This window comes from Rhea pennata, chromosome 1, assembly GCF_028389875.1.
Source record: "Rhea pennata isolate bPtePen1 chromosome 1, bPtePen1.pri, whole genome shotgun sequence".
Lineage (NCBI taxonomy): Eukaryota > Metazoa > Chordata > Aves > Rheiformes > Rheidae > Rhea > Rhea pennata.
Genome location: NC_084663.1, coordinates 1268018 through 1389913, shown reverse-complemented (window position 1 = coordinate 1389913; position 121896 = coordinate 1268018). Strand labels below are relative to the sequence as shown.

The 121896-nt window shown below is 64.9% G+C and overlaps 6 protein-coding genes and 2 non-coding genes across 17 annotated transcripts; 5 read left to right on the top strand and 3 right to left on the bottom strand.

Moving 5' to 3' along the window:
• Nucleotides 1–512: 512 nt before the first annotated feature.
• On the top strand, nucleotides 513–24629 carry CALU (calumenin). 2 transcript variants are annotated; one of them, XM_062579725.1, is made up of 7 exons: nucleotides 513–581; nucleotides 8442–8678; nucleotides 16492–16685; nucleotides 20415–20581; nucleotides 21083–21143; nucleotides 21968–22167; nucleotides 22668–24629. In XM_062579725.1, the coding sequence occupies exons 2-7, from the start codon at nucleotides 8458–8460 to the stop codon at nucleotides 22770–22772; spliced, it is 948 nt and encodes a 315-aa protein (XP_062435709.1). In that variant the 5' UTR covers nucleotides 513–581; nucleotides 8442–8457; the 3' UTR covers nucleotides 22773–24629. The 2 variants fall into 2 exon arrangements, with proteins under 2 accessions (XP_062435709.1, XP_062435702.1); XM_062579718.1 differs by lacking the exon at nucleotides 16492–16685 and adding an exon at nucleotides 16229–16422.
• A 1779-nt stretch (nucleotides 24630–26408) lies between these two features.
• OPN1SW (opsin 1, short wave sensitive) lies at nucleotides 26409–28986 on the bottom strand. Its single transcript, XM_062579706.1, has 5 exons — nucleotides 28641–28986; nucleotides 28392–28560; nucleotides 27639–27804; nucleotides 27276–27515; nucleotides 26409–26531 (listed from the first exon to the last, which is right to left on the bottom strand). Exons 1-5 carry the CDS (start codon nucleotides 28984–28986, stop codon nucleotides 26409–26411), a joined length of 1044 nt encoding a protein of 347 aa, XP_062435690.1.
• A 991-nt stretch (nucleotides 28987–29977) lies between these two features.
• Nucleotides 29978–30049, bottom strand: TRNAP-AGG (transfer RNA proline (anticodon AGG)). The gene has a single exon. It is a non-coding gene; the product is annotated as a tRNA-Pro (tRNA).
• Nucleotides 30050–31311: 1262 nt separating this feature from the next.
• TRNAP-AGG (transfer RNA proline (anticodon AGG)) lies at nucleotides 31312–31383 on the top strand. Its single transcript has one exon. It is a non-coding gene; the product is annotated as a tRNA-Pro (tRNA).
• A 1040-nt stretch (nucleotides 31384–32423) lies between these two features.
• On the top strand, nucleotides 32424–39399 carry CCDC136 (coiled-coil domain containing 136). Its single transcript, XM_062578978.1, has 8 exons — nucleotides 32424–32460; nucleotides 33480–33632; nucleotides 33740–33814; nucleotides 35190–35507; nucleotides 36567–36684; nucleotides 37424–37661; nucleotides 39090–39233; nucleotides 39313–39399. The coding sequence occupies exons 1-8, from the start codon at nucleotides 32424–32426 to the stop codon at nucleotides 39397–39399; spliced, it is 1170 nt and encodes a 389-aa protein (XP_062434962.1).
• Nucleotides 39400–41349: 1950 nt separating this feature from the next.
• On the top strand, nucleotides 41350–78424 carry FLNC (filamin C). 4 transcript variants are annotated; one of them, XM_062579513.1, is made up of 47 exons: nucleotides 41351–42597; nucleotides 44525–44773; nucleotides 45723–45820; nucleotides 46424–46574; nucleotides 47782–47900; nucleotides 48069–48146; nucleotides 48715–48877; nucleotides 49397–49597; nucleotides 49985–50122; nucleotides 50382–50508; nucleotides 51252–51388; nucleotides 52090–52283; nucleotides 53228–53341; nucleotides 53423–53566; nucleotides 54026–54149; nucleotides 54233–54393; nucleotides 55034–55124; nucleotides 55200–55369; nucleotides 57443–57560; nucleotides 58103–58365; nucleotides 58759–59356; nucleotides 59992–60165; nucleotides 60612–60774; nucleotides 61631–61791; nucleotides 62338–62505; nucleotides 62824–62947; nucleotides 63038–63194; nucleotides 64550–64739; nucleotides 66266–66289; nucleotides 66364–66611; nucleotides 67358–67445; nucleotides 67714–67854; nucleotides 68024–68152; nucleotides 68262–68435; nucleotides 68914–69075; nucleotides 69473–69676; nucleotides 70180–70332; nucleotides 70436–70558; nucleotides 71313–71555; nucleotides 73030–73299; nucleotides 74314–74451; nucleotides 74809–74924; nucleotides 75272–75404; nucleotides 76060–76236; nucleotides 76751–76969; nucleotides 77771–77980; nucleotides 78065–78424. In XM_062579513.1, the coding sequence occupies exons 1-47, from the start codon at nucleotides 42252–42254 to the stop codon at nucleotides 78250–78252; spliced, it is 8061 nt and encodes a 2686-aa protein (XP_062435497.1). In that variant the 5' UTR covers nucleotides 41351–42251; the 3' UTR covers nucleotides 78253–78424. The 4 variants fall into 4 exon arrangements, with proteins under 4 accessions (XP_062435512.1, XP_062435521.1, XP_062435497.1 ...); XM_062579528.1 differs by lacking the exon at nucleotides 71313–71555 and having other exon boundaries at nucleotides 41350–42597; XM_062579519.1 differs by lacking the exon at nucleotides 66266–66289.
• Nucleotides 78425–78883: 459 nt separating this feature from the next.
• On the top strand, nucleotides 78884–80325 carry ATP6V1F (ATPase H+ transporting V1 subunit F). The gene is made up of 2 exons (XM_062579760.1): nucleotides 78884–79089; nucleotides 80080–80325. Exons 1-2 carry the CDS (start codon nucleotides 78932–78934, stop codon nucleotides 80279–80281), a joined length of 360 nt encoding a protein of 119 aa, XP_062435744.1. The 5' UTR covers nucleotides 78884–78931; the 3' UTR covers nucleotides 80282–80325.
• A 25148-nt stretch (nucleotides 80326–105473) lies between these two features.
• On the bottom strand, nucleotides 105474–112182 carry LOC134142516 (Golgi-associated RAB2 interactor protein 1B-like). 6 transcript variants are annotated; one of them, XM_062579661.1, is made up of 7 exons: nucleotides 112140–112182; nucleotides 111058–111782; nucleotides 110801–110955; nucleotides 110479–110698; nucleotides 110332–110402; nucleotides 109877–109956; nucleotides 105474–106329 (listed from the first exon to the last, which is right to left on the bottom strand). In XM_062579661.1, exons 2-7 carry the CDS (start codon nucleotides 111214–111216, stop codon nucleotides 105911–105913), a joined length of 1104 nt encoding a protein of 367 aa, XP_062435645.1. In that variant the 5' UTR covers nucleotides 111217–111782; nucleotides 112140–112182; the 3' UTR covers nucleotides 105474–105910. The 6 variants fall into 6 exon arrangements, with proteins under 6 accessions (XP_062435645.1, XP_062435655.1, XP_062435638.1 ...); XM_062579671.1 differs by having other exon boundaries at nucleotides 110332–110399; XM_062579654.1 differs by lacking the exon at nucleotides 110332–110402 and having other exon boundaries at nucleotides 109877–110090.
• Nucleotides 112183–121896: the final 9714 nt, after the last annotated feature.

The following is a 121896-nucleotide window of genomic DNA, read 5'->3' as shown; positions in this document are numbered from 1 at the left end:
TCGCCCAACCGCCGCCGCCCCCCTTTTCCCGCCCTTTCCAACCGCCGCGCGCACGTGACCGCGTCTCCCCTCCCCCCACCCCGGAGACCCTCGTTGATCTACTGCGCCTGCGCAATAAGGGTTTTTTTTTGGGGGGGGGGGCGGGGGGCGGCCCGGCCGAGGAGCCGGAGCGCCGCGCGGCGCCGCGCGAGCTCACGTGGGCGGGGCCGCCGGCCGGCGCGCGCGTGAGGACGTGGCGCTTTCCAGCCAATCAGCGCCCGCCTCCCTAGCGGGAGGAGAGGGAGGGGCGGTGGGAGAGGGAGGGGGGAGGCGGGTCTCCGGCGGGGAGGCGGGGGGCGGGGGCGGGGGCGGGGCGGGCGGAGGGAAGCGGGGGGTGTGGGCGGGCGGCGACCGGACGGGCGGCGGCGGCGACCAATCAGAGCGCCGAGCGTGGCGGCGGGGGAGGCGGTGCCGCTCCCCGATTGGCCGGCGGAGGGAGGCGAGCGCGAGGCGGGGGGGGCCGTGCAGCGTGGCGCGGCGCCTACTTCCGGTCGGCGGAGAGGCTGAGGGCGGGCAGGCGGCGGCAGCGGCGGCGGCTCCAGGTAAGGGTGAGGAAGGGCCCCGGGGCGGGGGGCGGTGATGGGGGGAGGGGGGCACTAGGCCGTCCGGCGGGCGCCCCTCCTGGGGGATGTGTGTGCGGCCGGCTGACGGGAGGGGAGCGAGCCCCGGCCTGCTCTGCCGCGGCGGGCCGTTATGGGGGGGGGGCCGGTAACGTGGCACCGGCCGGGCGACCCCGGTGTGGCGGCGGGGGGGGCCAGGCCGGCGTCGCCATCCCCTCCCCCCCCGTCGCTATGGAGACGGGCCGCGGGTTGGGGGGTGCCGGGGCCTTCGGGCGGGCGGGCGGGAGGGAGGCGAGCGGCGGTCGCATCCCGCCCGGCAGCGGCCCCGCGCCGGCCCCCGGCTCTGCCCCGGCTTCCTGCGTGCTGCAGCCGCCGAGGCGGCCCGGCCGCCGCATCTGGAATAGCGTTTGGCTCCCTGCAAGGTCATCCGCGCTGACCTGTGAGGAAACCTCCGCGGCGAGCGCGACTGCAGGAAGCGTACTCTGCCTTTGCTTTTTTCTATATTAAGCAGCTTTTTTTTTCTTAGCCAAACGTTAGCAAAAAAAACCCCTCAGGTCCTTCTTACACCAGCTGTGCTTGTAGCTTTTGTGCATAAGTTGCTTTTTTTTCTTGCCAGTAACTTGTAATAGCTTCTGATAAAATAACGCGTGCCTTAGGTACCAAAGTGATAAGTTCTATGTTAGTGCCATTAATTACGTGGCAGGGCAAATATGCAGGATGTGTTATCATAAATGTCACGTTAACTGTACAAGCTAATCCTGACACTTTAAATAATGCATTAATACCTGTGCGTTTGCATCTGTCTGCCTTTTCACATCATGCAACGTGGCATTTTGTTGACTGTCACTATTTGTCCTGTATGTCACCATGACCTCTGTTGTAACCTAGCTTTTGAAATTCAGATCATCAAAGCTGATAAATATTTCCCTGTAATTGACTACCAAAGTCATCTGCATAGTGTCAAGCGCTGGTTGTCTCTTGTGGTCAGCTGAGTTTGTGCTGCTCTCCCAGACATTTCAGACTGCATCGTGGCTATGGACCAGGTTTGTCTGTGTAAGCTGAGGACCTCTGTGGCTCCAGAATGGACTTTACCTTTTAAAAAGGAGGGAGAAAAAAAAAAAAAGCTTGGAGAGTAATTCCAAAATCAGGGATTTGGCTTGTTCATAGCTTTTTCTCTGTTATAGAAGACAGGCCACCTAGACTCCCAGGTATGAACTATACTTTTAGGGCTTCCAGAGAGGTTTTCAATTATTGATTTGTCATGAATATCACTGCAAAAAAAGCACAGTGCAAATGGAGTCCAGAACTGTTAAATAACTTGGGGTTCCCATGAGACCCTGTTGCAGGGGAACACTTCTCAACTCTGTACCACTAACTGATGCTTCTGACCTTCCTGTGGTTCACCACCAAGAACCTTTTATGTACGTGATTTAATAGAACAAGCTTCTATTGATAATATAGTTTCCATGAGTGGTTTGTGGTTTGCTTAACTAAGTGAGGAGGGGCAGAGAAGAGGGGTACACATCGCTGAGTTTGATGCCTTACCTTTCCCTTAACATTGAAGTCCAAAGGCTCCAGGAAGAGTTGTTGAGTCTTATTGGAAGAGCAGCTGATAGCCAGCAGAAGCTTTTATTTTATTTTTATATATATATATATATATATGAACAAACTTCCCCCCCTTATAATGTATTAAAACAATATCTTTAATAGTAGAAGCAACACTAATGGCTACTGTGGTACCAAATGTGATGCCAGTATGTTAACTTGTTTGAGGTCAGGTTGTCCGTAATGTAACTTATAATTGCCTCTAAACTTCTAATAGCTGCTTTGTGTGAGCCTTGATTGTGGATCAAATTGTGATGTTTAAACTGATTATAAGAAAACTAGCGTTTTAGCCTGACCTGCTCTTAGAACGGCTGTGAGGTTGACGTGTCTCTTCCCTTGGCCTCCTCTGTGCTGAATCCATTAGCTATCTCTGGTTTGGCAGGTCTTCATCGCTTCTAGTTGTCTGTATTGGGTTATACAGGAGTGCAGTTGCTCACTTCAAGTATCTTGTGTGTGTATATGGAAAAAAAATATATATATAAAAAAAATGTGTGTGTGTATATAAATATATATGTTCAGAGTTCCTAAGTAATGTCTCAAATGCCTTGTTTTTCCCCCTTCCCACCACCACCAGCCTCCCCTTCTGAAAAAGTTGATGTGTTTAAGTTGCATCAGAGGAGGTAACTGTATGTATGTGTGGGTGGGTTTTTTTTTTTTTTTTTTTTTTTCCCTCCTCCTCCTTTGGATGAGATGGAATCACAAGAAGGAGTTGTTTCCATTGAAATGCTCTTGTACAAGTGTGTTCCAAAGTAGAGCTGCAGGACTGAGGTTTGATAATAAGATTGCTTTTCTTTTTTTCTTTTTTTTTGATCATCCTGTTTCCAAAATGATGTGACCTTTTCCCCCCAAGACTGATCTTGACTGTAAGCTCTTTGCCCATAAGCCTTTATGTGAACAAGAATTGAATCACCCTAGTCTACCCTTGAAAGACTAGACACAAAGCAACAGCATAGGGAATTAAGTAACCTAGCATAGGGAAAAACCATCTGGGGGATCTCGGGTATTGTTGCTTGCATTATAAAATCACAAGGGTGTATTAGTAATATTAATAAGTGAAAATGTTATGAGAGGACATAATATGCAGAGAACAGTTATAGGAAGGAAACCCATCTCTATGTTGCAAGTTAGTTACGTGCGAACTGTCTACAACAAGTGAAACTCTTCTCCTAACAAGGTTAGTCTGTAAATGTCTGTTAGCAGTTGCACCTTTCTCTGAAGCGTCTGCTGCAGTGATCTCCGAGTGCTATGCAGAGCGTTCGATGAGTGTTCGAGCCAGGTGTTCTGGTAATTATGAAAGCGATTGCTGGCATGGTGGTACCAGCACTCGCTTCATTGTGGGTGGCTTGTACTGTCTGTCTCAAAGTTCTCACCCTTTTTCATTTGTCTTGGCCTGTCTTTTGGCTTGGTTAAACTTTCTGCACAAGTGGTATGAGAACTTGTGCTTGCAAAGCATGCCGTCAGTTCTCTGCAGGCAAGGTAGGATATGTTACTTGCAGTGACGTTTAATTTTCTCATATAACTCTGATATTTTGATTGCAACATTATCTTAATTCAAATGAAGTTAGACAAGATGCGACAAGTCAGATTTGCAGGGTCTTGCCTTTCTAGAATGTTTCTTTTACAGATCAAAAAAACCCAGGTCCTTTGAATATCTTAGTATAAACTAGTACTACTCAGTTATATAATGGATAATTCTTGCTGCACAAGCTATGAGTTGAGAACAGCTGCTATTTTTGCAGATTTTTCTGTATTATGTTAATCTCCTTTTCAGATGTGTATTTTTTTCAGCTAAACTACACTTTAAATCTTTCCTTTTAGACAGACTTATGAGTGGTCAAGAGTCTGTGATTTCGTTACATGTTTTCCCAAGGAGGCCCCTTCATGACTTACTATGTGCTCTGTGGCATTGCCCTTGTAATATTTCCACAAGAAAGTAAGCTGTAGGAAAAACTGGAGATAATTGTCTTGTCTTTCATCTTTTAGCTTGCTTAGCTTAAGAGAAAGTGACTCCTAACAGTTGATTGTAGAAGGGCACATTTAAAGGCCTCTTTCTGAACTTTGTCAGTTGTGGCAAGTAACTCAGTCTGCTACAAGAGAAGTGGAATTCACAGCTGTGATGCTGGAACTGCAAATAAATGTATGGGCAGAATTGGGCATCCCTGCTAACTGCCTGAGCTGGCTAATAAATAAAGCAGTGTGAGGAGGGGTATCTGATGTGCTGCTCTCCTCAGGAGCCTGGACTGAGCTTAGTGCACGTGTAAGAACTCACAGCCTGGATCTCTGAGAATGGAGGTACTGTGCAGTCCCCTCTTAGCACAGATCATGTGCTCTTCCTTTAAAATATGCCTGTTAGTGGATGTGGTCGTGACATTTTCACTTTTTTTTTTTTTTTTTTTTTTTTTTTTTTTTTTTTTTTCCTGAATACCGCTGTGGTTTCTAGCTTCTTCAATAGCCAAGCCTCCCTCCAGGAAAAATTGGCAATGCTCTGGGCTCTTCTGAGTTTGGCTTCTCTACTTGCCTTGCTGCTGCTTCCTTGCCCTGTCTCCTGTCCTGAGCCTCCCAGCCAAGAGGCTGCTGGGGCCTATTCCCTACCCTTCTTGAAGTTAAGTTAGTGAGGCTGGCTGACTTGGACCTGTCTGCTTTATGCTCTTGGTTCTTGCACAGCTTATTTGTTTGGGCTCAGTGGCTTGCTTGTAGTGTGTTTATGCCTCCCCATGGTGATCCGTGTTATCGTTTGCACGTTGCTGGCTTGGAGGTCAGCATCCTGTTGGAAATAGAAGACCAGGTTCAGCGTCTTCCCCTGTATAGGGAATCCAGCGCCTCTCTTGAGAGCATACCTTAATTGCAGTGCTAGAAGGCAGGCTTCACCCCTTCTCTGAAGCCAAAGCAGTATATAGAGAAGAGCAAATCATGATTTCTAGAGCAGAGCGGGGATGCTTGCCTTCTGGATTCTGGCTGCTCACTAATGAGAGATGCTTGACAACTTCGTGCTGCAAAGGCAGGAGCTGTTAGAGATGCATGGAGCAGGCTTAGATACGTGCTTAGCAATACCTGAGAACTTGAGTCCCTCAGCTTCTCTTACAGAACCTCTGTCTAACTGCTAGCAATTGTGTGCCTGCATCTGAGAGAGGTGCAAACTGCTGCGTGAGTGCCAAGCTCGCTGTGGGCTTGGATCTTGGTGTTTGACTCAACTCCGTACCTCAGGCCTTTAATCCCATTGAGCGGCTTAGGCTGCTTACTCTCACTACCCACAGATAGCTGCTTGTGAATTCTTGATTGCTGGACTGGGGTTTATCTGCTGGGAAGGCGTTTTGAACAGTAATTATGCCCCTTGTGGGGATGGAACCTATTGCAGCTTTCTGATTTTGTGTCTGAACATGTGTTGTGGCATCAGATGGTGCATTTTCAGCCTGATTATTGCGATACAGCTTATGACGCAGCAGGTAGCATAACAACCTTTCAGACAAAGTTGTCTGCATCATTAGTACCCAACTGGTAATCTGATTAATGTATTTTTTTTACTTACTGTGACTTCCTTTGATGTATTTTTAATTTCACCAAGCTTTTCTGCTAGTAAAATATGCCCATCTGCTAGCAAAGCATACTCTCCTGCAGTCACTGTCTTTCTATCCCTTAGTTTCTAGCTTTGAGCTATTAATCTTTGTTGGTTCCTTCTTCCTTCTTGCGGGTTTCTTACAGAAATAATATTCTTTACAGAATGTAAACTCTTACTGGTGTTTTCTGGTGGTGGCAGGTGGGAGTGCTGTAAACAAAGGTCAAACCAGAGAACAGTCATGGATAGTGTTTTTCAACCTCTTAATTGCAGAAAGAAAAACATTATTTATATAAAAATAATCTGATTTCCCATAAAGGTGGGGACAGTGTGTAGAGTATGACAAACTTACTTTATTAAAAAAAAAAAGAAAGAAAACTCTGTACCTGTGAATACAAGTTGGCAGTTGCATGTCAAAGGGTGTCTTTATTCTTCAAGTTGTTTAGCAGGCTGATCTAACTGTTTCAATGCTAAAAGATTTAAAGGTAAAACAAATTTACTTGAAAGGTGTTTTTTATTTTTTTTTTTTTTTTTAGGGCTTAGTCATTCATCTCGATCTATTTTATTCTCTTAGGTAGCCCAGCACCTTGCCAGAATGTATCATCTATTCTTTCCTTGCTAAGTGTAGTGTTTCTGTAAGTTGTACTATGCTCATACTTGCAAATTTATTTTGACAGTTTCAAGGATAGTTTGACAATAGACTTCATTTATATTATCTATGGGATCTGTTTTCATCTCACTTCATGTCCTCTGGGTGTGAATATCACTTAAAGACAGCACAGCTATGATAACATAAGAGATCAAACAAATATAACCTTTAATCCATCTGAGAATGCCGCTTTTGTGGCGAGCGTGGCACTGATACTTACTCCGATAACTGCAGATATGAATATGACAAAATGACTACACAAATCCACTGGGTATTATATGGGGTTTTTATGTATTCCTTTCACTGCTGCCTACATCATCTTAAGCAAATATTAATGAAGTGGTTGACTCTTCAAATAATAATAATAAAAAAAAATTTAATCCCTTGACCTTACAAGCTTTTAGATAACTGGGTAGTTAACTTGCTTTACTGTGTTAGAATCTCTCCTCCCCCTCCTTTTTTTTTTCCGCTAACTTCAGAAATAATTTTAACTGCACTGACCTTCTACTTCTGGTTTCTACATAATAGGACTTAGTTTTATGAAATTTTTCAGGCAGGACTGTACCAGTGGGAGTCAGTTTGCATAGTGTAGGGCAATTTGAGAATGAGTGTGATAACTTAAATGAAGATGGTAAAAGAGAATACTTCTGAGAGACTTTAAGTGCTGCGCTCTCTCTCTCTCTCTCTCTCTCTCTCTCTCTCTCTCTCTCTCTCTCTCTCTCTCTCTCTCTCTCTCTCTCTCTCTCTCTCTCTCTCTCTCGGGGGAAGGGAATGTGAAGACAGCTGACATAAGTCCTCATTTTATATTAAAAAAGAGGCTGAGCCTTGATCTCCTAAAATATCAGTTTAAAATAAATAAGCTGGAGCTGCTGTTATTTTCATCTTCAAAATGCATTTCAGCTGAACCTGCTCATCAAATGGCTATTGTCTGGATGTAATCAAACTTGATTAGTACAACTGTGCTGACTTAAATAGCTGTAAATGTACACCTGAGCAGCCTAGAAGCCCTTCATCTTTTCAAATGAGTCTCTGCTTGTGATCTTTTTCTTACTGTAGTACCTAGTAACAGTGTCTGCTTCTGATTTGACTGCTGTATTACTCCTAGAAATTGCATGTATCCTAAGTAGGATATGGTTTCCGCATTTTTATCCAGAGCTTTCTGTGCAGATTTGTGCTGTGGTTGCATGTAGCCAGCACATCCCTGACGCATCAGAATTATTGTGCAAGTGTTGAACAGATAATCTGTGCAGTAGACTGCTTTACCCTGAGAGTATCTGTCAGTGTATGTTTGTCACTGACCCAGTATCTATGATTATTTCCCAGAAAAGTGTCCTAAGTATACTGTGTCCTGAACTAATTTTTGTGGGTTTTTTTCCTTCTTTGTAGGTGAAATATATGTAGGTGAGATTTCCATGTAGCTCTGACCAAGGATGTCAGAAGTTCTAGATGAGTATCTGAAATAATCTGGCTTCCTGTGGATGAGATACTTGGGTAGAAAAGAGGGAATTTCTTGGGAAATCTAGCCATATGGTAGCATGAGGGTCAGTAAAATGGGTTCAGGGTCCGTGTGGGGAGGGAAGCACGTGGGCAGGAGAATGTGAAAGTGGAGTGCAGCCAACATGGGATGGTAACCAGCTTAGCTATGCCTGTGTAATAGACAATCTGTTGTGCATGTTTGACATGCATCTTTCAAATTCCTAACTAAACACATTCTCATTATATCAAATACAGTTGTTGCTTTCTGTAGTATGGAGGGACTTGTTTGGAGCTCATATGACAGATTTAGGGAGTGTCTTGCTAAAGGAAGCCACTTGGAATGTCCGTTAATAAAGGTCTCTACAAGTGCTACAGTAATTCAAAGATTGCTTAGCCCAGGTTATTTTGTATTGATTCTTTCTTTTTTCTCTTATAATAGTGAATACAGGATGGAGAAGTTCTGGCTTGTGACCCTGGAACCTTCTGCCAGCTTCATATTCCTTTGATGTACCTATCTATTGCAAGCAAGCTCTTAAATATCTCTTTTGTTATCCCATAGGTTTATCTGAATCACCATGACTATTCATCAGCTTCTCTTGTGCCTGTCTCTCTCAATGGTTTGTATCTCGAGCAAACCCACCGAGAAAAAGGACAGGGTTCACCATGACCCGCAGCTCAGTGACAAGGTCCACGATGATGCACAGAACTTTGACTATGACCACGATGCTTTCCTTGGTGCAGATGAGGCCAAAACCTTTGATCAGCTGACACCGGAGGAGAGCAAGGAGAGGCTTGGGTAAGGAAAAGACTTGAAACAGAAATCTAGTTACGGATTTAATTCAGTATAGAATTAATTCACTGTTGACTTTAGGGCCTTTTGCAAAGCATTTAAAAGAATTAACTGTCATTCTGGCATTCACCTTTGTTCTTTTGCATTGCAGGTGGCTCTTTTACAGAAATATTCTAAACTCTCAAGTCTTTTAAACTTTGTTTGTAAGACATCAGTAGTTGAAATTTAGTGACCTATGCAAAGGATGGTTATGAAATTATGTAGCATATTTACATCTCTGTCTTCATCAGAAGCAATTGATCTCAGCATGCGAGGTCATCCTGAGTCACTTCAAACTGAGGCACTGCATGCTGAGCATTACTTCTAAGCATCTAATGAGCTCCCCAAAAGTACAAGGTATAAATCAAAATAAGTGTCTTTTGCTTTGCCATACTTAAACTGTGCTAAATGTAGCTTGATGATCTCTAGTTACCATTTGCTGAATACAATCTGACTCTTGCTTCAGGCAAGATGAAAGCCCTGGGACTGCTCGAGTCTTCCTGTTATGTTACTTGTCCTAATTCAGAAGTAGCTGGTTGCTGTGCAGAGCATGTGCAGGGGTCACAAGTTAGAATAGAGTATCTCTTTAAAGTTATCTTTTGTTTCATTACTTTTCCTCCTGTTGCCTCCTTCAGCATCAGAATAGGGTGTTTATAGAATATAGTAAGTATTGGACTTAACAATTTCTGCTTTACAGCACTACAGGGTGTGTCGTTTGTACGTATGGCAGCAGCTGTGATCACAGTTGTTCACATTTGGCTTAGAAAGGCTTAAACCTTATGAGGTCTAGACTGAAAATTTTCTTATCAAAAGAGACTCCTGTGAGGGCCACACTCCCACCCTCCTCCTCAAAGTGCCAGTGTGCCTCCCTGATGAGCTAGCTCCTTAAAGTTAGAATACTCTTATCAATCTATCAGAAGAAATGTATGGAGTACCTAAAATAGCAACGCTGATGTTGGTCCAAATTATCATAGAATCAGTAAGGTTGGAAGGGACCTCGGGAGATCATCTAGTCCAACCTCCCTGCTCAGCAAGGTCACCTACAGCATGTTAGACAGGGTTGCATCCAGGCAGGCCTTGAAGATCTCCAGAGAAGGAGACTCCACAACCTCTCTGGACAGCCTGTTCCAGTGCTCCATCACTCTCACAGGGAAGAAATTCCCCCTCACCTTCAGGCGGAACTTTCTGTGCTTCAGTTCCTGCCCGTTGCCTCTTGTCCCGTCACATGGGACAACTGGAAAGAGTTTGTCCCCATCCCCTTGACACCCTCCCTTCAGGTACTTGTACACATTGATCAGATCCCCCCTCAGTCTTCTCTTCCCCAGGCTGAAGAGTCCCAGCTCTTACAGCTGTTCCTCACAGGGCAGGTGCTCCAACCCTTGGATCATCTTTGTAGCCCTGTGCTGGACTCCCTCCGGTAGCTCCATGTCTCTCTTGGACTGGGGAGCCCAGAACTGGACACAGTACTTGAGATGAGGCCTCCCCAGGGCTGAGGAGAGGGGCAGGATCACCTCCCTCGACCTGCTGGCAACACTCTTCCCAATGCACCCCAGGAGACCATTGGCCTTCTTGGCCACAAGGGCACATTGCTGGCTCATGGTCAACTTGTCATCCACCAGCACTGCCAGGTCTTTCTCTGCAGAGCTGCTCTCCTGCAGGTCAGCCCCCAGCACAAGCTGGTGCCTAAGGTTATTTTTCCCTAGGCGTAGGACTCTGCCCTTGCCCTTGTTGAACCTCAGCAGGTTCCTCTCTGCCCAGCTCTCCAGCCTGTCCAGGTCTCTCTGAATGGCAGCACAGCCCTCAGATGTCTCAGCCACTCCTCCCAGCTTGGGATCATTGGCAAACTTGCTGAGGAGGCACTCCGTCCCCTCGTCCAGGTTTTTGATGAAGAAGTTGAACAGGATGGGACCCAGTACTGAGCCCTGGGGGATGCCACTAGCCACAGGCCTCCAACTAGACTCAGGGCCACTGATGACGACCCTCTGAGCTCTGCCTTTCAGCCAGTTCTCAATCCACCTCACTGTCCATTCATCCAGCTCACCCATGCTGAGCTTCTCTAGGAGGATGTCATGGGAGACAATGCCAAAAGCCTTGCCGAAGTCAAGAAACACAACGTCTACTGCTCTCCCCTCGTCTACCCAGCCAGTCATCAGAGAAAGCTATCAGATTGGTTAAGCAGGATTTCCCCTTGGTGAATGCATGCTGGCTACTCCTGATCTTCTTTTCCTCCATATGTCTGGAGATGACATCCAGAATGAGCTGTTCCATCACCTTTCCAGGGATGGAGGTGAGGCTGACTGGCGTGTAGTTGCCTGGATCCTCCTCCTTGCCTTTCTTGAAGACTGGAGTGACACTGGCTTTCTTCCAGTCCTCAGGCACTGCTCCAGTTCTCCAGGACCTCTCAAAGATGATGAAGAGCAGCCTGGCAACAACATCCACCAGCTTCCTCAGTTCCCATGGGTGCCTCTCTAATCCTATCCTCCTCAACCAAAGGAAAGTCTTCCCTTCTCCAGACTTTCTCCCTCACGTCCAGGCTCTGGGATTACTGAGGGCTGCCTTTAGCAGTGAACACTGAAGAAAAGAAGGCATTCAGTAATTCTGCCTTCTCTGTATCCCTCGTCACCAGGGCCCCCTCCTTTTAGGCCTTGCATGTTTTTCTATTTTTCCAGACACTAGACCAGTTGCATTAACTTCTGAACTCTCACACATGCTTTCTGCATCCTGCCTGTAGAGTAGCATTCTGATGCATGGAAGGGTTGCCGCTCCAGAGCGGTAAGGATAGACTTCATATATCAGCTAAGTCTTCTATATGTGAATTGAACATCTAGACTTCATATTTTAGCCAGTGGAGTGATGTTTGTATTGGCAGTGGAGTTTATGTAGTGCATTGACTATTTTGGGTTGTGACACACTGATTTATTCAAATGTAGGTGCTTTGACAGATCCCACAGAGTGGTGTAAACCAAATAGCAGAAGGCTTTGCAAAGTGGGGTGGTGTGAGGCTCAGCTGTGTGCTTTTGCACTGAGCAGACCATTCACACTACCAGCACTGGGTAAGAGAGAGCCTTTCGACTGCCACTGTATTATTTAAGGTAAAGGCTCTGCAAAGACAATATGTCTTTCTGTTCCTTATGTCTGCTGTAATTAAGTTTACAGGCCCTAAAGTATACTTTTTCCACGGAGGAAAGTTTTTTCCTGGGAACTTCATAAGCTGGGAAGACTATTTCTGGATCTGTTAGAGCACCGGATCCAGTGGAGTCTCGTACCAGGGCTGATAGGAGATCTTGAGAGAGGTCTGGTGGAGAAGAGACAGTTACATGACAATTTCAGAGAGGAAGTTTTTGTTCTCCCAAATAGCTGTTTATGTCTCATTTGAATATTGCTCTCAGGCTGGAAGGGGATGGGGAAGCCAACTGCAAGAGTCAGCAGGATTCAAGTGGGCAGGAGGGCGTGCTTGCCTTGTGCTTGGAGGGAGCACTGGGCCGCAGAGGGGCAGCATCGTTGAGGGAGTGAAGTCTGCCACCTGGTTAACTCCCTTGAAGAGCCGTGCTGCTTGGATGTTAAGACAGTAGTTTCTAGGGTCTGCTTGAAATGCTTTTAGAAGAGTTTTACTGTCCTGTGAATGGGAAATTGAGGCAAATTTGCTTGTTGCTCTTGTGAGGGAGATGGTCTAGAGTACAGTCTCTTGGTTGGTTCCCCCTGAAGCATGAGTGTGAGCAAGAGAGTTGGCAACTCAAAACTGGCTACTTATGTACAGAAACATGCAAGAGATCCTTCCCTCGGCATTGTTTTTCTAACCTCTAGGCTTTGTCATGGCTTTACGCTTTAATTTCATTGTTCTGCTAAGTTATCTACTGGAAAAAGCTGGCTGTGGAAGTTAGGCTAGAGTAAGAGTTTCCACTTGGATGTTTCAATGAGACTGTTCCAAACTGCTCTCTGCCTTGACATAAAATGTTGTTTTTTTTTTTTTTTTTTTTTTTTGGCAGAGACAATTACATCACACTTTCCTGAGTCTGAACGGTTTTGATAACTTTGTTATGAATGCATAATTATGTAAATTATTTTTTGAAAGCTGTGTTTTTCTGTGCTGTTGAAAGAACAAGGTTTTCTATGTGAGACAGGATTTACTCCAAAGCATTCAGTGATCCAGGACTCAGTTTTTGTGAATCTTCTCACTTTGCTGTGTGAGGGTATTCACTGCAGAAAAAAGCTCACATGATGTTAAAGACCTTTCTTACAGTTCCCAGGGCTCTTCTGAATAGCTTGTTGCTCTGTGTATGTTGTTTTTCTTTAAAGGTTGCTGAATTTGGGGAATACTCTGCAAGCTTCCTGACAGTAGTGCTGAGCAAACGGAATCTTGTTGCTTCCTTAGAATGACATGAGTCAAAGCATTAAAGAGTGGGAAACAAAAGCAGTGTGTCAACTACAGCTGCAAACAATCACAAAACATCTGGAGCGTGGTGCCCCCTGCCATCACCCTGCCAACACGCATGCACGCTCGCTAACGCTATTGTGGTACATTACACTGTGCATCGTATGTGACAAAGCTGCATTTTTTTTTTTTTTTATAGCTGTTATGGGTTTCAGGGCTTATGGTCTGGGAAGTCTGCCTGCAGTCATCTGGTTACAGCAGTAAGTTGTTGAACTAGTTGAATGAGAAGGCTGTGCTGCCTGGTTCTGTTCTGCAAGGGCACCTTGCAGCAGGAGTTCCCACAGCAGTGCTGCAGCTTGTGCTAGGCTCCAGGTGGGGATAGTGTTTAACTTTCAGTTAATACTATTAAACAGTGAAGCTATTCTCTAATCAAATATCTGAACTTATTCCCCAAGTACTGCCCTGTGTAGAAACTTGTCCTGGGAAAATCACCCAGGCTTTACCAAAATCACCCTCTTTTACCGGTACAAATTCCAGTACTTTGTTCCAGTGTTATACCAACATGTCTTCATGATAACTGCTAATGCAACATGGTGATGCACGGATGATACAGAGCCCCGAGGAGCAGTTCGTTTATAGCTGCTTCCTACTCAGCTGAGAACTAATTTCTCACATCTTTTGGCTGGAGAGTTGAAAGTGGTTTTTGGGTGGGATCTGCCACTACCCAAACCGTGTCACGTGGCTGCTCTGTTCTGCTGCATCCTTATTTTGCCAATGCTGCAGGTTGTTTGCTGTCTTCCTTTATGTAATTTTTAGGATTGGCAACAATTCATTTTATAATGACTTAAGCATCTGAAAAAAAAAAAAAAAAAGCTTGGAGGCCCCTTTATGATGAAGATTGTGGAGGGTGAATGCTCACCTCTCGTGGAAAGCACAATGAATGAAAAGCCATGTTCTTCAGAGGCAAAACTGTAGTTTAAACCAGGCACGTTTTTACTGATTTCCTGGTGCTAAGCCCTTAACGTTGAGGCTAGCCTGCTGTTTCACAGTTCTTTGCAAACGCTGCGGTAGCCCTCAGCCTGTACTATGGCTTGCAGCAGCGTGCTGCTTTTGGCTGCAAGAAGTTAAAACGGAGACTGCCCGGGAGTGACGAGCCAGATGAGGCAGCTGAGTGCTGCTGCCTGTGGTGGCAGTGGTTGGGCCGTGGGCCACTGTCCCCACGGGCTCTCCTCCTCAGAGGTGCGTAGCTGGATAGATACGAGTGCCACGAAGAACAGCTGCTGCTTCAGATGAATGCAGAGGTTCAGTCTCTTTGTGTCACTCGCAGAAGTGTCAGTACTGAATATGAAGTGTTTGAGACGACTTGTTACATTTTCAGATAGCAGTGCTAATATGGTGTTAGGAGACACCACAAATGAGACTGTTGTCCCACAGGTTTGAAAGAAGAGAAAGAGCGCAATGGATTTTGCTTGTCAGATGTGACAAATGTTGCATGCTCTTATGTGTAGTGTTACTGTCATACTCTCGAATGGAAATGCAATATGTAAAAGATGAATTGCTTCTCTGAAACAGCTAGTATTAAAATGCAACTGTAAAATGAGTTGGGCCTTTGAAATGCCTTACATAGTGTGGAGACTGCCATCTGCCACAGGTAAAGTAAGATGTCAAGCTACAGGACTCTTCTACAAGTAAAGAAAATGCGTATACCAGTCTTATCCCAGCTATCTTTTTTTCCTTTCTCGTGAGCATCCTTGGCACGCTTTTTGAAAGCAAATCAATTCTGAAACAACAAAAACGGGAAACTAAATGCAGGGTGATTACAGTGTCTGGACTATTTAATTTTGACTAGGCTTTGATTTGGTGTTTTGCTTTGCATTGGTGTTCTGTTTCAATCTGGGAATAATAGTCCCATGGTTCTCTTAAAAAGTGTCTTGAGAGGAAAGTTCTTCAAATGACTGGATTTGAATTTAGAATTGCTGAATATAATAGAACCAGTTTTGGACTAAACGTTTCTACTAAAAGAAGAAGAAAACTGGTTGACAAGACAAAATTCTTTGGAAGCACAACAAACTGTCATCCCTGCTTTTAATTACCTGGTGTTGTTGGGAGAATACCTGGTGGAGAATGGAAGTTTATAGCATTGAACTCAAAATGCTCTTTTGGTGCATAAACTGCATTTTACAAACAGACTCTGAGTGCTACTGGAATTAAGATGCTAGGAAAATTTACAGATTATTTTGGGAATGGTCAGGAGAGTTTTGAGACTGTCAGACCATTCTAGCTTAACTTGCCATAACTGAGCACCTAATGCAAAGACTTATGAATGGCAAGCACTTGCATAGCACACTCTCACTTTAATGCAGTGCGCAGCACTAATCTACAAATTGCATACAGGAGACTTGCTTACATCTGCGAACATATCTCTGCATTCCTTCAAGTGGCTTTTCTTCACAGCTGCTGCTAAAAATAAAGAAGGCATGCAGCCTCGCATCATGCTTTATAAACCATGCATCTCTAATTTCTTGCTTTGTAAATTGATGGGCATCGTGCTTGGGTGTTTTGATCTGACATCAATGTGGGGTAGCTTTTCATCATTCTGTGCTAGTAGGTTCCTCGCTGCATTGCTTAGGCATGTAAGCAAGCTACAGCTGTATATCTTGGTCTTTGTATTTCTTCATCGGGGCAGTCTTTCTGTTTTTACTGTAAGTACGTTTGTGTTTCACTCCCTTCGTGCTGTTGTGGTGGGAAGACATGCAACTGCATATTTTTCTAGAGCTAACAACAGCAACGAGATGCTTTATCATAAGACATGCTTCCTGAAGAATACAAAACCTGAAAGGCCTAAGAGCGAGCAAGTCGGTGTTTCGGCAGCTTCTGACTCAACTATACGTTGCTTTTGAACTGCTTTGCAGAAAAGAAACATTGGTCACTGTGTCCAAAACAGTGACCAATAGGCACACAGACTGTCGAGTTGAAAGTAGCTTGCTGAATGTGATACAGTAGTGCCAGAACCTGATAATAAGCAAGCTGATTCTTCCACTCTTGCATAAAGAGTATGCCACCAGTTCAAATGCTCTGCTTTGCTGAGTAGAAATAGAGCCTTATTTCCCTTAACCTTTGCTGGATTTTTCTGCATTTTCTACAGAAAGATTGTAAGTAAAATAGATGAAGACAAAGACGGGTTTGTAACTGTGGAAGAGCTCAAAGACTGGATTAAATTTGCACAAAAGCGCTGGATATACGAGGATGTAGAGCGCCAGTGGAAAGGGCACGACCTCAATGAGGACGGCCTCATTTCCTGGGAAGAGTATAAAAATGCCACCTACGGCTACATTTTAGGTAGGTCTCTACTCTTGGGATAAAAGCTTTGCAGAGCTGGCACTTGAAACTTGCTGTTTTGTTTTGTAGAATGATTGTAGATAAGATAGACACGGATAAGGATGGGTTTGTGACGGAGGGGGAGCTGAAAGCCTGGATTAAGAAGGCCCAGAAGAAGTACGTGTATGACAGTGTTGAACGCCAGTGGCAGGAGTTTGACATGAATCAAGATGGATTTATCTCCTGGGATGAGTACAGAAACGTGACATATGGCACTTACCTCGGTAAGGGGCAAGTTGTCAAATCTGGTGGTGGGCTTTAATCAATAAAGCAGAAGTGTGAGTAAGAGCTCTCAACTTGTCCCGAAAGTCTTAGCCTGAAAAATCTGCTCCAATCGCCTTCTTTTTGGTACGTTAGCTTGGTTTTGGTGCCTAGTACACTCTGCACCTCCATTGACTTCTCTCCTCCTCCTCTTCCCCAACTATATGCTCCTCTGCTACACAAGTGGAATTTAACTTTTGTTGGCATTAATGAAGGACAATCTAAAGAAAAAAATAACGTAACCATGTAGAAAAACTAAAGGTGAAGTTTGTGATGAACACACCATTTTGTAACTCTGCTTTATTGATGCATTTAATTGTGAAATTCAGCTCAAAATTCAATCCAAGCACTAATTTATTGGTTTAATTAAAATCATATGGGGTAACTTTTTTTTTGTCTTCTAGCTTTTGAATCTCAAGCTATGGGTGGCATTTAGTATCTGCAAAAACACACACACCAACCCATGGCTATAGAAACCAGTTGTTTCTGGGTATCTGCAGTCTTCCTGCATCTGCAAAGATTCCTAGCAAAGAGAATCTTTCCTTAATCATTTTCTGAAACTCTGCCTGAGTGAGCATGTGTACGCCTCCGTTTCTCCACTTGTCCTGCCTCTGGCTTTAGACCACAGAGCTTATATGTTTTGGCAAAGAGACAAAAGCCTGAAGCCCTGGAGAGAGGGGTGCTGGTAGGACCTGCCGGTTACCACCGCTCTTCTGGAGCCTCTGAGAACTTAAACACCATGAGGAGTTAGGTAGGAAGAAGCTCTTCTGGGGTTAAGATATTGGAAAATACCAGTTCCTCTGCCAGTTGTTCCTGTGTCCTGGAATGCATACATATATGGTATGATGAGCTACATCTTGAAAGCATGAAATAAAGTTTAATTTACCAAATACTTCCAAAGATAGTAAAATGCTCTGCAGAATGTATGGAGCATGTTGCCTCTATTTTCTGGCTAATCCATCTTCCCTCAGGCTATTTCTACAGCTTCTTTTGAAACAGTTAAAGCTCCAAAGTTTGCTGTACTGGTGGCAGGATAAAGCTAGCCACCTTGTGACTTTATTACAGCTAGAAACAAGTCTTATACTATGTAAGTGAAAAATGGAAAGCTAATATTTATTGAGAGCCAAAGAACTATCCTTGGAAAAATCTGATATCTGTATTTTAAAATTCAGGATTAAAGAGGGGAGAAGAGGTCATGCTAAAGGCTTTTATGACAGTTTTTGAAGTCTGTGCATCTAGATTTATGACCTGCAGGTGTAGGACATTAAAAAAAAATAAGAAGAAGATGAGAAAAGTGTAACACACAAAACATTTCTAAAGCCTAATTTGTAACAGACTAGAGTGCCTGGACCCTGTGACGGATGACATGCTGTAAAGATCTCATCGACATGAGCTTGGGACTGGCGCTTGACTCAGTGTGCTCTTGGCAGATACTGATAAAACCTATTACAGTGCAGTGCACTGCTGTATGTTACTTCTATGTAGTTTTGTTCTTACTAAATACTTAAAGTATCACGTTTACCCTGGTCTTCCTCGCAGCTATCCTGCTGGACTCTACCTGGCAGAGCCATATATGTGTAATGACTTGGCTTCCTACTTGTGTTTAAACAGGAATTACTTTTCCACAGTACGTTTCTGCTGAAATATTCTTGTCTCTTACAAGAGACTCTTGCCTCCCCTCCCTTCTCTCTTCTCCCCTCTTCCTGGCACAAACAACACTGGAAATGCTCCTCAAGAGTTTGATGCGCAGCCAAGAAACATGCAGATCCCTTAATCTAGTTAAGAACATCCATCTTTTGTAGTGTGGGAGCAGAGAGACCGTGCTCTCTAGCTGTGGCTCTCTGGTTTATTGGCTGGCTTCATTATTTAGTATTTAAAAAATGCTTGCCTTTTGTCATCAAAAAGAAATGCTGTTTTTAAACTCCAGCCCTGTATTAGTACTCAACTGTACCGAGTGCTGTCACACAGTGCTTCGTATTTCAGTGTGCATGGGCTCAGCGCTGTTGCTAAAGCCTGTTTCTGTGGATCACAACTCCACAGAGCACGGTGCACTGTATTAAGTGATAGATATCTAGGGCTTATTCTGGAAGTAAGTCTCTTTAAAATCTTCTTAAAATAAGAATATAATACTATAGTTTGGTTCTTCTGTACCATCAGATTCACTTCTCACTGATTTGCCCTCAAACCAGAACCCCAAAATCACGCTGTTTATATCTTCATCAGGAGACAGGAATATTAAATTGTCAAGGCTTACGGCTTTGCTTTCTCATGTCTGCCCTTTCCTTTATCCATGTGGATTGCTGAATTATTTCACTGAATAAAACTTATCAAAGATGTCTTTTGTGTAAGCAAGGCCAGTGACCATAAAAATGCAAATACTTTAGAGTCTATAATCAAAAACCTTTTGGGGGAAGAGGAGCAAACCTTTCTCATGCAGCCCAGCAGTGAATGTTTTGCCAACGTACAGATTGGCTTGTTAAAACTCTTGCATCCTCCCTGTTAAATAATAGTTAACTTGTTTAACTATAGTAACAGTTAAATTAAAAAACATAATGAATAGTTAAGTATAGTTAATTGCTTAAAAATTCTCTGCTATTTGCCACCTTTTTACTTTCATTAAACTGAATAAAGCTATTTAGCTTTATGTGTAACAGCCAACTTGAAGCTGTATTAAAAGGACCTGCTTTTAATTTGTGTGATGTACTACTTTACCTGTGGTTCATACCCCAACATCACCTTTATTTTGTAATACAGCCTAATTTGAAAGGGACTTCTATCCACTGCTGTGGACAGTGGACTTAGGGGATACTTGGCTTTTCAAGGTAAAAGTTCAGTAATAACATAGGAAATTATAGGATTAATTTTGCCTTAGAAGTGCATTAAAATCTTTTTACTGTCTTGTATTTGACAGTTGGCCAGCATCATGGCTTGTGTATAGCTGCTTAATCCTGTGCCTTTTGTCCTGAGCGTAAACAGAGACGGGAGAGAGCCTTTATTTAGACAGGGCTGACAATTACAGGCTGAAATTAAGTAATAATTTGGATGCATTGTCCTTTATCAGTGTTTTTGCTTAAAGTGTAGGATGACAAACAAAGCAAACTTTAGTATACTAAAGTTTATCTATAATTATTGGTGTAGTTAAATCTAGTTGCCACATGCTCTCAGTTACTCTAGCTATGGAGGCACAGCAGTGTCTAGGCACTCGGCGATGTTTCACTTGCTTTGAAAATGCCCCTTTGGTGGAGGAGCAATATCCTGTTACACATTCTCATCCAGAAATAGCCTGGACCTAGCCCTTTGCCTCTCCTGTCTCTAGCGCAGAGGAGGTAGAGCCACCAAAGCCACGCCAGGCCAAAAAAACAATGTTCCATTTCGCGCAGAGGAATCTGCCCAGTGAGGCTGGGAATGCTTCGTGCCCGTGCTAATCTCTTAAAGCTCTGAAGCCAGTTGCAGCTCCTCCTCCTCGCAGGGTAGATGCAGCCTTTAGATTCCTAGTGAGAAATTGCAGGCCGTGGCTATCTAAAGCTGGCGTTGTCTTGACAAAGCGTTGTGAATTTTGATTACTTAGGGGTTTTTTTGGTTTTGGTTTGTTTTGGTTTTTTTGGGTCGGCTGTGAGCAAAAGGACGGTGAGCGGAGGGTGGCTGTCCCTGAATGAGCTGACCAGAACGGCTGTCTTGTCTGTTATGCCCAGATGACCCAGACCCCGATGATGGGTTTAACTATAAACAGATGATGGTGCGGGATGAGCGGCGCTTCAAAATGGCTGACAAGGATGGAGACCTGACTGCTACCAAGGAGGAGTTCACTGCCTTCCTGCACCCAGAAGAGTATGATTACATGAAAGATATAGTAGTACAGGTGGGTGAGTTGCACTTGGGAAGCTGTGAAAGAAAAGTGCCCCCACATAAGCTAATCCTTCTTGCAAATAGAATTTCAACAGAATAGATGGGTGGACAGGACCGAAAGTTGGGGGCTTGTGTCTCCTTGGTCTCCCTGAAGGTTCCCCTAAGGCTGCCTCCGGTGCTTTGCTGTCAGCACCTTTGGAATAGGTGATGCAGAGAGACTGTGATTCCTCCGTTGCAGGAGGCCTCAGGCAGACCAGACAGATAACAGCAACCAGTGTGGGTGGAGGTGATCTGCCATGGAACTGGGGGGCTGGACAAGATGGCTCCCTCTGACCGTGGCCTTTTTTTTAAAAAAAAAAAAATAAAAACCTTCCTCCTGAGGCTGATGCAGTGCTGTATCTGTTCTGCCAGCCGGTAAACTGGCAGCAAGGGCTGGTGCAGAGGGGCTCTCCATGCTCTCTGGGGATGGAGTACCTTGCTCTGAGCCCGACTAACTGAGACCTTGTTGTTAAAGGAAACCATGGAGGACATTGACAAGAACGGGGACGGCTTCATTGATCTGGAGGAATACATAGGTGAGTGACTCGTCCCTTGGCTTTGATGCTCTCCGTTTCGCTTTCTCCCCTTTTTCTGTACGCTAACACGAAGCAGTCTCCCGTTGTGCACGGCTGTGCTGCATAGGAGCCGTAGGCATGTTTGCTTTCCTGCCCTCCCCCTCCTGGAATTTCATTATCTCTCTTTACTTCCTAACTTTAGACCCGCACTGCTCCTCAGTCCTTGCTGCTGACTTCGGAGTTAAATCCATAAGCAGTGACAGACACTGTTTGTTCAGGATGACTGGTCAGAATACCAGTGTGGTTCCAGACCCCTAGACAGAAGGGAACATCTGTTCTAAATCTACGGTGTCTGCTCTTTAACGTGATGGGGTCTGCCAATTGTGGAATATCCCTGCCTCTTCTCTTGGCAGCAGCGGGACATAGAACAGCTGCCCTTTTAACACTCATTATCTGAAATGGAAAGCTTTGGCGTTGGATAAGGATGGTGATAACTGTATCTGACTCCAAAATATGTTGATACAAACCCTGCATGTTTCTCTAAACTTATTTGAAGGAATGCTTAAGATTTTGGGGACAAACATGCTGAAGTAAAGAGAGTCATTTGATCCTTAAATCTGAGATGGAAGGGTACAGCCTCTGCTGCCTTGGCTGTTTTTGTTGTTGCACCCTTTAAAGCGACAGCCTGTGCTCTGATCTCAGGGCTTAACCAGTGATACCTCTGAGATCTGCCCTCCTGCCAGCTTGTGCACTCATCTCCCTGGTCCAAGCTGTCTTGCTTCCCTTTTGCTGTACTCGTGTGAGACTGTGCTGGTGTTGAGATCTGCACACTGTGTGTCTCCCAGGTGACATGTACAGCCACGATGGAGACACCGATGAGCCCGAGTGGGTGAAGACGGAGAGGGAGCAGTTTGTGGAGTTCCGAGATAAGAACCGCGATGGCAAAATGGACAAAGAGGAGACAAAAGATTGGATCCTCCCCTCAGACTACGATCATGCTGAGGCTGAAGCACGGCACCTTGTCTACGAGTCGGATCAGAACAAGGTGGGATGGCACCTCCTCCTCTCTGGGCTTCTGCGCTTAGGTGCTAAATGTCTTCCAAGAGTCTCTCGGACCGTAATAATCTGAGTAACTCTTCCAAGAGTCTCTTGGATCTGCTGCTGCAGTTCTCTGATCTGTCTGTGAGAGCTGGGCCTGTGTCTCTAAACTTCACAGCTCTGAAGCCTTCCTTTCCCAAAGATAAGGTTAATACCCTTTGAAAAGACTTGGCAAACACTGTCACTCGGTTATCCAATTAGAGTTCCCTCGCCGCTCCCCCCCACCGGCCTGGGAGCGCGCTGGCCGTGCCACTGGCCGGGTGCTTCAGTGCTGGGTATCTGAGGAGTGTTTGGGGGTCCCGGGCAGCTTTCTCCTCCTCCTCCTCCGAGCGCTTGGGGTGAAGAAGCAGCTGTTCCCATCGCTGCTGCTCTGGAGCCGTCGGGTGGGTTTCCTTGGGCAGGGTCGGAGCTGCGTGAGGCTGAGCTTGTGCATCTGCTCTGTTCTAGGACGGCAAGCTCACCAAAGAGGAGATCGTGGACAAGTACGACTTATTTGTGGGGAGTCAGGCCACAGACTTCGGGGAGGCCTTGGTGCGACATGATGAATTTTAAGACCTGTACAGAGAAACCTGTTTCTTAAATAATTTATTTTTTACAGTTTCTGGATTATCATGAGAAACATTTTCGCTACTGAGACTGTTATTTCAGGCTATGAGGTGAAAAAAAATCTATCCCGTCCTTTTTTCCTTTTTCCCAAAGGGATGGGGACTCGGTGTTCTGAAAACCAACTCTCATTATGACACTTTGTGGTTTTTAGATTTACACTTTGTTTTATGGTCTAACAAGTTCTGTTTATTTTTGTATTTGTTTTGGTTCCATGTGAAGTGAAGTATTCTGAAAAATTAGCGGTAGAGCAACCTAACCCTTGCCCTACCTCCCTCTCTCCCCTTTATTTTTTTCATGTACTTAGCTACACAGTCTTTTAAAAAAAAAAGCAGAAAAAGAAATGAGAAAAGATGAAAAAAAAAAAAAAAAAGCCAGAGAACAATAAGGCCAATGAAAACAAAGACAAGTAACACTTGTTTTAGACTGGGATATGCAAATCCAATCGAGCAGGGCTGTAGCGCCAGCTTGCAGGAAGACGGTCCATCTGTCTTGCACAGATGCATGCTTTGCCTCTCGCCTTCTGCTGCCAAGAGAAGGGCAGGTTGGGATCGATTCTCTCTGGGCCGTAGGGAGGAATTTGGGGGTAGCCCCCGGCTGTAAGCGGTCGATTTGCTGGCCCTGTTCTGGCACCTCCGGAAAGAACGGGATTTGCAAACCCGATCTGAAGCTACCGCGGTGGCGTGGCAGCGGCGAGGCAAAGCGGTGCTGCTCTTCTCCCTGGCATTCCTTCAGGGGCCTCCGCGGCCGTAGCTGAAACGGCTTCAGCTCCTAGTAAGGCAAGTGTGACCAGGCAGTTTTTAACTAGAAATCCTTGCGGGGGGAGGAAGGGGGAAGATGTTTCACACACGCTGCTATAATGCCCCAATCTGGAATGCTTTGTTTAGTCCCTGGCTCTGTGCAAAGGCAAATAGATTTGTAAGAGTGTAATGCAAAATTAATTTGTTAATCAAACCCACGCAGCTGTAGTAAACTGACGTGATGTCACCCCGTGCGTTATACATGGAAATCCCCCAGGACAAGGGAGTGATTTTAACTTCGTCCCTTGCCTCGAATGACGATGTAGATCCTGCGGATGCCTGCAGCTCGCCCTGCTCCGTGGGATTAGGGGGGAGCGGTGGGATGGGCTCCCTTTCCTGGTTAAATGACATAGACGTCTGCAAATTAGGCGTCATTTGAAGTGCCTTTGCCCACCAGAAACAGCGCTAAGCAGGAATCTGAAACGTAAGGGAAGCCGACTAGGAAGCGAGGCTCTGCAGAACGGGGGGAAACGCTCCCCGACCCGGGAGTTTAGCTGTGGGCACCTCTGCCCCTGTGCAGGGGCTGAGCAGGGCTTGTTTAACACGTGGCATTAAGCAGCGTTCTGATCTTCACGGGGATGGTTTTCTTTTTTCCTTTTTCCTTTTTTTTTTTTTTTTTGCGGGGGGGGGGAGTTTAGCCAACTGTTCCCCGCTTCTGCCGGGGCCCTTTTCCTTTTTTAACCTCCGAGGGCAGAGCGCTTGCTCGGCTGCCGTACCCCGAGGTTTGCTGCGCTGCCGCTGTTCGCCGGGAGAGCGGCGCCGGGGGCGAGGTGACTCGGGTCCCGCCTGCCGCGCTGCGCCCGCCGCGCTGCGCCCCGCGAGGGCGGGAGGCTGCTGGCTGATCCAAAGCAATTGCTGTTTTGTGAACGTGGATCTCTCTTCTCTGCAATGTCCTGTAAACACTAACGTCGGCCTTCTCTGGCCCCTTCCCTGGAATAAACGTGGACTCTCTGTTTTAAATTGGTCTGTTTCAAGGATTAAAAGCTTGAACTATTAAGTATATATACTCCTATTATTTCATGTAACTTTCTTAAAGTAACACTTTTGATATAACTTGAGACAACGAATCAAATAATCATAAGCATTGTATGTGAGATTTGTACGGTATACGTGCCTTTAGTGTTCACCCCTGAGAAGTGGATGTTTTATCACTCTTGGATGTGCTTTGTGGTTTTAATATAAAGCCAGGAAGAATCATGCTCTAATAAACGAGACTTGCACATAGCAAAGGCATCCGGAGGGCCCGGAGCCAGGCGCTGCCGGAGGGCTCGGGGGCTTCGAGCCTCCCGGTGGAAACTAGATCCGTTTCTTCCTGGTCTCTGCCTGTCCCGTCGCAAAACCCCCCGCGTGTCCTGACCTGGGCGACTTTCTCTGCTTAAAAGGCTTTAAGACTCTCGAAACGGCGAGTGCCGCGTTCTCCGCGGAGAAAGCACGCGCGGCTCGGCGGCTTTACGGACCGTTCAGGCGCTAAACCTGTTTTACCGGTGAGCTAGCCGGTACCGCGCGGTGGCCCGAGGGGTTTGTCCGCGCGCGGCAGCGCGCGGCCGTGTGTTTCCACTTGTACTGTACCCTGTTGAGGCGAATGCGAAGCTGGGGAAAAGCAGATTGCACAGCCCGAGGTGTTTATTCCTTGAATACTAGGCCTGTAGGGATTTTTTTTTTTTTTTTTTTTTTTTTGGTAGAGTGTAAACAGAGTTTTATAACCATGTAAGACATGCAGGTTTAAAAAAAAAAATCCGTCTTTCAATAAAACTGTTTACATCCACTCTGGCGTGAAGCGTGTGGTGTTACCGCTCGGCGGTTCGCGAGCGGTGTCGGGCCGGGGGCAGCTCTGCCTCCGCCGGTGCCTTTCCAGGCGGGAGCAGCGCCCCGCGGCTCCCCGTGCCGCCGGCTCTGCCCCGTCGCCCGCTCGCCCCTCGGCCCCGGGTGCTTGTTTTAGCTCCCGAGCGAAGTGCTGAGACCCCGGGCCCCCGGCCGCCCCCGAGCGCGCACCCGCTCCGCGCAGGAGTATCTTAATTTGGAAGCGTTTGGAAATCCTCGGGTTGCGCGGCGTGGCGCGGTGCGGCACCGCGGACACCGGGGCCCCTGCCTGGGCCCTGCACCATCCCCGTCCCGTGCATGGGGCTCAGCACTGCACCAGCTCCCTCACTGGGGGCTCAGCGCCACCCCAGCCCCATGGATGGGGGCTCGGCACTGCCCCAGCCCCATGGATGGGGGCTCAGCGCCACCCCAGCCCCATGGATGGGGGCTTAGCACTACAGCAGCCTCATAGATAGAGGCTCAGCACCACTCCAACCCCATGGATGGGGACTCAGCACCACCCCATCCCCCATGACTGGTGGCCCAGCACCACCCCAGCCCCATGAATGGGGACTCAGCACCACTCCAACCCCATGGATGGGGACTCAGCACCATCCCATCCCCAACGGCTGGTGACCCAGCACCACCCCAGCCCGAGGGATGGGGGCTCAGCAACCCCCAGCCCCATGGATAGCAGCTACTACCACCATCCCAGCCCCATGGATGGGGGCTCAGCACCACCCCAGCCCCGTGGACAGGGCTCAGCACTGCCCCAACCCCATCGATGGGGCTCAGCACCACCCCAGCCCCGTGGACGGGACTCAGCACCCCCCAGCACGGCCCCAGCCTCGGCGCTCAGGGCAGCGATGCCGACACGGGCTCTGCGTTGACACCGCGGCGGTGGTTTATTGCCTCCCCGCGCCTACATCCTAGGCTGCCCTACGGCCCCGCGGGGGCCCCGGCGTCCTGGCGGCGGCCCCGGCCCTCAGCTGGGGCTCACCTGGCTGGAGGACACGGACGACACCTCGGTTTTCTGGGCCGAGCTGGAGATGTCCGACTCATCCGTCATGGGCTTCCCGCACACCGTCTCCAGGATGCAGGCGCGGAACTGCGGGGCCGCGGCGCCCGGCTCAGCCCGGCCCCCGGCCCCGGGCGTCCCCGAGCACCCCTGGGCCCCCTGGGCATCCCCTGGTGTCCCTGGGTGTCCTCAGCGTCCCCGGCATCCTCAGGCATCCTGGTCCCCGTGTGTCCCCAGACCCAGGGTGTCTCTGGGTGTTCCTGGTCCTCAGTGCCCATGTGTCCCTGGGCCCCAGTTCTTGTGTGACCCCGGATGTCCCCGTCCCTCAGTGCCTGCAGGTCCCCAGATGTCCACGGGCCCCTTCCCTGGGTGTCCCTGGGTGTCCCTGTCCCTCAGTGCCTGCAGGTCCCCAGATGTCCACGGGCCCCTTCCCTGGGTGTCCCTGGATGTCCCCGTCCCTCAGTGCCTGCAGGTCCCCAGATGTCCACGGGCCCCTTCCCTGGGTGTCCCTGGGTGTCCCTGTCCCTCAGTGCCTGCACATCTCCAGACGTCCATGGGTCCCTTCCCTGGGTGTCCCCGGTGTCCCCATCCCTCAGTCCCTGCATGTCCCCAGATGTCCACTGGCCCCTTCCCTGGGTGTCCCGGGGTGTCCCTGGGTGTCCCTGGTGTCCCTGTCCCTCAGTCCCTGCATGTCCCCAGATGTCCCTGGGTCCCTTCCCTGGGTGTCCCTGGTGTCCCCGCTCCCCGGTCCTCGGGTCTCCCTGGGTTTCTGGGCTCTCCAGCTGCCAGGGCCCCCGGCCCAGTGCCCGGGTGGCCGCGGCGGCGCGGTCCCACCTGCTTGTTCATGAAGCAGTAGATGATGGGGTTGTAGACGCAGGCGCTCTTGGAGAAGAAGGCAGGGATGGTGACCAGGCGGAGGTCGAGGCCGTGGTCCCGGTTGTTCACCATGTACATGGCGAGGGCCGCGTAGGGCACGTAGCAGACGCAGAAGGAGCCCACCATGACCACCACCATGCGGGACACCTCGCGCTCCGCCTTCTGCGTCGTGGCCGACTCCTGCTGCTGCGCGGCCACCTGCGCCGGCGGGCGGGCGTCAGGGCCGCGGTGCCCCCCGGCTCCACGGGCGCCCCCCGCGTGTGCCCGCCGCCCCCCGGCGCGCACACGCAGCCCCCCGCCTGCAAGCCCTCCGGTACTCACGGCCCGCAGGGCGCTCAGCAGCTGCGAGTAGGAGAAGATGATGAGGGAGAGGGGCACGATGAAGCAGAAGATGAAGAGGAACCAGGTGTAGTACTCGCTCTTGTACTTGGTGCCCACCGTGTACCAGTCGGGGCCGCATGAGCACTGCAGGCCCTCGGGGATGTACCTGGACGGGGCAGGCAGGGCATTGCCAGGGCTGCACGGCACCCTGCATTGCACCCTGCGTTGCACCTTGCATTGCACCCTGCACGGCATTGCTGGTGCTGCATGGCACCCTGCGTTGCACCTTGCGTTGAACCCTCCATTGCACCCCGCGTTGCACCCTCCGTTGCACCCCGCATGCATTGCCGGGGCTGCCTGGCACCCTGCGTTGCACCCTGCATTGCACCTTGCATTGCACCCTGCGTTGCACCCTGCGTTGCACCCTGCATGGCATTGCCGGGGCTGCACGGCACCCTGCATTGCACCTTGCATTGCACCCTCCGTTGCACCCTGCACGGCATTGCTGGTGCTGCATGGCACCCTGCGTTGCACCTTGCATTGCACCCTCCGTTGCACCCCGCATGCATTGCCGGGGCTGCACGGCACCCTGCATTGCACCTTGCATTGCACCTTGCGTTGCACCCTGCGTTGCACCCTGCGTTGCACCTTGCACAGCGCTGTGCACGGTGCTGTGCACAGCACCCGGCTCAGCACCCACCCCAGCCCAGCACCCCTGACCACTCCCCGTCTCCCCGAAGCGCCGCTGCCGACCTGCTCCAGCCGAAGAAGGGGGGGATGGAGACGCCGATGCCGATGACCCAGGTGGCCGCCACCACCACCAGCGCGTGCTTGGAGCTGAAGCGGAAGTTGCCGAAGGGCTTGCAGATGACGATGTAGCGCTCGAAGGCCAGGAAGGCCAGCGACCAGCCCGTCACCAGCCCTGCGGGGACGGCGCGGCGGCGGCTGAGGCGGCGCGGCCCCGGCGCCCGGCGCCCGCCGCGCCGCCCCGCTCGGCCCTACCTGCCGTGGAGCCCGTGAAGCCCTCCAGCGCGCACATGTGCCGCCCGAAGATGAAGTAGCCCTGCGAGCTGGAGATGAAGACCATGAAGACACAGAAGAAGCAGAAGATGAAGCCGCCCAGGGAGATGTTGACCAGGATGTAGTTGAGCGGCTGCCGCAGCTTCTTATACTTGACGGTGACGATGAGGACGATGGCGTTGAGCGGGGTGCCCGCGAAGAAGACGATGCCCATGAAGGCCGTCTGCAGGTAGAAGGCCCATGGCGGGGCGATGTGGTACTGCGGCCCGTCCCAGGGGCCCACCGAGGACACGTTGGCGAAGAGGTAGAAGTCCTCGTCGCCGGACATGGTGGCGGGGGCGCCCGGCCCGCGTCCCCCCCCTTGATATACCGGCCCGGCCCCAAGCCGCTTAGCGGCTCCCGCCGGCCCTCATCCGCCGGCCCCCGGGGCAGCGGCGGGGATTAGGGGCGCTAAGCCCCTTCCTCCTGCCCCTAAGCCCCGCGCGGAGCTAATCGCTGCCCTAAGCCGCCCCGAGCCGATTGCGCCGGCTCCGGGGATCCGGGGGCCAGAGGGCACCTGGGCCGGGGGGGGGACCGGCCCCCCGAGAGGGGCTTGTCCCGCCCAGGGTCCCCCCCAGCTGTCCATGGCTGGCCTTGGGGACAGCCCTGTGGCCCCATGCCCTGGTGGCCCCATGCCCCATCCTTGTGCCCCCTGGGGTGCCCAAGTCTGGCCTTGGGGATGCCTTGATGGACCCATGTCCTGCTGGCCTCATGCCCCATCCCTGTGCCCCTCCCCCCCCCAGGTGCTCATCTCCAGCCTTGGGGCAGCCTGGTGGCTGCACGCCCTGGTGGCCCCATGCCCCATCCTTGTGCCTCCTGGGGTGCCCAAGTCTGGTCTTAGGGCACTCCGGTGGTCCCATGCCCCGTCCCATGGCCCTTGGGATGCCCAGGTCCAGCCATGAGGATGGCTTGATGGCCCCATGTCCTGGCGTGTCCCTGTGCCGCCCAGGTGCCCAGGTCCAGCCTTGATGGCCCCATGTCCCTGTGCCCCCCAGGTGCCCAAGTCCAGCACTGGGGACGACTCGGTGCCTCCGTGCACTGGTGGCCCCATGCCCCATCCCTGTGCCCCCCGGGATGCCCATGCCCAGCCTTGGGGCAGCCCAGTGGCCCCATGCCCTGCCCCTGCGCTCCCTGGGGTGCCCAGATCTGGCCTTGGGGATGGCTTGGTGGCCCCATGCCCTGGCAGCCCCATGCCCCACCCCTGTGCCCCCCTGGTGGCTGCGTGCCCTGGTGGCCCCATGCCCCGTCCCTGCTCCCCCCAGGGGGGCCAGGGCACAAAAGGGCTCGTCCGGGATTTGAACCCGGGACCTCTCGCACCCTAAGCGAGAATCATACCCCTAGACCAACGAGCCACCATGGGGGGGGCCCCACCCCGGCCCCAGCAGACATGGTCACGCCCGACACCCCCGGCTGAGCCCGGGATGGCTGCTATGTGGGGCACAGCCAGGACCCCCGGCTTGGCCCCCCGTGACCCACGCTGGGGCACTGCGCTGGCTGGGGCACCCAGCAGTGGGTCCCCCCCAAAGCTTGGGGACCCGGGTACTCCCTGACCCCCGTGTCGGTGCCAGCGGCCCCAGGTCCATTCACCCCCCCGGCTCTGCCCACAGCATGGGGGGCAGCGGGGTCCAGGGGTCCAGGGGCTGGGGCAAAGCGGGTGCCTGGTGCACCCCGGCCGGGGGTGCTCCGTGGTGCGGGCAGCTACGTGTGCAGCCCAGCCAGGCTGGGGGGGGGAACGCTTGGGTGGGGGGCACATGTTGCCGAAGGGAGCATTGTGGTGGGGTGCATTGGCGGGGGGGTGACTGCAGAGGGGGGCACTGCCAGGGTGCATTGCTGGGGGCTGCCTTGCTGGATGCATTGCTGGGAAGGGGGCATTGCTGGGGGGGGCACTGTCAGATACATTGCGGGGGGGGATTGCAGGATGTGCAATGCTGGATGTATTGCTGGGGGGGCTGCAGGGTGTGCAACGCTGGATGTGTTCCTTGGGGGGGGGCAATCGCAGGGAGGAGCGTTGCCAGGTGCGTTGCTGGGGGGTACAGTGCTGAGCTGCATTGCTGGGGGGCCTGACTGCATAGAAGTGCAATGCTGGATGCTGGGGGTGCATTTCTGGGTGCATTATTGGGGGGTAACGCTGAGGGGTGTATTATTGGGGGGCAACACTGGGGGTGCATTTCTAGGTGCCTTGCGAGGTGCATTGGCGGGGACTGCATTGCTGGGGGGGGCTGCTTGCAGAGGGCTGCATTGCTGGGGGGGGGGATGCCTTGTGGGCTGCATTCCTAGCGGGGGGATAACTGCAGAAGAGGGTTTTGCGGGACGCATTGCCGTGCGCGTTGCAGAGTGGGTGCATTACCGGGGTGACTTTGGGGGGGCGGGGGGCACCGCTGCTGGCACTGCTGCGGTGCGGTGCGGGGGGGGGGGGGGCGCAGCACCCCCCACCCTACCCCGGGAAGGAGCAGGCAGCGGCTGCCCAGGCCGTGCACGCGTGGAGGGGGGTCCCGAGGGAGCATGCAGCGGGGGCCGCAGTGCCGGAGCGGGTGCCCGGCTGGGGTGGGGGCACCCGTGCTGCGGCCCCCTCGGAGCCTGCTGGAGACGCGGCACCGGAGCATCGCTCCCGCCCGGCTCGTTGGTCTAGGGGTATGATTCTCGCTTAGGGTGCGAGAGGTCCCGGGTTCAAATCCCGGACGAGCCCTTCTTTTCCTTTTTTCTTGCCCCCCCCCCCCCCCCCTTGGTTTCCGTGCCCGCTTTCGCCCCGGGGCAGCAGGCCCCCGGGTGCCAGGGAGGCCCCGGGGCGCAGCGCTGCCTGCCCGCGCAGGAAGGATGAGCAGCGCAAGCGGCTTAGGGCCGGCCGCCCCGGCGCGGGGGGGATTAAGGGCGGCCGCCGCTGAGCCGCTTTAGCCCCCTCGGGGCTGCGGGGGCCCTATAAATCCCGCCGCGGGCTCCCCACCGCCGGCGGGCTCCGGCAGCGCAGCCGGGGCCTCCGCCGCCCCGTGGGCAGAGTTAAGGGGACCGGGGGAGGCCTGGGCCTGGGGGGCACCCGGTGAGTGGCAGGGTGCTGGGGACAGGCCCTCAGGCCACCCTGGATGCTGTGGGGCAGGGCTGCCCCGCTTCCCCCCCCCCCCCCCGCAGCGTCCTCCAGCACCCATCCCGGCGCTGCCGCTGCAGCGTGCCCGTGGGCAGCATGTGTGCAAGCAGGCGTGCATGTGTGTGCGCATTGCTAGGGCGTCCCAGCGTGAGCATGTGTGTCTTGGGGGGGGCCGTGCGCATGTGAGCGTGCCTGCCCACCTGCGTGCACACGCGTGCGAGCGTGCCTGCCTCTCTGTGTGCTTGTGTGCATGCGCTTGTGTATGTTCATGAGTGTGTGCACACCCGTGTGCCCGCTTGTCTGTGTGTGCGGGCACATCTGCACACATACGTGTGCGTGCAGGAACATGTGAGCGTGCGTGAACGTACGTGCATGTGTGTGTATCTGTCCACGCGTGCGTGCACAGGTGTGCAAGCATGGCTGGGTGTGCGTGTGTGTGCGGGCACGCAAGTGGGTGTCAGCGTGTCAGCACGGGGCAAGGAGGGGGCGTGTCAGGGGGCGTGTCCGGGGGCGTGTCCGGGGCTCCCGGCTCCTCCCCCGCCGGGCGGCGCGGGGCTGCGCCGGGCCGGGGCTCGGCTCGGCTCGGCTCGGTTCGGCTCGGTTCGGCTCGGTTCGGCCCCGCTCGCCCCGCTCGGCTCGGCCCCGCCATGGACCGCGCCGTCCGGCTCCGTGACGAGCGAGCAGGTGAGTGGGGGCACGGGGCGGGGATCTCGGCGTGACGTCACCGCATCACTCGTGAGGTCATCGCGCCCCCCCCCCGGTGCAGCAACCCCTCCTCCAGCCCCCCCGGGGCACAGACTGCCCCAGCCAGTGCAGGGCCTCACTGTGCTGGGTGCTGGGCGCAGGGTGCTGGGCGCAGGGTGCTGGGTGCTGGGTGTCGTTGCAGTGGGTGTTGGCTGTGGGGTGCTGAGCGCTGGGCGCAGGGTGTTGGGTGCTGGGTGTCATTGCACTGAGTGTTGGCTGTGGGGTGCTGGGTGTTGGGTGCAGGGTGTTAGGTGCTGGGTGTCGTTGCACTGGGTATTGGCTGTGGGGTGCTGGGTGCAGGGTGTTGGGTGCAGGGTGTTGGGTGCTGGGTGTCTTTGCACTGGTGTTGGCTGTGGGGTGCTGGATGTTGGGTGCAGGGTGTTGGGTGCTGGGTGTCTTTGCACTGGTGTTGGCTGCTGGGTGCTGAGTGCTGGGTGCAGGGTGCTGGGTGCAGGGTGTTGAGTGCTGGGTGTCTTTGCATTGGTTTTGGCTGTGGGGTGCAGGGTGCTGGGTGCAGGGTGTTGAGTGCTGGGTGTCTTTGCACTGGTTTTGGCTGTGGGGTGCTGAGCGCTGGGTGCAGGGTGTTGGGTACTGGGTGTCATTGCACTGGGTGTTGGCTGTGGGGTGCTGGGTGCAGAGTGTTGGGTGCTGGGTGTCTTTGCACTGGTGTTGGCTGCTGGGTGCTGAGCATTGGGTGCTGGTGTTGGTGCCCCGAGTGCTGGGCAGTGGGTGCTGGGCAGCAGGCACTCAGCACCGAGTACTGCTTACTGGGTACCGGGAGCAGGATACGGGGTGCCGGGTGTCAGGTGCGGGGGGCTCCGGGCTGCGAGTGCCGCGACCCGGCTGCCGCGCATGGCTGCGGGGTGCTGGTGCTGGCCGCGGGTGCTGGGTCCCGGTGTGGGGTGCGGGGCAGAGCACCCAGGCATCCGGGCCGGTAACCTGCAGGAACCCCTCCGCAGGCCCTGTAGCCATGGGTGCCCTGGAGGAGGAGGAGGAGGAGGAGGAGGAAGAGCTGGGGGATCTGCGGGCGCAGGTGCTGCGGCTGCTGGAGGAGCTGGAGGAGACGCGGGAGGTGGCGGGGAGGCACCAGGACGACTCGCTGGAGCTGCAGGGTGAGGATGGGACCCGGGCCCCCCCGGGCCCCCCAACTCCCCCCGGGCCCCCCCGGCCCCCATGGCCCCCCGGGCGCGGAGCCGGTGCCCACGCTGCCCCCGCGCAGGGCTGCTGGAGGACGAGCGCCTGGCGAGCGCCCGGCAGGCCGAGCTCTTCACCCGGCACGTCCAGCAGCTCCAGGGTAAGCGGGTGCACGGGGTGGGGTGGGGTGGGGGGGGCAGCCGGGACCCCCCTCCCACGGGCGCCTGCCCCACGGCACCCCGCTGCCCTCACGGCCCCCCTCCCCCCGGCTCTCCGGCGGGAGCCTCCTCGCCGCAGCGGGGTGCGGGACCTGGGGGACGAGGATGGGGGTGCGGGGGCCGGCGGGACCCCCGGCGTCGCCCCATGGGCCGGAGGGTGCCGGCATGGCTGGGAGCCAGCGTGGCGGGGTGGGGGGTGCTGGCCTCAGCCCCCCCACCCCCCGTATGGCTGGGGCACCCCATATCAGCCGGGGTGCCCCATATGTGCTGGGCACCCAGGGGTGGCCCCACGGCTGAAGGGTCCCCGGCGTCCGGGCGGGCTGGTCCCCCCCCCTGGAAGGGAGGAGGCGGCTGCCAGGGCAACGCCAGCCTCCCCGGCCCGTGGTCACCCCGGTGACGGCGCTGGGGCCCACGGAGCCCCACGGGGCCCCCAGCGGCACCGCACCGGCGCCGCCATGGACCTCACCGCCTCCCCCTCCGTGGGCAGTGAGTGTGGGGCACCCGTGGGCCCCCGGCACCACAGCGACCGGCGCCCTGGGCTGGGCACCCTATGGGGCTGGGCACCCCATAGGGATGGGCACCCTGGGGCTGGGCACCCTGTGCGACTGGACACCACATAGGAATGGGCACCGTGGAGCTGGGGACTCCATGGGGCTGGGCACCCCATAGGAATGGGCACCGTGGGGCTGGCACTCTATGGGGCTAGGCACCCCATAGGGATGGGCACCAGGGGGCTGGGCATCCTGTCAGGCTGGACATCCCATAGGGCTAGGGACCCCATGGGGCTGGGCATCCCATAGGGATGGGCACCCTATGGGACTGGACATCCTGTAGGGCTGGGCACCCCATAGGGAGTGGCATCATGAAGCTCAGCACCCCATGGAGCTGGGCACCCCATAGGGATGGGCACCGTGGAGCTGGGGACCCCATGAGGCTGGGCACCCTGTAGGGACTGACACCCTGGAGCTGAGGACCCCATGGGGCTGGACACCCCATAGGGATGGGCACCATGAAGCTGGGCATCCCATGCGACTGGGCACCTCATAAGGATGGGCACCCTGAAGCTGGGCCCCCTGTGGGGCTGAGCACCCCATAGGGACTGGCACCCTGAAGCTGGGCACCCTGTGGGGCTGGGCACCCCACATGGATTGACACCTGCATTTGGGCACCCGTTGGGGCTGGGCGCCCTGGGTTGGGTGCATCAGGACCTACCTCTACCCTGGAGCTGGGTGGACCTGGCTGCCACCCCCTTTCTGGGCACGCGTGGGGCTGGCCTGCCCCCCGAGTTGGGTGCGCCCAGCTGCCCTCCGCCCCCAGCCCAGATGCTGACGCTGCAGGACGAGTTCAGCTGCCTGCAGGAGAGCAAGGCGGCGGAGCTGGCGCGGGTGGAGCGGGCGCTGGCGGGGGCCCAGGCGGAGCTGGCGGCGCGGCGGCGCGAGGCCGAGGAGGCGGCGGCGCTGCACGCCGCCGAGGTGGCCACGCTGCAGGAGCAGCTGGGGCAGCTGCGGGCCGAGCTGCGGCGCGGGCAGGAGATGCGCGCCGAGTACGAGCTGGAGGCCACCACCTTGCGCGCCGAGATCCGCATGAAGGCCGAGCGGCAGCAGGGTGCCGCCAGCGAGGTGGCCGAGCTCCAAGGTACCGGGGTGCCGTGGGGTGACGGGGCCCCTGGGGAGATGGGAGACGTGTGGAGCCACGCTGCAGCCACGCTCCATGCCCCTGGGTGGTGGCTGTGGCACGGTGGGGTGATACATGGCAGGTGGTTTCCGTGGCATGGTGGAAGATGCTGTGGCATGGTGGCTGGTGGCTGTGGCATAGCGGGTGGTGGCCATGGCACGGCAGATGGTGGCCATAACATGCTGGGTGATCCTATGGCATGGTGGGTAGTGCTCATGGCATGGTGGGTGGTGGCCATGGTATGGTGAGTGATGTTATAGCATGGTGAGTGGTGGCCATGGTGTGGTGGGTGACGCTGTGGCATGGCAGGTGATGCCAAAGCACCATGGGCCTGTGGCCATGGCATAGTGGGGTAGTGCTGTGGCATGGCAGGATGGTCACCATGGCTCAGTGAGGTGATGTAATGGGATGGTGGCTGTGGCATGTGGGGATGATGCTGTGGCATGGCAGGATGGTGGCCGTGGCATGGTGAGGTGATGCTGTGACATGGTGGTGTGGTGGTCATGGCATGGTGGCACCGAAGGGTGTAGGCTGTGGCATTGTGGCATGGCAGGTTGGTAGCTGCAGTGTGATGGAGCAATGCCATGGCCTGTTGGGGCAGTGGCCATGGCAAAGCAAGTGGTGACCGTAGTGCAGTGGATAGTGCCGTGGCATGGTGGATGGTGGCCATAGCATGGTGGGTGATGCTGTGGTGTGGTGGGTGATACCGTGGCATGGCAGGTGGTGGCCGTGGTGTGGTGGACAGTGGCCATAGCATGGTGGGTGATGCTGTGGTGTGGTGGGTGATACCGTGGCATGGCAGGTGGTGGCCGTGGTGTGGTGGACAGTGGCCATAGCATGGTGGGTGATGCTGTGGTGTGGTGGGTGATACCGTGGCATGGCGGGTGGTGGCCATGGCATAGCGGGCGGTGGCTATAGTGTGGTGGTTGATGCTGTGGCCTGGCAGGTGGTGGCCATGGCACGGTGGGTGGTGGGCAATGGGGTGGCGCGGCGGCGCTGACGGTGGCGGTGGCGCGGCAGCGGAGCTGAGCCGCCTGCGGGAGCAGTATGAGGAGCTGAGCGAGGAGCACCGCACGCTGCAGGACAGCAACCAGCTGATGCTCAGCCACCTCCACGGCATCGAGGTGCAGAAGTACCGGTGAGCCGGGGCCCCACGCCCCGCCTGGGTGTCTCCGAGCACCCCCTGCACCCTCCATGGGCCTCCTGCCACTTGTGTGGGTCTCCTTGTCCCAGCCTTGAGCCCCCATGGGCCACCGTGTCTCCACGTGGCTGTGTCCCCATGACCCCCCTGTCCCGTGGCGTGGCTGTGTCTACGTCTGTCCCCGTGATGCCTTGTGCGCATGGTGTGTCCCCGTGGCCATGTCCCCCTGCACCCATGGTGTGTTCCTGTGGCCATGTCCCATGGTGTCCCCAAGACCCCCTGTGCCCATGGTATGTCCCCATGGCCATGTCCCCCTGTGCCAATGGGGTATCCCCATGGCCATGTCCCCCTGTGCCCATGGGGTGTCCCTGTGGCCTTGTCCCCCTGCACCATGGTATGTCCCCATGGCCATGTCCCTCTGCCCCCATGGTATGTCCCCATGATCATGTCCCCCTGCACCTATGGTGTGTCCCCATGACCATGACCCCCTGTGTCCCCAAGCCCCCCGTGCCCATGGCGTGTCCCCATGGCCATGTCCCTCTGCACCTATGGTGTGTCCCCATGACCATGACCGCCTGTGTCCCCAAGGCCCCCGTGCCCATGGTGTGTCCCCATGGCCATGTCCCCCCGTGCCCATGGTGTGTCTCCCCAAGGCCGTGTCCCCAGTGGCCCTGTCCCCGTGTCCCCCCGTGGCCATGCCCCGGCGCCTGCCCCGTGCCCACGGCGGCTCCCGCAGCTCGCGGTCCCGCTCGGACGCCCAGCAGCAGGCGGAGGCCCCGTGTCCCTGCGACCGCTCGCCGAGCTGCGTGCGCGCCCACCCCGGCAGCACCGTGTCCTTCTGGTGCCCCGCGGGCCTGGGCGGCGCGGACGAGCCGGCGGCGGCCCCCGGCGAGGCGGCGGCGGCCGAGGCCGAGGCCACCCTGCGCGCCCAGCTCCGCAGCCACGAGGAGACGGCGCGGGCGGCCCAGAGAAAGGTACGGCCCCGCCGGGCCGCGCGTGCCACGCTGGGTAGCAGAGGTGACGGGCGCCACGGCGTCGTGGGTGGCGGTGCTGATGGGGTGCCACGGTGTGGTGGGGCGGGTGGGTGCCGTGTTGGGGCAGACTGGTGCCACATTAGGGTGGAAAGGTGCCATGTCAAGGTGGACAGTGTCAGGCTGGGGTGCATGGTGCTACGGTGGGGCACGTGGGTGCCGCACTGGGGTGCATGGTGCCATGTTGGGGTGGAGAGGTGCCACGTTGGGGTGCATGGGTGCTGCACTGGGGTGGATGGTGGCACGTTGGGGTAGTTGGTGCCTCATTGGGGTGGAAAGGTGCCACACTGGGTGCATGGGTGCTGCCTTGGGGTGGTTGGTGTCATGCTGAGGTGGAGAGGTGCCACATTGGGGTGCATGGGTGCCGCGTTGGGGTGCGTGGGTGCCACATTGGGGTGGAAAGGTCCCACACTGGGGTGCATGGGTGCCGCATTGGGGTGGTTTGTGCCATGTCGAGGTGGATAGTGCCACGCTGAGGGGGAGAGGTGCCACACTGGGGTGCATGGGTGCTGCCTTGGGGTGGATGGTGGCACGTTGGGGTGGTTGGTGCCACGTCGAGGTGGATAGTGCCACGCTGGGGTGCATGGGTGCCGTGTTGGGCTGCATGGTGCCACGTGGGGTGGATAGTGCCACGTCGGGGTGGATAGTGCCACGCTGGGGTGCGTGGGTGCTGCGTTGGGGTGCATGGTGCCACGTCGGGGTGGATAGTGCCACGCTGGGGTGTGTGGATGCCGCGTTGGGGTGCATGGTGCCACGTGGGGTGGATAGTGCCACGTCGGGGTGGATAGTGCTGCGCTGGGGTGCGTGGGTGCCGCGTTGGGGTGCATGGTGCCACGTCGGGGTGGATAGTGTCACGCTGGGGTGCGTGGGTGCCGTGTTGGGGTGCATGGTGCCACGTAGTGTGGATAGTGCCACGCTGGGGTGTGTGGGTGCCGCGTTGGGGTGCATGGTGCCACGTGGGGTGGATAGTGCCACGCTGGGGTGCGTGGGTGCCGTGTTGGGGTGCATGGTGCCACGTAGTGTGGATAGTGCCACGCTGGGGTGCGTGGGTGCCGTGTTGGGGTGCATGGTGCCACGTAGTGTGGATAGTGCCACGCTGGGGTGTGTGGGTGCCGCGTTGGGGTGCATGGTGCCACGTGGGGTGGATAGTGCCACGCTGGGGTGCGTGGGTGCCGCGTTGGGGTGCATGGTGCCACGTGGGGTGGATAGTGCCGCGCTGGGGTGCGTGGGTGCCGTGTTGGGGTGCATGGTGCCACGTGGGGTGGACGGGAGCCGCACGGGGGTGGGCTAGGTGCCACAGCAGGGTGCAAAGGCGCCGGGCCGGGCCGTCGGGGCGCCCCGCGGGTGCTGACGGCGGCGGGCGGCGGGCAGTGGGCGACGGCGCAGGAGGAGCTGGCGCGGCTGCAGCGGCTCTACCAGGCGTGCCAGGAGGAGCGGCGGGCGCTGCAGGCCGAGCTGGGCCGCTGCCGCCAGGAGATCGCCCGGCTGCGCGGCCCCACGCCGCCCCGGCCGCGGGTGAGCGGGGCGGGCGGCCGCCCGGGGGGGGCCGCGGCAGGGCGCCGCGCCGCCCCGCTGACGCCCCTCTCCGCCCCAGGCGCCCGCCGGCGGCCTGAAGCCCTTGGTGCTCTTCGCCGTGGCCGCCGTCGTCCTCTTCCTCTACCCCTGCCTGAAGAAGTGCTGAGCGCCCCGGCGCCCGGCCCCCCCCCGCCACCCCCCGCCGGGCTCCAAATATATTTTTTCGGTGGCTGCGGCGGGTGCCAGCGTGTGCGTGCGCTGGGGCCCGTGCACGTGCGCGCCCCGACCCTGCGCGCGTGCACCGGCGCGCTTGCACGCTTGCAGGCGCCTGCGCCGGTGCGCGCGCCCGGGGCTGCGCCGCCGGGGGCCGGGGGCCGGGGGCCGGGGGTATTTCTGGTGCCTGGTGCGTGGCTCTGACTCGGCCGGTTATTTTTAGGCGCTGGCGCAGGCGGCCCGGCCGCCCCCGCGCGCCCGCCCCCGCGCAACCCGGCGGCCACGGCCACGGCCACGGCCGGGCAGACCGAGTCGCGGAGCAGGGGCAGCTCCCCCAGGAGCCGTGGGAAAAGAGCCCAGGCGTCCGGGCCCCCCTCCCCCCTCCATGCCCAAACCCCAGCTGGGCCCAGGCGTCCGGCTCTCCCCCCCCCCCCCTTCCATGCCTACCCCCCCCCCAGCTGGGCCCAGGTGTCCGGGCTCCCCCCCCCCCAACCCCCGCCGCCCCAGGCCCTTCCCAGGCTCCGAGGGAGCCCAGGCGTCCGGGCGGCCCCTCGGAGGGGACCCAGGCGTCCGGGCGCGGGGCGCGGTGCCCGCGGCCCCCTCCCCGCGGGCCCTGGAAGGTTCCAGTGGCCGGGGGCCAGGCGGTGACGCGGTGACGCCGCGGGGCCGGCGTGAGTCACGGCTCAGCGCCCGGGGAGGGGGGGGGGCGGCTCGGCCCCGCCAGAAACCGGAACCGGGGGGGGGGGGGGGGGAAGCTGACACCCCCCCCCCCACGGCCGGTTCTGCTCGCCCCACCGAGGGACCCAGGCGTCCGGGCTCCGAGCAGCCCATGCTGCTCTCCCTCCTCTGCCCCCTCCCCAGCCCTGGGACACCCCCCCAGACCCCTAACCTGGGGAGCCCCAGGGCACCAGGGCTCCCGGCCCTACGTGTTGGGGGCCAGTTGGGCCCCCGGCGGCCCCCGTGCTGTGCATGACCCCCCCCACGCCAGGGAAACTGAGGCACGGCCCTGCACCCCGGGCAGAGCCCTGCTGCAGCCCGCTGTCACCCAGGGGGTCCTGGGGGGCCCTGGGCTGGGGGGTCCCATGGGGGGCAAGGGGGCACTTAGGTGGGGTGTCCAGCCAGCAGCGTCTGGGGTTGGGGTCCTGGGGGTCTGGCTGGGCATCCCAGTGAAGGGTCCCAAGGGGGGATCATGGGGCCCCCGAGGGGCCCCCAGTGCTGTGCAGGGTGAGGGATCCTCACGGGGGTCTCAGGGGGTCCCACGTGGGGGCTCTCCTGGGGGTAATCGTTGGAGGGCCCCGCATGTGGGTCTCTGGGGGGTCCCCAGAGGGGGTCCTGCGTGGGGTCTCCGGGGGCTTTCAGAGGTCCGTGGTGGGTTTGCCATGGGGGTCCCACGGGGGGGGTCCCAGTGGGTTCCCAAGAGGGTTCTCCGTGGGTTTCTACAGTGGGGGTCTGGAGTGGCTCCTAGGTGGGGTGTCCGGGGGGGTCCTGAGGGGTCTCGACTGCTTTTCCCGGGTGGATCCGGAGGTGGGGGTCCCCGGCGGGTCCCCGGGGGGGGCTCCGGGGGGGTCCCGGAGAGGGTCCCGACGGGGGTCCCGGGGGGTCCCGACGGGGGGGGTCCCGTGGGGGTCCCGTGGGGGTCCCGGGGGTGGGGGTCCCGGGGTGCGGGCCGCGGCGGGCGGCGCGGCGGCTCCCCCCGCCGAGCCCCCCGGTTATAAATAGCGGCTGGTGTCACGGGGCGGCCCGGCCCGGCCGAGCCTTGTATGTGCCGCGGGCGGATTCCTGCGCGCGGGGCGGCCGCGCCCGCGGCAGCGCTTAAAACCGCCGCGCCGCCGCCCGCCGCCACTCGCCGCCGCTCCGCGCCCCGGCCCGGCCCGGCCCGGCCCGGCCCCGCCGCCTCCCGGCTCCGCTCGGCTCCGCTCCGCTCCCACCCGCGCTCCCGGCCCCGGCCCCGCGCCGCTCCGAGCCGGCCCGGCACCGACCCGCGGACACCGGCACCGACCCCCGGCACCGACCCGCGGACACCGGCACCGACTCGCGGACACCGGCACCGACCCCCGGCACCGACCCGCGGGCACCGGCACCGACCCCCGGACACCGGCACCGACCCGCGGACACCGGCACCGACCCCCGGCACCGACCCCCGGACACCGGCACCGACCCCCGGCACCGACCCGCGGACACCGGCACCGACCCCCGGACACCGGCACCGACCCCCGGCACCGACCCCCGGACACCGGCACCGACCCCCGGCACCGACCCGCGGGCACCGGCACCGACCCCCGGACACCGGCACCGACCCCCGGCACCGACCCCCGGCACTGACCCGCGGACACCGGCACCGACCCCTAGCACCGACCCACGGGCACCGGCACCGACCCCTGGACACCGGCACCTACCCGTGGTGCACCAGCACTGACCCCCGGCACCAATCCCTGGGAACCGGCACCAGCACCGAGCCCCGGCACCGACCCCCCCAGGACCAACCCATAGGAACCAGTGCCGACCCCCGGGCACCAGCATCGACCTTGGGCACCAGGCACCAACCCCGGGAGCCAGCACCGATCCCCGGGAACTGACCCCCCGGCACTGACCCCCGGCACTGACCCCCCGGGACTGACCCGTGGGAACCGGCACCGACCCTCAGCATCGACCTTGCCACCGGGCACCGACCGCGGGACCTGAGCCCGGGCACCGGCACCGACCCCGGGCCCCGTTACTGACCCCGGGCACCGACCCCGGGAGCCCCCCCACCCCCGTCCCGTCCCCCGCCAGCACCCCGGACACTCGCCCCACGCCGGCCCCGCCATGAACTCGGCGGGCTACGAGGTGGCAACGCAGCCGGGCGAGGAGCCCGAGGAGCTGCCGGCCACCGAGAAGGACCTGGCCGAGGACGCGCCCTGGAAGAAGATCCAGCAGAACACCTTCACCCGCTGGTGCAACGAGCACCTCAAGTGCGTGCACAAGCGCATCGGGGACCTGCAGCGCGACCTCAGCGACGGGCTGCGCCTCATCGCCCTGCTCGAGGTGCTCAGCCAGAAGAAGATGGGCCGCAAGTACCACCCGCGCCCCAACTTCCGCCAGATGAAGCTGGAGAACGTCTCGGTGGCCCTCGAGTTCCTCGAGCGGGAGCACATCAAGCTGGTCTCCATCGGTGAGCCGGGGGCAAGCGTGCGAGGGGTCGGGGCAGGCGAGCAAGGGGACCCGTGTGAACTGCTGGGGGCAGGTGTGCAAGGGGTTGGGACAGGCGAGCAAGAGGACCTGTGTGAACAGGGCCGGGGGCAAGTGTGCAAAGGGTCGGGGCAGGCGAACAAGGGGACGTGTGTGAACAGCTGGGGGCAGGTGTGCAAGGGGACAAGCATCAGACGGGCCACGGCACACGCATGTGAAGGGCCAGGGGGGACGGGGTGCCCCATTTCCTGTGGGTCTGGGGCCCCCGTGCGAGGTCTGTGCGAGGGCCGGGCCGTGGGTCCGTGCCGCCGTGCGAGGGGCCGTGCGAGGCCGGGCTCGGCCCCCCTGCGCCGCCGGGGCGGCTCGCGCTGAGCTCACGCTCTTGGCCGCGGGGCGCGTGCCGCTGAGCTCACGCCGGGGACGCGCGGGGGTCACGCTCGGCCGTGCACGCTGATGTCACGCTCGCCCCCGCCTGGCCCCTTGCACGCGCGTCTCGCCTGCCGCCGCCGTCTCGGGGCCCCTGTGCGCGCCTGGGCCCCTTGCACGCTTGTGCACACATCCAGGCCAGCTGGGCCCCTTGCGTGCACGCACACCCACTGCTGCTGGGCCTGTCACACATGTGTGGGCACACACACAGGCTGGGCCTCGAACACCCACACTCACCTGCCAGCCCCTTGCACACTCACAGCCCGCTTCCCTTGGAGAACGGGCTGTTGCACAGAAACACCCTTCCCGTGGAGGGCCGCTGCGGGGCAGACGTGCATGCACACTCACCCCCCCTCCTTCCTCTCCAGGAGCAGGGACACTCGCAGGGGTTACACACACACACACACACACACACACACACGTGTGCACATGCACCAGGGCTCTTGCACATACCGGGAAGCACCTGCCTGCCGGTGCCTGTGCCCTGGCATGCGTGTGCACACGCGTGTGCACACCCGCGAGCCCCGGGGTGCCGCTGAGGCCAGCACCGCTCGGTACACGGTGGGGGGCAGGGAGGTGCCGCTCCCCCCCCCCTCCAGCGCGGGGGTCCCCCGGGATGTGGCCGCGGGGCCCCCCCCCCGCCACATCTGCAGCCCATTTCCTCCCCGAAACACGATGCCTTCACCGGGCCAGGGGGCCCGGACGCCTGGGTCCCCTCCCTACAGCGTTGGCGGAGGGGGGAGGGGAGGGGGCCGGACGCCTGGGCCCTCTCTCCAGCCTGGAGGAGGGGAGGCCGAGGAGGAGGGGCCCGGACGCCTGGGCTCCCTCTGCCGAGGGGGAGGGGGCCGGGACGCCTGGGTCCTCCCTCCCTGGCCCGGCCGAGCTGGTTCATGCCTCAGTTTCCCCCGTTGCCCCTGTCGGGCCCCGGGGTGCTGTGTGGGGGTCAGCCCCCCCCCCAGGGTGCTGTGTTGGGGTGCCCCCAGGTTGCTGTGTGTCAGGGTGCCCCCAGGGTGCTGTGGGTCAGGGTTAGGGTCCCACCAGGGTGCCATGCTGCACTCCCCCCTGCGCATGTGGGGCACTGAGTCGCCCTGGCTGCTATGGGGGGAGGTCACCCTGGGGTGCTGCACCGTGGGGTATCGGGGGAGCTGTGCTGTGGGGTGCCAGGGTCCCCCAGCATGGTCTGATGGGGTGCCAGGGACCCTGGGGGTTACATAGGGGTGCCATGGGGTGCCCCAAGGTGGTGTGCTGTGGGATGCCCGGAGGGTCTGTCTGGGGCTGCTGTGCCGTGGGGTGCCCTAGGGGTTTGCGTAGGGGTGTCCTGGGGTGCCAAGGTGCCCCAGAGGCCTGCATAGGGGTGTCCCAGGGTGTTGTGCCATGGGGTGCCCCAAGGGGTCTGCGCAGGGGGGCTGTGCCACGGGGTGCCCCAGGGCCCCCCGTAGGGTCCCCCGCGGCATCCCTAACGCGGCGCCCCGGCGCCCCGGCAGACAGCAAGGCCATCGTGGACGGGAACCTGAAGCTGATCCTGGGGCTCATCTGGACGCTGATCCTGCACTACTCCATCTCCATGCCCATGTGGGAGGACGAGGACGAGGAGGACGCGCGGCGGCAGACGCCCAAGCAGCGCCTGCTCGGCTGGATCCAGAACAAGGTGCCCCAGCTGCCCATCACCAACTTCAACCGCGACTGGCAGGACGGCAAAGCCCTGGGCGCCCTGGTGGACAACTGCGCCCCCGGTGAGCGGGCGCCCGGGGGGCTGCACCCCGCCTGGGGTGGCCCTGCAGGGCAGGGCCCGGGGAGGGACCCACGGGGAGGCCTTGTGCCCCCCGTGCGTGGTGCGTGGGGGGCATGGGGCTATGGGCGACCCTGCACCCCCATGCACGGTGTATGGGTTGGGGTGTGGAGGGGGCTCTGCACCTGTGGTGTGGTACATGGGGGGCATGAGGGGGACGCTGCACCCATGAGCACGATGCATGGGGGGAAGGGGGGACCCTGCACCCATGGGCATGATGCATGGGGGGCAGGGAGATACTGTGCACCCATGGGCACGATGCATGGAGGCACAAGGGGGACCTGCACCCATGGGCATGATGCATGGGGGACATGAGAGAGACCCTGCACCCATGGGCATGATGTGTAGGGGAGGCTTTGCACCCATGGGCATGATGCATGGGGGGCACGAGGGGGACCTGCACCCATGGGCACAATGCATGGGGGACATGAGAGGGACCCTGCACCCATGGGCATAATGTGTAGGGGAGGCTTTGCACCCATGGGCATGATGCATGGGGAGCACGAGGGGGACGCTGCACCCATGGGCATGATGTGTGGGGGCGGGGGGCTCTGCACCCATGGGCATGATGCATGGGGAGCAGGAGGGGGACGCTGCACCCATGGGCATGATGCATTGCAGGCAAGAGGGGGAACAGAGGGGCTCTGTGTCCCCAGGCACCATGCACGGGGGGCCCAGGGGGACTTTGCACCCCCAGGCATGGGGCTGTGGGAGCCTGGGTGGGGGGCTCTGCACCCCTGGTCTGTGGGCACGGTGCTTGGGGGGCGCCAAGTGCGTGGGGATGGGAAGGGTGATGGTGGATACAGGCGGGCAGGGAGGGGAGGCTGGGGGGCAGGCGCCCAACCCCCGGGGCGCCGGGGGTGCCCCCGTGACGGCGGCCCTGGCCCCCGCAGGCCTGTGCCCGGACTGGGAGAGCTGGGACCCCAGCCAGCCCGTGCAGAACGCCCGTGAGGCCATGCAGCAGGCCGACGACTGGCTCGGTGTGCCCCAGGTACTGGGAGCACTGGGAGCGCTGGGGAGAGGGCGGCAGGGGGGCCCCAGGGCGCAGAGGGGCCCCTGAGGGTGCAGCGAGGGTCCCTGGGATGTCCTTGGGGGGTGGAGTGTGTCCCTGGGGTGTCCCTGCCCACTGGGGGGTCCCTGGGGTGTCCCTGGGCATGGGGGCATCTAGGGGGTAAAAGAGGATCCTGGGGGGTCCGTGGGCATGGAGGGGTCCCCGGGGCGCAGAGGGGGTCCCTGGGGGTGTCCCTGGATGTGGGGAGGGTCTGTGGGCACGGAGGGGTCCCCGGGGGGCAGAGGGGGTCCCTGGGGGTGTCCCTGGATGTGGGGAGGGTCTGTGGGCATGGAGGGGTCCCCGGGGGGCAGAGGGGGTCCCTGGGGATGTGCCTGGATGTGGAGAGGGTCCGTGGGCACGGAGGGGTCCCCGGGGTCAGAGGGGGTCCCTGGGGGTGTCCCTGGATGTGGGGAGGGTCCGTGGGCACGGAGGTGTCCCCGGGGGGCAGAGGGGGTCCCCGGGGCGCCCCTGAGCCCAGGCGGGCAGAACGCGGGGCGGCGGGGGGGGGGCCGGTGCCCGCTGACGGCTGCGCCCCGCGCCCAGGTCATCGCCCCCGAGGAGATCGTGGACCCCAACGTGGACGAGCACTCGGTGATGACCTACCTGTCGCAGTTCCCCAAGGCGAAGCTGAAGCCGGGCGCCCCGCTGCGCTCCAAGCAGCTCAACCCCCGGAAGGCGCGCGCCTACGGGCCAGGTGGGCGCCGGGGGGGCCCCCCTCTGCCCTCAGGGTCCCCATCCAGCCCCGGGGCGCCGGGGGGGGACCCGGCTGGGGGCGTCCCGGGGTGGAAACTGGGTGCCCCGGGTGCCGGCCCCGAGTGCTGGAGCATAGAGCACGTGTCGGGCACCGGGTCCAGGGTCCCCGGTACCGGGAGGTCCGTGGTGCTGGGTGCCAGGCACCAAGTCCCTGTCACGCGGGTCCTTAACGCTGGGTGCCAGGTGCCGGGCGCGGGGTCCCTGTCACAGGGCCCTTGGCACCGGGGTGAGGGTGCTCGATGCCTCTAACAGGGCCCTTGATCCTGGGTGCCAGGTGCCAGGCACCAGGTCCCTGTCACAGGGGTCTTTGATGCTGGGTGCCAGCTGCTGGGTCCCTGTCACCGGGCCCTCGGCGCTGGGTGCCCGGTGTCAGCTCCCCTGGCACAGAGAGCGGTGGGTGCCAAGTGCGGGGTGCTGGGTGGTGCTGTCTGGGTGCCGCGGGCGTGCTGAGCCCCGGGCACCCCATGCACCCCGAGCCCTGGGCATCCTGAGCACCCTGAGCGGGCGTGCTGAGCCCTGGGCACCCCATGTACCCCGAGCCCTGAGCACCCTGAGCCGGTGTACCCTGTGTACCCCGAGCCCCAGGTGCCTCGTGCACCCGATGCAACCTGAGCACCTTGAGCGCCCTGAGCTGGCGTGCTGAGCCCTGGGTGTCTCATGCACCCTGAGCACCCTGAGCTGGCGTACTGAACCCTGTGCACCCCATGCACCCTGACCATGGGTGCCCCGAGCACCCTGAGCCAGCGTGCTGAGCCCCGGGTGCCCCGTTCACCCTGACCATGGGCACCCTGAGCTGGCGTGCTGAGCCCCATGCACCCTGATCATGGGCACCCCGAGCGCCCCGAGCCAGCGTGCTGAGCCCCAGGTGCCCCACGCACCCTCAGCGCCCCGAGCCGGCGTGCTGAGCCCCAGGTGCCCCGTGCACCCCGAGCCGGCATGCTGAGCCCCAGGTGCCCCGCGCACCCCGAGCGCCCCGAGCCGGCGTGCTGAGCCCCAGGTGCCCCGTGCACCCCGAGTGCCCCGAGCCGGTGTGCTGAGCCCCAGGTGCCCCGCGCACCCCGAGCGCCCCGAGCTGGCGTGCTGAGCCCCAGGTGCCCCGCGCACCCCGAGCGCCCCGAGCCGGTGTGCTGAGCCCCGGGCGCCCGCAGGGATCGAGCCCCACGGGAACATGGTGCTGAAGCCGGCGCAGTTCACGGTGGAGACCCTGGAGGCTGGCATGGGCGAGGTGCTGGTCTACATCGAGGACCCCGAGGGCCACACCGAGGAGGTAGGATGGGGCAGCCCGGACGCCTGGGTCCCTGGGTGGTGGCAGGAGGGCAGCGGTTTGGGATGGGGGGGCCTGGATCCCTGGCTCCCCGCTTGGGTGCTGATGCCCGGGGCGAGGTGTGCTCTGCCCGGCCCCCGCATCGCCCCCACTTCCTGGCTTCCCACACAGGCCAAGGTGGTCCCCAACAACGACAAGAAGCGGACGTACTCTGTCACCTACGTGCCCAAGGTGGCCGGGCTGCACAAGGTGGGTGCCCGGCTCCGGGTGGGGGGTCGGGGTCCCTCCGCAGGGGTCCCCCCCCTCCCGAGGGTCCTTGGGGGATTGCTCTGGGAGGCTCCTGGTAGCACCCTGGTAGCAGTGCAGAGGGGTCCTGGGGGCCTCATGAGGGGGGCTGCCCTAAGGGGTCCCTGGGTCACTTGGGAGTCCCATTGGGGTCCCTGTTGGATATTGCACAGGGGAGTCCTAGGGGGTCCCACTGGGCACTTGGGGGGTGCCCAACGTGGGGATGTGGCATGTCCAGGTGGCACTGACCCTGGGGGGACCCAGAGCCATGCTGGGGGCTCCTTTGGGGGTCCCGTTGGGGTCCCTGTTGGGTATTGTACTGGGGGGGCTCAGGGGGGCTCCTGAGGCATCTCAGGGGGGTCCCATTGGGGTTCCTGTTGGGTATTGCATTGGGGGGCCCTGGGGGGGTCCCTGAGGAGTCCCTGTTGGGTGCGGCCATAGGGGATCCCTTGGGGTGTCCCCGGGGGGTCGCTGGCCCGGGGCTGCGTGTTCCTGGGGGCCGGTGGTGGCCCTGACACCCTTGTGCCCACAGGTGACGGTGCTCTTTGCGGGGCAGAACATCGACAAGAGCCCCTTCGGTGTCACCGTGGGCATGGCCCTGGGCGACGCCAGCAAGGTGACGGCCCGCGGCCCTGGCCTCGAGCCCCACGGCAACGTGGCCAACAAGCCCACCTACTTCGACATCTACACAGCAGGTGGGCCCCGGCTCCGCCATGCTCCGGGACGGAGACCGGGGTGTCCTGCAGTGGACAGGGATGGGCTCCACGGCTCCACGGTGCCCACGGCTGTGGTGGGGCCATGGCAGGGCCGTGGTGTGTCCAGGTGGCACCAAGCCCATGGCATTGCCATGGTGGGGACGTGGCACATCCAGGTGGGACCGAGCCTATGGCACTGCCATGGTGGGGACATGCACATCCAGGTGGCACCAAGCCTGTGACATTGTCGTGGTGGAGATGTGCCATGTCCATGTGGCATGGCGCCCATGGCATTGCCATGGTGGAGGTGTGGCACATGTGGGTGGCACTGAGCCCATGGTGGCACTGAGCTGTGGGGGGGAAGTGGCATGCCTGCGTGGCACCAAGCCTGCAGCATTGCCCTGAGGCTTCAGGTGGGACTGAGGCCATGGTGTTGCCATGGCAGATATGTGGCAGGGCCTGGTGGCACTGAGGCCGTGTCCTTGCTGTGGCACTGAGGTCATGTCCTTGCTGTGGCAGGGGCCGGCCCTGGCGATGTCGGGGTGGTGATCGTGGACCCGCAGGGCCGGCGGGACACGGTGGAGGTGATGCTAGAAGACAAGGGGGACAACATCTACCGCTGCACCTACCGGCCCGTCCTTGAGGGGCCACACATGGTCTACGTCACCTACGCCGGCGCCCAGATCCCCAAGAGCCCCTTCAATGTCAACGTGGCTGAAGGTGAGGCCGTGGCCCCTTGTTCCTGTGGTGTCCCCTGGCTCCTTCTGTCCCCCGGGTGTCCCCGTGGTTCCCTTGTGTCCTCCTGGCACCTTCTGTTGCCAGGGTGGCCCCATGGCTCCCTCTGGCCCCACTGTGTCCTCATGTTCCCTCTGGCCCCATTGCGGCCCCATGGCTCCCTCTGGCCCCAGGGTGTCCCCATGGTTCCCTTGTGGCCCTGTGGCACCCCTTGCCCTATGGTGTCCCCATGGCACTCCTGCCCCCGGGGTGCCCTCGGCTCCCTGCGGCCGTGGCACCTCATTCCCGGGACGGGGTGCAGCACCCGCAGCAGGGCCGGGGTGCCGGGGCGGCGCTGGGGCGCAGGCGCTGAGCACCCCGCGTGCCCCGCAGCGTGCAACCCCTCGGCGTGCCGCGCCACGGGCCGCGGGCTGCAGCCCAAGGGCGTGCGGGTCAAGGAGGTGGCCGACTTCAAGGTGCACACCAAGGGCGCCGGCAGCGGGGACCTCAAGGTGCTCGTCAAGGGACCCAGTAAGTGCTGGGCGCGTGTGCACGGGCGCGTGTGCACGGGCGTGTGTGCGCGTGCCGCTGCTGCCCCCTCCTGGGGAGCAGCACACGCGTGTCGGGTGCGCGGCAGGCTGCGCGCGGGTTTGCGCGCGTGGCTGGGCGCACACGCGTGTGCCGATGCACACGCTGCATCATGCAGCGTGGCGGTGCCCGAGGGGGGGTGTGTGTGTGTGGGGGGGGGGCACACACGTGTGCGCGTGGCGCTGACGCCGTCCCCGCGCAGAGGGCACCGAGGAGCCGGTGAAGGTGCGGGAGGTGGGCGACGGCGTGTACGAGTGCGAGTACTACCCCGTGGTGCCCGGCAAGTACGTGGTGTCCATCACGTGGGGCGGCTACGCCATCCCCCGCAGGTGAGCAGCGAGGGGCGTGCGAGGGGCGTGCGAGGGGCGTGCACGGGCTTGCAGAGGGGGTGGACGGCTGTGGGAGAGGCGTGCGAGGGGCGTGCGGGGGCACACTAGGGTGCGTGGGGGCCGTGCAAGGGCATGCGGGTGGGGGGTGCATGCAGAGGGTGTGCAAGGGGCGTGCAAGGGGCATGCAAAGGCGTGGGGGTGTGTGCAAGGGATACGCATGGGCATGCAGGGGTGTGCAAGGGCTGCGCGAAGGCACGCGAGGGGCGTGCAGGGACACTCGCAGGGGGCGTGCGCGGGGGGCATGTGCGGGGGGCGTGCAGGGACAGTCACGGGGGGCGTGCGCGGGGGGCATGCAGGGACACTCGTGGGGGACGTGCATGGGGGGCGTGCGTGGGGGGCGTGCAGGGACACTCGCGGGGGGCGTGCACGGGGGCGTGCAGGGACACTCGCGGGGGGCGTGCGCGGGGGGCGTGCAGGGACACTCGCGGGGGGTGTGCGCGGGGGGCGTGCGCGGGGGGCGTGCAGGGACACTCGCGGGGGGCGTGCGCGGGGGGCGTGCGCGGGGGCGTGCAGGGACACTCGTGGGGGGCGTGCACGGGGGGCATGTGCGGGGGGCGTGCAGGGACACTTGCGGGGGGTGTGCGCGGGGGGCGTGCGCGGGGGGCGTGCAGGGACACTCGCGGGGGGCGTGCGCGGGGGGCGTGCGCGGGGGCGTGCGAGCCCCGCGCTGACCCCCCGCGCAGCCCCTTCGAGGTGCAGGTGGCGCCGGCGGCCGGGTCGCAGAAGGTGCGCGCCTGGGGCCCGGGGCTGGAGACGGGCATGGTGGGCAAGTCGGCCGACTTCGTGGTGGAGGCCATCGGCACCGAAGTGGGCACCCTGGGTGAGCGCGGGCAGGGGTGCCCACCGCTGTCCTGCCGCGTCGCTGGCAGCGGGGCCGGCGGGGCACAAATGGGGGGCACAGCCGGGGGGACACGGGAATGGACTGGGGGCCCCATGGCGGGGCAAGGGCTTGGACTGGAGGGCGCCATGGTGGGGACGTGGTCCTGGACCAAGGCATGCCATAGCAGGGACACGGGCACAGACTGGGAGCACCGTGGTGGAGATGTGTGCCCAGACGAGGGGACATGGTGGTGAGGTCATGGGCATGGATGAGGGGACACCATAGTGGGGATGTGGGCCCAGATTGGGGTGCACTGTGGTGCGGACATGGGCCCAGATTGGGAGACACCATGGTGGGGACATGATAATGGACCAGGGGATGTGGGGGTGGGAACATGGTCACAGACAGGGTGACACCGTGGTGGGGATGTCAGCATGGACCATTGTGCACCATAGTGGGGACATGGGCTCAGCTTGGGCACCACCACTCTGGAGACATGATCTCCAACCAGGGGCCACCACTGTGGGGATGTAGGCTCATATAGGGGGCCACCAGGCTAGACCCACATGCCCAGATGGGGGGCTGCCACGCTTGGGGTTTGGTCCACGTTGTGGGCCACCACGATGGGGACACGTGCCTGGCCCAGAGCCACCTTGCTGGGGACACGGGCTCATGCCGTGGCCCCCCCACCGCTCCCGCAGGCTTCTCCATCGAGGGCCCGTCGCAGGCCAAGATCGAGTGCGACGACAAGGGCGACGGCTCGTGCGACGTGCGCTACTGGCCCACGGAGCCGGGCGAGTACGCCGTGCACGTGGTGTGCGACGACGAGGACATCAAGGACAGCCCCTTCATCGCGCACATCCAGCCCGCCGCGCACGACTGCTTCCCCGAGAAGGTAGCGCCCGGCCGCGCCGGCCCCTCCGCCGCCGTGTGCCCTCTGGGTCCCCACGCAGGCACCCTCGGGTCCTGCTCCCCATGCATCCATCTCCCCCTGCTCCCCTGGGTCCTGCTCCCCATGCATCCATCTCCCCCTGCTCCCCTGGGTCCTGCTCCCCATGCATCCATCTCCCCCTGCACCCCTGGGTCCTGCTCCCCATGCATCCATCTCCCCCTGCACCCCTGGGTCCTGCTCCCCATGCATCCATCACCCCCTGCACCCCGGGGTCCTGCTCCCCATGCATCCATCTCCCCCTGCTCCCCTGGGTCCTGCTCCCCATGCATCCATCACCCCCTGCACCCCGGGGTCCTGCTCCCCATGCATCCATCACCCCCTGCTCCCCCGGGTCCTGCTCCCCATGCATCCATCACCCCCTGCACCCCGGGGTCCTGCTCCCCATGCATCCATCACCCCCTGCTCCCCCGGGTCCTGCTCCCCATGCATCCATCACCCCCTGCACCCCGGGGTCCTGCTCCCCACAGAGGCACCCTGCACCCTGGGTCCTGCTCCCCCTCCATCATCCCCTGCACCCCCAGGTCCTGCTCCTGATGCAGGCACCCTGCACCCTGAGTCCTGCTCCCCATCCATCATCTCCTGCACCCCTGGGTCCTGCTCCCCATCCATTTCTCCCTGCATCTCAGGTCCTGCTCTCCACGCAGGCACCCCTGCACCCCGGGTCCTGCTCCCCATGCATCTCCCCCTGCACCCTGAGTCCTGTTCCCCATGCATCCATCTCCCCCTGCATCCCAGGTCCTGCTCCCCTCCATCTCCCCCTGCACCCCGGGTCCTGCTCCCCCGCAAGGCCCCGGCCTGGGCTGCCCTACGCCCCTGCAGCCCCCCGGCAGCCGCCCGCCCGGGGCCGCTGCGTGCCCGGGGCGCCCGCCTGACGCCCTCGCCCGCAGGTGAAGGCCTTCGGCCCGGGGCTGGAGCCCACGGGCTGCATCGTGGACAAGCCGGCCGAGTTCACCATCGACACCCGCGGCGCCGGCAAGGGCGACCTCAAGCTCTACGCCCAGGTAGGGCGGGGGGGCGGCGGGGGCGGGGGGTGCCAGGGGGTGGCGGGTGCCCGGCCCTGCCTCACCGCTGCTGCCCCCCAGGACGCCGAGGGCTTCCCCATCGACATCAAGGTGAAGGACAACGGTGACGGCACCTACCACTGCGTCTACGTGCCCACCAAGCCCATCAAGCACACCGTCATCGTCACCTGGGGGGGCGTCAACACCCCCCGCAGCCCCTTCCGCGTGCGTGTGCCGGGGCATGGGCATGGGCACGGGGCACCGGGGGGTGGCGCGGGCACGGGGCATGCAAGGTGCTGGGGACTGGGTGCCAGGCGTGCAGGGACCGCTGGGCATGGGGACAGTGTGTGGGGGGGCCAGGGTGCTGGGCACGTGGGCCTGGTGCCAGGCGTGAAGGGCGCTGGGGACACGGCGGAGGCTTGGGGATAGCGGTGCTGGGCGCGGGGATGGGGTGGCAGGCGTGCAGGGCGTCGGGAGTGGGTGCTGGGGTTAGGGACGCTGGACGTGGTGATGGGCTGCCAGGCGTGCAGGGTGCTGGGGTGGGGACTTTGGGCACGGGGACGGGGCACCAAGCACGCCGGGCGCTGGACAGCGGGGTGCTGGGCACGGGGACGGGGTGCTGGGTGGGCAGGGTGGGGGACGCGGGGACGGGGCGCCGGCGGCTCGACGTGCCCGCGCCCGCAGGTGAACGTGGGCGAGGGCAGCCACCCGGGCAAGGTGAAGGTGTACGGGCCGGGCGTGGAGAAGACGGGGCTCAAAGCCAACGAGCCCACGTACTTCACCGTGGACTGCAGCGAGGCCGGGCAAGGTGGGTGCCGCGGCGCCGGGCGCGGGCCGGGCTGGGGGCCCCGGGCGCGGGGGGCCCGGCGCTGACGGCGGGGGGCCTCGCAGGGGACGTCAGCATCGGGATCAAGTGCGCCCCCGGCGTGGTGGGGCCGCTCGAGGCCGACATCGACTTCGACATCATCAAGAACGACAACGACACCTTCACGGTGAAGTACACGCCGCCCGGCGCCGGGCTCTACACCATCATGGTGCTCTTCGCCAACCAGGTACCGCGCGCCCGGCCCTGCGCCCCGGCTGTCCCCCTCCATGCCTGGCACCGTGCACCCTGCGCCCCAGCACCCTGCCGTGCACCCCAGCACCTTGCCGTGCACCCTGGGTGTCCTCCTGCACGCCTGGCACCGTGCACCCTGCGCCCCAGCACCCTGCCGTGCACCCCAGCACCTTGCCGTGCGCCCTGGGTGTCCTCCTGCACGCCTGGCACCATGCACCCTGCACCCCAGCACCCTGCCCTGCGCCCTGGGTGTCCCCCTCCATGCCTGGCAATGTGCACCCTGCGCCCCAGCACCCTGCCGTGCACCCCAGCACCCTGTCCTGCGCCCTGGGTGTCCTCCTCCATGCCTGGCAATGTGCACCCTGCACCCCAGCACCCTGCTGTGCACCCTGGGTGTCCTCTTCCGTGCCTGGCACTGTGCCCCCCTTGGCACCACGCTCCGCACCCATGGGTGCGCCTCCTTCCTCCCTGTCCCCCTGTGGGTCTGTGTCCCCCGGCCGTGCTCCCCCCGGCCCCCGGCTGCGTCCCCCCGGCCGTGCCGTCCCGGGCCGCGGCGCGGCGGTCCCTCGCCCCGGCCGGCGCGCGCCCGCGGTGCCCGGCGGTGCCCGGCGCTCACCCGCCGGCTCTCTCCGCAGGAGATCCCCAGCAGCCCCTTCTGCATCCGCGTGGACCCGTCGCACGACAGCAGCAAGGTCAAGGCGGAGGGGCCGGGGCTGAGCCGCACCGGTGAGGGGCCCGGGGGGCGCGGGCGGGGGGCGGGCGCCGGCGGCGGTCCCGGCGGGTGCTGACGGTGCCGCGCAGGCGTCGAGGTGGGCAAGCCCACCCACTTCACGGTGCACACGAAGGGCGCCGGCAAGGCCAAGCTGGACGTGCAGTTCGCGGGGCCGGGGAAGGGTCCGGCCGTGCGCGACTTCGAGGTCATCGACAACCACGACTACTCCTACACCGTCAAGTACACCGCGCTGCAGCAGGTCCGGCCCCCGGGCGCCCGCCCCGCGGCCCCCCGGCCCCCGCGCACCCCCCGGGGCGCCCGACCCCCTGGCAGCCCTCGGGGCTCCCAACCCCCCGGCACCTCCAGGCTCCCCAGGGTCCCGCCCCCCCACGCACCCCCCGGGGCGCCCGACCCCCCTGGCAGCCCTCGGGGCTCCCGACCCCCCGGCACCTCCAGGCTCCCCAGGGTCCCAGCCCCCCCGCGCACCCCCCGGGGCGCCCGACCCCCTGGCAGCCCTCGGGGCTCCCGACCCCCAGGCACCTCCAGGCTCCCCAGGGTCCCAGCCCCCCCGTGCACCCCCCGGGGCGCCCGACCCCCTGGCAGCCCTCGGGGCTCCCGACCCCCCGGCACCTCCAGGCTCCCCAGGGTCCCAGCCCCCCCGTGCACCCCCCGGGGCGCCCGACCCCCTGGCAGCCCTCGGGGCTCCCGACCCCCCGGCACCTCCAGGCTCCCCAGGGTCCCGCCCCCCCGTGCACCCCTCGGGGCTCCCGACCCCCCTGGCACCCCTTGGGGCTCCTGACCCCCCCCCCGGCACCTCCAGGCTCCCCAGGGTCCCAGCCCCCCCGCACACCCCTCGGGGCACCCGACCCCCCTGGCACCCCTTGGGGCTCCTGACCCCCCAGCGCCTCCAGGCTCCCCAGGGTCCCGCCCCCCCGCACACCCCCCGGGGCGCCCGACCCCCCTGGCAGCCCTCGGGGCTCCCGACCCCCCGGCACCTCCAGGCTCCCCAGGGTCCCAGCCCCCCCGCACACCCCCCGGGGCACCCGACCCCCTGGCAGCCCTCGGGGCTCCCAACCCCCCGGCACCTCCAGGCTCCCCAAGGTCCCAGCCCCCCCGCACACCCCTCGGGGCACCCGACCCCCTTGGCACCCCTTGGGGCTCCCGACCCCCCGGCACCTCCAGGCTCCCCAGGGTCCCAGCCCCCCCGCACACCCCTCGGGGCACCCGACCCCCCTGGCACCCCTTGGGGCTCCCGACCCCCCGGCACCTCCAGGCTCCCCAGGGTCCCAGCCCCCCCGCACACCCCTCGGGGCACCCGACCCCCTTGGCACCCCTTGGGGCTCCTGACCCCCCAGCGCCTCCACGCTCCCCAGGGTCCCAGCCCCCCCCCCGTGCACCCCTTGGGGTTCCTGACCCCCCCCAGCACCTCCAGGCTCCCCAGGGGCCCAGCCCCCCCACGCACCCCTCGGGGCTCCCGACCCCCCCCCCCGGCACCTCCAGGCTCCCCAGGGTCTCAGCCCCCCCTGGCACCCCTTGGGGCTCCTGACCCCCCCCCAGCGCCTCCAGGCTCCCCAGGGTCCCAGCCCCCCCATGCACCCCTTGGGGCTCCCAACCCCCCAGCACCTCCAGGCTCCCCAGAGTCCCAGCCCCCCCGCACACCCCTCAGTGCTCCCAACCCCCCTGGCACCCCTTGGGGCTCCTGACCCCCCTGGCACCTCCAGGCTCCCCAGGGTCCCAGCCCCCCCGCACACCCCTCGGGGCACCCGACCCGCCTGGCACCCCTTGGGGCTCCCGACCCCCCGACGCCTCCAGGCTCCCTAGGGTCCCAGCCCCCCCGCGCACCCCTTGGGGCTCCTGACCCCCCCCGGCACCTCCAGGCTCTCCAGGGTCCTAGCCCCCCACCCCGGGCACCCCTTGGGGCTCCTGACCCCCCTGAGGTCCCAACCACCCTGGCACCCCTGGGCTGCCACCTAACATCCTCCCAGACCCCCAGGCTCCTGCCCCCACTGGGCACCCCCGAGCACCCCTTGGGGCTTCCAATCCCCCTGGGCACCCCCACAGGCTCCTGACCACCCCCCCCCCCGGGCAGCACCCATGTGGACAGCTAATCCCCTCCCCGCCCCGGGCACCCAATGCCCCCAACCACCCCTTGGTAGCCTCCTGGCACCTTCCTGGGCTCCTAACCTCCTGACCCTGAGCACCCCCCAAATCCTCACCCCACTATCTCCCCCTCCCCTGCATGCCCTGATGGTACCCTCGCCCAGCACCCCTGGTGGGTGTGGGCCCCTCCTGCCCCCCCGGGCAGCACCCTGAGGTGCCTGTGTGCCCGCAGGGTAACATGGCCGTGGTGGTCACCTACGGAGGTGACCAGGTGCCCAAGAGCCCCTTTGCCGTCAACGTGGCACCTGCCCTGCAGCTCAGCAAGGTCAAAGTGCAGGGCCTCAACAGCAGTGAGTGCAGCACCCGGGCTGGGGGGCACCCTGGGATGTGTGGGGGGGCACCCTGGCAAGGTTTGGACACCTGTACATGGGGTGCACCCTGGGGTGGTGGCACCCAGGCAGGGCATGGGATCCCCAAGCAGGAGGTGCATGCTGTGGTGAGGGAAACCTGACAATGTAGTATGGGTCTCACCATGCATGGGGTGCACCCTGGGGTGGGGGGGACCCTGGCAGGGTATGGGAGCCCCTGGTCATGGGGTGCACCGTGGGGTGGGGGTTGGGTCCCCCCTTGCATGGGTTGCACCCTGGGATGCAGACACCCCGGCAGGGTATGGACCCCCGCGGCATGGGGTACACCCTGGGGTGGTGGCACCTTGGCAGGACGTGGGTCTCCCCAGGCACGAGGTGCCCCCTGGGCTGATGAGCTCTGGCAGGATATGGGGTCTTCTGGGCATAGTCTGCACCCCGGGGTGGGGGTTTGGGTCCTCCTGGGCCGGGGGCGGCCGTGCAGGCTGGGGTGCTGGGGCGCCCGCCCTGACACCACGGTCCCGCAGAGGTGGACGTGGGCAAGGACCAGGAGTTCACGGTGGACACGCACGGGGCCGGCGGGCAGGGCAAGGTGGAGGTGAAGATCACGTCGCCCTCGCGGCGCCCCATCCCTTGCAAGGTGGAGACGGGCTCCACCAGCGACACCCACACCGTCAAGTACATGCCGCCCGAGGAGGGGCCCTACAAGGTGGACGTCGCCTACGACGGGCACCCCGTCCCCGGCAGCCCCTTCGCCGTCGAGGCCGTGCTGCCCCCCGACCCCTCCAAGGTGAGCGCGGCGCCGGCTCGCTCGAGCGCGCGCTCCCTGCTTGTGCGCTGCGTGTGCAACTGCCCGCGCAGGCCGCACGTGTCCCACGCGTGCTCCCATCGCTGGCACGCTGCCCTCCCCGCTCACACACGTGCACACTTGCACACGGATGTGCACGCGCCGGTAGCGCATGTGCTGATCACACCTCCCCGCGTGCACGCACAGGCTGATCGTGCCCACGCTCCCTGCACGCGCGGTTGCACGCGTGCACGGTCCTTGCACGCACAAAGCACTTGCACGCTGAGCGCACGCTCCCTGCCTGCCCGGCCCCGCGCTCAGGTCGTTGCACGCTCGCACGCCTGCTCCTCGCACCCCTCGCGTGGTGAGGACGTGCTGACGGCCCCGCTCCCGCAGGTGTGCGCCTACGGGCCGGGGCTGCAGGGCGGCTTCGTGGGCACGCCGGCCCCCTTCACCATCGACACCAAGGGCGCCGGCACCGGCGGGCTGGGGCTGACGGTGGAGGGGCCGTGCGAGGCCAAGATCGAGTGCCAGGACAACGGCGACGGGTCGTGCTCGGTGTCCTACCTGCCCACGGAGCCGGGCGAGTACGCCATCAACATCCTCTTCGCCGACCACCACATCCCCGGCAGCCCCTTCAAGGCGGACGTCAAGCCGGTGTTCGACCCCAGCAAGGTGACGGCCAGCGGCCCCGGGCTGGAGCGCGGCAAGGCCGGCGAGGTGGCCACCTTCATGGTGGACTGCTCCAAAGCGGGCGACGCCGAGCTCACCATCGAGATCATCTCAGACTCGGGCGTCAAGGCCGAGGTGCTCATCCAAAACAACCGGGATGGCACCTACACCATCACCTACACGCCCGCCTGCCCCGGCTCCTACACCATCACCATCAAGTACGGTGGGCACCCCGTGCCCAAGTTCCCCATCCGCGTCACCGTCGACCCCGCTGTTGACACCAGCGGTGTCAAGGTCTATGGCCCTGGCGTGGAGCCCCGAGGTGAGCACCCCCCAATGGGCACCCTGCACCCCCTCACACGGGGGACCTCTGGGCACTGTCACCCCCCTCGCCACAGGCACTGTCACATCCTCAGCGTGGGGGCTGTCACCTCCTCCCCTGGGGACCCCTCACCTCCTCCCCATAGGTGCCCATCATGTCTTCTCAGTGAGGACCATCACCTCCTCCATGTAGGGACTGTCACCTCCTCCCACTGGGGACTGTCATCTCTTCTCATTGGGAACCTGTTGTCTAGTCCCCAGGGGGACCATCACCTCCTCCCCATAGGGCACCACCTCCTTCCTGTGGGGCCCTGACACCTCTTCCCCTTGCGGACCTGTCTCCTCCTCCCCATGAGGACCCATCACCTCCTCCCCATGAGGACCTGTCGCCTCCTCCCTACGGTGACCATCACCTCCTCTGCATGGTGATCGTCACCTCCTCCCCAGCCCCAACTTTTTGCCCTCACCCCGTTGCTCAGGCGCTGTGGGGTGGTGGGACAGGGACAGGGATGGCCAGGGCATGGCTTGTGGGTGCTGGGACAGGCTGGGGGTGGAGGTACGTCCTGGCCTCGGCCTCGGCCGTGCCGGGGGCACGGAGCCCCGCGGAGGTGCTGATGCCGCGGCGCTGTGCCGCAGGGGTGCTGCGGGAGGTGAGCACCGAGTTCACGGTGGACGCCCGGGCGCTCACCAAGACCGGGGGCCCCCACGTGAAGGCCCGGGTGGTGAACCCCTCGGGCGCCAAGACGGACACCTACATCACCGACCATGGGGATGGCACCTACCGCGTCGACTACACCCCCTACGAGGACGGTGAGCCCCGCCTGGCCAGCGACCCCAGGCACTCGGGTGGAGACCCCAGGACAGAGACCCCAAGCCCTCGGGAAGGTCCCCAGCTGGGGATCCCTCCCTTGGGACCCCCAATTCCCCCAGCCAGGAATCTCCAGCAGGACCCCCCAAACCGCCCCAGAGATCCCTCCAAAACCCTCCAGCTAGGGACCCTCAAGCCCCTCTCCAAACAGGGACCCCCAAGTCTTCCCCTGGCCTGGGAACATCCCCCAGCCAGGAACCCCCTAAGATCCATCAGCCAGGAACCCCCCAAAGCTCCCCAGTCAGGTACCCTCAAAATCCCCCCCAAACTTCTCCAGTCAGGGACCCCCAAATCTCCCAGCCCGGGGCCCTCCTGCGGCCCTGGGCTGCCCTGGCCGAGCCGCCGTTGGGGGGACCCAGGCGTCCGGGGGCTGACGGCCTGTCCCCAGGCGTGCACCGCGTGGAGGTGACCTACGAGGACGTGCCGGTGCCCAAGAGCCCCTTCCGCGTGGCGGTGGCGGAGGGCTGCGACCCCAGCCGCGTGCGGGCCCACGGCCCCGGCCTCGAGGGTGGCCTCGTCAACAAGGCCAACCGCTTCACCGTGGAGACCAGGTAGGGACCGCTGCGCACGTGCCACCACCGCCCTGCGGCACCTCCGTCCTCCAGCCGTGCATCTGACACCCTGCCTCGCACGCGGCACCTCCACCCCCACCGCGTAGGGGGCAGCTCCATCCCCTACCATGCACATGGCACCCTGCCATGCATGTGGCACCTCTGTCACCCCTCCTCACACGTGGCACCTCTGCAACCCTGCCATGGACATGGCACCCTGCCACACAAGTGGCACCTCTGTCCCCCTGCCATGCATGTGGCACCTCTATCCCCCACCACGAATGGGGCACCCCATCCTGACCATGCACATGGCACCCTGCCATGGACGTGGCACCTCTGTCCCCTTGTCACGGAGGTGACACCCTGCCATGGACGTGGCACCTCTGTCACACTGCTGTGGATGTGGCACCCTGCCACCAAGGTGGCACCTCTCTCCCCTCACCATCAACTTGGCACCCTGCCACTGATGTGACACGTCCCATCACCCTGCCACTGATGTTGCATCTCCCTCCCCCCACCCCAACCATGCATGTGGCACACGTCACCCTGCCATGGACATGGCACCACCCGGTACCCCCATGGACATGGCACCCTGCCCCGAAGGCAGGGCCTCTGTCACCAGCGTGGCACCCCATCCTCTCCAGCAACCAGTCCTGCCACCGTTGTGGCACCTTGTCCTTCCCCCCGCCACCGTGGCACCCCTGCCCGCCACTGGCAACAGGTCCCAGAGCCACTCTGCCCCTTCCATGTCCTGACCTGAGCTGTGACCACTGGGTCTGCCTGGCTTTGGGGACGCCCTGGCAGGGGCTCCATGGCTGTGGGGTACCCAGCCCCTCACGTCCCCCGTGTCCCCCAGGGGTGCGGGCACTGGGGGGCTGGGGCTGGCCATCGAGGGCCCCTCGGAGGCCAAGATGTCATGCAAGGACAACAAGGACGGGAGCTGCACCGTGGAGTACATCCCCTTCACCGCCGGCGACTACGACGTCAACATCACCTTCGGCGGCCACCCCATCCCCGGTGCGCGCCGGGGACCGGGACTGGGGGTGGGGGGTGGTGGGCACTAGCGTGGCTGTGGGGTGGACTTGGGTCCTGGGTGCTGGTGGCTGTGGGATGGTGCTGAGTGCCTGTGCCACCTCGTGCTGGTGACGATCCTGTGAGCATGCTGCCGCGGCGCTGTCCCCCTGCTGTCTCCATGTCAGTGGTGTCCCTATGTCCATGCTGGTCCCATGGCCGTGGTGTCCCGGTGTCCTTGCTGTCTCTGTGCCAGTGGTGGCCTCACGCCTATGCTGATCCCATACCCAGGGTGTCCCCATGCCCATGCTGTCCCCATGTCCCTGATGACCCCACACCATGCTGATCCCACACCTGTGGTGTCCCTGTGGCAGTGTTGCTCCCGTGTCCTTGGTGTCCCTGTGTCCGTGTCGACCCCACACCCGTGCTCACCCGGTGCCCACGCTCACCCCACACGTGTGCTGGCCCTGGGCCCGCGGTGCTCTCACGTCCGTGCCGACCCCGTGCTGATGCTGTCCCCGGTCCCGTGCTGACCGTATCCCCGTTCCCCAGGGAGCCCGTTCCGGGTGCCGGTGAAGGACGTGGTGGACCCCAGCAAGGTGAAGTGCTCGGGGCCGGGGCTGGGCCCCAGCGTGAGGGCGCGGGTGCCCCAGACCTTCACCGTGGACTGCAGCTCGGCGGGGCTGGCCCCCCTCGAGGTCACGCTGCTGGGCCCCTCCGGTACGTGGGCACCGCGGGGCACAGGGGACAGGGGCACGGCTTGCGGGGGGGGGGGTCTTGCCCCATAGGGTGCTCTGCCCCAGGGGATGCTCTGCCCCATAGGAAGCCCAGCCTGGGGGCGCCCTGTCCCATGGGGCCCTGACCAGGGCAGCCCAGACCCACCGGGTGCCCTCTCCCAAGGGGTGCCCTGCCCGGGGGTGCCGTGGCCTATGGGGAGCCCTTCCTATGGGTGCCCTGCCCCACGGGAAGCTCTGTCCCAGGGGCACTGCGCCCCCACGGGGCGCCCGGCCCCACTGACTGCCCCCCCCCCCACCGCAGGCCTGGCGGAGCCGGTGGAGGTGCGTGACAACGGGGACGGCACCCACAAGGTGAACTACACCCCGGCCACCGACGGGCCCTACACCGTGGCCGTCAAGTACGCCGACCAGGAGGTGCCACGCAGGTGAGGGACCCCCGCCGCCGGCCGGGCGCGGGGGCGGGGGGCGCGGCGCCCCAGCCCCACTGAGCCCCCCCCACCGCCCGCCCCCTCCAGCCCCTTCAAGATCAAGGTGCTGCCAGCCCACGACGCCAGCAAGGTGCGCGCCAGCGGGCCGGGGCTCAGCGCCAGCGGCATCCCGGCCAGCCTGCCCGTGGAGTTCACCATCGACGCCCGCGACGCCGGCGAGGGGCTGCTCACCGTCCAGATCCTGGTGAGCGGGCACCCATCCTGCCTGGGGCTGAGCCCCTGTGCACGGTGCAATGCCCAGGGCTGTCCCAGGCACCCATCCTGCCTGGGGCTGAGCCCCTGTGCACGGTGCAACGCCCAGGGCTGTCCCAGGCACCCATCCTGCATGGGGCTGAGCCCCTGTGCACAGTGCAATGCCCAGAGGAGGAGGGGGTTCCTGGCACCCATCCTGCCTGGGGCTGAGCCCCTGTGCACGCTGCAATGCCCAGGGCTGTCCCAGGCACCCATCCTGCATGGGGCTGAGCCCCTGTGCACAGTGCAATGCCCAGAGGAGGAGGGGGTTCCTGGCACCCATCCTGCCTGGGGCTGAGCCCCTGTGCACACTGCAATGCCCAGGGCTGTCCCAGGCACCCATCCTGCATGGGGCTGAGCCCCTGTGCACGGTGCAATGACCAGAGGAGGAGGGGGTTCCTGGCACCCATCCTGCCTGGGGCTGAGCCCCTGTGCACGGTGCAATGCCCAGAGGAGGAGGGGGTTCCTGGCACCCATCCTGCCCGGGGCTGAGCCCCTGTGCACGGTGCAATGCCCAGAGGAGGAGGGGGTTCCTGGCACCCATCCTGCCTGGGGCTGAGCCCCTGTGCACGGTGCAATGCCCAGAGGAGGAGGGGGTTCCTGGCACCCATCCTGCCTGGGGCTGAGCCCCTGTGCACGGTGCAATGCCCAGAGGAGGAGGGGGTTCCAGGCACCCATCCTGCCTGGGGCTGAGCCCCTGTGCACGCTGCAATGCCCAGAGGAGGAGGGGGTTCCTGGCACCCATCCTGCCTGGGGCTGAGCCCCTGTGCACGGTGCAATGCCCAGAGGAGGAGGGGGTTCCTGGCACCCATCCTGCCCGGGGCTGAGCCCCTGTGCATGGTGCAATGCGCAGAGGAGGAGGGGGTTCCTGGCACCCATCCTGCCTGGGGCTGAGCCCCTGTGCACGGTGCAATGCCCAGAGGAGGAGGGGGTTCCTGGCACCCATCCTGCCTGGGGCTGAGCCCCTGTGCACGGTGCAATGCCCAGAGGAGGAGGGGGTTCCTGGCACCCATCCTGCCCGGGGCTGAGCCCCTGTGCATGGTGCAATGCGCAGAGGAGGAGGGGGTTCCTGGCACCCATCCTGCCTGGGGCTGAGCCCCTGTGCACGGTGCAATGCCCAGAGGAGGAGGGGGTTCCTGGCACCCATCCTGCCCGGGGCTGAGCCCCTGTGCATGGTGCAATGCCCAGAGGAGGAGGGGGTTCCAGGCACCCATCCTGCCCGGGGCTGAGCCCGTGCGTGCAGCGCCAGGCCGGGGGGGGGGTGCCCGTCGGCGCGGCGGGCGCTGAGCGCCGTGGGCGGTGCCGCAGGACCCCGAGGGGCAGCCCAAGAAGGCGGCGATCCGGGACAACGGCGACGGCACCTACACGGTGTCCTACGTGCCCGACCTGCCGGGCCGCTACACCATCACCATCAAGTACGGCGGCGACGAGATCCCCTTCTCGCCCTTCCGCATCCACGCCGTGCCCGCCGGCGACGCCAGCAAGTGCCTCGTCACAGGTGGGCCCTGCCCCGCGCCGCCGCCCCACGCCGCCGCCCCACGCCGCCGCCCCACGCCGCCGCCCGCGCCGGCGGCCCCGTGCTGCCCCCAAAGCGCTCCCCTGCCCCGTGCCATCCCTCCCCGCTCCGTGGGACCCCCCCCCCCCCGCTGCCCCATGGCACCCCCCATGTGTTCCCTGCCACCCCACAGTGCCCCCCACGCTGCCCTATAGCATCCCCCTGCTGCCCTCCGCCGCCCCCATGGCATCCCTGCACTGCCCTGCAGCATCCTGCCGCTGCCCCATGGCATCCCCCTGCCACCCATTTCCACCCCACAGCATCTCTGCCTTGCTCTGCAGCATCCCCTCCTGCCCCATGGCATCCCTCTGCCACCCCATCCCATCCCCCTCCACCCCACGGCATCCCTGTGCCACCCCACGGCATTGCTGCACTGCCCCTCACCAACCCCCCTGCTGTCCCTACCACCCCATGGCATCCCTGTGCCACCCCACCGCTGCACTGCCCCTCACCAACCCCCCTGCTGTCCCATGCCACTCCACGGCATCCCTGTGCCACCCCACAGCATCCCTGTGCCACCCCACCGCTGCACTGCCCCTCACCAACCCCCCTGCTGTCCCATGCCATCCTACGACATCCCTGTGCCACCACGTGGCATCACCATGCTGCCCCACGGCATCCCTGTGCCACCCCACCGCTGCACTGCCCCTCACCAACCCCCCTGCTGTCCCATGCCATCCTACGACATCCCTGTGCCACCACGTGGCATCACCATGCTGCCCCACGGCATCCCTGTGCCACCCCACCGCTGCACTGCCCCTCACCAACCCCCCTGCTGTCCCATGCCACCCCACGACATCCCTGTGCCACCACGTGGCATCACCATGCTGCCCCACGGCATCCCTGTGCCACCCCATGGCATCCCCATGGAATTTTGTGCTGCCTCATGGCATCCCTGTGCCAAACCACAGCATCCCCACGGCATCCCCGCGTTGTCCCACAGCATCCCTGTGTTGCCCCACGGCATCCCTGTGCCACCCCACAGCATCCCTGTGCTGCCCCACGGCATCCCTGTGCCACTCTATGGCATCCTCATGGCATCCTTGTACCACCCCACAGCATCCCCATGGCATCCCTGTGCTGCCCCACAGCATTCCTGTGCCACCCCAGAGCATCCCCATAGCATCCCCGTGCTGCCCCCTGGCATCCCTGTGCCACCCCACGACATCCCTGCGCTGCCACCCAGCATTCCTGTGCCTCCCCACGGCATCCTCACGCTGCCCCCCGGCATCCCCGTGCCACCCCACGACATCCACCTGGCATCCCCACACTGCCCCCCAGCATCCCCATGCCACCCCACAGCATCCCTACGGCATCCCTGCGCTGCCCCCCAGCATCCCCGCGCTGCCCCCCGCAGCCCCCCGCCCCCGCTGCCCCCGGAGCAGCGCAGGCCCCAGCCCGGCCCCCCGGCCCCCCAGCCCCGGCCCCGCTCCCCTTCTCACCTGGTTTTCCCTCGTCTCTCTTTGCAGTATCCATTGGGGGCCACGGACTGGGTAAGTGGGGCCGGGGCGGGGGCGGGCGGCGGGGCCCCCGCCGTGCCGGGCCCCCCTGACCGTGCCCTCCGCAGGTGCCTGCCTCGGCCCCACCATCCAGATCGGCGAGGAGACCGTCATCACGGTGGACGCCAAGGCGGCCGGCCAGGGCAAGGTCACCTGCAAGGTGTCCACGCCGGACGGGGCCGAGCTCGACGTCGACGTGGTGGAGAACCACGACGGCACCTTCGACATCTACTACACGGCGCCCGAGCCCGGCAAATACATCATCACCATCCGCTTCGGGGGCGAGCACGTGCCCAACAGCCCCTTCCACGTCCTGGTAAGCGTCAGGATGGCCACGGGGCCGGGGGGCAGAGATGGGGCCACTGGAGAGCTGGGAAGGCTGGGAGGACTGTAGAGCAGAGGTTGGGGGTTGTGGTAGGTGCCATGGGGCAGATGGTGGGGACCATGGTGGATGCCATGAGGCAGAGAGCTGATGGCCATGGAAACACTGTGGAGCAGAGGTTGGGGGTTGCATAGGTGCCATGGGGCAGATGGTGGGGACTATGGTGGGTGCCATGAGGCAGAGAGCTGAGGGTCATGGAAACACGGTGGAGCAGAGGTTGGGGGTTGTGGTAGGTGCCATGGGGCAGATGGTGGGGACCATGGTGGATGCCATGAGGCAGAGAGCTGATGGCCATGGAAACACGGTGGAGCAGAGGTTGGGGGTTGCATAGGTGCCATGGGGCAGATGGTGGGGACTATGGTGGGTGCCATGAGGCAGAGAGCTGATGGCCATGGAAACACTGTGGAGCAGAGGTTGGGGGTTGCATAGGTGCCATGGGGCAGATGGTGGGGACCATGGTGGGTGCCATGAGGCAGAGAGCTGATGGCCATGGAAACACTGTGGAGCAGAGGTTGGGGGTTGCATAGGTGCCATGGGGCAGATGGTGGGGACCATTGCAAGCAAAGACTTGGACTCCAGAGTGGACACCATGGGGCAGAGACTAGGGACTGCTGTGGGTGCTGGGGGCAGATGGGGAGCCTGTGGGTGCTGACGCCTGTCTTTGCCCCCTGCGGTACCAGGCCACAGAGGAGCCTCCTGCGGCCACCGAGAGCCTGCGGCCCTTCAACCTCGTCATCCCCTTCACAGTGCAGAAGGGCGAGATCACAGGTGTGGGGCGCGGGGGAGCTAGGGTGCCCAGACACGGTGGCAGGGCGAGGGGTGCCCGGGCATGGGGAGGTGTGTGGGGTGCCCATGCCCAGGTGCAGACAAGGGCCACCTGAGCATGGGCTGGTGCATCGGGTGCCCTGTGCCTTGGGGTGCCCATGTGTGGGTGTAGGGCGAGGGGTGCCCGGGTGTGGGGTGGCGCGTGGGGTGCCCGGTGGGCCGGGGCCCTGGGGACTGTCCCCACGGCGCCCGGGTGACGCGCTGGCCGCAGGCGAGGTGCGGATGCCCTCGGGGAAGACGGCGCGGCCCAACATCACGGACAACAAGGACGGGACGGTGACGGTGCGCTACGCCCCCACCGAGAAGGGGCTGCACGAGATGGACATCCGCTACGACGGCAACCACATCCCCGGTGAGCGGGCCACCCCGGGGCTGCGTGACCCCGCGCGCCCCGCGTGCCCCATGCACTGTGCGTCGTGGGGCTGCACACCCAGTGCGCCGGGCGCCGTGTCCTCCACGCACGGTGCGCCGTGGCCCCACGTGCCCTGCGCCCGCGATCCTGACTGTCCCCACGTCCCCAGGGAGTCCCCTCCAGTTCTACGTGGACGCCATCAACCCGCGGCACGTGAGCGCCTATGGGCCAGGGCTGAGCCACGGCATGGTCAACAAGCCCTGCACCTTCACCATCGTCACCAAGGATGCCGGGGAGGGTAAGTGGGGGACACGAGGGCACTGTGAGGGCTGGCAGAGCTGGGGAGGGCAGGGGGCGCAGGGCTGGGTGTCCCCGTGGGCGCCTCTGACACCAGTCCCTGCTCCCAGGAGGGCTCTCGCTGGCCGTGGAAGGCCCCTCCAAGGCGGAGATCACCTGCCAGGATAACAAGGACGGGACCTGCACCGTGTCCTACCTGCCCACGGCCCCCGGTGACTACAACATCATCGTCCGCTTCGACGACAAGCACATCCCGGGCAGCCCCTTCACCGCCAAGATCACTGGTGAGAAGGGACCTGCATGGACTGGGGGACCCCATCACATGGCCACGGGGACCTTGTCCATCCCCACCTGTGGGAAATCCCTCCACACAGCAATGGGGACTCCCCTGCACAGTCACAGCCATGGGGACCCCTGCATGGTGACAGTCATGGGGATCCCCGCATGGCCTGAGGGACCTCAACATGGCCAAGGTCACAGAGACCCCCCACATGACTTTGGGGACCTCTGTATGGTCACAGGGAGGACCTGTGAGGACATAGAGACCCTATCACATGGCTAGGGGAACCCCATCATATGACCATGGGATTCCTGTCCAGCTCTAGCTCTGGGGACCCCATCCACTCAGCCATGGGGCCCCGTCCACCCCGGTCCCTGGGGATCCCATCCATCCCCAGCCCCACCACAGGCAGGGCTCCCTCCCAGGGGACACCCCAGCCCCGTGGCTGCTGTCCCCCAGTCCCACTCACAGTGGCCCTGCAGGAGACGACTCCATGCGGACGTCCCAGCTCAACGTGGGCACCTCCACTGATGTGTCACTGAAGATCACGGAGACGGACCTGAGCCTGCTGACCGCCAGCATCCGGGCACCCTCGGGCAACGAGGAGCCCTGCCTGCTCAAGAGGCTGCCCAACCGCCACATCGGTGCGTGGGGCCACGGTCATGGCCACAGCAGGGACCACAGGGGACGTGGGGACATGGGGGCGTGGGGATGTGACACAGGGGACAGGGGCACATGAAGACATGGTGCGTGGGGAATGGGGACACAAGGCACAGAGCTGTGGGGACACAAAGATGGGGGACATGGGCTGTGGGGCTGTGGGACGTGGGGAGACAGGGCTATGGGGCTGGGAGGCTGCAAGGCCACGGCTTGGGTATCTGGTCCTTGACTGGATGAGCACCAGGGGGCCTGGGCTGCTGTGACGGTGCCAGTGCCCACAGCCGTGCTGGGGGCTGGTGCAATGCCCACGTGGCAGTGCCCATGACTTCATGGCAGTAGTGTGGGGCCGCATGGTTGGGGCTGACGGTGGCTTGTCCCCAGGCATCTCGTTCACACCCAAGGAGGTGGGTGAGCACGTGGTGAGCGTGAAGAAGAGTGGACAGCATGTCACCAACAGCCCCTTCAAGATCCTAGTGGGGCAGTCAGAGATTGGTGACGCCAGCCGGGTGAAAGTGTGGGGCAAAGGGCTCGTGGAAGGCCACACGTTCGAGGTATCTGAATTCATCGTGGACACGCGCAGCGCTGGTGAGCCCCGGCCACGGGGATGGGGACAGCACAGTGGCTATGGTGTAGTCCTTGCTGTGATGTGGTCGTGGGTGGGACACAACGGTGGCCACACCATGGCCAAACAAAGGCCATCACTGGGATGGTGGCCATGGTGGTGGCTGGGATAGGATGATGATGTTGATAGTGGTGTGGCTGCGACTGGGATGGGATGGTGACCATGGCCATGGGTGGAATGGGGTAATGGCTGTGGCCATGGCAGGGACAGGATGATGGCCATGGTGGTGGCACGGCTTTGGTGGTAGCTGGGATGGGATGGTGAGTACGGCTGTGGCTATGGCTGGGATGTGATGGTGGCTGTGGCCACGGTGTGGCCGTGACTGGGCTGGGCTGAGCTGGTGGCTGTGGTGCTGGCTGGGATAGGATAGTGACCATGGCCATGGCATGGCTGTGGCTGGTCCGGGATGGTGCTGGTGGCTGTGCTGGCCATGGTGGCGGCTCTGAGCTCCTCTCCACAATGCCAGGCTATGGTGGGCTGGGCCTGTCCATTGAGGGCCCCAGCAAGGTGGACATCAACTGTGAAGACGTGGAGGATGGCACCTGCAAGGTCACCTACTGCCCCACCGAGCCTGGTAACTACATCATCAACATCAAGTTCGCTGACAAGCATGTTCCAGGTAGGGGCAGGCGGGTGCACCCAGGGGTGCGGGGGGCTGGATGCTGGGGTCCTCTGCGGCCGGCCACATGGACAGCCCTGAGCCTGGCACCCCTCGCCTGCAGGGAGCCCCTTCACGGTGAAGGTGACGGGTGAGGGGCGCATGAAGGAGAGCATCACGCGCCGGCGGCAGGCCCCTTCCATCGCCACCATCGGCAGCACCTGTGACCTCAACCTCAAGATCCCAGGTAGGGGTGGCCCCTGGGGCCCAGCCTTCCTCTTCCTCCTCCTCCTCCTCCTTCTCCTCTGGTGGGGACGGGGCAGTCCCCGCCGCACACGGGGCCCAGGACATGTCCCGCCGCATCTCTGCCACCCTGGCTCTGATCTCCACCCCCTTCTTCCTTCTCTCCCCGTCCATCTGTGCATCCATCCGTGTGTCTGTTCCCTGTGCTCATTTATGCACGCATCCACGTGTCCATCCACGTGTCCATCCATGCGTGTCTGTGCCCTTCTGTGTGTCCGTCCAACTGTGCATCCATGCATCCATCTGTATGTTCATGCATGTGTCTGTCTGTCCATGCATGTGTCTGTGACTGCCCGTGACTATGCACCCATCCATCTATGCATCTATCCTTACGTCCCTGCATGCATCCCTGCATGCATCCCTCCATCCTTGCATCCATCCATCTGTACTTCCGTCCACCCATCCATGCCTCCACCCATCCATGCCTCCATCCGTCTGTGCATCTATCTCTGCATCCATCCATCTGTGCCTCCATCTGTCTGTGCATCCGCTTTCGCATCTGTACATCCACACGTACATCCACCCATCCGTGCATCCACCCTTGCTTGCACCCGTGTCTCTATCTGCGCGCCCACCTGTCCACGCGTGCGTGTCCGTGCACATGTCCTCGTGCCTGTGCACTCACGTGTGCCCCTGTGTGTCGCCGTGTTTGTGCGTGCGTGCGCGTGTCCGTGTGTGCGTGCGGCCGCGGCCCCCAGGGAACTGGTTCCAGATGGTGTCGGCGCAGGAGCGCCTGACGCGCACCTTCACGCGGAGCAGCCACACCTACACGCGCACCGAGCGCACCGAGATCAGCAAGACGCGCGGCGGCGAGACCAAGCGGGAGGTGCGGGTGGAGGAGTCCACGCAGGTCGGCGGGGACCCCTTCCACAACGTCTTCGGCGACTTCCTGGGCCGCGAGGGCCTGGGATCCTTCTCCAGCATCACCCGCAGCCAGGAGGGTGTGTGCCGCCCCTGCGCGGGGCTGCGTGTGTGCTTGCACGAGGGCGTGCGCTCACACGGGCGCTGCACGTGCCCGCTTGCATGGGGGCTGTGAGATAGTATGGGGGAGGGTGCTCGCGCGGCGCTGTGCGGGCTTGCACGGGGGAGTGCACTTGCACATGGGAGTGTGCTTGCAGCAGGGTTGTGCGCTTGCACAGAGCTGCACATGCATGTGTAATGCCTGGCAGCAGGGTTGTGTGCTTCTACGGGGCTGCATGTGCACTTGCACATGGCAGTGTGCTTGCACAAGGGCTGTGTGCTCATGCAGGGGTGCGTGTGCATTTGCACATGGCAATGTGTTTGTGCAGGGCCTGTGTGCTTGCACAGGAGTATGCTTGCACGGGGGCTGTGAGCTTGCACAGGGCTGCAATGTGCTTACAGTGGCAATGTGCGTGCACGGGGGCTGTGAGCTTGCACAGGGTTGCACATGCGCTTGCACTTGGCAATGTGCTTGCACAGGGGCTGTGTGCTCTCATGGGGCTGTGCATGCATTTGCACATGGGGATATGCTTGCACAAGGGCTGTGTGCTTGCACGGGGGTTGTGTGCTTGTGAAGGGGACTTTGTACCTGGGGGAATGTGTCTGCATGGGGCTGCGTGTGCTTGCACAAGGGCTTTGCACTCAAGAGGCTGCATGCTGGCATGGGGGCTGTGTGCACTCAAACGGGGGGGGGGGCAGCACACACCCTTTGCACTGTGCGTGTGCCCATTGCACAGGGACTCGTGCAAGCTGTTGCAGAGACGCACCTGAGCCCGTGCGCGGTGTCTGTGCCCCGCGAGAGGGCTTGCACGGGGCCTCGCACGGGGCCGTGTCCTGCGAGGGGAGGCCAACAGGGGCCCGCCCCCGCGCAGGGCCCTCGCACGGCCGCCTGGTGTGCGCGCTTCACACGTGGGGACGCTCCCACGGGGAGCTCCCTCCTGGGGGACACGCGCGTGGGCACGCGTGCCCACACCCTTTGCACGAGTGTGTGCACTCACACGGGGTTGTGCGCTCTTTGCTTGGAGACGTGCGCCCATGGCAGCGTGCTTGTCGCCCAAGGGGGCACACTCGCAGCGGCGTGTGCTCACAGGGGTGTATGTGCGCCCGTTGCACAAGGGTGCACAATCCCGCGTGGGGGTGTGTGCGCTTACAAGGCTGCATGTGTGTGTGTGTGTGTGTCCTTCGTACAAGGCTGTGCCCTCACTGGGGGAGTGTCCACTCACGGAAGTGTGCATGCCCTTTGCACAAGGCTGCACACTCCTGCGGGCAGGGCGGTTGCTGCTTGCACAACGCTGCGCTCTCACAAGGCGGGGGGCGCGCAGCGGTGCGTGCGTGCCCTTTGCACGAGGGCGCTGGCTCCCCGGAGCGTGTGCAGGCCGCGGGCACTCGCGCGCGTGTCCCTCGCACGCGTGCGCGCCCAGGGGTGCCCTCACGTCCCCGTCGCGCCCTGCGCAGGCGAGGCGGCGCCGCAGGACATGACGGCGCAGGTGCTGAGCCCCTCGGGGAAGCTCTTCGACGCCGAGATCGTGGAGGGGGGGGACAGCACGTACAGCGTGCGCTTCGTGCCCCAGGAGATGGGCCCCCACACCGTGAACGTCAAGTACCGCGGGCAGCACGTCCCCGGCAGCCCCTTCCAGTTCACCGTGGGGCCCCTGGGCGAGGGGGGCGCCCACAAGGTGCGCGCCGGCGGCACCGGCCTCGAGCGCGGCGTGGCCGGCGTCCCAGGTGAGCCCCGCGGGGACGTGGGGAGCCTGGGGGCAGGGGGGCCAAGGGGCCACGTGGGTGCTGGGGGCACGTGAGGACCTGGAGGTGCATGGGGGGCCATGGGGCCAAGTGGGTGCTGGGGGGATGTGAGGACCTGGAGGTGCATGGGGGGCCATGGGGCCATGTGGGTGCTGGGGCACGTGAGGACCTGGAGGTGCATGGGGGACCATGGGGCCGTGTGGGTGCTGGGGGGACATGAGGACCTGGAGGTGTGTGGGGGGCCATGGGGCCATGTGGGTGCTGGGGGTCATGAGGACCTGGAGGTGCATGGGGGGCCATGGGGCCATGTGGGTGCTGGGGGGACGTGAGGACCTGGAGGTGTGTGGGGGGCCATGGGGCCATGTGGGTGCTGGGGGCACATGAGGACCTGGAGGTGCATGGGGGGCCATGGGGCCAAGTGGGTGCTGGGGGGACGTGAGGACCTGGAGGTGCATGGGGGGGCACGGGGACACGTGTGTGCTAGGGGCACATGAGGACCTGGTGGTGCATGGGGGGCCATGTGGGTGCTGGGGGGACATGAGGACCTGGAGGTGCATGGGAAGGCACGGGGACACGTGTGTGCTGGGGGCACGTGAGGACCTGGTGGTGCATGGGGGGCCATGGGGCCGTGTGGGTGCTGGGGGGACATGAGGACCTGGTGGTGCATGGGGGGGCGTGGGGCCGTGTGGGTGCTGGGGGCACATGAGGACCTGGAGGTGCATGGGGGGCCGTGTGGGTGCTGGGGGGACATGAGGACCTGGAGGTGCATGGGGGGCCATGTGGGTGCTGGGGGCACATGAGGACCTGGAGGTGCGTGGGGGGCCATGGAGATGCATGGGGTGCGTGGAGGACCTGGTGGGACGTGAGTGCAGCGTGCAGGGGGGACATGGGGAATATAGGGTGGCCTGGGGGACGTGGAGGGATGTGGGGGCCTTTGCGCATGGGGACATGGGGGGCAGGCGGGGGGCCGTGCCCACGCGCGCCCCCCGCCCCCAGGCGAGTTCAGCATCTGGACGCGGGAGGCGGGCGCCGGCGGCCTCTCCATCGCCGTCGAGGGGCCCAGCAAGGCCGAGATCGCCTTCGAGGACCGCAAGGACGGCTCCTGCGGCGTCTCCTACGTGGTCCAGGAGCCCGGTGGGTCCCCAGGCGCCCCCCGCCCCCCCCCTCCAATGTCCCAGCCCAGCCCGGACCCCCAATTCTCCCAGATCCCCCCAAATCCTTTCAGAGCTCCCAGCACAGCCTAGACCCCAAATCTCCTCAAATCCCCCCAAATCCGCCCAAATCGCCCAGCATGGACCAGACCCCCCCAGATCCCTCAGATCCCCCCCAAATTCCCCAGCACAGCCTAGACCTCCCAAATCCCCCCCAAATCCCCCGGTGCAGCCCAGACCCGACAACTCCTCCAAACCCACCTCATGGGTGCACGCACCTCCGTGCGCGGGTGCTCGTGTGCACGGGCGCTCACGCGCGGACGCCGACGGGCTCCCGCAGGTGACTACGAGGTCTCCATCAAGTTCAACGACGAGCACATCCCCGACAGCCCCTTCGTGGTGCCGGTGGCCTCGCTGTCCGATGACGCGCGCCGCCTCACCGTCACCAGCCTCCAGGTACCCGCCCGGCCCCCGCCGCGTCCTTCGGCCACCCGGTGCCACGCTGTGGCCCCCTTTTCCCCCGTGTCCCCCGTGCCACCCTGTGCCCCGTGTCCCTCTGCCACCCTGTGTCCCCTGTATGCCCTGTGTCCATGTGTCACCCTGTCCCCCACGTCCCTATGGCACCCTGTGCCACGCCGTCCCCCCCCATATCTCCCCATGTCCTCCTGCTGCCATGTGTCCACGTGCCACCTAGTGCCACCCCATCCCACCGCGTCCCCGTGCCCCTTGCGTGGGGTGCTGGGGGCACCCGTGGGTGGCTGTGGCGTGGGTCCTGCCGTGCCGACGCGGTGTGGCGCCCGCAGGAGACGGGGCTGAAGGCGAACCAGCCGGCGTCGTTCGCGGTGCAGCTCAACGGGGCGCGCGGTGTCATCGACGCCAAGGTGCACACGCCGGCCGGCGTCGTGGAGGAGTGCTACGTGTCCGAGCTCGACAGCGGTGCGCCGTGCCGGCCGCGACGGGCACGGGGACAGCGGGAATAGCGGGACCTGGGGGTGGGAGGATGTGGGGGTCTGGGGCCATGGGAATACGGGATCTGAGGACATGGGGACAAAGGAGCAGGGGGACAGCAGGATGGGGGACATGGGGATGGGGGCCACAGGGACATGGAGACATGGGGATGGAGGGTTGGAGGGATACAGGGACAGGGGACATAGGGATGGGGGCCACAGGGGCATGAGGACATGGACCAGGTGGACATGAGGATGGAGGGTTGGAGGGACATGGGGATGAGGGACATGCGGATGGAGGGTTGGAGGGACATGGGGACATGGAGATGGAGGGTTGGAGGGACATGGAGACAGGGGACACAGTGATGGGGGACACATCAGTGATGGAGGGGCGTGAGGACGTAGAGCAGGTGGACATGAGGGTCGACCTCATGTAGGCAGGAACATGGGGATGGGAGGTGGAAGGACATGGGGCAGGGGGACATGGGGATGGGGAGATGTATGGATGTGGGGATGAAGGGACAGGGAGACTTGGTGACACGGGGCTGTGGGGACGGGGAGACGTGGGGCCGTGGCGAGGGGGTCCACGAGGCTGTGGGGACGTGTGGAGGGGACCACGGGCACTGACGTGCGGGTGCCCGCAGACAAGTACGCCATCGGGTTCCTGCCGCGGGAGAACGGCGTGCACTCCATCGACGTGCGCTTCAACGGGCGCCACGTGCCCGGCAGCCCCTTCAACGTCCGCGTGGGCGAGCAGAGCCAGGCTGGTGACCCCGGGCTCGTCACCGCCTACGGCCCCGGCCTGGAGGGCGGCGTCACCGGTGGGTGCGGGACGGGAACACGGGGGGGGTACCTTACGTGGGAGTGGGAACGGGGATGTGGGGATGGCCATCACAGGCCGGCACAGGGACATGCCTGTGTGGTGGTGGCACTGGCAACATGGCCGTGGTTATGGGTGGTGGCACTGAAAACATGGCCATGCCTGTGTGGTGGTGGCACTGGGGACGTGGCCATGGTAGTGCAGACATGCCTGTGGGGTGGTAGCAGTGTGGACATGGCCATGCCTATGGCATAGTGGCACTGAGAACATGGCCATGGTAACTGAGACATACCTGTGGAGTGGTGGCACTTTGCAGAGGGCCATGGTAACGGGGACATGGTTATGAGGTGGTGGCACTGGGGACATAGGCATGGCTATGTGGCAGGGGGGCAGTGCCCAGTGCTGCCCGGTGCTGTGGCCATGCCCCATGGTGGTGGCACCCCGTGCCCGTGGTGGTGGTGGTGCATGTCGGTGGCACCATGTGCCCATGGTGACACCTGTGTGTGGTGGCGCAGGCGTGTGCTCCGAGTTCCTAGTGAAGACGGCCAACGCGGGAGCGGGCGCGCTGGCGGTCACCATCGACGGCCCCTCCAAGGTGAAGCTGGACTGCGTGGAGTGCGCTGAGGGCCACCGCGTCACCTACACCCCTATGGCCCCTGGCAGCTACCTCATCTCCATCAAGTATGGTGGCCCCCACCACATCGTTGGCAGCCCCTTCAAGGCCAAGGTCACCGGTATGGCTACACCACTGGGACCAGGCCATGTGGCAGTGGGATGTCCCCAGGGCAGGGCAGCAATGTCTCCAGGGTGGTGTGATGGTGTCCCCAGGTGGCAGGCTCAAGGATGTCTCTAGGGCCAGATGATGAAGTCTCTGGGGTGGTGTGCGCAGGGGCTGTCCCTGGGGCCAGATGACGATGGTGTCAGGGTGTGATGGTGTCCCCAGGGCAGGGTGATGGGGGGTTGCCCTATAGCACTGTGATGGGGGTCTACAGGGTGGTTTGGCAAGGGGAGACCCCAGGGTCCTCATCCTCAGCTTGGGGTGATGGGGGTGACCCCCAAGTTGGGTGGTGGCATGGTGGCATGCTGGGTGTGTCCCCAGGACAAGGGCGATGGGGGTGTCCCCATGACAGTATGATGGGGCACATGCCCAAGTCTGGGAGCCAGTGTCCTGGGCTGGGCTGTCAGTGTCTCCATGGTGGCGTGCCATGGGGAAAGTCCCCACGTCGGGGTGACATCCCTGCAGCGGTGCGTCAGGAATGTCCCTATGGTGGCTTCGTGGTGCGTGTCCCCAGGTTGGGCTGAGGGTGTCCCTGGGGTGCTGTGATGATGTCCCCGGGTTTGGGGTGACGATGGTGTCCCTGGGTGGTGTGATGGGAGTATCTCCAAGGTGGTACGCCACAGGGTGCCTTCCTGGGTTGGGGTGACGGCGTCCCCACGGTGGTACACGGGGTGCATCCCTGAGTCGGGGTGCAACCGACGCACCCCCCATGGCGGGTCCCGGGCCGGGCTGATGAGGTGACCCTCGGGGCCACCAGGCCCGCGGCTCTCGGGAGGCCACAGCCTGCACGAGACGTCGACGGTGCTGGTGGAGACGGTGACGCGGGGGGCGGCGCGGGGGCCGCCCGCCTTCGGGGCCCTGCCCAAGTTCTCCTCGGACGCCGGCAAGGTGGTGGCGCGGGGGCCAGGGCTGTCCACCGCCTTCGTGGGCCAGAAGAACCACTTCACCGTGGACTGCAGCAAGGCCGGTGCGTGGGGCCGGGGCCGGGGCTGGGGGGGGGGGAGGGCGTGGGGCCGGCGGGACCCCGCTGACGTCCCCGCCGGCCCCGCAGGCACCAACATGCTCATGGTGGGGGTGCACGGCCCCAAGACGCCCTGCGAGGAGGTCTACGTGAAGCACGTGGGCAACCGCGTCTACAACGTCACCTACACCGTCAAGGAGAAGGGCGACTACGTGCTCATCCTGCGCTGGGGCGACGACAACGTGCCCGGCAGCCCCTACCGCGTCACCGTGCCCTGAGCCGCCCCCTGCTCCCCACCACCCCCCCCCCCCAGCCGCGGCCTTTTGTAAAAAAGCAGAAAAATGCACCAAAAAAAAAAAAAAGGAGAGAAAAAAAGGGAACTACGCAGCCCGCGAGGCGGCCGCGGTGCTGGGGGGGTCCGTCCTCCGGCAATAAACCACTGGTGTCTCACGGGTGCTGTGCTCTGTGTGTGCGGGGTCCCTGGGGCGGGGGGGGGGGGCAGGACGCCTGGGCCCCTTGTGGGGGGGGGGGGGGAAGGGCAGGACGCCAGGGTTCCCCCCCACCCCCCGCCCTCGCTCAAGGACGAGGAGGTTCTGCGCATGCGCGGGGACCGGCGGCTTGGGGGCGTGGCCAGGGGTTGGGGGCGGTGCCGAGTGGGAGTGGGCGTGGCCGGAGCGGGAGAAGGCGGAGAGGCGCGGCCGCTGGGCCGGGGCCGGTGGGCGTGGTCAGGGCGGTGGGGGGCAGGCGGGCGTGGCCCGAGGCGCTGCAGATCGGGCGGGGTGGGCGTGGCTCCGGCCCGAGTGGGCGTGGCCGAGGATATAGGAGTGGGCGTGACCAGGCATGCAGGGCCGGCGCGGGGGGCGTGGCCAGAGCGGCGGGGCGTGGCCAGGCGTGCCGGGGGGGGGGGGCGGCGCATGCGCGGCGGCGGCCGGAGCCGGAGCCGGGGCGGCGGCGGCCATGTCGGGGCGCGGGAAGCTGCTGGCGGTGCTGGGCGACGAGGACACGGTGACCGGGTTCCTGCTGGGCGGCGTGGGCGAGCTCGACAAGCAGCGGCGGCCCAACTTCCTCGTGGTGGAGAAGGAGACCAGCCTGGCCGAGATCGAGGAGACCTTCCGGTGCGCCGCGGCGGGGGCGAGCCCCAACCGCCCCCAGCCCCCCGCTTCCGCCTCGCCGGGGGGCCCAGGCGTCCGGGAGGGGGGAGAGCTCGGGGGGGGGGCAGGTGTCTGAGGGGGGAGGGGAGATCTCGGGGGGGCCCAGGCGTCCGGGAGGGGGGAGAGCTCGGGGGGGGGGCGGGTGTCTGAGGGGGGAGGGGAGATCTCGGGGGGGCCCAGGCGTCCGGGAGGGGGGAGAGCTCGGGGGGGGGGCAGGTGTCTGAGGGGGGAGGGGAGATCTCGGGGGGGCCCAGGCGTCCGGGAGGGGGGAGAGCTCGGGGGGGGGGCAGGTGTCTGAGGGGGGAGGGGAGATCTCGGGGGGGCCCAGGCGTCCGGGAGGGGGGAGAGCTCGGGGGGGGGGCAGGTGTCTGAGGGGGGAGGGGAGATCTCGGGGGGGCCCAGGCGTCCGGGAGGGGGGAGAGCTCGGGGGGGGGGCAGGTGTCTGAGGGGGGAGGGGAGATCTCGGGGGGGCCCAGGCGTCCGGGAGGGGGGAGAGCTCGGGGGGGGGGCGGGTGTCTGAGGGGGGAGGGGAGATCTCGGGGGGGCCCAGGCGTCCGGAGGGGGGGGAGAGCTCGGGGAGGGGCCCAGGCATCCGGGGGGGGGGGACGACGACAAATGTCCTGGGCGGAGGGAAAGGGGAGCTCGGGGGGGGGCAAAGGGGAGCTCAAGGGGGGCCAATAGGTCTGGGGGGCTCAGGCATCCGGGGAAGGGAGGGGAGCTCGGGGGGGGGGGTCTCAGGCATCCAGGAAGCTCTCAGGGGGCATATTTGGGGGGGACCCAGGTGTCTGGGAATGGGGGGGAGCCTGGGAGGATGCAGGTCACGGAGGGGGGGCAGCCCAGGGGACCCAGGCGTCCGGGCGGATGGGTAGGGGGGTGCCCGAGGGGTCGGTGTGTGTGTGTGGGGGGGGGACACCCCAGTGCCCGGGCACTGACCCCCCCGCTGCCACCACGCAGGAGCTTCCTGAGCCGGGACGACATCGGGATCATCCTGATCAACCAGTACATCGCGGAGCTGATCCGGCACGCCATCGACGCGCACGCGCGCTCCGTGCCCGCCGTGCTGGAGATCCCCTCCAAGGAGCACCCCTACGACGCCAGCAAGGACTCCATCCTGCGCCGCGCCCGCGGCATGTTCACCGCCGACGACCTCCGCTAGCCCCCCGGCCCGCGCCCCCCATTAAAGGCCGGGTGCCCCCCCGAGAGCTGCCCGTGCTGCGCTGCCGGCGGTGGTGGTGGTGGGGGGTGGGATGGGGAGGCCGGACGCCGCCCCGGCGCCGTCGCTCGTCCCGTCCCGTGACCCGCGAAGGGGAAGCGCTGCCGGCTGCTCCTCCTCGGCGCTCGCCGCCGGGAGCCGGCTGCACCCGGAGCCTCCCGGGCTGCGAAAGGCGTCAGCGGGGGGTGCTGACGGTGTTTATTGCCCGTGCCGCAGCTCGGCCCCCCCCCCCTCCGTGGGGAGCTGCCGTGGGGCTCGGCCCCTCCGCGGATGGGGATCAGCCTGCTCCAGCCTGGCTCCGGGGTCCGGGGGGCGACAGCGGGTCCAGCAGTTCCTTGAAGCTCAGCATGTTCCTGGGGGTGCAGGATTGGGGGGGGGGGGGATGCAGGGGTGCAAGATGGGCAGGCAGCGGGGTGGGGGAGGGTGTGGGGGGGAGGAGGTGGCGGGGGCACGGTGTGGGGGGGGTGTTACGAGGGGGCACGGGATGGGGGGACGGGGGGGTGCCGGACCCTCAATGAAGTCACACAAACGTGGGTCGTTCTCAGTTGCCGGCTCGTGCTAGCAGGGGGCATGTGGGGGGGATCATTGGGGGGTGGGGGGGGGAACGAGGGTGTGGGGGGGGGCTGGGGGGTATGAGGGGGTGCAGGACAGGCAGGGGCACGGTGTGGGGGGGCGAGGGGGTGCGGGACGGGCGGGGGCACGATGTGGGGGGGTGTTGGGGGGTGAGGGGGTGCGGGACGGGCGGGGGCACGATGTGGGGGGGTGTTGGGGGGCGAGGGGGTGCAGGACGGGCAGGGGCACGGTGCGGGGGGGCGTTGGGGGGCGAGGGGGTGCAGGACGGGCAGGGGCACGGTGCGGGGGTGCATTGGGGGGCGAGGGGGTGTGGTACGGGTTGGGGCACAGTGCGGGGGTGCATTGGGGGGCGAGGGGGTGTGGGACGGGCGGGGGCACGGTGCGGGGGGGTGCAGGGGTGCGGGATGGGCGGGGGCGCGGCGTTGGGGGGCGCGGGGGTACCCGGGGACGCGCCCCACGCACCTCCGGCGCCGCGAGCGCAGGGCCTGGCTCCGCGAGCGCCGCACGAGCTCCAGGTGCTGCCGCAGCGCCGCCCGCGGCCCCCCGGCCTCTGCCTGCCGCCACGGGGTCAGGGCCCCGCGTGGGGCCGGACCCCCGCCCCCCATCTACCCTCCCCCCCAGCCCCCAGAGCCACCTTGTCCTTGGATGTCCACCCCCCATATCCCCCCCCAGGCCACCCTGTCCCGGGGCATCTGCCCCCCCACCTCCCCCCTCAGCCCCCCCCCCAGGGCACCCTGTCCCGGGGCATCTGCCCCCCCCACCTCCCCCCTCAGCCCCCCAGGGCACCCTGTCCCAGGGCGTCTGCCCCCCATATCCCCCCCCCCCAGGGCACCCTGTCCCGGGGTGTCTGCCCCCCATCTCCCCCCCCCCTCCAGCCCCCAGGGCCATCCTGTCCTGGGGCATCTGCCCCACATATCCCCCCTACCCCCGAGGGTGACCCTGTCCCTGGTCATCTGCCCCCCTCCATATCCCAGCCCCTGGAGTGACCTTGTCCCAGGGTGTCTGCCCCTGTGCCCCCCACCAGCCCCAGAGCTGCTGACCCCCACGTCCCGGCCCCCCCTTGCTCCCCGTTCCCCATGTCCCTGTCACCCGCCGTGTCCCGCTGCCCCCCGTCCCCCTGTACCCGCTGCTGCTGGCAGGGCTGGGCCCAGCTCAGGTGGGGGCCGGCTGCCCCCTGTGCCCCCCGCCAGGGCCACGACAAGGGGGGCTCCCGGCACGGACCCTGGGGCTCCGGCCTGGATGCGTCCCCCCGATCCCGGGGCGCTGGGTCCCTCCGTCGCAGAGGCGCTGAGCTGGATGCGTCCCCCTGGTCCCGGGGTGCTGGCCCCCCCCAGGATGAGGGTGCTGGGCTGGATGTGTCCCCGAGGTGCAGGGTGCTGGGTTCCTCCCAGCATGTGGAGCCTGAGCTGGGCCCCAGGACCTGGCCCAGGGGGTCCCCAGGCTCCGCCATGGGGTCAAGGGGGGAAATGTCCCCAGGGGACACTGGGGGCTGCAGGGACAGGGGCTCCTCCAGGGCCACCTGGGTCGGGGGGGACACCAGGGGCTGGGGGGACACCTGCCTCCCTGGGGACATCCGAGGCTGGGAGGACACTGAGGTCTGAGGGGACACTGACTCCTCTGGGGACACCTGGGTGTGGGGGGACCCCAAGCTCTGGGGGGACACTGGCCCCCCTGGGGACATCTCAGGCTGAGGGGACGCTGGGGACTGGGAGGGCACACGCCTCCTGGGAAACATTTTAGGCTGGGGGGACACCAATTCCCCTAGGGATCTGGAGGTCTGTGGGGACACTAAGCTCTGGGGGGACACTGGCTCTCCTGGGGACATCTGGAGGTGAGGGGACGCCAGAGTCCGGGGGGACGCTGGCTCCTCCAGGGACACCCCGGGCTGGGGGGATGCCAAGCCCTGGGAGGACACCGGCTCCCCGGAAAGCCCAGGAGTCTGAGGGGACACCACTGTCTGGGCAGCCCCCTGCCCCCCTGGGGACACCTGGGTCTGGAGGGACACCGGCTCCTTCAGGGCCCCCCGGGACCGGGGGGCTGGGGGGGGTTGTGGTGGCACCAGCCCCCCTGGGTATGCCGGGGGCCGGGGCAACACTGGTTCCTTTGGGGACACCAGAGTTGGGGGGGACACCAGCACCCCAAGGAACACCAGGGACTTGGGGGGCACCAGGGACACCCTGGCCTGGGGGGACACCTGGGAATGGGGGGACACCAGAGACTGGAGGGGCACCTTGGGTAGGGGGGGCGCATTGGGTGGGGGGCACGCTCGGGGTCGGGAGGTCACCGGGGAACTCCAGGGCAGGGGGGGCGGCAGGGACACCAGCTCCTTTGGGGACACCCAGGGCTGGGGAGGTGCCAGGGACGTCCAGGAGTGGGGGGACACCTGGGGAAGGGGGGACACTGGCTCCTTTGGGGTCACCCAGGGCTGAGGGGATGCCTGGGGCTGGGGGGGCACCAGCTCTTTTGGGGACACCTGGGAAGGAAGAGACACCAAGGGTGGGGGGGGCACTGTCTCCTTTGGAGACATGTGGGGTGGAGGTCTGGGCGGTGGCCTTGGGGGGGCCATGCCCCACACCTGGGCCCCCGGGGTGCCCATGGGGGACTGGCGCCTGGTGCCCAGCAGCACCAGGGCCACAGCAGAGGGGGGAGCTGGGCCAGGCAGGAGCCCCCATGGGCCAAGAGCCCCCAAGCTCCCTGGGGGGACACGTCCCTCGGGGGGTCCCACGGCCGATGCTGCCTTGTGGCTCCTCGGGGTGCCCTGGGGAGAAGGAGCTGGTGGGCACCAGGCCAGAAGCAGCACCCAACAGGGAGGCTGGGGCAGCGGGGAGCACCTACCGGGGACGTGCCGTGACCGTGATGGAGGTCCAGGTCGTGTCCATGGACGTGGCAGTGGCTGAAGTTGAGGTCATGGTCGTGTCCGTGCACGTGGTTGTGGCTGTGGTCACGGTCATGAGCACGTCTGTGGACTCGGCCGTGGTTGCAGTCATGCCCATGGACACGGCTGTGACTGCGGTCATGGTTGTGTCCTTGGCCGTGGCTGTGGTTGTGGTCATGGCCGTGGTCCCTCTCCCGGCCGAGCAAGCAGCTGTGGTCGAGGTCATGGTCACGGCTGGCGGTGTGGTCACGGCTGAAGCTGCGGTCGTGGTCGTGGTCATGGTCATGGTTGTGGTCATGTCCATGAATGTGGCTGTGCTTGTGGTCATGGTGCTGGCCATGTCTGCGGCTGTGGTGTCCCCACCAGCCACATGGACATTGACATGGAGTCGCCCATGGGGTGGGGGGGGGCCAGCCCAGAGCCACCTCCCCACAGCGGGGGTAGGGAGGCGCCTGGGGCACAGCTGGGGGCAGTGGGGCAGAAATGGGGAAGGACCCAGGCGTCCTGCCACCCCTACCCCCCAGGGGACCCAGGCGTCCTGCCCCCCCCAACCCCTAGGGGACCCAGGTGTCCTGCCCCCCCCACACCCCCCCCCAGGGGACGCAGGTGTCCTGCCCCCCCCCCCCGGGGACCCAGGTGTCCTGCCCCCTCCCCCCCCAGGGGACCCAGGCGTCCGGCCCTACCTGTGCCCCCCCGCAGCGAGGCTCCTCCAGGCCATGCTGCCTCGGGGCGCTGGGGCACCCGGACGCCTGGGCCCCCTGGGTACACCGGGGGGGGGGGGGGGGGGGGCGGTGTCGGGTGGCGACACCTGATCGGGGGGCGGGGCCGGACGCCTGGGCCCTCTGTCACTGGGGGAGGGGCAGCTGGACACCTGGGGGCCCGGTTAGGGCGGGGGGGGGGGCAGGTGGGGGCAGTTGTGGGTCAGGGCCCTACATATCGGGAGACCCTTGCCTGCTCCCGGCTGCGCGTGCCCCATGTGCACACGCACCGGCGTGCAAGCACCCACACACTGGAACGCAGGCACCACTGCACAGGCACCGACATGTGTGCACAGGGGTTGCACTCGCGTACACACACATGAACACGCATGCACAGGGGTTGCACACACATGAACATACATGCATAGTGGTTGTGTGCACGTGCACACACACACACACACACACACACGAACAGGGGTTGTGTGCACACACACACACGAACACGCATGCACAGGGTTGCACTCGTTGACGTGCATGCGGAGGGGTTGCAGGTGCCCTGACACGCCCTTGCACACGTGCACAGCTATGCACGGGCGTGTGTGCAGGCCCCGAGGCTGTTTGCACACCTCTGCAATCACGTGCACCAAGGTCAGCCGCACACGGCGAGAAGTAGGTCGGTGACATGCACGGGCGTATGTGAGCGCACACACACGTGCACACGCCTTTGCACGCCCAGGCTGCGGGTGCTCCTCGGCCCCACCGCCCCCACCCCAGGGTGCCCGTGTCGCCCAGCCTGTGTTCATCCTCTTTGTCCCCAAAGCCGCTTAGTGCGGATCAGCGCAACACGCATGGACACGGCCACTTACACGCCCCCAGCGGCCTCCGTATGCAAACATGAGTGCACACGCGTGGACACGGCCCCTCCACCCGCCTGGGGACATGCACACACATGCACATGCATGGACATGCAAACACGGGTGCACACGCGTGGACACGGCCCCTCCACCCGCCTGGGGACATGCACACACATGCACATGCATGGACATGCAAACACGGGTGCACACGCATGGACACGGCCCCTCCACCCGCCTGGGGGCATGCACACACATGCACATGCATGGACATGCAAACATGGGTGGACATGCCCACTTGCACAGCCCCTGCCCCTTCCTGGCACGCGCACTGCACGTGTGTGTGTATGCTGGATGCAGGGCTGCAGGCATGCACAGAGGCATTCACACGTATGCACGCTGCACGCCTGCACACGCAAACACTCACACATGCACACACGTAAATGAGCATGTGTGCACAGAGGCCTGAGCGCACACACGCCCTGCAGGTGCACAACACGCGCGCAGTGGTGCCCACCCCACATTGCACATGCCGAAAAGAGCACACGCTCCTCTGCACCCGCCAGTGCACCCCTGCGGCAGTGCTTGTGTTACACACACACACACAGGGAATCCCAGGAACATGCACACGTCCTTGTGCAGGGGCCATGGTCACACGTGCAAATTCGCACACCGCGGAAGTGCAGCCGTGTGGCAGGGCAGGCGTGTAGGTGTGCCGTCAGCTCAGGCATGCAGCAGTGCAGGCGTGCAGCACTGCATGCAGTGCGGGGGCAGAGTAGGCAGTGCAGCACTGTGGCAGTGCAGTGTAGCCATGTACCCGTGCACGGTGCAGTGCGGCTGTGCAGCGATGCCAGGCAGCGCAGCTGGTGCAGCATGGCCGGCGCTGTACGGCCAGTGTCGGTGCAGCCTGGCTTGTGCAGGGCACCTGCTGTTGTAAAGCAGTGCCATGCAGCCGGTGCTGTGCAGTGGTGCAGTGTGGCAGGCGTCGTGCAGGCAGTGCAGCACAGGTGGTGCGATGTAGCGGGTGCCGCACAGCTGGTGCCACGCAGCCGATGCGGTGCAGCTGCTGCAGTCGGTGCAGTGTGGCCAGGGAGGTGCAGCAGGACTGTGCGGTGCAGCGGGTGCAGTGTGGCTGGTGCAGCCAGTGCAGCAGGGCCAGTGTGGTACAGCCGGTGCGGTGGGGCCAGTGCAGTGGGTGCAGCAGGTGCAGTGGGGCCGGTGCAGGGGGTGCAGCAGGTGCAACGGGGCCAGTGCAGTGGGTGCAATGGGTGCAGTGGGCACAGCAGGGCCAGCGCAGCGGGTGCAGCATGGCCAGTGCAGCGGGGGCAGCAGGGCTAGTGCAGTGGGTGCAGTGGGGCTGATGTAGCTGGCGCTGCAGGCGCAGTGGGGCAGGTACAGCTGGCGCAGCAGGCGCACCAGGTGCAATGGGGCGGGTGCAATGGGGCCGGTGCAGCAGGTGCAGTCGGTGCAGCAGGTGCAGCGTGGCTGATGCAGTGGGTGCAATGGGGTGGGTGTAGCACGCGCAGAAGGTGCAGTGGGGCAGGTGCAGCAGGTGCAGCGGGTGCAATGGAATGGGCGCAGTGGGCGCAGCTGGCACAGTGGGTACAGCAGGTGCTGTGGGGCTGGCACAGTGGGTGCAATGGGGACGGCACAGCAGGCGCAGCGGGCGCAGCAGGTGCAATGAGGTGGGTGCAGCAGGTGCAATGGGGTGGGTGCAACGGGGCCAGCGCAGCGGACGCAGTGGGTGCAGTGGATGCAGTGGGCGCAGCGGGTGCAATGGGGCTGGTGCAGCAGGTGCAATCGGGCGGGCGCATTGGGTGCAATGGGGATGGTGCAGTGGGTGCAGCAAGTGCAATGGAGCGGGTGCAGTGGGGCTGGTGCATTGAGTGCAATGGGGCAGGCACAGTGGAAACAGCGGGCGCAGTGGGCACAGCAGGTGCAATGGGGACAACAGAGTGGGCGCAATGGGCCGGGTGCAGCCAGCGCAGTGGGTGCAGTGGGTGCAGCAGGTGCAATGGGGCGGGTGCAGTGGGGCGGGTGCAGCAGGCGCAGTGGGCACAGCGGGTGCAATGGGGCTAGTGCAGCAGATGCAATGGGGCTGGTGCGGCAGGTGCAATAGGGTGGGTGCAATGGGGCTGGTGCAGCGGGCGCAATGGGGCTGGTGCAGTGGGGCGGGCGCAGCGGGCACAATGGGGCTGGCGCAGCGGGCGCAATGGGGCGGGCGCAGCGGGTGCAATGGGGTAGGTGCAATGGGGCTGGTGCAGCGGGCGCAATGGGGCGGGCGCAGCGGGTGCAATGGGGTAGGTGCAATGGGGCTGGCGCAGCGGGCGCAATGGGGCGGGCGCAGCGGGTGCAATGGGGTAGGTGCAATGGGGCTGGCGCAGCGGGCGCAATGGGGCTGGCGCAGCGGGCGCAGTGGGGCGGGCGCAGCGGGCGCAATGGGGCGGGCGCAGTGGGGCGGGCGCAGCGGGCGCAGTGGGGCGGGCGCAGCGGGCGCGGCCCCCCCCGCGCAGCGCCGCGGCCGCTGATCCGCGCCCGCCCCGCGCTCGGGGCCTGCGGCGCCGCGGGGCAGGTGAGCGGCGGCGGCGCCGGGCCGGCGGGGGGGGGGCCCGGACGCCTGGGTCCCCTGCGCGGGGCGCGGACACCCGGGTCCCCGGAGCGGGGGAAGGGGGGAGGGGGCAGAGCCCGGACGCCGGGGCCCCCGCGGTGTGGGGGGGGGCGGTGCGGCGCGGTCCCTCCCCGGTGCCCGGGCAGATGGGGCCGAGCCCGCCCCCCCCCCCGCCCTCATTAGCTAATGAGCCCGGCGGGAGCCGGCCCCGGCCGCGCAGCGCCGCCGGGCAGCCCCGGACGCCTGGGCCCCATGCGGCCCCCGGCGCCCCGATGCACAAGGGCTGGCGGCGGCTCGGGGGCGGCAAGCGGTGAGGGTCGCTGCGCGGCGGCGCCTCGTCGGGGCCGCGCACACGAGCGTGCAAGCGCCGCGCGCACGGGCGCGTCGGGATCGGTGATGGCAGCGCGTGAGTCGCCGTGCACAGAGGCGTGTCAGGGCCGGGCGCGTGCCGCGGCCGCGCGTGGGAGCGTGTCAGCATGGTGCTCGGGAGCACGTCAGGGCCGTGCGCGGGGGCAGGTCAGGATCGTGCACGGGAGCATGTCAGGATTGTGCAAGGGAGCGTGTTGGGAGCATACCAGGGTCGTGCACAAGAGTGTGTAAGTGCAGTGCATGGGAGCGTGTTGGGGTTGTGCAAAGGCATGTGTCAGGGCTGTGCACATTAGCGTGTCAGAGTCGTGCGCGGGATGTGTCAGGATCACATACAGACGTGTGTCAGGATCACTCATGGTAGTGTGTTCAGGCTGTGCAGAGGGGTGTGTCAGGGTTGTGCGTGGGATCTTGTTGGGGTCGCACAGGGGCACACGTTCAGGATCTTGCGTGAGAGCACGTCAGTGCCATGCACAGGAGTGTGTCAGGATCTTGCACAGGAGCGTGTCAGAGCTGTGCACAGGAGTGTGTCAGGGCTGTGTGCAAGAGCGTGCTGGGGCCGTGCACGGGAGCGTGTCAGGGCCATGCACGAGTGTGTGCTGGGGCTGTAAACGGCTGCGTGTTGGGGCCGAGCAGGGGCCTGGGACCGTCCCCCAGCTCGTGTCGTGCGTGGGCCGGGGCTGCAGGTAATCAGGTTAGTGGGGTTGGGAGAGGGCACACGCGTGTGTGTCTGGGTACACGCGCATGTAACTGTAGGTCTGTGTGTGCATATGGGTAGGGGGGAGCCTGGGCAGGGATGCCTATGGGGTGATCCCTGTGCACACGCGTGTGGGGTGAGCTGGGGACAGCTGCCTATGGGGTGATCCCTGTGCACGCGCGTGTGGGATACTCTCTGTATGCACCTGGGCACATTGGTTGTGCAGAGATGTAGGACGCTCTGTGTGTGCGCATAGGGGCATGTGTGTTTGCACGCGTGTGGAGCGAGCTCTGTGTGTGCACTGGGGCGTGCGTGTGTGTGCACGCGTGGGGCGTGCTCTGTGCTCCTAGGTGGCCTTGCGTGCACAGACGTGTGGCTGCTTTCTGTGCCCACAGGGCCGTGCCTGTGCACATGCATGTGTGTAAGCTCTATGTGCAAGGGGCTGTGTGTGCACACACGTGTGTGTGCGCCCCAGTGCACAGGGCTGTGCACACGTGTGGGCGGGCGCGTGCCCCGCACACGCGTGCTCTCCCGCAGGCTCAGCGGTGCCCCGGCGTGGCCACATTGCCCTGCAGCTCCCCGGGACCCGCCGGCCCCCGGCGCTGCTGCGGTGAGAGCCCGGCACTGCTGCCGGGGACGGGCATGGGGACACGGGGACACAAGGCTTGGGAACAGGAGGGACATGGGGGACTCTGGGGTTGGGGACACGGGGGACAACAGGGACCCCAGGGGAACAGGACATAGGAGAAATGGGGACACGTGGACTCCAGGGTGATGGCACCGAGGGGGTGAGGACAAGGGGGACAGGGCTGTGTGGCGTGGCCAGTGTGGGTGTCATGGTAGTGTTATGGCATGGGTTACATGTGGCATGGTGGCAGTCACATGGTCAGCGTGGGTGGTGGTGATATGGGTTGCATGGGTTGCACAGCTGGCATGGGTGACAGTGGAATGGGTGGTGGTGGCATGGGTTGCATGGCCATGTGGGTGGCGGTGGCACGTGTTGCATGGGTTGAACAGCAGATGTGGGTGGCAGTGGCATGGGTGGTGGTGGCATGGGTTGCACAGCTGGCATGGGTGGTGGTGGCATGTGTGCATGACCGGTGTGGGTGGTGGTGGCATGGCAGTGGCATGGCGAGGTGGTGGCATGGCGTGGCATGACGATGGCATGGTGCGGGGTCACAGCCCGCTCCCGCAGGCGTGGCGCGGGCAGCAGCATGTGGGTGCCGCACTGCCCAGCCCTCCTGGCCACCTGCCTGGCAGTGCAGCTGGCCACGGGTGAGCACCGCGGGGACGTGGGGGACCCAGGGGGGACCAGGATGTGGGGACAGAGACTCCAGGGTGGACAGCTGGGATTGGAGGCCCTGGAGATGGGACCTGGGGATGGGGACACTGGCCATGGGGACCCTGGGCCATGGGGGCTTTAGGGCATGGAGACCTGGAAGATGATGCTGGAGGTGGGCCCTGGGGATAGGGACATGGGGAATGGAGACATGAGGGTTGGGGACGCAGGGGAGGGGCCATGGGGACCTTACAACATGGAGACTGGAGGATTGAGACACTGGAGATGGGCCCCTGGGGGATGGGAGCCCAGGGGATGGTGACATGGGCCATGGGGACCCTGGGCCACGTGAACCTTAGGACATGGGGATTGGAAAATGAGGACAGTGGAGATGGGAACGTCGGAGATGGGCCCTGGGGATGGAGGCACAGAGGATGGGGCCATGGAAACCTTAGGACATGGGGACCCTGGGGATGGGGACCTGAAGCTGTGGATCTTGGGAGATGAGGACCAAGTGGTTGGAGACTTGGAGATATGGACCCTGGGGATGGGACCTGTGGGACCTGGGCATGGGCACCCTGGGGATGGGATCCGAGGGTTGGGGACAAAGAACATGGGGAGTTGGGGACGGGGCCCTGGGAGGCCAGGCCCCAGGGGAAAGGGGGCCGGGGGCACGTCGTGGGCCCCTCACTCGGGGCGCCATGCTGGCAGCCTGGGGCGACCGGTGCAGCGGCTTTGGGAACCTCTTCACGGAGATCGCGGAGAACAGCGCCCATGGGAGCCTGGTCGCCCGGCTGCCCGTGGCGGGTGACCCGGGCAGCGCCGGGCTGCAGCTCTGCCTGACCGGCGCCGACGCCACCTGGTTCTACCTCGACGGCCAGACCGTGCGGCTCAACGTGTCCGCGGACAGAGCCCTGGACCGCGAGGTGCGGCGGCTGGCACCGTGTCCGCCTCCGTCTGCTTGCGTCCTCCTACCTCCATCCACCTGCATCCACCTGAATCCACCCGCATCCTCCCGTCTCCACGTGCGTCTGCCTGAATCCACCCGCATCTGCCCACGTCCACCTGATTCCACCTGCGTCCACCTGCATCTGCTTGCGTCCGTGTGCGTCCGCCTACGTCCGTGTGTGTCCCTCTTCATCCGTGTCTGCCTCCATCCAGCCACATCTGTCCATACCTGCCTGCATCTACTTGCGTTTGCCCTGGACCCACCTGTATCCTCCCTGCATCCGTCCATCCACCCACGTCTACCTGCATGTGCCCATGGGTGCCCTGTGTCTGTCCCACATGCACCTGCCGCCATCCCACGTCCACTTGCCTCCACCCTGCATCCATCCCGTGTCCACCTGCGTCTGTTCCCATCTGCCAGCAGCCACCTGCGTTCATCCCACATCTCTCCACATCTTCCTGTGTCCGCCCCACACCTGCCTGCATCCAACAGCACCCACCCCACGTCCACCTGCACCCATCCTGTACCCACCCCGCATCCACCTGCACCCACCTCACGTCCACCTGCACCCATCCTGCACCCACCCCGCGTCCACCTGCACCCACCCCACGTCCACCTGCACCCATCCTGCATCCATCCCGTGTCCACCTGCATCCACCCCACGTCCACCTGCACCCATCCTGCACCCATACCATGTCCACCTGCACCCACCCCACGTCCACCTGCATGTGCCTGCATCCACCAGCCCCTCTTCCTGCACCACCCACACATCCCCTGCGCCGCCCCATGCACCTGCCTGTGGGGCAGCTGGCACCTGCTGGGGGGTTCCCGCTGCCCCGGCCAGGGGTGGCAGCACCAGAAGACCCCGTGGGCGGGCAGACGGGCACCTCCCGGCCCTGCCTGATGCCCGGTGCTTGCAGGAGCTGGAGTCGCCGGTGCTGATGGTGGCCCTGACGTGCACCGAGGACGGCTTCTCCCCGGTACGGCGGGCGCTGCGAGCGGGCACCCGGCGCCCCGGAGGAGGGCAGGCGCCAGGGCTGCCTGGTCCCACGCTGCCCCCCATGTCCCCCCGTGCCCGTGTCCCCGGCAGGTCGAGTACAGGATCATCGTCCAGGTCCTCAATGAGAACGACAACAGGCCCCGGTTCCTGGGGGCCCCGGTGCTGACCCACAACGTCAGCGAGGTGCCAGGGGATGGGGGCAGGGAGGGGAATAAGGATGGGGGGGACAGGGATGAACCGGTGCTAGGAGAGAAAGGGGGAACCCAGCGGGACCGGGGGCACCCTGGTGGGGTGAGGGTGACTGCGAGGAATTGGGGGGCGGGATCGGGATGCCCAGGCGGCATGGGAGTGCCAGGGGGGATGGGGTGCCCACAGGGAGCTGGGGTGCAGGATTGGGACACCGGGAGGAATGGGGGTGCCCGGGAGGGATGGGGGTGCCTGGGAGGGATGTTGTGCAGGATGGGGGTGCCTGGGAGGGATGGGGGTGCCCAGGAGGGATGGGGGTGCAGGATAGGGGAGCCGGGCAGGATGGGGGCACCCAGGTGGGATGGGGGTGCCCGGGAGGGGTGAGGTGCTGGGTGACGCGGGCTCCCCGTCCCGGCAGCTGGCGGCCGTGCACTCGGTGGTGTTCAGCACGCAGGCGGAGGACGCCGACGGCGACATGCTCATGTACGTCCTCGACACGGCCTCGGTGAGTGCCGCGGCCCGCGGGGGCCCAGGCGTCCGGGGGCGGGGATCAGCGGGGAGCGGGAGGCCGCGCGGGGGCGGCGGGGGCCCGGCCATCTGCCGGCGCTGAGCCCCGCTGCCCCGGCCCCAGGCCGACGCCAGGTACTTCCGCATCGACCTGCCCAACAGCGGGAAGGTCGTCCTGGCCAGAGCCCTCGACTTCGAGACCAAGCAGCAGCTGGAGGTGGTGGTGCACGCCGTGGTGAGGGGCCGTGCCGCGGCCGGGCAGGGGCGTGCACGGGCGTGCCGCACGGCCGCCGTGCGCCGGGCAGCACCTGGGCGTGCAGGGGCCGGTGCGCGTGCACGTACGACAGCGGGGGGTGTGTGTGCAAAAGCGTGTGTGCATGCATGTGCAATACGGCAGGGCTTGTGCACACGCTTCTCTGTGTGTGTGTGTGTGCATGTGTCACACGACAGCGTGTGGCGTGTGCATGTGCGTGTGACAGGTGTGTGCAGGAGCGCATGTTTATGCAGCGCAGGAGCAGTTGTGCACATGCAAGTGCATGTGCACAGATAATGCAATGGGTGTGTGTGCACCTGTGCACGCGTATGCAGCACAGAAGGTGTGTGCATGGAACAGCACTGTGTGTGCAGACGTGATTGGCATGTAGCAATGTGTGTGTGTGTGTTGGAGGAAGGCGTGTGCACGCGCATGTGTAATACAGATGGGCACACGACTGTGTGCATGCGCAGGTGTGCTTGTGTGTGTGGCGGTGCACACCTGCGCATGCACACGCGTGTGTGCCGGGGTGAGGTGTGCGGCTGCATGCGTGCAGGGTGCACACGGCTGCGCGGCTCCCCCCCCCCGGCACATGCTGCCCCTTCCCCCGCTAACGGCGCTCGTTAGGCGGCCCCAGCGCCTTCCCCGCTAATTGGGGGCGACGTGATCTCGTCAGCTCCCCGCCACCTGCCCTCAATCCCCCTTTTTAATTTCCCTAATGGGTCTAAGGCCTGGCACAGCCGCCGGCCGCCCTGGCCCCCCCGCGGGCACCGGCGCCGCCGCCACAGGTGCCGCCGGCCCCGTGTCCCCACCCCGCACCCACTGCCCGGCCCTGCCCTGGCCCTGCCCGGGGGGGTCCCTGTGCCCTCGGGGGGGGGGGTCCCTGTGCAATGGGTCCCCATGCCTTGGGGGTCCCGTGTGCCCTCAGGGGGGTCCCCATGCCCTGGGGTCCTTGTGCTATGGGTCCCAAGGCCCTAGAGGTCTCCATGCCCTGGGGTCCCTTGTTCCCTCAGGCGGGGTCCCTGTGCCCTGGGGGTCCCTGTGCAGTGGGTCCCAATGCCCTAGGGGTCCCTTGTGCCCTCAGGGGGGTCCCTGCACAGTGGGTCCGCATGTCCTCGGGGTCTCCATGCCCGGGGGTCCCTTGTGCCCTCAGGCGGGGTCCCTGTGCCCTGGGGGTCCCTGTGCAGTGGGTCCCAATGCCCTAGGGGTCCCTTGTGCCCTCAGGGGGGTCCCTGCACAGTGGGTCCGCATGTCCTCGGAGTCTCCATGCCCGGGGGTCCCTTGTGCCCTCAGGAGGGTCCCTGCGCAGTGGGTCCCCATGTCCTCGGGGTCTCCATGCCCGGGGGTCCCTTGTGCCCTCAGGAGGGTCCCTGCGCAGTGGGTCCCCATGTCCTCGGGGTCTCCATGCCCGGGGGTCCCTTGTGCCCTCAGGAGGGTCCCTGCGCAGTGGGTCCCCATGTCCTCGGGGTCTCCATGCCCTGGGGTCCCTTGTGCCCTCAGGAGGGTCCCTGCGCAGTGGGTCTCCATGTCCTCGGGGTCTCCATGCCCGGGGGTCCCTTGTGCCCTCAGGAGGGTCCCTGCGCAGTGGGTCCCCATGTCCTCGGGGTCTCCATGCCCTGGGGTCCCTTGTGCCCTCAGGAGGGTCCCTGCGCAGTGGGTCCCCATGTCCTCGGGGTCTCCCTGCCCGGGGGTCCCTTGTGCCCTCAGGAGGGTCCCTGCGCAGTGGGTCCCCATGTCCTCGGGGTCTCCCTGCCCGGGGGTCCCTTGTGCCCTCAGGAGGGTCCCTGCGCAGTGGGTCCCCATGTCCTCGGGGTCTCCCTGCCCGGGGGTCCCTTGTGCCCTCAGGAGGGTCCCTGCGCAGTGGGTCCCCATGTCCTCAGGATCTCCATGCCCGGGGGTCCCTTGTGCCCGGTGTCCTTGTCCCCAGGAGGTCCCTGCGCCCGGGGGTGCCAGGCCGGGCAGCCAGGCTTGCGTCTGCCCCACCGGGCAGGACCAGCGGGTCAGGGCTGGTGCCGGGCGGCAGGACGGGGGTCTCCCGGCCGGCGGGTAGGGAAAGGCTGGGCGAGCCGGCGCCGGGGCGGCGGGCGAGCGCGGGGCGGGCGGCCAGCCCAGGGTGCCGCGCGTCGCGTGTGAACGGGTGCAGCCCCGTGCAGTCCCCGCGCCGTGGGGGCACGGCGCCCCCAGCCCCGGGGGGCAGCGTCCCCACGGCGCCGCGCCGCCCCGCAGGAGATGAACACCAAGGAGCGCTTCAACTCCTCCACCCGCGTCCGGGTGAACGTGCTGGACGGGGACGACCAGTACCCCCGGTTCCTGCCCTGCACCCGCCGCGCCCACGGCGGCACCAGCGTCTGCGTCAGCCCCGTCTACACGGCCAACGTCACCGAGGGCGAGCTGCAGGTGAGGGGCGCTCGCGGCGGCCCCGCGCCGCCCGCTGGGCTCCGGCGCCGCTCAGCCGCCCGCTGTGCTCCGCGCAGGCCGGCCCGCTGCGCTTCGCGCCCGGCTCCGTGCACGCCGAGGACGGCGACCGGGGCCTGCGGGCGCCTGTCACCTACTCCCTGCTCGCAGGTAGGGCGGCCGCGCGCACGTGCGTGCACGGGAACGCGGACACGCGCACGGTTGCACGCACGCAGGCGTGCGCACGCGTGAGCGTGGGCACCGCGTGCCGGGCGGGGGGCGGGTGGGGGGGGCTGCGCCGGTGCAATCCGATTGCCGGGATCCAATGGGCCCCGCAGGTGCAAATTGCATAAGGGGATAGAGCGGGGGCCCTAATCCCCCCCCGCGTCGGGGGGGGCCGCAGGGTGCCCCGGGGGTCAGCCCCCGACCTGCTGCGCCCAGGGGTGCTCGGTGCCGGGCGCCGCCCCCCCCCACCCAGGCCCCCGTCTGCCCCATTGGCACCGTGCACCCCCAGAACGGGGCAGGGGCGTTGCTGGGGGGGGGGCAGGGGGGCCGGGACCCCCGCTCACCTGGGGCCCCGCAGGCTGGGAGAGCGGCCGCTTCCACATCGACAACGTGACGGGCGCCATCACGCTGCTGCGGGCCGTGGAGAGCAGCCGGCAGACCCCCGCCATCAGCCTCAGCGTCATGGTGAGGGGCAGCCCCCGCCGCGGCCAGGGGGGCGCAGGGTGCTCCGTGCTCCGGGGCACGGATATTTGGGGTGAGGGTTACTCAGGGGTGCTCAGGGTTGAGGGATGCTCGAGGAGAGGAGGGATGCTCGTGCGAAGGGCGCTGGGGGTGCGGGACGCTCGGGCGCGGGGACGGCCGGGGCAGCGTGGCGGCCGGTGGCAGTGCAGCTGGTGGCCAGGGGCCCGTCCCCGTCCCGTCCTCCCCTCCCACCCCCCAGGCCTCGCAGGTGAACGACGCCAACAAGTACGCGGTGACGGAGGCGGTGGTGCGGGTGCTGGCCGCCAATCGGCACCCGCCCCGCTTCGCCCGCCCCGCGTACCGGGCCTTCGTCCCCGCGGCGCCCCGCGAGGCCGTGCTCCTCACCACCTACGGCGGCCACGTCCTGGCCCTGCGCGCCCACGACCCCGACTTCGAGGACGTGAGTGTCCCCAACGTGCTGGCGAGGTGCCCAGGCGTGATGCCGGTGGGGTTTCCCATGATGCATTGCGGTGTGGGGCTGGGGGGTGCCTGAGGGGGCGATCCAGAAGGATGCTCAGGGGATACCCTTGGAGACGCCCATGGAGATGCCCACGGGGATGCTCAGGGGACACCCCTAGGGACACCCATGAAGATGCCCATGGGGATGCTCAGGGGACACCCTGGGGAGGCCAGTGGAGATGCCCATGGAGATGCCAACAGGGATGTTCAGGGGCTACCCGTGGGCATGCCCATGGAGATATCCATGGGGATGCTCAGGGGACACCCACGGGCATGCCCATGAAGATGCCCATGGGGATGCTTGAGGGACACCCTGAGGACAACTAGGGGGGGTGTCCAGAGGACGTACCGGGCACCCCAGACACGGGGGACTCAGCTGGGCTCCCGTCGTCCCCCAGGGTCTCAACCCGCAGGTGCGGTACAGCCTGCGGCCCCGCGCCAACCACAGCCAGCTCTTCCAGATCATGCCCAACGGCCTCGTGGTGGCCCGCGCCGACCGCCTCCGCGCCACGCAGACCTACAGCCTGCAGGTCTGGGACCCCCGGTGTGGGGCATGGGCACCCAGCAGGTGGGGGGGACACGGGAACCCAGCCAGGAGGCACCCAGCAGGCAGGACCCCAGCCCCAGACCTCCATCAGGGCAGGACCCCAACCCCAGACCCCCATCAGGGCAGGTCCCCAGCCCCAGACCTCCATCAGGGCAGGACCCTGGACCCAGACACCCATCGAGTCAGGACCCCAGCCCTAGGCACCCATCAAGACAGGACCCCAGCCCCAGCCCCCCACCGGGGCAGGACCCCAGCCCCAGGGATAGCACCCAGGAGGCAGTAACCCCCACCCAGGTTTTGCAGGGGTCCAGGGAGTGACCCATCCCTGGGGGTGGTTGGGACCCCCATGTGGGGCTCAGGGCTGGGCCGCTGCCTCACACCGAGCTGGGGAGGGGCCCAGGTGTCCGGGCGGCCCCAGGGACACGAGGGGCTGGGGCCCTGCACCCCCCGTGGCAGTGCGTGTCCCCCAGGTGCTGGCGAGGGACGAGGAGTCGGGGGAGACGGCGAACACCACGGTGGAGCTGGAGGTGCTGTGGCCGGGGCAGGCGGGTACGGACGGGCCGCGGGCCCCAGCCTGCCCCACAGCACCCCGGCCCCGCGGACCAGCTCCCACCTCCTGCCCCACAGCACCCCGGCCCCAGGGACCAGCTCCCACCTCCTGCCCCACAGCACCCCGGCCCCGCGGATCAGCTCCCACCTCCTGCCCCACAGCACCCCAGCACCAGGAACCAGCTCCCATCTCCTGCCCCATAGCACCCCCTCCCCACTAACCAGGCTCTGCCTGCCCCACAGCACCCCCTCCCCACTAACCAGGCTCTCCCTGCCCCATAGCACCCCCTCCCCACTAACCAGGCTCTCCCTGCCCCACAGCACCCCCTCCCCATTAACCAGGCTCTCCCTGCCCCACAGCACCCCCTCCCCACTAACCAGGCTCTCCCTGCCCCACAGCACCCCCTCCCCACTAACCAGGTTCTCCCTGCCCCACAGCACCCCCCTCCCCACTAGCCAGGCTCTCCCTGCCCCACAGCACCCCCTCCCCACTAACCGGGCTCTCCCTGCCCCATAATATCCCGTCCCCGCTAACTGGGCTCTCCGTGTCCCTCAGCCCCTCGGGACCCCTTGGATGCGGGGCCGGGCCAGAGCTCCCTGAACACGGGGGTGCTGGCCGGGGGCCTGGCGGCCCTGGTGCTCCTCACCGCCGCCATCCTCTTCCTCATCATGAGGGCGATGAAGAAGCGGCAGCAGCACCAGGAGACCATGGACCGGGCGGCGCTGGCCATCGAGAAGCACCCCAACGTGGTAGGGTCTCCGCTGGCTCCTGGCCCTGCTTCGCCCCCCATGCTGGCCCCCGCGGGGACCCACGGCTGGCTGAGGGTGGGCATGGGGCGAGGGCCGGCGGCGTCTGGGACGCCTGGGTCCTGCCTCCGACCGGGAGCGCTGGGACGCTTCGGGGGAGAGGACAAGGCGCCCGGACGCCTGGGTCCTCTCCCCAGTGCTGGAGGACAGGGGTGCCCGTGGGTCCCATCCCCAGCCGTGCCCCCGTGCCTCGGTTTCCCCTGTGGGCCCCGTCTCACGCCTCTCTCTCGCTCTCTCCGTCTCCGTCTCTGCTCCGGCGGCCACAGAGCCTGAGGTGGTTCCAGCCGGTGAGTGCGCGGCAGCGGGCGCTGGGGCCCCCTCCCCGGGGTGCACGGGGACACGGCACGGCCACGGGCCCCCGCCCCGGGGTGCACGGGGACACGGCACGGCCACGAGCCCCCACCGCAGGGTGCCCGGGGAGAGAGCGCGGCTGCGGTGCCCGGCGCGGCGCGGGGGGCCTCGGGGCGGCCCCACCGCTGAGCGCCGCCGTCGCTCCCCGCAGGTCAACACCAGCAAGGCCTCGCCGAGTCCCGGCAACCTTTACTTCCCCAACGAGGGCTACAGCGAGCTGGGCGACGGGCGCCCCGAGGGGCCTGCCGAGGCGGCCGCGCCGGCCCCGGGGCCCGCAGCAAGCGGCAGCAAGCCGGTGGCCAACTCGGTGTGCGCGGCGGAGGGCAGCACAAAGGGCACCGCAGCGGCGCACGGCAAAGTGGAGGGCACTGCAGTGAGCACGGCGCACGGCACGGCGCATGGCACGGCGCACGGCACGGTGGAAGGCACGGCGCACGGCATGGCTGCGGGCATGGTGCACGGCACGGCACACGGCACGGCGCACGGCATGGCTGCGGGCATGGTGCACGGCATGGTGCACGGCACGGAGCACGGCACGGCGCACGGTGCGGTGGAGGGCACGGTGCCCGGCCCGGCGGCGCGCGAGGCCGAGCCACCCAGCGGGGCTGCGCCCGAGCCGCCGGGCGGCCAGGCCCCGGCGCGGGGCGACGCACCCGGCCCCGTGCCGGCAGCGGAGGCAGCGGCGGTCGACGCCGGGGTGCCGGGGGCAGCGGGCGGCGGCCCGGCCTCGCCGCGGGGCCGGCGGCTGTCGGAGGCGCTGCCGGCGCTGCCGGCGCTGGAGGAGGTGAGCGAGGACAGCGTGGAGGAGGGGGCGGCCGCCGCCGAGCCCCGGGTGCCGGCCGCGCTGCTGCAGCTGCTGGAGGACTCCATCGAGTGCTGAGCCGGGCCCGGGCGCGGCGCGGCGGCGGGGTGCCCCGGCACGGCGGGGTGCCCCGGCACGGCGGGGTGCCCGGGCGGCTGGGGGGGGGGGCGCTCGGAGGGGGGGGCGAGGGGCCTGGGCCAGCTCCAGCCTTGCTTCGGTGGAAAAGTCCCGGGCGAGGGCCGCAATAAAGTGCCGCGGGGAGCATCCGCCGGTGCCGAGCCGTCCGTGAGGGGGGACCCGGCGGTGGGAGGTGCCGGCGCGGCCCGGCCCTGCTGCTGGGGGGCGTTGGGATGCACTGGGGTGTCACAGCCCCCAGCCCTGCTTGCTTGGGAAGGCACTGGGATGCACTGGGACACACTGGGATGCATGGGAGGGTGTCACAGCCCCCCGATCTTGCTTGCTGGGGGGCACTGGGATGCACTGGGGGTGTCATAGCCCCCAGCCCTGCTTACCAGGGGAGGCCCTGGGATGCACTGGAGGTATCATGGTCCCCAATCCTGCTGATCTAGAGAGGGGCTCTGGGACACACTGGCATGGGATGGCCATGCCCTGCCTGGGGACCATGGCACTGCCCGGCACAGCGGGGCTGGAGCCAGCTCAGCTCTAGAAACCAACTTGTATTTATTGCTGTGGGCAAAAACGCCAGCGCGGCAGTACCCACCATGCTGGCCAGGCTGGCAGGGCCACGGGCCAGCGTGCCGTGCCGTGCCATGCCGTGCCGTGCCAGCGCGGCCCTGCACATGGGCTGGGGCCCGCGTGCTGCTCAGCTCACCCCCAGCCCGGCCAGCTTCTTGCAGAGGAAGTGCTGGTTGGTGTTGCAGAGCCCCACGGAGATGCCCCCGGCGTTTAGGTACGCGCAGCCGTGCTGCCCCTTCAGCGAGAACCTGCCGCAGGGCACGGGGCGCCGCTGCACGTGTGGGCACGCGTGCCGGTGTGCGCGCACACGCGCGTGCGCACACACACCCCCCCGACTGTACTTCCACCCCCACCCCATCCCCAGCGGGGCGATCCCGGGCTGGGGCCCCCCGGGCTCAAGAGTCCTCTGGAGCCATAGTTGCTCCAGGGCTGGTGGCTGGGGAGCACAGGCAGACGGGGCAGGCAAGAGTCAGGGACGAGGGAGAGCTTCTGGGGTGGCAAATGGGGCAGGCAGGTGGGGCAATGGGGCGTCAGACAGGCGGAGGCAGCTGGGGCAGGCAGGTATGAGCAGATGGGGCAATGAGGAGGCGAGTAGATGGGGGCAGGTGGGGCAGGTAGCTGAGATCAGAGCGGGTGATAAGGAGACAGGTAGGTGGGCGCAGGTGGGGCAATGGGGTGGCAGGCAAGTGGAGGCAGATGGGGCGGGCAGTTGGGGCAATGGGGTGGCAGGTAGGTTGGGCAGGGAGGGCAGCTGGGACAGGCAAGCGGGCACATGGCTGGGTGCTTGGGGCTGCCACCACTTCCCTGGGCCCTTGGGGCAATCTGGAGGCAGTGACTGCTCTCACACATCCCTGTGGACCCTGCCGGGATGTCTCCAGGGGCTCCCCAACTAGGAGATCCCATCCCCACATCATTCCTCAGTCTTGTCCCCATTGCCTTCTCCATCCCTGACCCTGGCCCCATCCCCATCTGCATTTCCATCCCTGTCTTCATCCCCATCTCTGTCCCTGTCCCCATTTCCATCCCTGTTCTCAGGCCCATCTCATCTCTGTCTCTCCCTGTTCTCATCTCCATCCCCACCCCCCATCTCCATCGCTGTTCCCATGCCCATGCCCACCCCCATTCTCCATCCCACATCCCCCCCAATCCTCGTGCCCTGGAGTGATGATGCTGTGGCTCCTCCCCTGCCCGAGGCCCCATGGGTCTCCCTCTGCCATGCTCGGATACTGCAGCCCCCTCGCTGCAGCCGTACAGGGTGGAGGTCAGTAGGCTGCCATCAGCCCAGGTCCAGTTGCGCTGTTCTCTGCTGTATATCAGCCCCAGCCAGTAGTTGTGGAAGACCTTCCTGTCAACGTTGATGCTGAAGACCAGGGAGGACTCACGCTTCAGGAAGGCCTAGTGGGATGAGGGGACACTAAGAGTAGGCTCTGCCCCTCACCAGCCTCATGGACAGCACCTGGGGGTGCCAGAGCACCCTCTCGACCTCGCATCCACCCCCTAGGCTGACTGTGGCTGCTGACTGCACCCCTACCGGGGCACCAGCCGTGGGAGCCATGCACCCATCAGCACTGCAATGGGGCTGCTTGCCCCAGCCAAGGCACACTGGTGTCCCCGCGCTGTGGAGTACCAGCTCCTCCTTAGAGTTGATGCGGGCCAGGCTGCTGCCCTGGCTTGCACAGTTCTCCCGGCCTTGCTGCCATGGCACCTTCGTCTCCGAGAAGAGGTAGCAGCTCATGGCGCGCTGCACCCACCTGATGTCGCATGTGCTGCAGTTATGACCTGTAAGAGGAACAGAAGAGGGTCGAGGACACAAGGCACAGAGGGCTGGCACCCACCAGGTCCTCCTATTGCCAGGGACACAAGGGGGCTGGCACCACCAGGGTCCCACCACAGGCTGGGGAAACAAAGGATCTCCTGCACCCCCCCCAGGCTCCCACCATTGCTGGGACACGAGGGAGTTCTCGCACCCCTGGGGTCCCACCACAGCTGGGGACACATCAGGGTAGCCTTGGGCCCTGTTCCCTGGACCACTGTCAACCCAGGCCTGGGGTTTGGCCCCCATCCATACCACTTGCAGCCATTCCTAGCCCCCAGCCCTGACCCAGTCGTACCCTCCCCCTTGCTGAGCTGCTGCACGGTGTCTACCAGCTCCACATTCTCCGCCTCGATAACCACCATTTGCTGGTACTGCTGCCATGCCAGGTAGGCTGGGGACACAGGAGAGGGGGCCACACAAGAGGGGGGGGGGTCAAGCCACTCCTTTGACCCACACAGCCCTGAATGGCTTGTGGGGGATCTCTATAACCCTGTGCAACCTGATGTGGGACCCCCATGACCCAATGTGGGACCTCCATGGCCCTGTGTGCCCTGAGATGGGACCTGTCTCAGCCCTGTGCGTGCTAGGATGGGACCCCCCTGGCCCTGTGTGACCTGGGGTGAGACCACCGTGGCCCTTGTGCTTCAGAGTGGGACATCTATGTGGTCCATGTGGGATCCCTCCCCAGCCTGCACCAGGATGAGACCCCCCCCCCCCCCACCGTGATCTTGTCTGCACTGGGGTGGGACACCTATAGCCCTACCAGGCCTGAGGTGGGACCTCCCCTCCCAACTTGTGACATCCCCCCCCCCAGCCTGCCCAAGATGGGACCCAGATGAGGGGAGGCAGAGCCCTCAGGCCCCATGGGGGGGTCCCCCTGAGCTGCCCCATCCCAAGGACAGGGTGCCCCCAACCACCACAGCACCAGGGCCGTGGGACCAGCCCCTCACGAAGCCCCATCCACCTCCAGCTTCCTTGGGCAGGGTCCTTCGGAGGGCCGGGTGATGCCCATGCGGGGGGGACAGGGATGGGGACGGGGCCGAGGCTGCCCCGCGCCTGGTCTCGGCCCCCCCCCCCCCCCGCCACTGCTCCTCACCCTGGTGAACCATGACCCCCATGAGCCCCATGAGGACCAGGAAGGTGATGGTGGCCAGCAGGGCCAGCCAGCGCCACAGCGAAGCCTTGGGACGCCCTGGCAAACGGGGACGGACATGAGTGCCCTGCACCCGCTGCCACCGCACCACCACCACCCGCGTTGGCCTCGGGAAACGGCCCCAAACGCGGCGGGCAGAGGTGGTGCCATGAGATGGGGAGGTCGGGGAGGGGGTGGCGGGGAGGAGGGGGCCCGTGTCCCACCCCACCTTCGACGCGGACGTCGTCCCGGTAGGGGCTGGGGGCGCCCTCCGGCTCGGGGGGGGAGCCGCTGCCGGGCTCCTCCATGGCGCCGGGCTGCTGGGCGAGGTGGGCTCTGTCCCCAACGGACACGTCGTCGTGGTGATGGGGCGGGGGGGGACCGGGAGTCAGCTGTCGATGGCCACAGCCAGCCCCTGTCCTGGAGGGGGGGTGGAATGGCCCCCGACGCCATGGGGCAGTGCTGGGGGGGGTTACAATAACCCCCGAGAGCGAGGGGTGCACGGGAGCCACCCCAGGCCCTCAGGGCCTCAAGATGGTGGCTGGGGAGGGGGGACCTCCATCTCTATGGTGACAGCCCCATGGCCTCAAGATGGTGGCTGGGGGGGGCATCATGTCCGTGGTGACAGCCCACGGGTGGTAGCTGGGTGACAGCCCTTGGTCCTGTCCTCTGACCCGCAGGGCTGCAAGATGGAGGCTGGTGGGGGGGGGGCTCTGTAACGACAGTGACAGCCTCCAGGGCCCCAACATGGCCACTGGGGGGGCTCTGTCTCCACGGTGATGGCCCCCAGGGCCCCAAGATGGTGGCTCTTGGGCTCCATGTCCACAGTGGTGGCCCCCAGGGCCCCAAGATGGTGGTCAGGCTGCCTTGTCTCCATGGTGACAGCCTCAGGGCCCCAAGATGGCGGCCGGGGGGGGCTCCATCTCCATGGCGACGACAGCGCTGGGCTCCCGGGGCGCTGGGCCGGGGGCGCCCGCCGCCCAGGCAGCATGGTGCCCGGCTCCGGCAGAGCGCTGCAGGCCGGTAAGACCCCCACATCCCCCAAACTCTGGGGTCTGCAGAGCCAGGAGGCGGTGGCGAGGGGGGTGGGAGGAGGCAGGACGGGCGTCCCCGGGGCTGGGGGGTTGTGCTCAGCCCTCTGCTCCCCCCAGCACAGGCCCGATGGTGGCGGCAGGTGACGCTGGCCCTGCTCGCCGGCTGCCTGCTCCTGCTGCTGGCTCTGCTGGTGCTCGTCGGCAGGCGTGAGTACGGCCGGGCGGCACGGCGCGAAGGCCACCTCGGCCCGGCCAGCGCCCTCCTCCGCGCGCGAAATCGGGCGGCTCCTGACATCTTGGGGCGGGGGGGGGGGGGGGGCTGTTTCCACCTTCGGTTTGCTCTTTTCACCGAAAACACAAACCCCCGCGCCCACCGAGCGGCCAGCCGGGCCCCCTGCGCCGGCCCCCCACCCCGAGCCGCGGCCGGCCGCGAGGGGCGGCTCGTGTCCGTGTGTCCCCCCCCCCCCAAACCGCCGCGCCTTTCAGATTTCTTCGCCCCCTTCGTCACGAGGAAGCGGGCGGCGATGCTGCACGAGCAGAACGCCAAGCTCAAGGACTCGGCGCTGGAGCTGCGGCTGAGCAGAGGTGGGCGAGGGCGGCCGGGGCTGCGCGGCGGCCGACCCGGGCGGGCACAGAGCGCCGCGCGTGCGCGCACGCCTGCGCACACGCACGCTGGCCGCGTTGCACGCGGCCGGGAAGAGAAACGGTAACGCGGTGCTGGGTTTGGGCCCGCAGGCAGCAAATGTCTCCCGTGCCTGGTGGAGTGGGAGCAGCGCGGCGACACCTGCTATCACTTCTCCAACCAGCCGCAGCCGTGGGGCAAGTGCGTGCGCTACTGCGAGAATCGGGGCTCCAGGCTCCTGGAGATGGACTCGGAGATAGAAATGGTGACTTCCAGGGCCTCCTCCCAGGAACATCTCTCCCCCGTGGGAAAAAGATGTCATCCTGCACTCGAGGGCTGGGGAGGGAGCTGACAGCGTCAAAAACAGTTTTATTCGTATCGTTGTCTGCCTGTGGAGCTGGTGCTTCTAGCTGCTGCCCTCTTCATCGCAGCCAGGCTCCTCTGGATGCGGGAGATGCCGTGCTGCGGTCTCGCTTGGCACTGCCTGGCCTTGGGCACCGGGTATTTAGGAGCCCGAAGGGGACCTGGATGCCTTGCTCTGTCCCACGGGGCCGCCACAGCAGGACTCCTGCACTGCGGCCTCCTGGCACCCTCCCTGGCAGGGCTGTGGGGCCATCCTGGGAGGGATATGGGGGTCCCCGCTCACTGCCTCCTGCCCCCCATGGGGGTCCTGCTCTCCCGTTTGCAGGAGTTCATCAAAATACAGATGCAGAGGCACGTGGAGATGCCCAACCTGCCGCTCCGGCTGTCCCTGCCCCACTGGCTGGGCCTGTCCTACAACATCACCCGCAAGCTCTGGTGCTGGCTGGATGGCACCATTTTCCCAACAATTCGGTAAGGAGCTTTCTCTACCACCTGCAGAGTCCCACCCAGCTCCCAAGGGCCACAAACTCCCCCTGGGACGCATGCTGCTGCCTGTCCCCTGCTGTGGCTGGGGCTCCCGCCAGGAGTCAAGGACACCAGCAGCTCTGGGAGTCCCAGAGATATCCAGAGCCACCAGGAGCCCCAGGACATGACACAGCAGTGATGGCTTGTCTTTGGGCAGAGTGGTATGATCTGCAGCTGCTGGAAAAGGTGATGTTTCTCCCCAGGTTCAAGAATGGGCCCAGAGGTGTCAACCGGAAGAACTTCTGCGGGATCTTTCTCAATGGCCAGTTTGTCCACAGGTGGTGCCGGGAAAGGCACCGCTGCATCTGCAGGATGAAAAAGGAGTGAAGGGGGAGCGCCCACAGCTACCGTCCTGGTTGCTCTGCTCCCATGCTCCCTGCTGCACCCCAGCCACTAAGCAGTTTCTCAGAATGAGTAGAGTGTACGGTTAGACATGTTTTCATCCCTCCATGTCACATTTTCTTCCCTCTCTCCCACCTTTTCATGCTCCTCTACATTGCTGAGCTGGAAACCCCATGCACCGCTCCATCTGCGGGTTTCCCTCACTCTGGGCAGCAAGGTGTCAATCCACCCCATAGAAGGCAGCCATGCAAAGACCCCCACCCCCACCACCATGGGGACCTCCCCACTGACCCAGCCTGGTTGTCACAGAGGGAACAGAGACAAGGTTGTCACAGAAAGATCCCCCATGTGACTGCAATGCCTAGCAGCGTGAAAGACCTGTCCAAGCCTTGTTCACTGCCGCCAGCTGGGGGAGAGCTGGAGGTTAAACCATTAGATCTGTAGTAAAAATCGCCGTTTCCTAAACACAGTGTTACTGCTTCTCAGATACGTGTTTTCTCATTCAAGGTGACTTTCTCACCAGACCCAGCTCTGTGCCCAGACAGGGGTTGGCACATCTGGAGGAACTCCCTGTGGGGCAGGGTCAGTGTGTCCAGATGAGCTCCCAGTGGGATGTGGTTGTTGCACCTTGAGGAGCTCCCCAAGGAACAGGGTTGGTGTGTCTATAGGAGCTCCCAGCAGGATGGGGTTGGTGCATCCAGAGGAGCTCCCTGAGGGATGGGGTTGGCATGTCCAGAGGAGCTCCACAGGGGATGGGGTTGATGTGTCCAGAGGAGCTCTCAGCAGGGGACTGCAGGGTTGTAATAGCATGGGGACATGCAGGGCCACAGTCAGCACGGGGACGTGCAGAGTTGCAGTGGCAAAAGGCCATGCAGCACTGTGCTACAAAGATGATCCAAGGGTTGGAGCACCTGCCCTGTGAGGAACGGCTGCGAGAGCTGGGCCTGTTCAGCCTGGGGAAGAGAAGGCTGTGGGGGGATCTGATCAATGTGTACAAGTACCTGAAGGGAGGGTGTCAAGGGGACGGGGACAAACTCTTTCCAGTTGCCCCATGTGACAGGACAAGAGGCAATGGGCAGAAATTGAAGCACAGCAAGTTCCACCTGAAGGTGAGGGGGAATTTCTTCCCTGTGAGAGTGATGGAGCACTGGCACAGGCTGCCCAGAGAGGTTGTGGAGTCTCCTTCTGTGGAGATCTTCAAGGGCCGCCTGGGTGCAACCCTCTCTACCATGCTCTAGGTGACCCTGCTGAGCGGGGAGGTTGGACTAGGTGATCTCTGGAGGTCCCTTCCAACCTTACCGATTCTATGGTTGTATGATGTGCCAGGCTGCAGTGACACAGGGACATGCAGGGCTGCATTAGCACAGGGCAGGGTCATGGTGGCACAAGGACATGCAGGGCTGCAGTGGCACGAGGACATGTGGAGACACAGAGGCACAAGGACATGTAGGACTGCAGTGGCTCAAGGCCATGGTGGCACAGGGATGCGCACGGCTGCAGTGGCATGGGGACATACAGGATTGTAGTGACAGTGGGACATGCAGGGCCACAGCAGCACGGGGACGTGCGGGGCCGTGGTAGCATGGGGCCGTGCAGGGCTGTGATGGCGGTGCAGGAACGTGCAGGGCCATGGTGGCTTGGAAACACACAGGGCCATGGTGACACAGGAATGTGCAGGGTTGTGGTGGCTTGGGGACACACAGGGCCGTGGTGGCACAGGGACATGCAGGGACATGCTGGCATGGAGACGTGTGGGGCCATGGTGGCTTGGGGACATGTAGGGCCATGGAGGAGCCCCCCCAACTGCCACCATGGTGGGGCCCTGTGGGCCTGGGGCAGGAGCCCAGGGCCATCACCACGGTGGGGGCCTCTCCCTGCTGCCTTCACCTCCCGCCCCAGGCGTGCAAACAGCCCAGCCCTGGGAGGGCCGTGCAAACACAGCTGTCCCCGGCGTGGGCACCGGGACCGCTGGGCACGGGCAGAGGGGACCCCGGTGCCCCGTCCCGGTGGGGCCGGGTGCTGGTAGGTTGGGGGCTGGAGGGGGGGGTTGGGGAAGAGGTGCACAGGTTCATCCTGCCCCCCCCCCAGGTGCTGCCGTGCTTTTTCCGCAGGGAGGAGAGGAGATGGGAGCTGCCGCGATGCTGGGGCTGGGCCTGATCCTGCCCGCGGCCCTGGGAGGTGAGTGCCTGTCCCCGGCACGGGGCAATAACCCCCCCCAAAACTGCACCCACCCCCGTGGGGGGCTGCATCCCCTGCAGTGGCACCGGCGCCCCACCGATGGGGGGCAGCGGGGTCCCCCCAGTGCTGGCAGGGGAAGGGGGGGCACGCAAAGGGGGCACCCCCAGGCCTGACCCTCTTCTCCCCCCCCCCAAGTCCTGCCCAAGAGCACCCCGCGGGCCCCAGGTGCGCCCAGGCCTGGGCGTCCTCCGGCAAAGCCTGCTACTGCTTCAGCAGCAACCCGCGGTCGGCCCAGGAGAGCGGGGGGCGCGCGGAGGACCCCCTCGGTGCAGGGGGTGGGGGGCCCTCGACTGCAAGACCCGGGACAAGGGCCTCCTGGAGGTGCCCCCCGGCGGCTGCGCGAAGCTGGAGGAGGGGACAGGTAGGGGCGACGGCGGTGGAGACGGCGGGGAGCGCCTGCCCGGGCATCCCCCAGACCCGCCGGCAAGCACAGGGCCGCCGGGTTGGGGGCAATCCGGCTGACCCCCCCCCCATCTCCCCACAGGCTCCCTCTCCTGTTCCAAGCAGCCCTGCGGCATGCTGAGCCCCTTCGTCTGCAAAAGCATCCTCGCGCCTCGCCCCGATAAAGTCCCCACGAGCAGCACATCATGTCGCATCCTTCATGCGGCCGCGCCTGGGAAAGGGGGGGGGGGGCTCATCCCAGCGCCCAAATCCACGGGTCTGGGAGAAACGGGGGTCCGGGATGGGAGCGGGGCTCAGCCCCGGGTGCGGAGGGCGGCGCGCGGCACCAGGACGTCCCCAGCGCCGTCGCCTGCCCCAGGGCCGCGCTCGCCGTTGCCCCTTCATCGAGCGTCTCGCGGCAGAGCCGGGCGCTGGCTCCGGAGCCCCGCGAGGCTGCGGAGCCGGGAGAGCACCCCGGAGCTCGCCCCGGCGCCGCGGGCGTCCAGCCACGGCGGGAGCAACCCCCAGCATCGGCCGCAGATCGCCGCCTGCCCTGGGGACGCAAAGGAGAGCAGCCCCACAGCTGCCCCACGCCCGGCCCACGCTTGCCCCACGCTTTCCACCTTTCAGCAGGAGCCAAGCGCATACGCAGCCCTTCCAACCCCACGGCCCTGGGGGCAAGAGCCCCGGGGGAGGCAGGGCCTCCTGCGGCCCCTCAGGGAGGCCTGGTCTCCTCTGGGTGCTGTGGGGCCTGGACCCACGGGGCGCGATGCCCCAGGAGCGGGCATATCTGCAGCCGAAGCGCAGCTCCAGGACCCCCCCCCCAGTTGCACTATGGACACGCAAAAGGGATGAAGGGATGACCCACGGATCCTGGCCCCTCGCTCTTACCTCTCGCCCTGATGGGGACCCCAGCACCCTCCTCCCTGGCAGGGTCCTCCAAGGCCGGCCAGAAACAGCGAGATGAGCGCCTGCTTGGGGGGAGACAGCGCTGGCTCCGACCGGAGCCGGGCCGGGAGCACCGGGCCACCACGCGGACACCGCGGCACCCACGTGGACGTGCAGGCATGCAGACGGGAGCGCCCACGCGGACGTGGGGGCACGGCTGCACCCAGGGGACACGGGCACAGCCACCCCGAGGGGACACGGCCCCCCAGGCCATGGCGGGGGTCAGGCTCAGCTGCTCGCCCAGGGTTGGGTGCTGAGGGGACACGGGGGATTCACCCCCGGACCTTGCACAGGGGCAGCCCCACGGGTCCCCCAGCTCTGTGAGGGTCGTTTCTTCAGCCAGGGCACCCCCCTACCAGCTCCCCATCCCTGGAGCTTCCTTGGGGGCTGCTCCCCACCTCACGATGGAGCTGTCTGGCTGTGCCCAGACCCTCGCTGCCGAGCTCCCGGCTCCATCTGGGGCCAGCTGCTGAGAAAAGAGAGGGACCCAGCTCGGATCCAGGTCCCGCTCCGGCCCCCGCTCTCGCCCCGTGAGCGATCCATACCTCGGCCACGGAGGAGCCAGCAGAGATGTCGGGGCCAGCGGCGGTGAAGGAGAGCCCGTGGCGGAGGATGTGGGCCAGGCGGACCCAGAGGGCGAAGACGGCGTCGGGGTGGCCCGGGTGCAGGCACAGGTAGTGCACCTTGCCCATCACGGTGCGCACGCGGAGCAGCCGCCCGGCGCCGGCGGGCACCGAGAGCTGCACCAGCCGCAGCGGCAGCACCCTGCGGGCACGGCACCACCTGGCTCCGGCCACCGGCGCTGGGGACCGTCCCCACGGCAGGGGCCAACACCCCCCTTCCCTCCCCGGGCCGCCCCTTTTCCACCTGCTAAGGGTCAGGCCCGGCCTCTCCGGAGGACTGCTGCCCCGGGCCACCACCAGGACGTTGGGAAGGGGCAGGCAGGGGTCCGAGGACGTCACCCCCAGGGTCACTGGCGTGGCTGCATTGTGGATGTCCACGCAGCTCCCCGTCCTCGTCACCTGCGAGTGGGGACGCCCCACGGGCCGTCAGGCCCCGGGACGCGCTCCTCCGCGTCGCCGCGGAGCCGAGGGCGGGCCCGGGGCCGGGGGCCGGGACCCCACCTGGAGGAAGTTGCTCTCGAACACGGCCGAGCGGGGGAAGAGGTTGTAGTCGGGGGAGCGGAGCAGGCGGCAGAGCTGCCCACCCTCGACGCCGAGCCGCATCCCGGCCGCCGGCCCCCCGGCGGGGCCGACCCCCGGGCTGGGACCGTCCCGGCTCATGCTGCCGCTGCCCCTCGCGCCCAGGGGCGATGCGGAGCCCGGCCACCCCGTGACATCACAGGGTCCCCGAGGGGACAGGTGCCACCCGCGGGGACCCCCAGCTCCGCGTCGCGCCCTCGCAGGGGCGCAGCCGGCCCGCGTTTGGAAACAGGGTGGGCTTGGGTGGGGGGGGGGCTGCAGGGCAGAGGGGGCCACGCACACGACACGCTGCCGCGCGGGCACGCAGCTCGCCACGCTTTAATAGGCGCCCTGAGAAAGCAGCTGGCCCAGCCCGCCGGGCCGGGCCCCCCTCACGGGTAAGGGCCCAAGGCTTCGGGCACCCGCAGCGTCAGGCGGCCCTGCAGCAGCCGCGGAGGGGGGGCCTGGCCCAGCCCCCCGCCCGGCTGGGCCCAGGGGCCCGGCCCGCGCTCGGCGCCGCTCAGGGCGTCCAGGAGTCCGAAGAGGGCCGAGAGCAGGGAGAGGACGAGGCCCAGGAGGTAGAGCTTCAGCACCCACCGCATGGCCGGCGGCGCGCGCGGCCCCGTGTCGCTCTGCGCCGTGTCGCTCTGCGCCGTGTCGCACGGCTCCTGCGCCAGGGTGGAAAAGCGAGTGAGGCCCGGGTTGGCGGGGGGGGGGGGTCACCCTATCCCCGCTGGCTCCGGGACGCCCTGCGCCACCTCCCAGCCCTCCCCTTGAGGCGCCCTTGGGAGGCCCCAGCGACGCGGACCTGCCCCCCCCCCCCCCCCGCCCACGCTGCCCAGCGGGGCCCAGTGGGTTCCCACTCAGGACTGCCCTCCCCCCCCCCCACGGTGTCCCCTCCTCGAGGCCCCCTCCCCCACCGGGGCCAGCACCCCCTCCCCCGTGCGCCCCCGCCTCCCCCAAGGCCCAGGACCCCCTGGCCTGACCCCCCCCCCCCCCCCCCCCCCGGCCGGCCCCGCTCTCACCGCGGCGCCCGCACGGCCGCAGCCTCCCCCGCTCTCGCCCCGCGCCCCCCTGCCGCGCCCCCTCTTTATAGCCTCCTCGCCACGCCCCTTGGGCGGAGCCAGCGGGACGCCCCTCCCCCGGGGCGGGGCCACTGGACCGCACCCTCTCTCTGGGCGTGGCCAGCGGGCGGCACCTCCTCTCGGGGCGGGGCCGGCGGGACACGCCCCTTAAAGGGGCCGCTCCCTCCGTGATCGGGCAGCGCCGCGCGCGGGAGGGAGGCGTGCGGCGCCGCGGCCGTGGGGCGCGCCGTGGGGCTCGGCTCCGCGCCCCGCGGCCGGGGACCGCCTCCGCGGGGAGGGAGGACCTGCCGAGCCCCGCCCCACGCGTTTCCCACGCACATGGGAGGTGTGGGGGCACCCAAAGCGGCTCCGCTTCCCCCCCCCGCCCCGCCCCGCCCGGGGCTGCCCCACGGCTGTGGGGTTCTCCGGTGCCCCAAGGCGAAGCCAGCACGTGCCCCGGCCCCCCGAGGCAAAGGGGACCCAGGCGTCCTGGTGTCCAGCCCCACGGCTCACGTGCTGCGGCCTGCGGGGGCGGGGCGAAGGGGACCCAGGCGTCCTGGCTGCCCTCCCACGCCCTCGGGGCTGCATTCCTCGCCTGGAGCCGGGGCCCAGGCGTCCGAGCAGCCTGTGCTGCTGGGAGCCGGCCAAGGCGGTGCTGCCAGCGCGGCCAGGCCGTGGCTGGGACGCCAGCCCCATGGCCTCCGCCCGGCCCCTGCTCCTGCCCCCACGGCTGTCCCCAGCCCACGCCTGTGGGTGCCATGGGGTGCTGCAGCAATGGGGTGCTGCAGCGATGGGGTGCTGGGTGCCAGGCCCCCCGGGGGCCGCTGCTTGCCCAGGTGCCGCCCCATTACCGGGGCGTCAGGGCGCTGGCGTCCCCGGGGTCCTCGGATGTCAGGGTCCCCAGGGTGGGAGGGTGTCCGGGGACGTCCCGCGCCCCCCAAGGTCCAGGGCTGCGAGCAGCCGCGGGCAGGATCGTTGCTCGTACCAGGGGCCGTGTGCGGCGCCGGGTGTTTGTCACTAATCCCCCCGGGGCCGGCCGCCGGCGTCAGCGTCACCGGCATCACCGCTGCTGCCGCTGCGCCGTTACCTGGCACACGAGACCCCCGGGGACCCACGGGGCCGTAAACAGCCCCTGCGCAGCAGTATGGGAACCGCGTGTGCCGCGGGCACAATGTACCCACATGTGCAACACCGCGGCACATGTGCAACAGCACGTGTGCAACACAGCGACACGTGTGCAACAGCACGTGTGCAACACCGTGGCATGTGTGTATGTAACCCCCGTGTGCAGGGGTGCAAATGCATGTGTGTGTGTGCATGCAGTACCCCCGTGTGCATACATGCAGCATGCATGCATATGTGCAAGAGCACCCACACGTGTGCCTTATACACATGCATACAACACGTGTGCGATGCACTGGAACACCCTGGAGGAGGTGTGCAGCCCCCCATGGGTTGTGTGTGCACACCTGCGTGTGCTTGAACGCAGCTGCGTGTGTGCAAGCACAGCCCTATGTGCTGGTTACACACCCTCATCTGAGTGTGCATGTGCATGCGTGTGCAATGTGACACCATGTGCACGTGAGTGCATTTGCTCCTGCCAAGCAAGAGGTTGGGGCTGGGCTGCCGCTGTGCATACTGGGGATGTACTGGGCTTTACTGGGGCTGTGCTGGGGCTGCACTGGGCTGCACTGGGGCCCAATCTCCTCTGCTGCAGGCCCGAGCTCTGCTGGGGGGCTGGGGGTCCCTGAGCCCGCCCCGTGCCCCACGGCGCCCCAGAGCCCCGCAGCTGCGGGCCGGGCGCCGCGGCGGCTCTTCGCCCGCCGGCGGGTCGGGGTGCCGCGAGCCGGCTAATCGCTGCTCAGCGCCGGTGCTGGCAGATGGAGCGCTAATGCCCCGCGACCTTGGGGACACGGCCCCGGAGCCACCCGCCGCCCGCGCTGCGCTGCACTGCGCTGCGCTGTGCTGCACCACACTGCACTGCTCTGCACTGCGCTGCACTGCACCACACTGCGCTGAGCTGCTCTGCACTGCAGTGCGCTGCACCACACCGCACTGCTCTGCATTGCGCCACGCTGCCCCACACTGCGCTGCCCCACACTGCACTGCGCTGCACACCACACTGCGCTGCACTGCACCACACTGCGCTGCAATGCGCCCTGGACCCCAGCCAGCACCCCAGTGGGCTGCAGTTTGCATCCTGTTTTGCACACCCGTCTCACGCCTTGCATGCCCCTCTCTCTCCTGGCATGCTCCCCTTGGGCCTTGCACATCCGTTTCCCACCTTACTCACTCACCTTCAGGCTTGCACACTCACCTCCAACAACGCACACTTGCATTTGCCCTTGAACATCTATTTCCCATCCTGCACAGCTGTTTCCTGCCTTGCATGCTCACCTCCCACTGCGTATGCTTGCCTTTGGCCTTGAACATCCTCTTCCCACCTTGCACACCTGCCTCCTGCTTTGGACGCTCACTTTCAGCCTTGCACATCCATTTCCCACAGTGCACACCTTCCTCCGGCCTTGCACACTCATCTCCCACCTTGCACGCTCACCTTCCACATTGCAAACTCACCTCCTGCCTTGCACCACCTCTCTCCTCACCTTGGACGCATGCCTCCTGCCTTGCACACTCACATCCTGCCTTGCACGCTCCACTGACCTGGCATACTTGCCTCCTAGCCTTGCACACTCACCTCTCATGTTGCACATCCCTCTCTCACTTTTCACACTTTGCATACCCATTTCTCACCCTGCACACTCACCTGTGCTCTTGCACACCCCCCCTCCTGCCTTGCATGCCCCCCTCCCCATGCCTGCCCTGCATGGGGCCGTCTCCCCACAGCCCCCCAAGCCCGGCAGACCCAAGCCAGGGCAGGGGGAGTGGGTGTGCTCGGGTGAGGCACAGGGCAGGGCACAGGACCCCCCCACGCCCTGGCACCACCACATCCATCCCCATAGAGGACGGTGGCAGTGGCCTGTCCCCACGTCCCCACATCCCTGTGTCCCCACGTTCCCACGTCCCCATGTCCTCATGTCCCCACATCCCCATGTCCCCGTGTCCCCACGTCCCCACATCCCCACGTCCCCATGTCCCTGTGTCCCCACGTTCCCACGTCCCTGTGTCCTCACGTTCCCGCATCCCCACGTCCCCATGTCCTCACATCCCCACGTCCCCATGTCCCCATGTCCCCACATCCCAGCGTCCCCACATTCCCATGTCCCCACATTCCCACGTCCTCACGTCCTCATGTCCCCACATCCCCATGTCCCCACGTCTCCACATCCCAGCGTCCCCATGTTCCCATGTCCCCACATCCCCACGTCCTCATGTCCTCACGTCCCCACATCCCCATGTCCCCGTGTCCCCATGTTCCCGTGTCCCCATGTCCCCACGTTCCTGCATCCCCATGTCCCCACATCCCCACATCCCCATGTCCCCATGTCCCCACGTCCCCACGTCCCCACATCCCTGTGTCCCCAGTCCCTTGGCAGCGCGCCGACCCGCTAAATAGCAGGGCAGCGCCGGTAATCCCCCGCGCTCCCTAATCCGGTGACATCTGCCGCAGCCGGCGCGGCTGGGAAATGCCGTCCTGGCCGGAGCGGGGGGGGCAGCGTGTCCCCCCGCCCCCGCGCACCCACGCCGCTGCCCCCCGCACGCCCACGGGGCCGGCCGGGCCGGGAACCCGCCGCCCCCCGGGGCGCTCCGAGGGGCTGCAGCCGCGGGGGGGGGGGGGGTTGGTGGGGGAGAGTGGAGGAGGGCGGCGGGACCCCCCCTCCCGGGCAGGCTGCTCCCCCCGCCCACGGGGCCGCGCGGGGGGCCGCGGCGGCCGCGCCGTCGAGGCGGCCGCCGGTTCCCACGCTCGCGGCGCCCCTCCCCCTCCGCGGACCTTGAGCGCGGCCGGGCTGCGGCGCCGAGACTGCGGGGGGGCCCGGCTTGCGCTGCCCGGGGGGGGGGGGGGGGAGAGCGGTGTCCTGCCCGGTGGGGGGCGGCGCTGCCCCTGCCGCCCCGGCCGCCCGTGCCTCAGTTTCCCCCGCGGGCAGGGCCACGGGGCCGGGCAGGGCCGGGCCCCCCCGCGGGGCGGAGCCGAGGGGGCGGCCCGGCCCCCCCCAGCCCCCCCGGCGCCGCCGCTGCCCGCGCCGCCGAGGAAGGAGCAGCCGGAGCGGCCGGGCCCCGCCGGCCCCCGCCGGCCCCGGCACCCAGCGCCCCCCGGACACCGCCGCCCCCCCGGGCACCGCGGTCCTTCGCCTCCGCACGTCCCCCGGACACCCCTGCGCTGCCCTCGGACACCCCCGGACACCCCCGCGCCCCCCGGGCTCCCCCCGCCCCACCTTGCGCCCCCCGGGATCCCCCCGCGGGCCTCCTGGGCGCCTCCCGGGCTCCCATCGCGCCCCCCGGGCACCCCCGGGCTCCCCCCGCGCTCCCCGGGGACCCCTTGCGCCCCCTCGGATCACTCGCACGGTTCCTCCCCACCCCCCGTCCGCTCCCCTCCCCAAACCGCGCAAACCCCCTGCCCGGCCCCCCCACCCCCCCGCACCGGCACCTCCTGGTGCGCTCCCGTGAGACCCCCGTCCCCGTGTGCCCCCTTCAGTGGGATCCCCCGTGGGACCCTCCAGTGGGACCCTCCCGTGAGACTCCCCCCGTGGGACCCCCGAGTGTCCCCCCCGCAGTGACCCCCCCCTGCGGGACCCGATCGTCCCCGGTGTGAACCCCCCCGCGGTCTGACCCCCCCCCCGACACCCCTCCGGTCCCCCCCGCCCCGAGCCCATCCCGTCTCTGCCGGGCTCCCCCCGCGCCCCCCGGCCGGCCCATGGAGGCCCCCCCCGCGAGGGCCTGCCCCGACGCCGGGGTCCCCCACGCGGGACACGGCCACGAGACGGCGGCGCAGCGCTGCAGCGCCCGGCTGCTGCGGGCCGGCTACGAGGCGGGCAGGTGAGGGGGGGGCGGGCCGGGGGCGGCGGGGACACGGGGCTGCGCCGTGGGGATAGTGCTGTGGGGGTCTGTGCCGCGGGGGGGCTGCTCCATGGGGATAGTGTTATGGGGGTCTGTGCCATGGGGGGGGGCTGCGCTGTGGAGATAGTGCTGTGGGGGTCTGTGCCGCGGGGGGGGCTGCGCCGTGGGGATAGTGTTATGGGGGGTCTGTGCCATGGGGGGGGGGCTGCGCTGTGCGGATAGTGCTGTGGGGGTCTGTGCTGTGGGGGGCTGTGCGGTAGGGGGGGGTCCCTGTCATCGGGGGGGGGTCTGTGCCATGGGGAAGGCTGCGCTATAGGGGGGCTGTGCCATGGGGGGCTGCGCCATGGGGGTCAGTGCCATGGGGGGGCTGCGCCGCAGGGGTCTGCATGCATGTGCTCACTAAGCTCTTACACCTGCATGCACACGCGTGCACATGCCGACACTCACACACCTGCGAGTGTGCACACACGAGCATGGCTACGGACAGGGGGCCCGGGCGTGCCCGCACACAGGGCCTGCGTGTGCACCCCGGCGCTCACACGCACACGGACATAGATGCATGCATATCTGCACACACCCATGCACACAGTCCTGCACATGCAGATGTGCACAAATGGGCACACGTGTGCACAGGGACACACGCACACGTCTGGTTAGTTGCACAGGCGTGCACACGCACTCAGAGGTATACATGCAAATACACACTTGCTTGTACATGCATGTGCACGCTCACACATGCAGCCAAACACATGCACACTCTTGTCTGCACACCTATGCAGGCACACACCTGTGAGCGCTGCCACACACGGGTGCCTGCTGTGGGCACCCGGCCGGGCACCGCGCTGCACAGAGCCACATGCGGCCTCAGACACGCCAGGGCACACGCGTGCCTTACCACGTGCACAAGTGTCCATGCACGTGTGCACACACATGCCTGCACATGCATGCACTTGCAAACACATGCACTTACACCCTTTCCCTGCCGGCACACGCCCGTGCACACGCGTGTGCATGTGTGCGTGCCCCGCTCACGCCGCCCGCGGCCGCTGGCTCCGCGGGGCCTGACCTTGCTGGGATCTGCCTGCGCCGGCCGGATTATGCGTGCGGCCGGCCGGGAGGCGACGTGCCGGCGCTAATCCCCGCTGCTCCGTGCCAGCCGGCCGTGCCGGCGCGGCGCTCCGCTCGGGGCCCGGCGCGTGGGGGCTGCGGGCAGAGCCGCCGCGCCGCTGCCTCCCCCCAAGGGCACCCCGCAGCTGCGTTGCTGCCTCCCTCCCCCGCGGCCTCGTTAGCGGGGCGGATAACGAAGCTGCGCGGGGCCAAGCGGGGCGGCTGTGGGGCTCCCCCCACAACCGCGCTCAGGGAGGGACGGGTGCGAAGAGCTGCCAGGCGTCCCCGAGGCGAAGGGAGCACCCGGAGGGAACCCGTGCACCCAACCATGCGACCCCCCCCACGGCGGGGGCAGGCTGCGGCGGGGCCGGCCGGGCTGTGGGGAAGGATGGGGTGTGCATGGGGCATGGGGACACGGGGCCAGCATGCGGCGGCAGCGTGGAGGCCGGGGAGCTGAGCGAGGGGCTTGGAGCTGGGCGCCCTGTGGTGCTGAGGTTCCCTCCCGGACCCTCCTTCCTGGCGCCTCCGACCGGGGACGAGTGGGTCCGGAGCACTGGGGACCAGCTCTGGGGCCTGGGAGCAGTGGGTGTGCATGCACAAGGGTGTGTGCATAGGGTGCTTGTGTGCTTGTGGGTGCACAGGCTATGTGTGTGCACAGGGTGTCTGTGCATACACTGAGTATGTGTGTGCACAGGGTGCATTGGGGGTGCATGCACATGCTCACATGTGTGTGCACAAGTGTGTGTGTTGGTGTGTGTGTATCTGTGTGCACGAGTGTGTTACCTTTGGCACAGAGGAGTGCATATAGAGAGATGCAAGCAAGGGGTGCGTGCAGGGGTTGCACACGGGTGCATGCAGAAGCATGTTTGCACAGGGCCACATGCGTGCAAAACGTATGAGAACAGAGTTTAGTGGGGGCATGTGCAGGGTGCGTGTGCACTGGAGGGGTGCCTCCCCAGAGGTGTGCGCGTGTAGGAGTGCATCAGCTTTTGCACAGGGGTGTGTATGTGCAGGGGTGGGTGCTGATTTGTGCCTGTCTGCGTGCAGGAGCACACACCTGGGTTATACGGGGAGGTGCAGGCAGGGTGTGTGTGCAGAGGTGTGCGTGTGTGGGTGTGTGCGGAGGTGTGTTTGCTTTTGCACTGAGATACCAAGTGATGTGAGGGCAGCGTTGTGTGTGTGTTTGCCCTTGCACAAGGGTGTGCGCGTTGCAGGGTCTGTTTCTCTTGCACCAGGGCGTGTGCACGGTGGCACGCGTGCACGCACGCCTGCACACACAGGCCGTGTGCGCACAGGGCTGTGAGAAGCAGCAGGTGCCTGCGCTGCCACGTCCCCGGGGCGGGAGCGAAGGAGGCTGCGGAGGAGCTGGATGCGGCCCGGAGGGCGCCCAGCCCCACAGCCGGCCCCACAGCCCCCCTCCCCCACGCTGTGGGGCTGCGTGTCCGTGGGGGGGGGTGCCGAGACCCCGCAGCGGGCCGGCGGCGGCGGCGCAGGCGGGGGCGGCGGCGCAGGGCTCTGCGCCGCGGTGCCGGGAGGCGGCGCGGCCGGGTCCCCGCCGCCTCTGGGCACCTCTCCAGTCTCCATGACTTTTCAAAAGCCGTGGTGCAGCCTGCGGATCGGCGCGCGCTGGCAGCGGGCAAGCGTGCAAATGCCCTGGGTGCACGCAAGTGAGCCTGCAAATGCCCCTGCTGGGTGTGTGCAAGTGTGCACATGCCCCCACCAGGCATATGCAAGTGTGCAAATGCCCTGCTAGGCATGAACAAGCATGCATATGACCGCACTGGGCACACGCAAGTGTACAAATGCTCCTGCTGGGTGCCTACAAGCATGCAAATGCCCCATCCGTGCATGTGTAAGTGTGAAAATGCTCTGTCCAGTGCATGCAAGCGTGCAAGTGCCCCTGCCGGGTGCACACAAGTGTGCAAATGCTCTGCTGGGCACAGTGCCCCCCCCCCCCGGGTCACTGGTGGGGTGTCGCAGGGGTGGCATGTTTGACCAGACGCCAAAGGATTCAGCCCTTGTGCCTCTCGCGGCCGCTCGCCCGGGCCTGTGGCACCAGCGCCTCTCGCACCCACGCGGAGGAGCTGTGGGTCTCCGGGCATGGGGCACCGGGGCCTAGCCCCCCGATTTTGCCACCCCGCTTGCCCCACATGCCGGTGTCTCTTGGCTTTTTGCAGCCCCCTCGCACCTCTGGCCAGCGCTGCCTCGGCAGGCGCCTTGGCCGCCACTGCCCGGCCCACGCAGCCAGGGGAGCAAATGCTGCAATGCCGGGTCGATTACTGTCCCCCCTTGCACCCCACATGCTGTGGCAGGGGGAGCCGGGCAGGCAGGTCCCTGGGCAGTGGGGCACAGTGGGTACAGTGGGGCACGGTGGATGCATCGGGGCAGTGGGGTGCAGCAGGGCACAGCGGGGGCTGTGGAGCACAGTGAGGTGCAGCAGGTGCAGTGTGGCGCAGCAGACAAAGCAGAGTGCAGTGGGTGCAGTGCAGTGGGCGCAGCAGGTGCAGTAGGTGCAGCAGGTACAGTGGGGTGCAGTGGGGCACAGTGGGGTGTAGCATAGTGCAGTGGGGTGCAGCAGGCACAGTGGGCGCAGTAGGTGTAGCGAAGCATCGGGTGCAGTGCAGCAGGCGCAGCAGGTACAGCAGGGGTGCGGAGGGGCACACTGGATGCAGCACAGTGCAGTGGGATGCAGTGGATGCAGCAGGCACAGCAGACGCAGTGTAGTGCGGTGCAGTGGGGCACAGTGGGTGCAGCAGGTGCAGTGGGTGCAGTGGGGTGCAATGGGTGCAGTGTGGTGCAGTGCAGTGGGGCACAGTGGGCGCAGCAGATGCAGAGGGTGCAGCACCATGGGGCACAGCGGCTGCAGTGTGGTGCAGTGCTGTGGGGCGCAGTGAGTGCAATGCCGTGTGGCACAGCAGGTGCAGCAGGACACAATGGGTGCAGTGTGGTGCGGTGCAGTGTGGGGCAGTGGGTGTGGCAGGTGCAGTGCCGTGGGGCACAGTGGGTGCAGCAGGGTGCAGTGTAGTGTGGTGCAGTGTGATGCAGCAGCGCACAGGGGGTGCAGTGTGGTGCAGTGCCATGGGGTGCACTGGGCGCAGCACGGTGCAGTGCCGTGGGGCAAAGGGGGTGCAGTGCGGTGCAGTGCTGTGGGGCACAGGGGGAGCAGCGCATTGCAGTGCCGTGGGGCACAGTGGAGGCAGCGCAGTGCAGTGCCGTGGGGCACAGGGGGAGCAGCGTGTTGCAGTGCCGTGGGGCACAGTGGAGGCAGCGCGGTGCAGTGCCGTGGGGCACAGGGGGTGCAGCGCGGTGCAGTGCCATGGGGCACGGGGCATGCAGCGTGGTGCAGTGCTGTGGGGTGCAGCGGGCGCAGCGCATTGCAGTGCCGTGGGGCACAGGGGGAGCAGCGCGGTGCAGTGCCGTGGGTTGCAGCAGGGCGGCGGCGGCGGGGGCCGGGCCGGGCCGGGCCGGGCCGGGGCGGGGGCGGGGGGCGCGCGGCGCTGCGGCCGCCGGGCCCGGGGGGGCGCAGGGGCGGCTCCGCTGGCCCGCGGCCGCGGTGGGCAGGGCCGCGCCGCCCCCGAGCGGCAGCCGCGGCGCCCGCGGCGCCCTGCGGCACCGCACCGCGCTCCGCGCCCCGCTCCGCCCCGCGCCGCGCCGC

What these genes read in the sequence shown, in the direction of transcription:
- OPN1SW (XM_062579706.1), bottom strand. Translation starts at nt 28,986, where the DNA reads ATGTCCGGCGACGAGGACTTCTACCTCTTCGCCAACGTGTCCTCGGTG. An exon ending in TGCTGAGCGCCCTGCGGGCC is followed by an intron (nt 27,516 to 27,638) that starts GTGAGTACCGGA and finishes CCGCCGGCGCAG; the next exon opens with GTGGCCGCGCAGCAGCAGGA. An exon ending in ACTGCTTCATGAACAAGCAG is followed by an intron (nt 26,532 to 27,275) that starts GTGGGACCGCGC and finishes GCGGCCCCGCAG; the next exon opens with TTCCGCGCCTGCATCCTGGA.
- LOC134142516 (XM_062579654.1), bottom strand. Translation starts at nt 111,216, where the DNA reads ATGAGCCGGGACGGTCCCAGCCCGGGGGTCGGCCCCGCCGGGGGGCCG. An exon ending in TCGAGAGCAACTTCCTCCAG is followed by an intron (nt 110,956 to 111,057) that starts GTGGGGTCCCGG and finishes CCCCACTCGCAG; the next exon opens with GTGACGAGGACGGGGAGCTG. An exon ending in CTGGCTCCTCCGTGGCCGAG is followed by an intron (nt 110,091 to 110,478) that starts GTATGGATCGCT and finishes CCCTGGGTGCAG; the next exon opens with CCGTGCCCCCACGTCCGCGT.
- CCDC136 (XM_062578978.1), top strand. Translation starts at nt 32,424, where the DNA reads ATGGACCGCGCCGTCCGGCTCCGTGACGAGCGAGCAG. An exon ending in GCACGTCCAGCAGCTCCAGG is followed by an intron (nt 33,815 to 35,189) that starts GTAAGCGGGTGC and finishes CTCCGCCCCCAG; the next exon opens with CCCAGATGCTGACGCTGCAG. An exon ending in CCACGCCGCCCCGGCCGCGG is followed by an intron (nt 39,234 to 39,312) that starts GTGAGCGGGGCG and finishes TCTCCGCCCCAG; the next exon opens with GCGCCCGCCGGCGGCCTGAA.
- FLNC (XM_062579513.1), top strand. Translation starts at nt 42,252, where the DNA reads ATGAACTCGGCGGGCTACGAGGTGGCAACGCAGCCGGGCGAGGAGCCC. An exon ending in GACCAGGAGGTGCCACGCAG is followed by an intron (nt 62,948 to 63,037) that starts GTGAGGGACCCC and finishes CGCCCCCTCCAG; the next exon opens with CCCCTTCAAGATCAAGGTGC. An exon ending in GCTGCCCAACCGCCACATCG is followed by an intron (nt 69,076 to 69,472) that starts GTGCGTGGGGCC and finishes GCTTGTCCCCAG; the next exon opens with GCATCTCGTTCACACCCAAG.
- CALU (XM_062579725.1), top strand. Translation starts at nt 8,458, where the DNA reads ATGACTATTCATCAGCTTCTCTTGTGCCTGTCTCTCTCAATGGTTTGT. An exon ending in GACATATGGCACTTACCTCG is followed by an intron (nt 16,686 to 20,414) that starts GTAAGGGGCAAG and finishes TGTTATGCCCAG; the next exon opens with ATGACCCAGACCCCGATGAT. An exon ending in TGAAAGATATAGTAGTACAG is followed by an intron (nt 20,582 to 21,082) that starts GTGGGTGAGTTG and finishes TTGTTGTTAAAG; the next exon opens with GAAACCATGGAGGACATTGA.
- ATP6V1F (XM_062579760.1), top strand. Translation starts at nt 78,932, where the DNA reads ATGTCGGGGCGCGGGAAGCTGCTGGCGGTGCTGGGCGACGAGGACACG. An exon ending in GAGATCGAGGAGACCTTCCG is followed by an intron (nt 79,090 to 80,079) that starts GTGCGCCGCGGC and finishes GCCACCACGCAG; the next exon opens with GAGCTTCCTGAGCCGGGACG.